A 144,179-nucleotide genomic window follows, 5' to 3' on the forward strand; every position below is an offset into this window, starting at 1 on the left:
CCTCCCAACGGTTTACGATTGGTCCCAGAACCTGTGGCGGCCATTTTGTGGTGGCGCCCATGCCCTGTTCTCAGAATTCCAAAAGTGCCCACAGAATTAACAAGGTGTGGAGCCCTGGCTTTAACCCCCCACCTCATGTAACTGAATGCAGGAACCCCATGTTTCTGGATGCATCGAGTATTGCGCTATCCTAGCAGTTGTTTTCAACTGGATTTTCGTGGCGTGAACAAGACAATCCAATTGTGAACAATTGGTCTAGCACAATATCCAGCAATATCGAGATGTGGCCCAGGTTTGGATATGGTTGCCTGCTGCACCTTTTGTCTTCCCCCCTTCTTTTTCTTGATTGAATTTGTCCTGAGCTTTGGTCACTTTCTAGATTAGAGTTGGATGCTGGGGAAGGAATTGATATTTTAGGAACTGTTGGACCTATACCATCAAGGGCCTTACAGATCCAATCGAGTGTTTTGAATGTATTCTTCCAAATGTGATGGGGGTAAAAGGTAAAGGTGCTAGCACCGAGTCATTACTGACCCATGGGGGGGGACATCACACCATGACGTTTTCTTGGCAGACTTTTTGTTACGGGGTGGTTTGCCATTGCCTTCCCCAGACATCAACACTTTACCCCCAGGAAACTAGGTACTCATTTTACTGACCTTGGAAGGACGGAAGGCTGAGTCAAGCTTGAGCTGGCTACCTGAACCCGGTTTCCGCCAGGATCAAACTCAGGTTGTGAGCAGAGCTTGGACTGCAGTATTGCAGCTTACCACTTTGCACCACAGTGCGCATCAAATTTGCGCCCTGTGGCACACAACATCAAGTTGTGATGGGGGAGGCAGAGGTAATCGTTGTCTGTAGGCCTCTTGCTAGCCTTCTGAACAGTTGTTTGTATGATACAGGGCAAAGGACAGGGGGATACAAACAAATGATACACATTGTATCCTGGGCCGATTCCAGACGGCCCTCCCCATGCTGAAACGTCGCGCGTCGTCGCGCGGAAAACGCGAAATATCGCGTTTTCTCGTGCGAGTTTTGCGCGACATCACGTGACGTCGCGCAAAACTCGCACGAGAAAACGCGATATTTCACGTTTTCCGCGCGACAACGCGCGACGTTTCAGCATGGGGAGGGCCGTCTGGAATCGGCCCTGCATTAGGATGTTTCGGGATATCTATCAAAGGCAGCTCTGTATAGAGAATTTTGCAGTAAACTAGCGTGGAGATTGGGATTTAAATGTATCCCTCAGTCCTCCTGAACTGATTCAGGAGTAGAATGTGGTGGGAGCAGTCCTGATCTTTTCTCGTACCTCCTGCCGTTAGCTCTTTCGAAGTCCAATCCCTAGCCCTGCAGAATTCGGGCTTGGACAACCTGGAGCTTTCTGGAACGACAAGGCAAAGTAATAATTAGGCATCAGGCCAAATTAGCAATTTCATTTCAGCATTATGGAAATCTAAAGAAACTGATAGATACCTTGGCAGCGGGGGCGAGGTGGGGAAAACTGTTCAAGTTGTTAAAAGGAATTACAGATGTAATGTTCAGTTAAAAAGGGCGGTGGTAAGGAGGGGGCTGGGAGAAAATAGTAATTAAGGCAGCTTCAAAGTGCCTGCAAAGCTATTCAATCATCCCAAGTCCTTTCTTTTTCTTTCCCCTCTGAACAAAATAAAGGACTTGAGATTAACCTTGCATGTTAATTGTTTGCTCTGGGATCAATTTTTATTTAGTTAAATTAATGTTGGCAAGTCGTGCATCATATTGGGGAGAAATATGATGTGTTTCTTCAAGGGGACCCGGCAGAACTGGGAAAGCGTTCTCTTTCGGTGCACCCTCTTCCATTGTCTCATTGTCAGATTTCTCACCCACACTCTTTTCTTTGCTGTTCAAAGAAGGTAACGTGATTTTGTTTTTTTGTTTTTTAAATCCTGGCAAAATCCCAGCTGGAGTAGATACCAGCAGGTGCTGAATTGCCTAATGAAGAAAACCCAACATCACACTTAGTGGAAAGTAAGATTTTATTTTATTTTCATTTATATCCCACTTTATCCCAAATTGGGACTCAGAGTGGCTTGTGTAGCATTCTCCCCTTTTCCGTTTTTATCCTTGCAGCAACCAACTTTGGGAACCATAGACCTCGCCGCTATGTTGTTTTGGATTCCTACTAATGCTATGTCTTTGTGAACTTGTATCTGTTTACCCTACGGCATCGTTTATGGAAATGTTCTTGATATTGACTACTAATCTCACACTGTCATAGATCCAGAGGAGTTAGCCGTGTTAGTCTGTAGTAGCAAAATCAAAAAGAGTCCAGTAGCACCTTTACTACTTTACTTTACTTTACTACAATACTTTACTACAATAAAATAAAATTGGTTAGTCTTAAAGGTGCTACTGGACTCTTTTTGATTAATCTCACACTGTGTAATCCGCCCAGAGTCTCAGTGAGAAAGGCAGACTATACATGACATAAATGAATAAAATGAAATAAATAAATAAACCTGTGTGGTAGGTTAAGCTGAGAAGGGATGACTGGTCCAAGGTCACCCAGCGAGCTTCCGTGGCATAGACAGGATTCGAACCTGAATCTCCCAGATACTAGGCCAACTATCTGTCTACTATGCCATGCTAGCTCTCATCGTATCATCATCATCATCAATAGTGATGATGATGATGATGATGATGATCTGTGCATGTATGACTGGTCCAAGCTCACCCTGCGAGTTTCCATGGAAGAAAGAGGATTTGAACCTGGATCTTCCAGATACTACGCCAACTATCTATCCACTATGCCATGCTGGCTCTCATCATCATCATCATCAATAACAACAACAACAACAATAATCTGTGAATGTATGACTGGTTCAAGATCACCCAGCGAGCTTCCATGGCAGAAAGAAGATTCAAACTTGGATCTCCCAGATACTAGGCCATCTGTCTATCCACTACGCCATGCTGGCTCTCATCTTTATCAACAATAATAATAAACTGGGTGGGACTTACTTCGAAGTAAATATGCTTAGGCTCATGCTACAATAAATTGGGGCTTTTTTTTCTGTGTGAATACCATGCACGCTTGTACACAGCTCCCATCTGATATAAATCTATATTCTTTCTCTCCAAGCTTTGGTGTGATAGATTTGATACACGTTCAAGATGTATCAAATATCCCCCCCCTTTCCATTCCTTTCATCCTTTCACCCCCACTTTCCACTCCTTTCCACTCTTTTCATCCCTGTCTGGGACTTCATTTCACTCAAGGATGGAACTGCCTCCTTATCCTAAAATGCCTTCTCAGTAGTGCAACCAGCTCTTACTAGTCAAGCCGGGCCGACCTCTAAAGCAAACATTCCTTTGTCTTAGAAAGAGACTGCCGGACCCCTCTTGGGGAAGAGGAGGACAGGCACGTGTGTGGTGGGGGAAGGGGGAGAGGAGCTGGGAATTGCTGGCTGCCCTCGTTCCTTTCCCTGTGAATTCAAACCAGAGTTTCAAGGTCCAGACTGTGATAAGGAAAAACAAAAGTGTCAAGTCAGAATTTTTCAGGGCTTCCCCCTGGATTTGGTTCAGCGCGGGCAGGCTGCCCATGCAGTTCTTGCCTCTCCATGTTCAATACAGCCTGCTGGCTAGGGGTGGGGGTGACCTACTGTGAGCTTGCTAAGCCCCCTGCCCAGGACTGCAAAAATAGGGGGGTTGGCATGCAATTCATGCCTTCATTTGTGTCTTTTAGTCTTGTCAATTAGGCTGTTTATAATGTGTCTCCTCTTAGCTTGGTTGCTGTTAACAGCCTGGAATCTGAAGAAATAAGTTTATGTATTTGTTTACTTCTTTTATACCCTGCTTTTCTCTCCAAAGGGGGGGAACCCAAAGTCACTTTGGGCCATTCTTCTCGCCTCTATTTTATCAGCACAACAATCCTGTGAGGTAGGTCATGCTGAGAGTGTGTGGCTGGCCCACCCAGCCAGCCTCCACAGCAGAGTGGGGATTCGAACCTGAGTCTTCCTGGTCCTAGTATGACACTCTAGCTAATATACCATGCTGATTTTTTAGATAGGTTGCTTACAGCAGGCCTGCAGTAGGCCTTTGTTAATGTGAGCAATCCTTAATTATTTATTTTATTTATTTATGGCATTTATAGTCCACCTTTCTCACTGAGACTCCAGGTGGATTACACAGTATGAGGTTGGTACAATCCGTATCAAGGACATTTCCATACGGTATCAAGAACATTTCCATAAACAATGCCATAGGGTAAATAGATACAAGTTTTAAAAGGAATTGCATTAGCAAGAATCCAATATAAAGTAGAAGAGAATACTGAGACAGAACATAATCACTTCTAGGGTTGACATTAGACAACATAAAGCAAACATAATGCACAGGTAGTACATAGGAGTACATATTTAAAGCAACAGATAATATGCAAGGCAACATAGTGGTGAAGTCTATGGTCCCTAACTCATTAGTGAAACATCTGAGAGCCCTTCCCTACAATACAGCCCTCCTATTTGGGTAAAAAGCCTTTTTGAATAATTCAGTCTTGCATCCTTTGCGGAAAGCCAGGAGAGTGGGGTCTCTCCTGACCTCCTAGGCAGGCGGTTCCACAGGGTAGGGGCCACCACAGAGAAAGCCTGTGTACGGGCTGCTGTTGATTTTGCCCATGTGCAGCCTGGCACCTGCAGAAGACCCTGTTCAGATGAGCGAAGCTGCCGTGGAGGGACATAGGGAGGGAGGCGCTCCCGCAGGTATGCTGGGCCAAGGCCATGAAGAGCTTTGTATGTAATATCCAATACTTTGAACTGAGCACAGTAACTGATGGGTAGCCAATGGAGAGACTGTAGGATGGGAGTGATGTTCATGCTCCTGATAACAGTCAAGCTGCAGCATTTTGCACCACTTGGAGCCTCCTAGTTAGCTTAGATGGGAGACCAATGTATAGTGCATTACAATAGTCAAGCCTTGATGTTACCATAGCATGGATCCAGGTGGCCATGTTGAGATAAGAAGCCATCTTCCAGGCTAGAGTGAGGTTGTAGAAAGCATTTTTTTTGCCGCTGCCTTAACTTGTTTTTCTAATAGTAGCGCTGGATCCAGTATAACCCCTCGTCTCTTAACCGAGTCAGCGAGGGTCAGACAAACTCCATCGAAAGTGAGGAGTACAATATCCTTCAAGATCTCTGCCTTCCCAACAAGCATTACTTCAGTCTTGTCTGGGTAAAATCTCAGTGGTCTTGAATATCTCAATGTGTTCTGAGCTGGGTGGAATTCTGATGGTGGCGTGGTCTTCCAAGCAGTACGTCCAACAGGGCAAATGGGGCAGTGGCCCAAGAACTTGGGCTGCCCCTAACTTCATCCTTCCTGCCTTCTTCTCATCCTTAGCATACAGCACAAAGGTTGGCAGTGCCTAGACTTGCCAACTGCTTGGAGAAGACCAAAAAAAAAGCCCTGTCCCTTTAACGGAGGCTTAATAGGATGTTATTTACCAAGTCATGTTATTTACACCTGTGAAAATCTTCAACTGCCCTGTTTCCCCGCATTAAACCTCTATTAACAGAGCAAGACATTTTTCTCCAGGCCCTTTGGCATCTCTAGGTGGCAGTCTGCCAACTGAGAGCCAAGCTACAAGTGACTCCTGACACAGGTTGGACACTTGTCAGCTTCCCTCAAGTTTTGATGGGAAATGTAGGCATCCTGGTCTTGCAGCTGTAATGGAGAGCCAAGCTGTAAAACCAGGACGCCTACATTTCCCATCAACACTTGAGGGAAGCTGACAAGTTTCCAACCTGTGCAAGGCATCACTTGTAGCTTGGCTCTGAGTCAGCCTCTCTCTGGTCTTTGCTTAACTCAGGACTGTAAGCAAGTCCCTCCCCCCCTTTAAGCCAGGCCCCCATCTATGCCAAGATGCTGGTTCATTGGGCAGGGAGCCATCCTGAGGGCTCCTCCAAATCCCTGATTGGTCAAGGGATCCATAAGAATCCACTGACCAGGCCTGTCAGTCTTTCTTCTTTCCCAGGGATAAGGAAGGAGGAGAAGAGACTGACCAGTCATGGACTTTCTCGAATGGAAACGTTTCAATATCTCTTTAAAGCCCGCCCACCCATTCAGAATCAGGTTCGTGCAATAGGCTGAACGTGGGTTCTGTTAGCAAGAGGGGTAAGCCTGGAGTCTGGAGCATTCACACAACAAGTGTGTGGTTCTTAATGAAATCTTGCTGCTGCAGAATGAAGAGAAGTTTCTCCCTTCTCCACCCCAAATAAAAGCTTCCTTGCCCAGAGAGAACCGAACTTCTTCCAGCCTGTGGTCATATACATGCGTGCATGAGATTGGATCTTATTAAATATAGAAAGGCTTCCTTCTGATTCATCATACATAGGAATGCAATGTCAGTACAAAATTCAAGGTGCTCTGCACGTGCTGTTGATCAGGTTGTCACCAGAACGTCTGAAAAAAAATCACCTTCTTAAAGCAAAGATGAAAGTCTCTTTTTCGGGAGCCCTTAATCTGTTTTGGGTTGGTTGAGGGTTGGTATACCTGACTCAGCTGCATTGCAGAACATGAGATCCTCTTGTAGGTTTGCCAACCTCCAGCTGGGGCCCGGAGATCTGAAATTATCTAGAACAGATTTGCCATCTACAGAGATCAGTTACTCTGGAGGAGATGAGCAAGATTCAGGTCCCGTAGCAAATAAAAGCAACTAGATTTCCCGGGGATGAATGTTTGAGTCAGGCTTCCTTCATCAGATATGAGGAGTGGATGGCTGCTTTGGAGGTAGACTCTATGGCATTATACCTTGCTGAGGTCCTTCTCCTCTCCAAATCATGCCCTCCCCAGGTAAAAAGGTACAGGTAGTCCCCTGTGCAAGCACCGAGTCACCACTAACCCATGGGGGGACGTCGCATCACAACGTTTTCTTGGCAGGTTTTTTTTTCCGGGGTGGTTTGCCATTACCTTCCCCAGTCATCTACACTTTACCCCCAGGAAACTGGATACTCATTTACTAACCTCGGAAGGATAGAAGGCTGAGTCAACCTTGAGCCAGCTACCTGAACTCGGCTTCTGCTGGGATCGAACTCAGGTTGTGAGCAGAGCTTGGGCTGCACTACTGCTGCTTACCACTCTGCGCCATGGGGCCCTCCCCAGGCCCTGCACCCAAATCTCCAGGAATTTCTCAACTTGGAGCTGGCAACCATAGATCCCTACCACAGAACATCCATTGGTAATTGGTGGCTGAGGTAGCACGCCCCCCTTACACATGTACACGTGGGCTTGCATGGAATTCCTTCCCTCTCTCTTTAAAAGGGAAAGAAAAGAGGCGACAAAGTTATTTCTTCAGTCAAAGGATCTTTCCTGATGCCCTGGAAGAGACCAGTACTTTCAAATTCTCCCTGTCAGTTTAGATGGCGACTTAAATTGGATTATTGGGGTGGAAGGAGGGGGGAAGGGGAAGGGATCAATGCTGAGTGTAACCTGATAGGAGGCAGATGGACCACTTCAGACAAAGGTAGGCAGGGTTACTGTGCTGGATGTCAAAGGTGAGGCTGTCGAACTCCTCCAAGGCAAAGGCAGAGAATAGGCAGGGAATAAACAAGGCCTTTGTCCACTGCCTTTATATTAACCCATTAAGCATCTTAAAAGATCAGGTTTCATCCTGTCAGGCTAAGATCATTGCAAGATCTCTGCCCCTCCTTCCGTCCCCCTTTCCATTTAAAAGACTGCCCATATTTAAAGACAGGAAGGTTGTTGGAACTCTTAAACACCGGGGATGACGAATGCTTTGGGGCAGAGTTACAGTCAGCCCAGGCATCGTCATGATTTATTTTATTTTATTTGTCATTTATACCCTACCTTTTCACCCAGTGGTGATCCAAAGTGGCTGATGTTGTTCTCCTCTCCATTTTATCCTGTCCTTTGAGGGTTTTCTTTGTGATGGCCCCTACAGCCAGCCTGAGGCGGTCAGGAGAGCCCCCACTCTCCTGGCTTTCGGCAAACGATGCAAAACCGAATGGTTCGAAAAGCCTTTTTACTCAGATAGGAGGGCTGTATTGTAGGGAAGGGGTCTCAGATGCTTTGTTAATGAGTTAGTGTAGAGTTAAGATTTTTAATATTCCTTTTATTATAAGGGTTTATAATTTTTCATACTTTCATATACATAGTCATAAAATGAATTAATAGTGCTTGCAACTCTCCCCCCTTTCTCTCTCTCACTGTTCCAGCTTTGTTGAACGTTGCTTCAGAACATAACCAACGCCGAAAATGTTTCTCTTTTCTCAGTTGCTTAGGAAACTTAAAATAAAGCCACATTCTTTAGGCTATTGTCTCATGAGAAGGAAGAAAAAGATACAAGAAGAGCACATTCATAACTTTTGATTCTAAGGTTTGGAAGTCAGCAAGAAGTGAGAAATTCAGAGTCAACAAAGGATAGTGACCAAATAAGGGGATTAGAAAGTTACATTGATAGATGCAAAATCGCGAGATTAGCTCCAAGAACTGAGTAGTAGCAAATTGAAAGAACTGTCGAGATAAGATGTATGTAATGACCAATTGCAAATTGTTCAGCAGGTCGTTCCTTTTGTACTCGAAAAATGTCTTTAAAACTGCTTCTAAGCTTTATGTTCTTTGGTACTTCTGGCTCCTTTGAAACCTCAGTACCCATATTGCAATATTCAGTACAATCATTGAAAAGAAGCATTTGTCTGTCTCCTCCTTTTGCTCTGAAGAATCTGGGTAAGGGCAAAGGGGCACCATTTGTGTAACATTAGGGACCATTGTGTTGCCTTACATACTACCCATTTATAGGGTTGCCAGCTCCAGGTTGGGAAATTCCTGGAGATTTGGGGGGTGGAGCCTGGAAAGGACAGGGTTTGGGGAAGGGAGGAACCTCAGCAGGGTATAATACCATTGGATCCACCCTCTAAATCAGCCATTTTCTCCAGGGCAACTGATCTCTATGGCCTGGAGATCAGTTGGAATTCTGGAAGATCTCCAGGCACCACCTGGAGGCTGGCAGCCCTACCCATTTACTTTAAATATGTGCTCGTATGTCCTACGTGTGCTTCATGTTGACTAATGCCAGCCCTAGAAGGGCTTATGTCCTGTTTCAGCATTTCTTCAACTCTGTATTGGATCCTTGCTAATACTATGTCTTTGTGAACTTGTATCTATTTACCCTATGGCATTGTTTATGGAAATGTCCTTGATATTGACTGTACTAATCTCTCACTGTGTAACCCACCTTCAGTCTCAGTGAGAAAGGCAGACTATAAATTACACGAATGAATGAATGAATGAATGAATGAATGAATGAATGAATGAATGAATGAATGAATGAATGAATGAATGGGTTAGTCTGAGAGATTGTGAATGGGCTAAAGGCACTGAGCAAGCTTCCATGGCAGAGCGGGGATTCGAACTTGGGTCTAATACTCTATTACTACACCATTCAGGTTATCATTTAGAAACCTTTATTCCTGCCTTTGAGAAGGGAGGGCAGAATGTTGGGCTTGCAAGCTAAGATACAACTCTATCCCAATCTTTTCCAGCTCCAAGTGATTTTTGTAAAATTGCCCAAATGAATTTCAGGCGGTTCTCAGCAATGACGAGGACTAGAAATGTGTTCCTTACTCTGTAGCACAGTGGTTAAGTGGTTTGGCTGCGAATCAGCACTCTGCTGGTTCGAATCCCACTACTGCCACGAGCTCAGTAGGTGGCCTCTCAGCCCCCGCTCTTCAGCTGTATTGTCGGGATAATAATAACACTAACTTGTTCACCACTCTGGGTGAGGCACTAATCTGTCTAGAAGAGCGGTATATAAGTGCAGTTGTTGTTGTTGTAGTTATTGTTGTAGAATCAGGATGCTTTGATGCTGAGATTGACAAGGCATAATGATAAGCAGGACTTTTTTTCAGCTGGAACACGGTGGAACGGAGTTTCAGAAACTCTTGAAAATGGTCACATGTCTGGGGCCCCCGCCCCCTGATCTCCAGACAGAGGGGAGTTTAGATTGCCCTCTGCACCGCTCTGTCTGGAGATCAGGGGGTGGGGCCACCAGCCATGTGACCATTTTCTCCGAGGGCAGCCCACTGAGTTCCACCACCTCTTTTCCCAGAAAAAAAGCCCTGATGATAAGTATTTGACCAGCCCCCAGAGATTTGGTCAGCCGAATTTTAAACTATTATCAAATGCTGGTCAAGTATTTTTGAAGAACTATTAGAAGAACAAAAAAGTATACTTTCCATCCTCAGTCGGTTTGATGCTTATTTTAATTACAAGAAACAAATTAGTTAATTGTCCTTTTAAAACAATGAAATAAATCTGTTTTAAAGAACGATGACAAAAATTATTGTAACTTTTAACATCGCTAGTGTAGTGTAGTGATTAGACTAAGATCTAACCTACCTCATGTCGTTGTTACATATTTACTTATTTATTTCTTTTATACCCCACCTTTCTCCCTATTGGGGACACAGAGTAGTTTACATCATTCTCTTCTCTTCCATTTTATCCTCACAACAACCTTATGAGGTAGGCTAGGATGAAAGCATGTGACTGGTCCAAGGTCACCGAGGAAGCTTCCATGGCAGAGTGGGGGTTCAAAGTTCCAGATTCTAACTCAGTACTCTAACCACTACACAACACTGGCTCTTATGGGTAGAAAATGGAGGATAGGCAAACATTGTAAACTACTCTGGGCTCCCAGTGGGGAGAAAGTCAGAATATATATGAAATAAATAAATCCATATATGAATGAATCATTCAACAGCTCTTCTCTTTAGCTGTTATCCGAGGTCAGTCTACCTTTTTATGCAATAAGTAAATATAGTTTGATACAGTAGATGATAAACCTTGTATATATGTGCGAGGTGTCTCATATGGGAAGGTGAACAACTCTTGAAATGACTTTGGCTTTTTCTGTTTGTCCTAGATTTGAGCCGTTCTACAGAGCTAGCATTTACCATAGAGCCCAGCGACCACATTGCCGTTCAGGAACAGCCGCTGGTCCTGTCGTGCCAGGTGGAAGGGATTCAACCGATCAGCATCACGTGGCGGAAGAACGGGGCGATGATGGTGGACAGCGAGGTGGCCTTCACATTGGCCAATGGCTCACTCTACTTCTCCCACTTCCAGAAACTCAGGGCTGACGGGTCTTCCGATGAAGGGGAATACGACTGCACAGCGCGGAACCGCTTTGGATTGGTGGTGAGCCGGAAGGCTCGGATTCAGGCAGCTAGTAAGTTCTGTTTGTTTTCCTTGCAAATCCCTTCTCTGTAAAAAAGCTTATTGTTAGCATTAATGAATGCGCAATAGCTAGGTTTACTAGAGAGTAGAGATAGGCACGAACCAAAATATGAACCAAAATTAAGCACGAACCAGGCCGGTTCGTGGTTCGCGAACTGCGGTTCGTCAGATCCCATTTCTGACGAACTGCCACGAACTTTAGGCTGGTTCCTTTGGTTCATTTTTTGGTTCGTGACTGCAGACAGCCTGGTGCCAATCAATCAGTTTCCTAGGCAACAGAGGATGGACTTCCTGCAGACCTTCTGCTGACCCGGAAGTGACCTTCTGCTGACTCGGAAGTGATGATTTTCTGATCCGGATGTGACGTTTTCACGAACCAAACGAACCAGTTTGCGAACCAGGGGAGGTTTGTGAAAGTTTGTGGTTCATGGTTTGTGAAATTTGATGAACCACGAACTGCACGGTTCGGTTTTTTCCCGGTTCATGCCCATCTCTACTAGAGAGTGCTCAGGTACGGTAGTTAGTGAGCTAATGATCAGAAAGGACAAGAACTAGTGGCTAGCAGTTGCAGTTCACAAATGTCAAGCCGTGATAAGTTTCCCAATTATTGGAGGGTTTTTTTCTTCTTCTTCTGCCTTTGATGAGGTTATGTGAATGGGGGTGTGGTTTGGCAGAAGTGCAGAGTGCAGTGTTGGCTGCAGAATTCAGCCTCTTGCAAAGCTCAGCGTTCGTCTTAAAGCACCTAGTCCTTATGGCTGCAAGGATATGATGGAATGTGTATGGACGATGCCATCTAACAATCCTAAAATTCATAGGAGTGGTGGAATAATATTGCCAGATGTTGTGGAATGAATATTGGGTCAAAGCTCATTGTCCTTCCCCAAATCAAAACTGGAATAAGTTATATAAGATAAGGTGTGAGAGGAGGGAATGACCATGCCGATACACTCAGTTTACATAAATGTATGCTGGGCACAGGATTCTAATAGTTTGGAGAGAATTTTATTTATTTGTTTTTGTTTGGAAAACCTCCAGTCCTGTTAATGATTTTATTTATTCATTATATTTTTATTTTGCTGTTTCCTGGAAAGCTCTGAGTGGATGGTGGTAAAATTTTATTTTTTTATTTAATTTATACCCCGCCCTCCCCACGAATGGGCTCAGGGTGGTCTACAGCATGCATACAGTACAATGAGTTAATTATAAAAACTCTAAAATCAGAAGTAATTCAAAAACAATCATTAAAATAGTTCAGCCACTGTCTATGTATAGGCCACTTAAAAAAGCAATCAACAGCTGCATATGAGCCGTAGCATGTGGGCATACACATGGCCGAGGGCAATGGAAAAGGTGGTGGTCTTAGGTGGAAGGGTGAAAGGACACTCACTGGTCCTCAGCCAAAGCCCCGGCAGAACATCTCCATTTTACAGGCCCAGTGGAACTGTAACAGGTCCTGAGACACCAGCGGGAGAGCGTTCCACCAGGCCGGGGCCAGGGCAGAAAAGACCCTGGCTCAGGATGAGGCCAGATGGATGTCCTTCGGGCCAGGGACCACCAGGAGCTGTTTGTCTGCAGAGCGTAATGCCCTGCAGGGGACATAATGGGAGAGGCGGTCCCGCAGGTATGCTGGCCCCAGTCCAAGCGCTTGTTTGAAGAAATGTTGGCCCAGTTAACTCGTTGCATTTCCTGTGTGCTCTGAGCATGCAGGGTGTGTGGAAGGGCATTCAACAGCCAAAGGTTCTTACTGGGTTGAAATTTCTCCCTCCCACAAGAGTAATACGAGAAGCCCCCTGCCGGGGGGGGGTGGATGGGTGAATTGTGGGGGCATGGTAGACAAGGTGATTAAGTTGCCCAGTGAAAACCAGGAGGGGAGATATGGGATAGAGATACCTGCGAAAGTTATATCAGCTTTGCTTGTATTGAAACAGTTGAGCCGAAGCAAAAGAAGAGGCCTCCCAAATGCCGTTTCAGATAGGGAATGCCCCTGTGTGCAGCCACCATCAGAATTCAGCCTCTGTGTAGCTGGTAGTTGGATTTTTTTAAATTCTGCGAACTCTGAACATTGTCTAGTGTTACCCTGAGGCAGAAACCTCCAATCTTGCTGAACCTGTGGGTGCTTTTGGAATGTGATATACATATGAGACGTGTGTCACCACAAAATGGCTTCCAGGTCCAATCGTGCAGTGGAGATAACTCTTTCCAAACTGGTGCTCTTTCTAGACAATAAACGCCTCCTGGGCTATTATTATTTATTTACTTCATCTATACGCTACATTTCTCGCCAGTGAAAACCCAAAGCAGCTTCTGTCACTCTCCTCTCCTCTATTTTTATCCTCACAAGAACCCTATGAGGTAGGATAGACGGAGTGTCTATGACTGGGAGATGTTACCAAGATTTCATGAGGGAATCTTTCTAAGAAATATCACAACTACTCTTAAGCATGGCAAGAAAGTTCTTCCTTCATTTAAAAAAAAATCTTGCACTTGATTGGAGCTTTTGGGACCCCAATCCAGAATATCTCCTGGAATTTCTGCCAGCGTGCTGCGGTTTGATGGAAATATCCTTCCACCTTCCAGTCATAAATCACCACCTGATTAATATTATATTTTATTGCTCCATAAAAACTCCCGGACTAAAGCACAGCTCCCATCCAGCTGGGCATTTCTGCCAAGCCTGCTCCAAATTTGAAAATGTTAACTCTTCGAAGTTTGGCTGTGCTTGTTGTCAGACATTCGACCCTCACGCAAGCAAAAACCCGTCTTTGAAAACACCTCTGCTCCTTTGCCAGCTTGGACCCAATTTAGGGAATTTTCTTGTGGAATGCATTTGTTTACAGAATTAGGTGAAGATATCTGCTTGAGAGGCAGACTGTTTTTAATATTTGAGCTCATGTCTATACAGCAATCTGGGTTTCCATTTGGGTTAAGAGAAGTCATATGATTTTTGAGTGACTGAGCCAGAGATAACTGCTTTTAGAACACTCTTGAAAAAGCTAGGTTCGAAACAGGAGAAGTGCTAGCTTCCTGTTGGGTGGTTCTGGGTAGCTGTGCATTCTCCCTTTCACTGAGACTTGGGGTTCATAGTGGACTCTCCCGCCCAGGAGACGGCAACTGCACCGGCCACTTGCAGTTTTTGGAATTACGCCTGGAAAAGAACAAGCAAGAAGACATCAATATCACCATACTTACCTCAATTCCAAGTCTCAGTTAACATAAAGAAAAAAACATGTTTGTGGACTTTAATGTCTTTGCTATTGAGATTCTTGGATGTGAACATGGTACAACTGTTACTCTGATTGTAGTTGATTTTGACTGTGTTGTAACTTACTCTAGCTGTTTGGAGGCACCTTGCACTTTAAGTGTTAGTATTGGCATAGCAGCTTATTTAAGATTAAATTAATTGGAATTTATTCAATGCACGGTGCACTTTAAGAACGGATGGCTGGAGAAGGGAGTCTGGGCATGTTTAGAGTGCAGCTGGTGAAACCTTCCTCAATGACATTGGACCTCTTACATTTTACAGAGGAGTAGCAGCTTGTGCATGGAGACTTAAATGTTAGTGATCTCTTGTGGAATGGCATGAGGAAGAATTCACATTTGTGTTTCTCATTATTTTATTCCCGCAAAGCCCCATCTCTCCAGTTTCCTCGGCATTCTGGTTTTCCCAAGGGCCACCCTCCTGCTGTGAGAGCCAGCACGGTCTTGTGGTGAGACTAGGGTCTGGGATACCCAAGTTTGAATCCCACACTCTCCTATGGAACTGACCTTTGGCCGGTTACACAGTCTCAGCTTAAACTACCTCACAGGGTTGCTGTGTGGATAATTGGAGGAGAATGCTGGTGTAAACTGCTTTTGAGGTCTCCTTTTTGGGGGGGGAGAAAAGGGGGGCATTACTACCTAAATAAAATGGATAAGGCAAGCTGCCCATGGGCAGGTAGTGTGACTCCACTGAGGTTGTGTACTAGTGTCTTGTGGCATCCCTTCTGCTCTGGGTCTTCTGCAGCCATGAAGGCTTCCTTTCAAATTAATCCCTATTTTTTTTCCGTCGCTTCTGATGGACTTCGGTTACTGTTTCTTTATGCTGCACGCAGTAGGCATCCCCCAGTCATTTATAGGAAGCTCAAGGGAAATTTATCCATGGAACTGCGCTGATGGTGAACTCCGGGTCATTCATCTTCTTTAACTCTTGCAGTGAAATCAGGGAGGTTGTGACATCAATACAGCAGGCTTCAGGTGATTAATATTTTTTCTACACCAAAAAGGGGGAGGGAATAGAGAGAGCCTACGCAAGCTCATTGAGGGTCTCTCTGAACGTAAGGTTTGGAAACAGGTATCAGTCTCTGGACTGGATGTAGCCCATGTATAATTTCTATCTGGGCACGCCAGTGCTATAGACTTAAGCTGCTTTAACAGTCATTCGCTCTTCCCAGGGGAACCTGGGAATTCTGCAGGTTTGAGTGTGTTTATTGTGGGCGTAGCAAGCCCAAATGGGATGGGCAGGGCTTTTTTTCAGCAGGAATGTGGGGGAACGGAGTTCTGGAACCTCTTGAAAATGGTCACATGGCTGGTGGCCCCGCCCCCTGATCTCCAGACAGAGGGCAATCTAAACTGCCCTCTGTCTGGAGATCAGGGGGCGGGGCCACCAGCCATGTGACCATTTTCTCCGAGGGCAACCCACTGAGTTCCACCACCTCTTTTCCCAGAAAAAAAGCCCCGGGGATGGGTATTCTGATGTGGGAGTTCTGGTGCTTGTGGATCGCTTGCTGTAGTAGCAGTTCTTTCCCAGTTTGACGGAAGGAAGCAACTTGTAAACTCTTCATATGACATATGTCAGCTGCGTCCTAAAGCCACGTGTCTGCAATGTCGGTATAAATTAGTTTTAAGATCAGCTTAACTTCTGTGGCTTACTGGAAAACGCCGCTTTGCAAAGGGCCTTTGATGGTCTTTGTTAGAAAATCTGTCCATAAAACTTCAGTTCCCAGGATCTGGCTATCAAACTGGATTAAGAATGGTATACATTTTTGCAGCGTGAACATGCCTGAGGCGTACTTGTACTGAGCCCAGCCCTAGGATGATTTCCCCGCAATCAGGTGCTGTGCTCTAAACTGAAACGACACTTACGTACCTTAGATGTATTCTGCCCTGGCACCCTCCCTTCCTCCTTTCTGTCTTCCCCCCTTTTCAAAATGTAGATTGTAAGTTCATCAGGGCAGAGACCTCTCTTTTTGCTTGTATTGCCAGCGTGCCAAGTGACATCTAAATCGATATTTGTAGCAATACCTTCACTGCTGATCAAACTTGATTTGAGAGGTGTGTGGCTCCCCCCCCCCCAGATTGCACTATATGGTTTTAATGGCAGCGGCTGCTTTAAATGTGATTTGTAACAGTCGACTTGGCTGTAGCAAAGAGGGGGTCAGCTGGTTTTGCCCAAGGATCACTTGCTAAGTGGCTCCTATTAAGTCTGAACCTGGGATTCTCCTGGTTCCCAGCCCTGGCAGTGCCGGCTGGAGCAGATGGCCTCTTGAACACAGCTTAAAAACCGCCACCCTTTCTCTTTTCTCCCTTTGTCCCCCATTGTTTGGAGCTGAATGGAGCGTGGCTGAAAGCGAAAGTCTGCTTGCTTTGCGGAGCCTGGGAGATGTTACTCAAATGATGTAGATTCTCAAGAGAGGTTGAAAAGAGGCCTGGGTTGCTTGCTGGAGTTGCATCTTTAAGACAAGAAGAAAATATTCTCTTGTGCTGTCACACACAACGGGTGCCTTTCTCAGTTGGAGAGGAGAGCCTTATTTTTTCCTGTTCCCCTTCTTACCCTTAGAACGGTCTTGATAAAATAGGTGAGAGAAGGAGGGCAGTTGGTTCTTTTTACTCCTTCTTCGTAAGGCTCTGGTTCAGAAAAGTCTGCTGGGAAAACAAGACAAACGTAGCCCTGTCTCCTCCCACAGTGCGAGAAGAGAGGCACCCGGGTGGCACACACTTCTTGCTTAATAAGAGGGACCCAAGTTCTCAAAACAGAAGAGAGGAGTAGACTGAAAAATGCAAACCAAGTAGCAAGTTGGGCTCAGACAAGCAACCAAAAACAGTCAAGAGGATGGAGAACCTTCCCTAGCAGGGGAAACAAAAATCTAGGTAGCAAAGGAGTAGCTGTGCTAGTCTGTTGTAGCAAAATAAAATGAAAATCTGGCAGCACCTTAAAGACTAAGAGCATTGATTGCAAAATGGGCTTTTGTGAGTCACTGCTCACTCCTTCAGATATCTGAAGATGTGAGCTGAGCGTCAGGAAAGTTCATACTGAAATAAACACTCTGAGGGCCAAGCTACACATGACGAATGACACTTGAACAGCAAGTGGATTGAGTGGAGGGCAAGTGAACAGGGAGAAATACACTTGCTGTTCAAGTGTCATTCATCATGTGTAGCTTGGCCCTGAGTCTGTGGATTTGGTTAAATTTGGGGTGGCTGTTTAGTTTAGATCCAGAGGAGTTAGCCGTGTTAGTCTGTAGTTGCAAAATAGTAAAGAGTTCAGTAGCAGCTTTAAGACTAACCAACTTTATTGTAGCATAAGTTTTCGAGAACCACAGCTCTCTTCATCAGATGCATCTGACGAAGAGAGCTGTGGTTTTTGAAAGCTTATGCTATAATAAAGTTGGTTAGTCTTAAAGGTGCTACCGGACTCTGTACTGTTTAGTTTAGGGGGGAAGACAATTAAAGGGCGAGGAAGCATGGTATAGGCTTGCAAAATTATGAACTTTTCCTCCCTGGGCAGGATTTTCAAGACGGACGAAAGGAAGGACACAATTAATTTGTGAAATCTGTCCACAAGATTTTTTTTTAGTTGAGTCTAAGCGGGAAGGTGAACTATAAGTGAAGTAAATGCATAAATAAGAGACAGAAATTTCCAGGTGAGTAGCCATATTAGTCTGCAGTAGAAGAACAAGATTCGAGTCCAGTAGCACCTTAAAGACCAACATAATGTCCAGGGTATAGCTTTCAAGAGTCAAGCTCCCTTCATCAGAAAGCAATCTCATTTTAGATGGTTTCCCCTCGAGAATCGAGGGCTGACAACCGAATAGAGCCTCCACGCTCTGAGGCAGTGTACCTCTCAATACCAGTTGGTGGGGAGCTCTCAACAGGGGAAGAACATGTTTGTGGGCTTCCCAGAAACCTCTGGCTGGCCGCTTTTGGAGACTGAAATAAATGCTGTCTCGACAGCAGGGCTTTTCATATGACACGATGACTTTTCTCTGCCTTCAGCCTTTGGGGTTCTTTTTTCCCCTCCCCCCTTCCCTGGAAGAGGAGATGCAGCACATGGCGGAATGAATACGGCAGCCACCTTTCCATCCCGCGCTTGATTAATGGCAGCTCTTTGTCAAGGCCAAGAGCGATCCCCCCCACACACACTAATGTCCCTTTGATGCCTTCTTTCCCGCCCACCGCTGTCACTGAGCTCAATGCCTCCGTTTTCACAGATTGCAGGAGGGGAACAATGGCCACCGAAGCCACATTTTTTTTTGATGGTAGGGAGAAACGAACGGGGATTTTACCACAACAGAGTGCCATAATTAAGAGCAATAGATCGGTTATAGCTGCACAGAGATGGCAAAGGATAGCAGCGGAGAGGCTGACCAGTGGTACTCACCGGGGTGGCAGTGTTGGCAGTACCTATCCGCCCCCAGTACACACACACACACAAAGAACAGGGCTTGGCTTGCCCTCTTGGCTTAGCGGTAGGGTTGCCAGGCCCCCTCAATCTCCTGGCAGGCACTTACCTTTGGGGAGAGGGGGGTGCGTGCACACAGAGCGCACGCGCGCGCCTCCACAGGCATGATGACGTCACTTTGGGGGGTGACGGCATTATGTGGCGGGGCGCTGCAGAACACACCCAAAACAGGCCATTCTGCCGCGGATCGGCCGGGTTTTGAGGCACTGTGGAGTGCAGGAGCGCTCCTGTGCTCCGCAGCACCTCAAAACGGGCCCAATCCATGGCAGAACAGGCCCATTTTGGGTGCTGCAGAGTGCAGGAGTGTTCCTGCGCTCTGCAGTGGCCCCGATCCAGGCCAAAACGGGCCTGATCCCGGCGGCTGTGGTGCATGGGAGAGTGCCACGCTGCGGGGGAGCGCGCAAGGAAGGTGCGTGCCTCCCCGCTGCTCAGGTCAGTGGGGGCGGGGTGTGGGGAGTGGGGGCGGAAGATCCCCTGCCCCCACTGGGGGTCTGGGATCCCTACTTAGCAGGCCCGGCCTAAGCGCTGTTCTGCTGGGAAATTTTCCACCCCCCCAGGTTCCCATTTTCTCCCATTTAGAGACACTTCTAGAAGTGGTCGTGATTCACTTTGCTTTGGACTCTTCAGTTAAGGAGTTTTAGAACAGATTGGGTTAAATGAGCTTTGGGTGGGGAGAAGTATTTTCTTTTGTCCACATGATTATCTTTACCCCTAGTTTTTATAATCTAGAGCCTGAATTGCTTGCTTGGGCAGAGAGAGACACAACTTGTTCCGGAAACCTGTTTTCCGTGTTAGGACTTCTATCACAATCAAACAACACGTTATGGTTTTTAAGAAGTTGGGTCCAGGTTCCCCACACAGCGACTGTGGATAATGGCTTTTTTTAAAAAAGGAGAGTCCAAATGGACTTGGAATTATACCATGGGAGACCTTCCGCCCTCCCAAGCGCTTCTCCCAAGCTGAAGAAGCAGCATTCTGAGCCTGTTTGGGCTCTCCTTTATTTTTTAAAAGCAATTCCTTGCAACCTGGACCCAAATCATTAAAAACCCAAAGGGTTTGTTGTGTTGTGTTCACTAACATCTTCCCGGTGGGTATCAATATTGCCAACCAAGCCCCTCTATAGTGACACGTGCGCAGAACCAAAGAGTTTCGGTATAGACAAACTCTTTGCACTCTTTGCGCGAAACGTACACAAATACACAAATTGGTCGCCGCCATCGGGGGGTAGCAACAAGACTGACCAATCACCGTGCTGGATTCCAACTACCAGAGCTCCAAGTGGCTTAGAGAAGACTTGTTTGTATTTGTCTGCACCCTAACGATCACCGATTATGCCAGCGATCTCGGCGGCGTGTTCGATGCTCAAAGACGTTCCATTTTTTGTAAGACAAACAGCGCTCCTAGTGAGTTTAAATATAACTAAACATCTTTGTTGCCAACATACACTACATAAAACTTAACAAATCTCATAAGTATCCGTAATACGTTTGGAGTTGGTTTAGTGGGAATTCCAACATTTATTTTTTTTTACTTTCTCCCGTTAGATTCACAAAATGTTTAGGGGTATGCGTCCCCCTGCGTCCCCCCAGAAAAAAAGCACTGGTGTTCACCCTCCAAAGCAGCCAGTTTCTCCAGGGTAACTGATCTCTGTGGCCTGGAGACCAGTTGTAATTCCAGGATATCTCCTGCCACCAACTGGAGGCTGGCAATCCTAGTCCCATGGCTCATTGAGAGCTCATGTGCTGAGCCTACACAAGGGTGTGGTTCAGCCTCTGGCATCTCCATTGACTTCCATGCAGCTTGTGGGTGACTTGGAAGAACAAACCGAGCCAACCCTTTTCTAATTTAACAAATTGCTTCCTTGCCTGGTTGCTGGGAGTAAAAATCATACCCTACCCCAGGAGAGAGTTTGTCTACCCAATATGATTGTTGCATGCCACCAGCAGAATGTTTGTTGACATTGCTCTTTCTCTCTTAATTATTTCCACATTTTAAAAATTAAAACTCCGGTGTATTTTTTAAAACGTTGAAATATACTTCATAGCCCTTTCCTCTTGAGCCAGCATCTTATTTAACTGAGGCCTTCAAATGCAAACCCTTGGAGAAAGATCTCTTGTGGACTTTCGGTAACGTTCAGGCATTGTGGAACCAAAAAAGGGCCCTTCCATATTCATGTGGAGTCCAGATGATGCTGGGAAACAGGCCCATCCAAAGCAGTTAGCCACAATAGCTAAATGGAACCTCCATATTCAGAAGCAGCATATCTGTTTATTAGCAGCCCAAATAGCCCAGTTTGGCCCAAGCCTGTTAGGGCTGGGGAGCTAAGCAGGATTGACTATGGTAAGTATTTGGATGGGAGACCACCAAGGAAGACTAGAGTTAGAGGAAGGAAATGGCAAACCACCTCTGCTTGTCTCTTGCCAGGGGTAACAACCAGGGGTCATTTTGTAGAAAAAGAGCTGGAGGAACTCATTAGCATAACTCATTAGCATATGCCATGCCCCTTGACATCACCAGCAGTGTGTCATTAGCATAACTGATTTGCATATGCCACACCCCCTAGCATCACCTGTCCTGGCTGTTTTGGACCCAATCCTGGCCATTCAGGGCCGAAATTGGCCTCAAAACGGCAAAAAGGGGTCCTAAATGACCGAAAGTGGCCATTCTGGGCCCTTTGGGGTCAGTGCTGGGCAGGGGAGGGTTCCCCCGCCCAGCACCAATCTGATCCAGGCTGTTTTAGCCCCAATCCAGGCTGAAATGGGCCCCAAACAGGCAAAAGTCAGGTGCACGGGGCCACTTGACATGTGACCTCTTTGGAGAACTGCGGGAACTGCATTCCTGTGCGTTCCCTCTCGAAATGAGCCCTGGTAACAACTACAACAATATTCAATTTATATACCGCCCTTTAGGACAACTTAACACCCACTCAGAGTGGTTTACAAAGTTTGTTATTATTATCCTCATGACAATCGCCCTGTGAGGTGGGTGGGGCTGAGAGAACTTTGAGAAGCTGTGACTGACTCAAGATCACCCAGCTGGCTTCAAGGGGAGGAGTGGGGAATCAAACCTGGTTCTCCAGATTAGCAGCCCCACATACAGTGCATTGCAGTAATCTAATCTAGATTTAATCAGGTGTGCACCATAGTGGCCACATCTTTTCTGCCTAGGAAAGACTGCAGCTGGTTAGCCAATCTAAACTGGTAAAAGGCGCTCTTGGCTACAGTTGCTACCTGCTAATCTAGCAGTAGGCCTGGATTCAACAGCACCTCCAAGCTATGGACCTGTTCCTTCAAGGGGAGCACAACCTCATCCAGGACAGGAGAGCTCTTAAAACCCCTCTCAGCCATTCTGCCAGGCATCATTCAGTATCCCCCTAAATACCTGTTGCTTTGGGTGAGGGTGAGGAGACACAGCACAATTGCCCCGATTTCATACCCCAATTATGAGGTTTCCAGAGCATCTGGAAGTCACTGCTGGACATTAGAAATGGGCACAAACTGGAAAAAAAACGAACCATGTGGTTCATGGTTCGTCAAATTTCACAAAACACAAACTGTCACAAACCTGCCCCCAGTTCATGAACCAGTTTGTTTGGTTTGTGAAAACGTCACATCCAGGTCAGAAAAACCATCACTTCCGGGTCAGCAGAAGGTCTGCAGGAAGTCCATCCCCTGTTGCCTAGGAAACTGATTGATCGGCACCAGGCTGTCTGCAGTGATGAACCAAAAAACGAACCAAATGAACTAGCCTAAAGTTCGTAGCGGTTCGTCAGAAATGGGAACTGATGAACCGCTGGTTCGCAAACCACGAACCGGCCTGGTTCATCATGAATTTCGGTTCGTATTTTGGTTCGTGCCCATCTCTACTGGACATAGGTTGTTGGAATAAATGGAACTGCTTTGGTCTGATCTGGCTGGACTCTTAGGTTCTTGGACTGCTGATCCACTGGTGTTGTCCACATGGAACATATGAAGCTGGTGGAGGAGTTGTATCCTGAAATCTGCATTGGCAATACTCTAGAAGGAAGACTTCCCAACAGAAATCCTTATCTGCCCTTCATGCTTGTTTACTTGGTGGAAATCACAGTGTAATCTAGTTGCCACATAGTGTGAAAAATACCTAAGGGGAAGGAAGGCGTTCCTAGTGTTTTGAACCCTACTCTATGTGCTCTTGGACTTTGAGACATTGGTAGGTCCTAGAAATTCTTTTCTGGTGCAAGGGTTCCAGCCACCAGTAAAAGAGAATATGGGATTATATTTGCTAGGAAACACAGCCATTTAGCAAAAAACCCTGCATGTATTTTCATAGCACTTTGCATGGAAAGAACCCCAGATGAATTTTATGTCAGTGAATCAACTGACACACTGACATGAAATTACTGCCAGGTCTGGCCTGCTGCCAGCCACCGTAATGGCCTGCGTACTGGAATGAATAGACAAATGAGTTTTTTTTTTAAACTGCTACACGTAATTATGAGATGCTCTTTCCTCACCGTTTTTTCCTGTTGTTGCTCATTCTCTTCTCTCCCCCCCTGAAAAAACCTAACAAAAAAGATACTGTGTGAGTGTTTGTGCATGTGTATTTGGGGTGGTGGCGGTTTGTCATGTTACGAGTGACATTTTGACAGTGTGACTCCACATACCACAAATGTAAAATACCATCATTTTAAATCCAATGCAGACAAATGGGACAGCTTACAATCGGGAGTAAATGGAGGGGAACGTAAGGGTTCTGTCTGTGTGTGCATGTGTGTGTGTGTGTATTTAATGGAGGGGGGTGTCTGGAACTTGGGGGACTTGTAGAGGGCAAAATAAGTCCCAGTCTTGTAAAAGCCCATTGTCTTGTCCCCCCACAACATTTCTTCCATGAAGCTTGACTGCTCCATAACAAAGGCCTCAGTTGTTCACAGCAGTGTCTTACAGGCTACTGAGGAAACCCTTCTGCTCATCCTTAAAACCTGGCAATTTATTTTAAAAAGTAAGTTGAATTTGCCCCTCAGTGTTTGGGGGGAGAACTTATTCCCCCCCACAAGTTACTTTGATTTCGACCATCATTGAAGCAAAAAGTATGCATGTGATATGGAGTAATCATTTTGGCATTTGTGGTCTTTTCTGACACGTCTCGTTATTTTGGAATGCATTTTGATTTCTGCTGAAAGATTGCCCTCCCTGATGTAGTTCAGCAAATATGTTCCCCTGAAAACATTTATTGTATTTTTTAACTGAAACTCTCCTTGGGTTGAACTACACACTACAGTAAACACAGGGCTGTCACCAAAAATGGCGGCCCTATGTTGAACGATCCCCTCCTCCTTAGCTTATACCGGTGTCCAGGGGTCATTTCATAGAAAAAGAGCTGGAGGAATTCATTAGCATAACTCATTAGCATATGCCACAACCCTTGACATCACTGGAAGTATGTCATTAACATAACTGATTTGCATATGCCACACCCCCTGACATCACCTATCCTGACTGTTTTGGACCCAATCCTGGCCATTCAGGGCCGAAATTGGGCCCAAAATGGCAAAAAGGGGCTGAAAATGGCCCAAACGGGGTCCCAAATGGTCAGGATTGGGCCACTGTTGAGTGGGAAAGTGATCCACCAATCCAGGCTGAAACGGGCCCAAAATGGCCAAGAGCCAGGTGGTCGGGGCCACCTGTCATGTGACCTCTTTGGGGAACTATCGGAACTGCGTTCCTGCATGTTCCTCCTCGAAATGAACCCTGCCGGTGTCCTTAGTTCCAGTAGCTGAGCACTGACAGAAAGTAAAATGACAGAGTCTGTTCTGGACTGTGCCACTTCAGTCTGATGCTGTTTGAACACAGAAGTTGCTAGCAGCCTTGCCAGTCCAAAGTAAAATCTCAAAATGCCAAAACACAATCCATATAATACCTTTTAATAGGACCAATCAAGTAACACATAACACCCGAACATTTGTTTTTTAAAAATCCAGCAGTCTAGTTCCTTGCATGTGGGAAGGTAGCACTTTAGGGGGCGGCCTGGGCTGTCATATGCTACCTTTCTGTGAGCAAGAAAAGAGCAGGAGTCCAATAGCACCTATAAGACTAACAACATCTGTAGTAGAGTACGAGCTTTTGTAAGTCACCGCACACTTCTTCAGATATCTGTGAGCAAGAAGTTTTTAACATAGGGACTGGAAAGTGCAGTAGGAATAACGATTGTGCAGATCCCCCATATATATCAAACACATAGCCCCACATCCTGACCTGAAAACTTTCCACTTTTTACCACCCACAGCTTCCACTTCTCCTAGGATTAAAGGTTTTCGGCCCTCACATTTGTCGGCCACCCGCCCTTTTCCCATCTCCTTTCACTTCTCTGCTTTTGCTGCTGAGACATCAGGAAGCAGATGTCCGAAAAGAACGTTTTTCTTTTCTCTCTTCCCCAAGTTCTCACACCACTAGAAAACTTCTCAAGAGGGCCACGCTCAGTTTTATAATGTAGATGAGCCTTTTTTCCTCAGTCTGATGCAACCTTAAATCCAAGGCTGGGAACACCAAGCCAACAAATTCACAAAGCTTATTAAAGTCCCAAGTCCCCTTTGGATAAGAGGGGGATTTGCAATTTTAAGCGGAAGGAGGATAATGATAATAATTTTAGAAAGGATGAGGGGGGGAAAAACAGAGTGCTTTCCTCACAAATGCATTCTGGACTTTTCTTTTTTGGTCCGGATGTATCCAGACCACCCTGCCCTGAGCAAACAAATGAGCTTGAAGGTCTGTAATTGCAAGTCTGCTTTTTAAGGATTCGCCTGGGGGATTCTTGAGTAATGGAGGTCACACAAGGTCACCGGGGAGCACCAGGGAATAAGTCTGAAAGCACTAAGTCTCGCCTTTTTAAAGCCATGCATAAAAGGTTTATTTTGTGTAGGGGACAGAGTTGGAACAATACTTTGCTGCATCTCTCACTCTTTCTGTCTCTGTCTCGCTCTCGCTCTCACACACACACAAACACAAACATACACAGAGCTACAGAATAGCTGGTCCATGTAAAAGCGTCCAAGTCATTATCCAAGGACAGGAAGACAGAAATGGCCTTTGGAAGAAAGGTTCACCTGACTGTGAACAGCGTGTGAAGCCAGAAGGGTTATCCAGTCAATCGAAAAAGCAATCCAAACAGGACCGTTTCCACATTACTCACCTTCTTCTGGAATGGGGCGCAACGTCACCAAAAAAACGCAGAAGATGCTATCTTCTCGCATGAGTTTTGCGCGACGTCGCGCAAATCTCGCGCGAGAAGATGCTATCTTCCATGTTTTTTTCATGACGTTGCGCCCCGTTCCGGAAGAAGGTGAGTAGTGTGGAAACGGCCCAGGTCTACTCTGAAGTAAATTCCATTTTAATCCTGTTTTTATTTATTTAATTTTAAGCCCGAGAATGGCCGTTTCCACACGTCCTGGCATAGCGCTAAACTCATGGAACGAGAGTGTCTTCCTGGCGTGATTTCTGACATCATCACACCACAAGAGTGGAATCATGGCGCGATGACGTCAGATATCGCGCTAGGAAGACATTCTGGTTCCGTGAGTTTAGCAGTATGCCAGAATGTGTGGAAATGACCAATATTTTCTCAGCTGAGGTCCAGATATGATTTGCCTACTTTTGCTGAATGGCAATATGTACAACTGCAACAATTGTTGGTGTTCAAATGTGGCCCTACAGCTTTGAGTGCTTTAGAACCTCCCATACTTTAGGAAACTCTTATTGAATCAACGTGGAAAATGAAACCTACAATATTTGTTTATAAATATTTGATGTCGGTTAATAAATGTGGTGTGCACTTTCTTAGAGATGAATGGAATTGTGAGTTAGATCTTTTTAGTTTTGCCAAAGCCATAGGACATGGCTTTAAGCCTTATACCTGTTACTTCTGTAAATATTAAGCTGTGACTTATTCAGCAAAAAATTATGTTTGTATTATATTTGACATCACAGCACCTTTTTAGTAAAAGATTAAGTATAGTGACCAGTTGTTGTCGTTGTAATTTACAAGATGTCGCTCTTAAGCACATGCTTGGACATGTCCAGTTATTTTGTCCTTTTAGGAGGAAGTCATTACTCGTATTCATTTTGTATTAGAATACTCAAATATTTTTAAGGATGTTTATGTGTTTTTAAAATATTTGCCTGTCTCATGGAACCTAACGAATGGAAATGGCCCTCCGTGCCCTTACGGTCGCTAAAAGACTTATACTACGTCATTGGAAAGACAAAAGCCCACTTCCTGTAATTTTTTGGACTTTATATAAACTTATCAGTGTTTGAATGGATAGCACATAGATGACAACTGTGTATGGTCTTATTTTTAGATATTGGGAGTCTTTATATATATATAAAGGGACGGGGACGGGGGCTGCCAGATGTTGGGATCCAGCTCCCTGCCCTCGATGGGACACCACTGGCAACTTTGCCAGTGGTAGAGTCTGGGTGTGCTCCTGGATGCCTCCCTATCGATGGAGGCCCAGGTCACGGCGGTTGCCAAGTCTGTATTTTTCCATCTTCGTCAGATCAGGCAACTTGCCCCCTACCTGACGCCCCAGGACCTGGCTACAGTGATCCATGCAACGGTCACCTCCAGGCTAGATTACTGTAACTCACTCTACGCTGGGCTACCCCTGGGCCTGATCCGGAAACTACAACTGGTCCAGAATGCGGCGGCACGGGTCCTGACTGGTATACCTTACCAGTCACACATCACACCTGTCCTGCGCCAGCTGCACTGGCTTCCGGTTGAATTCCGAATCAGGGTCAAAGTGTTGGTTCTTACCTTTAAAGCCCTGAGTGGGTTGGGACCGGCATATCTTTGGGACCGCCTCTCCCTGTACGTTCCCCGGAGATCGCTCCGATCAGCGAATAAATATTTACTTGTGGTCCCCGGCCCTAAGGAAGCCCGCCTCGCTTCAACCAGGGCCAGGGCTTTTTCAGTCCTGGCCCCAGCCTGGTGGAACGCTCTGTCAATGGAAACCCGGGCCCAGCGGGACATATTATCGTTCCGCCGGGCCTGTAAGACAGAGCTGTTCCGCCAGGCGTTTGGTGATTGAAGGGGGCGGTGCCATGTCGGCCTCCCACCTTTGGGGTGGGGAAGGTTCTCCCCACCACTGCACCTTGTTAATTTGTTTTATTATTTGTATATTGATTTTAGTTTTGTTTTTATCAATTTTAACTGTTCACCGCCCAGAGCCCCTGGGATGAGCGGTATATAAATTGAATAAATAAATAAATAAATAAATAAATAAATATATAGAGAGAGAGAGAGAGAGAGAGAGAGAGAGAGAGAGAGAGCAAATAAAATGCAACTCAAACTCCCTCCCAGTGCAGGCAGATAATATTTACTGAGTGAAATCCAGCCAGCTGGTGGATATTAAACTCGACAGTGTAAGAAGTCCGATATGTATTTCAATTCACTTTGTGGCACGTACATTTAATTTACTCACTGCAGGGTTCAGAATGTAATCTTCCTTATTCTTGCTATTTGTCGGATGCATTATACATAAAGTTGCCAAGGACGGAGCTGAGTTACCTTGTAATTTGTTGCTCAGGTGATATGATGAATGCGAACAAATTAGCGATGAAATCGTACCAGCACAGAGTTTAATTATATTTGCAGATGGATTAAACCTGCTCCCTCCCTTTCTGGTCTTCCTGGGAAGCTTGATTAAAGCGGATTTATATATATATTTCACATTTCTGGCTTGGAGGAAATTTGGAGTTTTACTTCTTGAATTGGAAAATATCTTGTTTCGAGGGGTTCTAGAGACGATTGTGTCTTCAGACTTCCTGATAACGAAGGCATGCGGTTTAACCAAATTAATATTGGAAACACCCTGCTCTTGTACAACCCAAACAGTTTGCTTTTTGAGTGTGCAAGAGTATTTATTTATCTTTTATTTATTTCAAATTTCTATTCTGCCCTCCCTCGAGCAGGCTCAGGGCGGATAACAACATATTAAAATACAAAATACAATAAAAACAACATATTAAAATCCAATTAAAATCCATACACATTTAAAACAGGATGGTGGACAGCCTTCACAGGGAGGGTTAAGATTTTATACACCCCTTTTTTTTTTGCATGACATCTGCTTGGAAAAGTATACCCCATTTATCTGCATGAATTTGGAGCATGACTTCTAGCTGGAAGGAACTCAGTCTAGAGCAGAGTTGCAGCAGGCAGCCTCCTCTGTTGAAACTCTGCATTTGCGGATGCAGAGATGGGCAGAATTACATATTCCTAGCAGAGGGTGATTGGAAGGAGGTAGAGCTGGAGCAGCGAAACAGACAAATAAGTGGTTCGCAACCTCTTCTGTGAGTGAGTCACAGCAACCCTTCATTAGATCATGAGTTTGGTTTTTTTAGCCAGGTTGATCCTTTCCGATGCAGAGGTCTGTTTCCTGAATTATGGCCTCTTCTCTTTCTATGTGCCGTTATGTATATGTTTGTTTACCACTAAGTAGTTTTCTCCACTTCCACAACCACCATTCGTCTCAGAATTTATCAGAATCTCAAAAGCCTGAAAGGTTTCTAGCCTTAAGGGCGAGGAGTATATCAGCAGCTCTTTGTGAAGTTTCAGAAGCCAGCGGAAGGCCTGGTCAATAGATAGTGACATTTCAGAGCCAGTGTAATGATTTCATGTGTAACAAGATGGACTCTGTGTGTGTGTGTGCGTGTGTGCAAAGTGCCATCAAGTCACAGCCAGCTTGTGGCGACATCTGTGGGGGTTTTCGAGGCAAGAGACCAACAGAGGTGATTTGACATTGCTTGCCTCTGTGTAGTGGCCTTGGACTTCCTTGGTGGTCTGTCCTCCAAGTACTAACCGAGATCTACTTAGCTTCCGAGATCTGACAAGACCGAGCAAGCCCGGGCAATTCAGGTCAAGATACCCAGATTCAAATCTCTATTCAGCCGGGAAGCTCACAGGGCCAGTCGCATTCTTCAGCCTAACCCACCTCACAGGGTGGTTGTGGAGATAAAAGGGGTGAACTGCGTAGGCCACCATGATCAGCATGAGTTGGAGAGAGAGTGGGGTCAGAATAAAAGAAACAAAACTTGCATATCTCTCCAGGATTAATGGAAGCAGAGGAAATGATGTAAAGGAGGCAAATAATAATGTATGGCATCAAGTTGCAACTGACTTACAGTGACACCCTCGTGGGGTTTTCGCGGCAAAAGATGAGCAGAGGTGGTTTGCCGTTGTCTGCCTCTGCATAGAGATCTTGTACTTCCTTGGTGGTCGTCCATTCAAGTACTGACCATGGCTGATTCTGCTTAGCTTCCAAATTCTGGCAAGCTTGGGCCGGTCTGGGCTATTCAGGCATCAGTTTAGGGTTGCCAGCCTCCAGGTGGTAGCTGGAGATCTCCCAGAATTATAACTGATCTCCAGGTCAAAGAGACCAGTTCCCCTGGAGAAAATGGCTGCTTTGAAGGGTGAACTCTATGGCATTATACCCCTCTGAGGCCCCTCCCCTCTCCAAACTCTGCCCTTTCCAGGCTCCACCCCCCCAAATCTCCAGGAATTTCTCAACCTGTACCTGGCAACCCTGCATCAGTTGCAGGATCCAGCTTTCTTTGGTGCAGAAACTCAAGTTGCAGGTGGCTTTTAAAAACTGCAGCCATGCAGTAAACTTGTCTAGGTCAGATACAAATATCTACAAATTTTTATTTGCATAGCCTGCATTGTTCCAGCTGTTGATCGTATTGACTTATACTGTGTGATCCACCTTGAGTATCAGTGAGAAAGGCGAGACGATAAATAACATAAATAATGTAAATATATAAATGAATAATATTTTTGTTTGTTTCTTTACACTGGCTGGCCAATGAAAGGCATGCAATATTTCCCCTTCGTGAGCTTTCTGTCTCGTTTTCCTTTGACTTCGGATGACAGAACGTGTACATCGGCTATTGTGTTTTAAACAATCCCATTAGGCAAAAGGGAGATGCCAAATGTGGAATCTGAATCAATCTGAGCTCTGGTGCTAGAACTGAGGCATGTGAGCATTGCTGAGCTGGGAGAGGACAAACTGGCAGGGAATTAATGAGTCAGAAAGCAAACAGCTGCCACCTCTCCAAAGCTCCCCCCCACACCCATTTTGGATGCTGAATGAAAAAGGTGCCAGATATTCGACACAGCTCTGAAATTGAAGTAGCAAGGTGGGATAAAGGTTGAAACTATCAACAGCAAAGAAGCCTTTATACTTAAATTCTAAGAAAAAAGATTGCCGAATAAAAGATTCACTTATGCAAAACGTCCTCGTTTCTAGTGGAAGAATGGATTCTCTGGAGTTCTGATCTTTTCTGTGGAGACACGACCACGGTGCTTCTTTAGAGTTTCACAGAAGAGGTGATGTCCTCCCAGCACCAGCTGCTCAACCTGAAATTTATTTATCGATTTCTTTATTTCATTTATGCCCGCCCTTTCTCCCTAGCAGGGACCCAGATTGGCCTCCAATGTTCTCCCCTTCTCTATTTTATCCTCACAACAGCCCTGTGAGGCACGTTGGGTTAAGAGTGTGTGGCTGGCCCAAGGTCATCCAGTGAGTTTCCATGGCAGAGTGAGAATTTGAACCTGGTTCTCCCAGATCCTAGTCCCTGATACTCTAACCACTACACCATGCTGGCTGTGGATTCCAGGTTTAGGTGAGACTTCACATGTCCTCCATTCAAGGTACTGATTGTGTCCGTAGTTTCACAGTCAGGAGCAATCCCCACACCTGTTACTGGACTCAGAGGGCTTGCAGAGTTCATTAGCACAAGAGGTGGGCGAGTTGAAAACAAAATATTGCGGCGTATAAGCCAATCGGCGGCTCTGAGTCATGGTAGTGAAATGGATCCTCCATGTGCAAAGGCAGTATATCCTTGAGCACCAGAGAGTGGAGACAAAGTGGAGGGGAGGGCCCGTCTCTTCAGTGCATTACTGGTTAGCGTCCAGAGGCATCAACCTTGCTGGCTGCATTTTGGAAGCAGAGTCCGAGCTGTCTGGAGGGAAAATGTTGTGACATTCTTAGAAAGGGAAGGAGGACTTTGTCTAGGGGAAGAGCTTGGGTGGAAGTTTGTAAGAAGGCAGCACTGCCCCTTTAAGCGTGGGGCGCCCAGGGCTGTTTCCACTTAGCTTACTCGCTGAGTTGTCTCCCTGCATCAGGTCTCAGCTTTCATCATACCAGCCTCTCCCCCTCTCCATCCCTCTTTAGAGGTCCTGGGAGTCAAAGGTGGGGGGGGGGGCGGGTGCGAGAGAGCAGCCATCCCGAAGTAAGTATTCGAGCAGATGGCCACTCCCCTTCCTCTCCTGGGGGGGGGGCATGGCCCATGACCTGTGCTTTAGCAGAATACCAGAGCACCCTAAACGTGACTTTGGTATGCTTGGTAATAGGCATACATTATCCCTCCATTTCGGAGAGAGGAGTGAGCATTCTCTCCAAGTCCATGGAGCAGATTTGGTCACGGTGATCTCTTAGGTGCTGAAATGATCAAAAATATTCTCATGATAGGGGTGGGAGGTGACGTTTATTTAAACATATAAGATTGTAATGCGATCACTAAGAGTTAAACCTCCTTGAACTCAATTACTTCTGAGTAAACACGCATAGGGTTTGACTGGACGCCTGACGTTTTTTGCAAAACTTTGGAACATGCAAGGAGCAACGCAAGTTTCCAGTCCAATCTTTTGGACAGATCGGGTGTTGTGTTGCCCGGAGCCCCGGAAACAGTCGCTAGACAGGGCTGAGGTCTGGTGGGGCCAGCCCTGGGGAAGCAGATATTGGAATGTCTGGCATTGGGATTCTCTGCAAGAGATGGGGAGGCTTTTCCATAGAGCCTCTTTCGTCTTCCAGTGAAAGCTATCGGGTGTTTCCAGAGTGAGGATGCATTGTACTTCTGAATTCTTTACTAAGAAAAAACGTCTAATGTGCAAGAGTGCAGATTTCACTCAGTATTGTGAAACGGGAGTACGTGAATTTTATGAGGCAAGCCTTCTGTTACTACGTTTTCAATAGACATTCATGAGTTTGGATGAACTGCACTAATTTCTCTGTGTCTGGCCCCTGCCATCTTACTTCTCCTCCATGAGAACATAAGAAGAGTCCTGTTGGATCAGAACATTGGACTCTCTGGTCTAGCATCCTCTTTCTCACAGTGGTCAACAATGGGCATAGAGGGCAAGGCCTTCCCCTAACGTTGCTTCCTGTCACTGATATTTAGAGGTTGACTACCCCTGAATATGGAGGCTCCTTTTAGTCACCGTAGTTAGTAGCCATTGACAGTTCTGTCCTCCTTGAATCTAAGCCTCTTTTAAAGCCAATGCATTTGATAGGAAGTTCCTCGGAGGTGGTGGAATGGGGGTGGGGGAACCCTCTCACAATGTCATATTTCGCACACTGACCTCTAGGGATCACAAATATACTTTAAATTACTTCCAGACGTTCATCTTTATGGAAAGCAATGAAGTGGGATCACTGCCTCCAGAAGAGAGTTTCTCCGTTGCTAGCATTAATAACTTGGACAGTGTATCTGAAAGTACCAGCAGCATCCTTAGCAAGCTTTACTGGAATGCAATGGAGGCCATGGAAGAAAAAGGAAGCCACTTTAAGGACATTAGGATGCGTACCAGGGCTTGTTTTCTGGGTGGTGGAGCTCAGTGGTGGAACTCAGGACCGCACAATGACATCACTTTGGGTCAGCTGGAACAAGGGGGGAGTTTTTTAAAGTTTAAATTGCCCTCAGTGAAAATGGTCACATGGCCGGTGGCCCCACCCCTGATCTCCAGACAGAGGGGAGTTTAGATTGCCCTCCGCGCCAGTGAAGATCTGGAGATCAGGGGGTGGGGCCACCGACCATGTGACCATTCTCAGGAGGTGCCGGAACTCCGTTCCACCGTGTTCCCGCTGAAAAAAAAAGCCCTGACACGTACTATTTGGGAAGATATCTTGTTCAATGTTAGAGGAAATGTACGACTGCATTCATATTGAGGATCCTACAGAACAAATCAAACTATTACAGCAAAGCCCTAAGGAACAGACATCTAACCCTTCCAATCCAAAGTGTGGGACCGTATATGAAATTGGGTAGTGGCATAAAGGTTCTTTATGTGAACCTTTGCTTGTTTGCTGTAATAAAATAAAAATTTAAAAAAGAAAAGAAATTGGGTAGTTGAATTATGCAGGATGACGCAATACCAAGTAGGTCTCTTGGAACATACAGATGTGAAATAAATCCAGCCGACAGGACTCTGCGTATTACTGTCATTTCTGAAAGTAATGGAGCAGTTTAGTTAAAACAATTATGTATGAATTTCAGGATTACAAGTGTTGCTTATGATTCTGAATTTTATGTTTTATAATTTCTAAGTAGTAAATTCTTTTAATAAAGTGTTTTTGGCTGATAAAAAAAGTGGGATCGCATAGATGCTGATAAGTATTTTTTTTAAAAGGGTCTCTGGTTGGAGTGGACCTTGGTTCTGTGCGGTCACCACTGCCTCTACTGGTAGTAAATTAATCATTGGCCGTTTCCATCTGGAACGCTGTGGAACGTCGTAAAAAAACCCGCAGAAGATAATAATAATAATAATAATAATAACATTCGATTTATAATACCGCCCTTCAGGACAACTTAATGCCCACTCAGAGCGGTTTACAAAGTGTTATTATTACCCCACAACAATCACCCTGTGAGGTGGGTGGGGCTAAGAGAGCTCAAGAGAACTGTGACTCGCCCAAGGTCACCCAGCTGGCTTTGTGGAGGAGTGGGGAATCAAACCCGGCTCTCCAGATTAGAGTCCCGTGCTCTTAACCACTACACCAAACTGGCTCTCAGCATCTTCTCGTGCAAGTTTTGTGCAATGTTGTGCAAAACTCGTGCAAGAAGACGCTATCTTCTGCGACGTTCTGCAGCATTCTGGATGAAGGTGAGTAGCGTGGAAACAGCCATTGAGTGAAGAAGTATTTACTTTTGTCTGTCCTTACTCTGTTGCCCATCAATTTCATTGAGATCTTCAAGTTCTAGTGCTATTGTAGAAGGAGAAAAATTTCTTTCATTCCCTTTCTCCGTACATGATTTTATACACCTCGGGCAAGTCCCCCACTTCTTGTCATCTTTTTGCTAAAATGAAAAGCTGCAGCATCATCTGCTCTTTCCTCAGAGGAAAGGGGCTCCTAACCTTTCATCATCTTGTTTATCCTCTTCTGTGCCTTTTCCAGTTCTGCGGTCTCTTTTTTGACCACAACTGTACTTTGTATTAAAATGTGGCCAAATCATGGGTGTATACAAGGGCATTCAAATATTGGCCGCTTTATTTTCAGTCCGGTTCCTAATAATTCTACCATGAAACTTGCCTTTTTTCCCCTGCCACATACCAAGTTGACATTTTCAGTGTGCCATCTGTTACAACCCCAAGATCTCTTTCTCTCTAGTCTTCAAGCACTAATTCTTGCCACACCTTTCCTGTTCCGTCCTGTCTCAGTTGATGTGATGACTGCTGTGGGTCTCGTCCATCTGCTTCACAAGCCCCTTCCTGACTTCTTCGGTTGCTGTTCTCTACTGCATAATCTGACCTTCGCTCTCTACAGGCTTTTCTCTGCACTGCATTCAAACATGACAGTGAGACTGTCTACATGAGACACCTCGGCATGTATTCGTCAAGTGCAGGGAGATACAATGTTATCTGGGAAGTGTAGTTTAAAAACACAGAGCCAGTGGAGATCGCTCCTCAGAGGGTTTGTTAATTTCATCTTCGCCTCCCCCAAGGCTCTGTCAATTTCACTTCACCAGTAAAACTGTGGGATCGCAGCCAGAGGGCTTATTATTATCCTCTTCTTACTTTTCACACGGACTTGAAAGAAGTAGGACCCCACAAGCCCCCACATATTTCATACGTAAATATGGACACAGGTTAGCCCTGGCTGATTTTTTAGTAGGTCTTCCTTTAGTAGGACTTAGTAGCACCTCCCAGAAGGGTGAAATTGACAGAGCCTTCCAGAAGGTGAAGATGAAATCAACAAACCCTCTCAGGAGTCCTCTCTGCTGGCTCCGTGTTGAGAGGTGAAACTTTGACTCTGTCTTTTTGAACTACGCTTCCCGGCTAACATTGCCGCTCACTACACTTGAGCGTCCTCACATAAGATGTCTCGTGTACAGAGACTCTAGTCGTGGAGTATTTTAGATGGATTTTGCCCTTGAGATACCTTCATTTTACTTATTCCCAGGGGTCATTTGGTAGAAAAAGAGCTGGAGGAACTCATTAGCATAACTCATCAGCATATGCCACGCCCCTTGACATCACCAAAAGTGTGTCGTTAGCATAACTGATTTGCATATGCCACACCCCCTGACATTACCTATCCTGGCTGTTTTGGACCCAATGCTGGCCATTCAGGGCTGAAATTGGGCCCAAAATGGCAAAAAGGGACTGGAAATGGCCAAAAAGGGGTCCCAAATGGCCAGGATCCACCACCCATCAGAGGCCCGATCTGGGCCATTTCGGGACCAATTCTGGTTATTTTGGGCCCAAAATGGCTGAAAGTGGCCTTTTTGGGCCTGTTTGGGCCCGGATCAGGACTGAAGTGGCTGGGACCAGGTCAGAGCCTGGCACCGATCCAATCCAGATCATTTCGGCCCCAATCCAGGCCGCAAGGGGCCCAAAATGGCCAAAAATAAGGTGGGTGGGGCCACCTGACATGTGACCCTTTTGGAGAACTACCAGAACTGTGTTCCTGCGTGTTCCCCCTCAAAATGGGCTCTGCTTATTCCATGTATATGCATCTGTTTAACTAGCCTCAGAGAGGTGTACCAGGACTTTTCCCAGAGAGAGGGAGATAGAAAGAGATTCTTCTCAGTCAATTCCTCTGCCGAGAATCCCGCTGGGCTTTGGTGGCCCAATCACTCATGAGATTGAAGTTGGACCCCAGTTCCTTATTCACACTTCCTAGTTCCTTATTTGCAAATCCAACCACAAATATTAACAATGGCTAAAAAGCTCCTTACCAGAAAATAAGCTTTGAAGCACTACAAATCATATATTCAGGAGACTGCCCTATGGGATGACTTATGCTTTTTTCTTGGTCCAGAGCACTGACTGGTTCAAAGTGGGTTGCCTTCAGGGGAAACAAACATAACTGGAGAGCAAGATCTGGCTCCAATAGCACATGAAAGACCAACTAGATTTCCAAGGTTTGAGATTTCGAGAGTCAAAGTTCCCTTTGTCAGATAGGAAAAGTGGAAAAAGGAAAGGAGCCATTATAATCCAGGAAGAGGGTGGGAATGGCATTGTAAACAAGAGTGTCAGGAAGCTAGCTATAATACCAGTTGTAATTAGCTTGATAGAGCAGGGGTGCAAAGTGCAGAAAATTAGCATCCGTAATGCGAGAAAAATCCTATGTCCCAATTTGACTATGGGGATTCGTTGTTCCAAATTTGCGAATAAACTCAATTTCAGCCATCTTGCATTGTAATTTTCCTTCGAAGTTTCTTTGCTTGAGAACTGCTGTTCTTAAGTCAGCAGCAGAACATCCTGGGAGATTAAAACATTCTCCCGCTGGCTTTTGAATGTGATTTTTTATATCAGATTTACGACCATTCATTCTTTTGTGAAGGGACTGACCTGTTTGTCCAATACAGAGAGCTGAAGGGCATTGCTTGATGGCGTATATAAACGCTGGAAAATGAACAAGTGAATGAGCCTGAGATGGTATCACTGGCAGTGTTGTTGGAGTGATGAGCATCTAGGCCTATTTACATGGGCCAAAACTCAGTTTCTAATCAGGCTTTTCTCCTCTGGATGCAAAAAAGAAAAAGAAAAAAAGGTTCAGAAGCTTGTTGGGAGCTGGAAACTCGGAGCCGAGAAACAGCAACACCTTCGGGTCAGGGCAAGGGGCCCCTCTTTGTAGGCAAAGGCAGAGAAGGGGCTGGAGGGGGGGGAAGAGGCGGGAGCACAGGATGTCACTCTCTCATTAGCCGAGCTTCAAAGGAAAGGGGCACAAAGGGGAGGGAGAGGGGAGGGTGGATGGGAAGCTGGGAACCTATTAGAACCAATCCCTGGTAGTTTAGAGACACACTGATTCTTTTTACCTGGAATGCAGCTGCCTCTTGAGGGAGGGGGCTGTGAAAGGAAGGGGGGGTGCACATTCTCTTGTAGCCCTTGACCACGAGGGAGTGCAGACTTGGCAAAAGCGATGGCCTCCTTTCTGTTGATTTTTTTCAAGCATCTGATCACGGTCCATGGTTCGTTCTTTGCAAATGTGAAGGGTAGATTTTTGCAGAAAGAAAGAAAGAAAGAAAGAAAGAAAGAAAGAAAGAAAGAAAGAAAGAAAGAAAGAAAGAAAGAAAGAAAGAAAGAAAGAAAGAAAGAAAGAAAGAAAGAAAGAAAGAAAAAGAATGTTATGTAGTTGCATGGATTCCAGAGTGGGATGTATCATGCTAAGTGCACGGTTTTCCTTTTTCCTGTGCATCAGAGATATGTTCTAATGCTGCATCCATCCACACATCATTTAGCATTTGCAATGAATTTGTACAGCAGTGGTTTACAACTGGATTTCCATGTGGTCTGTCATGCCATACTGATCTATCATGCAACGATAGTTCGGTATGCAATGGCGCGTGGAGGCAGCCATAGTGCCGGAGGCAGAGGATCGAAACGCTCCTTCCCTGGTGATTAAAAAATACCTGAAATGGAATAACTGATAATTGGCTAACCTTTAATGAGATCCCAGGCTCCAGGACCTCTGTCAAGCCTCTTGACCCTGCTGAATGGACAGGATAATATGTACACGGTGTGTCATCTTGCACCTAATGAAGTCAAACGAAAAGCTGCGCATCAGCATCTTTGGGGCATACCTTCCCAGGAACAGTTTGGGCTTACACACACAACAGTTCGTCATAAGGATCAGCTATAGAGTTGCCAACTCTGGGTTGGAAAATTCCTGGAGATTTGGGGGTGGAGCCTGGGGAAATAGGGTTTGGAGAGGGGAAGGAACTCCTCAGGGTTTCATGCCATAGAGTCCACTCTCCAGAGCAGCCATAGTGGTTCGCTGTAGTCTAGAGATCCGTGATTCTTGGGAGATCTCCAGACCCCGCCTGGAGGTTGGCAAACCTAATCAACCACCAGACAGGGCTGTTGAGGCTGAGCTGTGCCTTGTTAGGAGAAGCAGTCCCTTCCTCACAACGGGAGTGAATGCCAATAGAGAGTTTGTCCGGCTGATAAAGCTTTGCGTGTGTGTGCTTTGCAAAATGTTTCCCTGCCGTATCAGATTATTATCCTTCCAAAAAATGAGGAATATAAGAAGAATACAGCAGCTTCCACATGGTGATTTTTTCCTTAAAGCAAGAAGTCCTTAAATTAAAGGAGAATATCCAGATGTTCATTCCATGCACCACTGGTGATCGTTCTTGGGATTTCTTCTTTAAGCTGGAGGAAAAACAAACTTGTTTTTCGTCTTTTCAAATGGGAAGCATCAGAGTGGCTATAGGGCAGAGTTTGGCCATTTCCACATGGCTTACCTTTCCTCGGAACAACCCGGAACTTTGCGCAAAAAACACGGAAGATCGCATTTTTTCATGCGAGATTTGTGCGACATCGTGCAAATCTCGCGCGAGAAAACGCGATCTTCCACGGGTTTTGCGCAATGTTCTGGGTTGTTCCAAGGGAAGGTAAGCCATGTGGAAACTGCTTTTATATTCATTTATTTAGGTTTCCGTACCCAATGGGGAGCTTACAAAGAAGTGACCAACATTGTCCTTCCTCTATTTTATCTTCACAACAACCACCCTGTGAGGCAGAGAGAGAGTGAGTGGCCCGTAGTCATCCAGCCAGCTTCAACGGCAGAGCGGGGATTCGAACCTGGGTCTGCTGGATCCTAGTCTGACACTTTACCATACTGGCTCAAGTTGGGTTCGTATAGACAGGGGGGGAAACTGAGAAAAGGTGGGGCAAGACCCTGCAGTGGGTTAAAATTAAAGATGGGGAGGTTGGTGCTAGATGCAGATAGGGACAAGAAACCATGTAGGGGTGGAGGGTTGGGTTGTTACATAGGCTGATTCCGCACACGTTGGATAATGCACTTTCAATGCACTTTATCAATCGTTTGAGGTGGATTTTTTGTTCCGCACACAAAAAAATCCGTTCCAAATGATCTATAAAGAGGATTGGAAGTGCATTATCCAACGTGTGCGGAATCACTCATTGTCTAATAGTGGTTCTGTTACCTGTCTGGCATCTGGCCATGTATTTAGGGGCCTTGGCTTTTTTAACCTCTACCACCTTTACTGTAAGTATAGAATAATAGAATCATAGGGTTGGAAGGCACCTCCAAGGTCATCTTGTCCAACCCCATGCACAATGCAGGAAATTCACAAGTACCCCCCCCCACACACACACACTCTCTCTCTCTCTCAGTGACCCCTGCTCCATGCCCAGAATGGCAAAATGCCGTCAGGATCTCTAGCCAAACTGACCTGGGGAAAATTGCTATCGGATCCCAAGGTGGCGATTGGCCTTACCCTGGGCATGTAAGAAGGGGCCACGAGAACTAAGAAGAAGAACTAAGCACTGATCTAAGCCTTCCTGCCTTGCCTCTCTTGATCTGCCTAGGTGCACAGAATCAGCATGTACTCGCTGGAACGAGCAAGAAGGATCCTAGCAAAGAAAGGCACAGGGGTTATGGGCTTGCAAATCTGGGTCTGCGTCTGTCTTCTCTTTTGATGGAAAGCAGAGGGTTTCTGGGCCAGGGCTCCCATAGGACTGTTGCGGCTGAAGCTTCTGTTATTACCAAAAGGAAAATACATTAAAAAAGAGAAACCTGCTGCTCTCTCTAGCAGTAGCTTAACAATACCTCTGAGTATTTCTTCAAATACATATAATAAGTCTGGGCTAATAATGCAAGGAGTTTATGAGCTTTTTAAAGATTTTACAGGTTACAGAGAGCTCCTTAGCAGCACCGTTCAATTTCTTGATCCAAGCAGTGTGTTTATCTGAGACTCTTTAAAGAAATGTATGTTTGTGGGTGTGCACGTGCGCGCATTTGGACATGGCGCACACATTTTCTGACACTAAAACGCACTTTCAGTGCAATCCTAAGCAGAGTTATTCCAATTTACTCTCATTGATTTCAGGGGATTTAGACTGGAGTAACGCTGTTTAGGATTGCACTGAAAATTAAAGAGTGCCATTTATATTCCCGATGGTTGGTTGGGTTTGGGGAGTTTGTTCGCAGTACGCACTGCCAATCCAATTATAGCACAGCATTAAGATAAGGCATGTGATGTTTTGCACCTGATTAGTCTAAGTTGTGCAAAAGTTCTTGCTGCCTGCTAAACAGGACTGGAACATTTGTGTGTGTTTGAGAAGTAACTCAGAAAGAAAAAGAACAAAACCAAAGGGCTACTCCTGTTTAAAGGCCCCCCTTATCTGTAGTTTGTAATTGTCTCGAGATGGTATGGAGGAAAGGTGTGTGAGTGTTATGTGCTGTCAAGTCGCCAATGGTGACCCTATGAATGAAAGACCTCCAGAACATCCTATCACTAACAGACTTGCTCAGATCTTGCAAACTGGAGGACGGTGCTTCTTTTATTAAGTCAAGCCATCTTGTTTTTAGGTTTTCCTCTTCTTCTATTGCCTTGACTTTTCCAGAGAATCTAGTCTTCTCAAGGGTAATGCGGGCTTAATTGGGTGAGACTGAGCTTGGAATAAACAAATGAACAAGCAAGCAAGCAAACAAACAAAAATTGGTTTGCACCAAAGGTACCTACAAGAAAGTAGCAAGGGCAGTTTGTCCTTTGAAAAGATTAAAAACCAACCATAATTTGGATTCGGCTCTCACACTGATTTATTTCCTTCATTTATGCCCCTTTTTTCTCTCCTATGGGGACCCAAAGCAGTTTACAACATTTTCCCCATCTCCGTTGAACCTGATATTTTCTGCATGCAAAGCAGGTACTCTACCACTTAGCCACACCCCCTCCCCATTCTCTTCCTCTTGAGGTAGGAAGATCAAAATGACCCAAGGTGCGACATACTCGAGATTATAAATTCCTAGGACACATAGGATTTTCTCTTCCAACTTTTCTGGAGCAGCTTCTCAGATGAGTGCAAGCCATGAACGACTCAACTTTTACCCAGGGACTCCATCTTGTCCAAGCAGCAGAGGACAATAGGGAGAATGCCCAACCATGAGATCTAAGGTAACGAAGAATTTTAATCAACTGCAACTTCAAGTAATATTTGCCTGTCCTATTTAAACATCATTAGAATAAGTACTGAGTGTAGGGAAAGGGGGAATGCATTTTTCACCTTTTCTTTGTTGCCTTACTCAGCTTAAATGCTTGAACAGATTGTGTGTATTCTTTTTATTCATTTATTAAATTTCTTGTATTTTGAAGGCTCTAAGTCTGATCTCTAGAATCACACCATGCCTATTTGGTATTGTTATCTGAAGTGTGGTTCTGGAGAGGGACAGCGGGTAAGTTTGCCATCCCTGGAGCGTGATAGCTTGAAATTGCAAAGTTGTCAAGGGTCGTCCCAATGCTAGGTTGTAGGAGTGAAGTGGGGAGGTGTGGCAGCTGGGCAGAGCTTCTAAACACCAACTCAAGTCCAAGTGCTCCTGTTTAGCAGGAGATACTCTCAGAGTTGCTGTTGGCAGCAGGAGTTACCCAGTTCATTTTTAGCAATCCAGAAATCAAAGAGAAAGTCGCTGTGTTGAGAGACTTGGAAAAGCTGCAGAGATTTCCTCTCCCCCAGGGACCAACCTGAAGGAACAGGGAAGGACTTGCAGGTTTGTACCTTCACATGACACATAAATTATTGGCAATCAGCCAAGAAGGTAATTGGGCCTACCACTCCTTAAAGTGGTCAGAAGTCCTTTTGGGGCAGCCCTGCGTATCTGCAAACCCAGGGATTGGCAGGTCAGAGGGCAGATGCATAATGTGTGAAATGCCCCTTTGGCACTCTCTATGGAACAACTGGTGGTCTGTTGCGGAGTTCAGTCTTTGCTCCTTCTGGCGAAGTTACCCCGGCCCTCTCCAGCAGTGCACTTGGGCTGAGAATGGATCCCGCTCAACCTCATTTTATCCATCACCAGCAAAGCATGAAATTGCAGTGGAAATGCTAATAGTTTCCCAAACAGCTTAATGCTTTACTTTGGTGAAACAGTAATTTGTCGACTAATTAGGAAGTTAATTGTTTTAGATTTTATTGGGATCAAAGGTTTCTCAGAAAGTGTGTATGTGTGTGTTTCAGGTGTGTGAATTTCCATGTATTTCTTTCCCCTGCCGTTCTGAGTATAGGCATGGTTCCACTTCCTACAGTCAAGCTTGAGCTGAAGCAAGGTAGTTAACATCCTATTGCTAGTTATTTTGGCTTGTGGGCCTTTGTCAGTCCATGGCTGGGCATTTTTCCAGGTGCTAGTTTGGTTTGTTGAGCTTACGCTGTTGCACAAATTGCTTTTAGGCCTTGGATTCTCCCGTGCTATCCTGGGCCATGCTCGCCTTCTCCCCACGCTGTCTCCCCGTTACTATGCTAGCACATGTACACAGTGGCCCTTGCAGCTGCCAGAGTTGTTCTGTACATACAACGCTCTGGCTGTTTCTCTGCCCAGCTGCCACCCCACAGTGCTTGACTTTGCCAAGGATAGCCAGCCTGGGATAGCCATTCTTTCATTGCCGCAGGCTTTGTGATGTAATTTTCTGTTTCTTGGGGGCCAGCTCTTCTTTGGATTGACTGGACCCAAATGTTTTGGTGGGGAAAGTAGACCATTCCACCAAGCTGGTTGGGCCAGAAGAGGCAGTGCCAGGGGCCGCCTGCAGGCAGCGGTGAACCGGGGTTTGTGGCTGCTTTTCTGGGATTGCTCAGGCATGAGGAAAAGCTTCCAAAGACACAAGAGTCCCCTTCGTAGAAGTATGTGATGTCACATTCAGGAAAGAACTAAGAATGTACTTGTCGATACCACCCCATTTCAGGGCATGATTCTGAGACAGGGGGAGGAGGACCTGAGGACAGTCTTCTTATTTGACAATGGGCTCAAAAGACCTCTCCAAAGTCTGCCAGGGCTCCCCCACTCCTTGAGCCCCTAGATCAGGGGTCCTGAACCTTTTTCAGCCTGTGGGCATCTATGGAATTCTGACACACTGAGGGGAGCACACACAAAATGGCTGCTATCAGAGAAAGAGCCAGCTACAAAATGGCTGCCACAGCAGACCTGCTGTCACACATTGAAGATCCTTGTGCTGTGGTGGCAACTGCTACCAAAGTTCTGTTTTTAAAAATCTGTTCAGCCAATCAAATCTCCAATGGCCAATCAGAAGCCTTGCTGGGCAAAAGCCCCCACTGGCCCTACCCCCTTTCGAAAAACACTTGGCAGGCACCAGGAAAGATGTTAGTGGGTACTATGGTGCCCGTGGGCACCATGTTGGGGACCCCTGCCCTAGATTCAGGGGCTTCATCAGAAGAACTGGCTTGAAAAGCAATCCCATCAGAGTGTTAATCTAACCTTCCAGCCCCTGGGTCAGCTGTCCATAGGGATTGCCTGCCAGTCATGGGCAATCTCCCAGCAGGTGGTTTTGGGTCACCCAGAGATTGCCCACCACAGGTAGGTATTGGGTTGCCAGATCCAGGCTGAGAAATTCCTGGAGATTTGGGGGGTGGAGCCTGGAGAGGGTGGGGTTTGGTAAGGAGAGGGGCCACAGAATGATATAATGCCATAGAGTCCACCCTCCAAAGCAGCCATTTTCTCCAGGGGAACCGATCTCTGTCACCTGGAGATCAGTCGTAATTCTGGGAGATCTCCAGCCACCACCTGGAGGCTGGCAACCCTAGGCAGGTTCCCTGGGAACATACACGGCACACATTCCTGGGGCCTGCGTTATTGCACCACCAGCACCCTGAACTGTAAAAGGAGCATCCTTTACAGTATAACACAATTTCCTTCCCTGCACTGAGAAGTCTGCCAATGAAATTTGCCTGAAGGGCCCAAGATGGGAAATCTGCGAGGATAGCAGGAGATTGCTTCTGTAAGGGAGGGTATGGTAGTAGTTTGCAATTTTTATTGTTTCCTTATAGCTACATCCACGACCTTTATCTGCCCCTTTTTGCATGATGTTATGGCACCTTTCAGACAGATTTTGTTGCCTTAGACTGTTTTCTGTTTGCATTGTTTTCTGCTTTCTGTAATCCTTGTCCCACAGCACTGTTCATTGGAAGTCTTTGATGTCTGATTGAATTTCTCTCATATTTTAAATAAAGATAAAATGAAGAGAAGGGTGAAACGGAGAAGGGGAGGGTGTTGTAATCTTCTTTGGGTCCCCATAGGGGAGAAAAGGGTATAAATGAAGAAAATAAAACATTTTGTAATCTAAAGTTAATAATAATAATAGGTTACCCAGTATCAGCCAACTGGAACCCTTTCCAGAGCTGCTTCATTTCCAACATCTTCTGACATCGACGGTTATTTGTTGAACTCTAACCAGGGAACGCACGGGAACACAGTTCCGGCAGTTCCCCAAAGAGGTCACATGTCAGGTGTCCCCGCCCAACTGACTCTTGGCCATTTGGGGCCCGTTTCAGCCTGGATTGGGGCCGAAACGGCCTGGATCGGGCCTCTGACGGGTGGTGGATCACTCTCCCACTCAGCAGTGGCCCAATCCTGACCATTTGGGGCCTCTTTTCGGCCATTTTCAGCCCCTTTTTGCCATTTTGGGCCCAATCTTGGCCCCGAATGGCCAGGACTGGGTCCAAAACAGCCAGGATAGGTGGTCAGGGGTGTGGCATATGCAAATCAGTTATGCTAATGACGCACATCCGGTGCGGGCAACGGGTGTGGCATATGCTAATGAGTTAGGCTAATGAGTTCCTCCAGCTCTTTTTCTATGAAATGACCCCTGAATCTAACTATTTGTGAATGGCTAGATTTGGGAGTTTGTATTTTCCATCCAGGGCCCGGGAAGATGGGTGCTTTGTTTCAACTCCCCTCCAGCTTTCGAAGCCAGCTGCAATTCTCATCCCAGCCCTGCTCATTAAAGCCATACCTGACATTTAAAAGCCTCCTGCTGAAAGAAAAGCTAGGCTTTCTCCTTCCTTCCTGGGATTCCTGACTGCATGTACTCTTAGCCCATTGGAGGAAATTGAAAAGCTCCAAAATTAGACAGTCTAGTGAGTGCAGGGCTGTGTTTGTTTGGGGGGGGGGTACAGAGGGCGTGTCTCTCTTTCAGTTCCTTATTCGCAGCTGTTCCCAACACCAGCTTCTGGGAGGCAGCCCAAACAGGAGGTCCTAGCTCCAGAACCAGAGTTTGGATTGGCACCAGCACATGTCTTGTTGTAGGGGACAATCTAGAGAGTGCAGGGCTGTGTGATCTGGGGTCATCCAAAGATGGGTCACAGAGGGCTTGTATCTCTTACCCTACTTTGAAGCTGTTAACTCAAGAACTGGGCTTTGTAGGAGGACCCAATATATGTCCACTTAGAGGGGAGAGTCTGCTGAACACAGAGCTGTATGGCGTGTGCTCCTACAGTCTTTATTTTGAGTTACAGAGCTTTTCAATTTCCCCCATATTTGTGTTTTGCTCTGTGAATAGGCAACTGGGAACTAACTTCAGCTTCGTGACATAAAGCTCCCTTTCCCCCTTTCCTTGAGTTTGACTCATGGGTTTTGGTGGGGTGACCCATTTCTGATACTCTTGCTTGATTTCTTCCTTTACATGCAAGCTGATAGCAGCATCTGGGAGGGCTGAGCGTCCATCCCACTAGCACCATTAAGAACAGAATGGCTGGTGGTGGCCACGTAACATGTTTGTGCACAGTTGGGGAAAAGGGACAATGGTGATGGGTTCAGTTTCGTTAAGGCTTAAAAGAAGCTGGCTTGTGGTGCCAGAACCTCAGATCTTCGACGTGCGACAAAAACGCTGAGCGAGTTGATAATAAACTCCCCAAACTTCCCGATAATGCAAACGAAATTACTCAGCGGACACACACTTGAACAGCAGTGGGTAATTTGGTGTTATATAAAAGTTCAAGGACCAAAGCACAAAAAAAAGTTTTTAAATTGAATCATTTACATGCTCAGCGTGAGGTTTCAGTAGGTTTGAGCGAGAAAAGTTGAAAACTGCAGATTATAGATTATCTGACCTGGTAAGAGATCCCACGGGGTTATGGATCCTCTGGTATAGCGCACAACTTTTGCATGCTTTGTTTGCATCCCCATTTCAAAAACACAAAATAGGTTTTCTAAGGCCACTATAAATCTTAGAGATAATACAAGCCACCTTTTCTGGTTTTAGTATTCTAGCCAATACAACAACAAAGAGACGGAGAGCCTCCCCTCCCTCCCGTGGCATTCCTAATCAAACTTTCTTGTAGTTGCTTTATACAATCCCTATTACCAATGAGAGACAGGAGAACCTGATAATGCAACAGAGCAGCACAATAGGCTTGCCCAAGTGTAAGCACAGTGGGCAAGTGGGAATAAGGGTGCAAAATCAAGCGCTGCCCGCTGCAAGGAGTCCCAGCCAATGTACACATGGGCCGTTTCCACACGGCTTACCTTTTCCTGCAAGATAGCGAAATCTCGAACGAAATCTTGCGAGGAGACGCTGTTATCGCACAAGAAAACGCGATAACAGCGTCTTGCGAGATTTCGCACGAGATTTCGCTATTTTGCAGAATAAGGTAAGCCTTGTGGAAACGGCCCTGGTCTAGATGGCAGCAATGTCACATTAAGCGTGACCCACTCACTGGCAGCCAGGATGGGGTGGGGTGGGGTGGGGTGGAGTGCACAGTCTGTGCAATTGATCCCAAGCACCAAATTGCATATTTATGTCACAGCCTCGCCATTTGGAAGAGATACTTTCCCCTTTTCCCAAAGATGAAAAGCAGAAATGCTGTAAGTAGGGAGCTGTGAGCATCCTCCACCCCTTCTTTCCCCTCTTGCTGAGACCCCTCTAGTCAAGCAGGTCACCAAAGACAGCCCCCTCCTAGCCGCGATCCATCTGCATTAATTTATATATGACTTAAAGCACGGAGAACTTCTCCGGGCTTGATTTCCCCGGTGGCTTCTTTAGGCCGCTGAGTAGCAGCGGACGTCCATTAGCTGTCTGGCCCCTCTGCCAGATGGCAAGCCGCACATTTTTCGGAGGCTTTCCTTTTTTGGACATCGGCATTGTGTCTTAGCACAAAGGAGGAGAGCTGCCTGTCGTTTCTTTTCATTTTAAAGTTTCCCTCCCTCCCCCAGCCTTCCGTTTGTAATTTGAGCAGAGGAGTTGTGATGGAAATTCTTAGTTCCTTCGGAATCTGGCCTGTAAATTTTTCTGTTTGTCTTTTGATTCACTGGGAAGGTTGTTTTCCTCTTGGTAGGCACTCTGTGGACTCATTTTAAATGTGGAAACTCCTATCTGTGGTCAATTTCACGGTGTAAACAAGTTATTAAGGTGGCATATTGGGTCTCCTAGGGAGTCGTTATATGCATTGTGATATTGTTATGCTGGAGTGCATAATATTACTGAATATTTTGGGCTGTGTGGCTTTCCCAGACACTCAAGAGTAATTGCTTGCCGACCGTGCAATGTGCTCGTGAACTGTAGAATTACTAGTAGCTTGCTTTTGAATTTCTCTTCTTATTTGAGTTGTTCCCTTCTCCGCTGGGTCGATGTAATCCTCCAGTGACATAGCTCATGTGCGCAAGCATGGCGTTGCAAGCAGGCAAGGAGTTGGTGCCTGAGATTCTCCGGAGAATAAAAAGGCAAAGGGGATTTTGACAACCCAGATTTCCTCCCAAAAACTGCCGCGAAAACACCCTGTCAAAACTGTCTTCTTACTTGGTTTGAAATCCAACCGTTTAGAGGAGATGATCATGTCAGTTGAGGGTATTACTATACTATGTTCCTTTCTAAAGGAAGCAAATTGGATTTTTTTTAAACTTCTTTTGTTTTTCAGCAGGGTAGTGTGATGGGTTGTGGATGTTTGACACCCGGCTTTAAATGCTCACCGCCTGCCTTTTTTTTTTGCCTCTGGGCAAAACGTTTGATCCCTGAATGTGTGTATATATATATGTGTGTACAGCAGGTGACAGGAGTATCAAAAGATGCTTTTTCTAGACTGTGAGTCATCAGGAATGTCACTGACCATGCCTGCGATTCATAGGTGGTGAAATTGCAAAATTGACGTGCTGTGCACTGGAGCCGTGGACTTTCTCTATCAGGCAGCGAGAGGTTGGCTGGCAGCCAACGGAAGCATAAGGCTGCGGTGGAATAGGCGGAAGAGGGAACTTCCAGCGATAAGCTATTTTCAGCCAACGGGGCTTTTCCCAGCGAATAAATAGAACAGGGTGGCCCTGTGTATGAAGTCACATGACCTGTTTCCCGGGATTTGCCCTATATTCGGCGGAACAGCTGATTCAGCGGTGCCTATTTTTTTGAAGCGTTGCCAACAAAATCCAGAAACCATTACAGGTGCCAAAGGAGCAGATGTGCTCAGCAAAGAGAGAGGAATTCCCGTTTCATTAACGGAAAACATATACAAAATAAGATAAGCAATGGCAGGGAATGTTATAGCTTGGATTCTGTCTTGTGTGCATCGTCGTCCCACCATGCAGCAAAGGGGGCTACAGGTACAGAGCAGCTGTGTCTACCCAGTTTTAGAATATGGGGGATGGAATCAGGTTCATTTATTAGGGGACTGCTGAACAACCTCCACCTTCCCCTCCCATAACTTTTTCATGTACTGTTTGCTGCTTGATCACATCCGCTTCTTCCCCCAGTCTGCAGATTTATTTATTTAAATGCGTTATTTAAATTGCCTCTACCCTATTTTTCTCCAGATGGACCTGAGGTGGCTTCAGCACCATTTAAAAAAACCCCAAAAGGAAATGCCAGGAACAATCACCACTCAGTGTGAAATTATGTACATAGTGTAACGGCATCACACAGTTGTGCAACCAGTCAAATTTAGCTATGTGATTATTGTCCCAAAGCCAAATTAGAGCTAAGCGACGAGAGATGAATTACACGAGGAGGAGCATGTGAAGGGAGTTGTAATGTTAGCCGGGAAGCTGAGTTTTAGAAGAGATCGGAAGGCTTTGCCAATTTCCCCTGTCTACAGAGCCAGGGAGATCCCTGCTCAGAGGTTTTGTTAATTTCCTCTTTGCCTCCTAGAAGGGGAGGTGAAACTGACAGAGCCTTCAGGAGGCAAAGAGGAAATTAACAAACCCTCTGAGGAGAGATCTCCCTGGCTCTTTAGAGAAGGGAAATTGACAAAGACTTCTGATCTCCTTTAAAACTCAGCTTTCCGGCTAACATTGCAACTCCCTTCATGTGCTCCTCCTCGTGTAATTTGTCTCTTGTAGCTTGGCTCTTAAAGTGAGGCCAGTGGTGCTTGCCATACCTCAGAATGCTCAAACTTTATTTATGGATTCCTGTTATGATATTTTGTCCTGTTTCGTAGCCCACATCCCTGAAAAATCACCCTCACTCAGTGTGCATTTGGAGTTCTGATTTTATTTTACGGGACACAAAGATTTTTGCAAAATGTACCTCTTTCCACTTTAATCCTGTCACTTAGGCAGTCCTGCACACACATACTAACCTCGTTTGGAGGTTTGTAGCTACTGGGAGAAGGGAAGGACACATTACATTGAATATAGAAATTCAGAAAAGGGATACTGGATTAGCAATATCAGCATCAAGGTATCAGCATTTCTGATACCTTGAGTTTATTTTAAAAACAACGTGCACGCATGCATGCTTAAAGGACTGACAAAATGTATTTATTCATTTCATTCTTCATGCAGTTTCAACACTAGGATCCTTTAGGGGGTTAGATCTAGAGGAGTTAGCTGTGTTACAAAATAGTAAAGTGTCCAGTAGCACCTTTAAGACTAACCAACTTTATTGTAGCATAAGCTTTCGAGAACCACAGCTCTCTTTGTCAGATGCATCTGACTATTACTTTGCTATTTGGGAGCTGAGTCCTTCTGCTGAGGAGGGACTGCTTCTTAGGGCATGTTTATGTCTGCTGCTGAAGGTGAAGTTTCCAGGAGAGTGAAATGTTTTGGTTTGGCTGTGTCTGAAGTTGCTTTCATTTGGTTCCGGGGTAGGTTCAGTGGGTGTTCTTAAATGCAGGACATTAACTATGGACCTTTTCTGAGCTCAGCTGGAGCCCAGTTTCTTAAGCTACTGTACCATGTGGAAGCCCAAAGCTGCCTTGGAACAAGTCACGTTTTAAAAATTTTACCTCGTCTCCTCCCCTCTGTGATTGGACATGGTAATTTCCTTCCTTGCTCTGGTTCCTCCTAAACAAGTTCCCAGCCCGGCAAGTCTTTCCTTGGTCCCTTAGTTGTAACATGGCTGGGCAGGGCAACTAGTTTAAGTTTGCAAAGCTGGTCCTCTGGGGTTTCTCCCCTTGCATCTTGGCCAGAGGCAGATGCCCTAGTTTGAACAGGGCTGTATCTCCATGATGATCGATCCAGAGGAGTTAGCCATGTTAGTCTGTAATTACAAAATAGTAAAGAGTCCAGTAGCACCTTTAAGACTAACCAACTTTAGTATTGCATAAGCTTTAGAGAATCACAGTGCTCTTCATCAGATGCCTCAGATGCATTTGTATCTTATGCTACAAATAAGTTGGTTACTCTTAAAGGTGCTACTGGACTCTTTACGATCTCCATGGTAATAATTCTTTGTGTTGTATTTGCAGAGGCAATGGAAAATTCAGCATACTGATTGAGCCATAAATTCCTACCCTATAGTAGGAGTAGGCCCTTACTCAAACCATCTTGCAGCTCCCCTTCCCATTCCTTTCCAGCCCATCTGGGGGGGAACCTGTTCACACTTTCCCCCTTATATCTCCACAATGAAAAGGGCCAGAGACTGCCCTTTTAAAATAAAATGAAAGCTGAGAATTTTGGAGGCACTATTGACCATAAATGATTATAGTATTATTGTACTGTAATGTAATAGCTATTACCAATCTTTTAAAAAAACATCTAGTGGCGTGGGAGGGAAAGTGGCGTATCTAAAAATTTATACCAATCTATCCATATGATAGGCAAACACACTTGGACTGCATTGGAGCAAGCAGGGGAAACCCTCGAAAGAGGCCTGTTAGAGGGGGATGTCGTGTCAGTGTTAGAGAGAGGCACAAACCGAAATACGAACCAAAGTTCATCATGAACCGGGCCAGTTCGTGGTTCATGAACCGGCAGTTCGTTAGAACCTGTTTCTGATGAACTGCCACAAACGTTAGGCCAATTCATTGGTTCATTTTTCAGTTTGTCACTGCAGAGAGCCTGGTGCCGATCAATCAGTTTCCTAGGCAGCGGGGGAAGGGCTTTCTGCAGGGCCGTTTCCACACGGCTTACCTTTTGCCGGAACACAGCGCCTTCATGCGCGAAATCGCACCAGGAAGACACTGTTATCATGTGATTTCGCACGAGAACACGCTGTTATCGCATGATTTCATGTGAGAACACACTGTGTTCTGGCAAAAGGTAAGCCGTGTGGAAACGGCCCTGACCTTCTGCTGCCCCATAAGTGACATTTTCATGAACCAAACAAACCAGTTCGTGAACCGAGGCAAATCTGTGAAAGTTCGTGCTTTGTGAAATGCGATGAATCACGAACCGCACGGTTCGTCCCCCTTCTGTAGTCATGCCCATCTGTAGTCAATGCTTTTAAAAAGGCAAAGTACAAGTGTATGAAAGCAGCCCAGTTCTCTGTAAAAACCCCAACCTTGCAGTGTCCTGCATCTTTTTTTCCTCATCTCTTGAGAGACGTTAACCCTGGTGTGTGTGTGTGTGTGTGTGTGTGTGTGTGTGAGGATCTTTTCAGTGGGTGACATCATGCAGCTCCAAAGATGTATGATTGAACCAAGCCCTTAGTCCTTACAAAGGCAAAACACAGCAAAGATGACGTCTGGGATTGCCGGGGAAGGAGGAGGCAATTAACTCTAGCGAGGCTGTTGGCTGCTCCTCCGATGAAAATGGCACCTTGCCCAAGCTTTCTATAAATCACAGGTTCCATTTGGAAAGGAGCTTTCTGGGGTAATTAATGAGCCAGTATGAAGACATTAAATGCAGAGAGGGCCCAATGATAGACCCGTTTGTCATTCATCTGTGCAATCTTCCTCTTCTATGGGTAACCAGTAAGAGAACAAAAGGTGAACTCCTTATAGACCGGCACACTCCACTATCTCTGATAGCAGGGAATGAAGTAATTCTCCAAAAATAACAAAGGCAGGATAAAACGACATTAAGTAAGCTAATTGCACGAATGTCATTCTGGAAGCTTAACAGGCTATTATTAGAAATGATTGCTTTCCGGAACGCGCAGATAGTTTCAGGTGGGTAGCCATGTTGGTTTGCTGTCGATGAGCAAGGTTAGAGTACAGTGACAAGTGTAAAAATTTAAAAATAGCATTTCATTCAAAATTCGTTAGTTGGATGCAGTAATTTTACTGGTGAACGTGGGCTAATGAAATGAGTCTTTTTCTGGAGGTAGGATTAGAACCTCTTAGCCTTTATGGTGCTTAACGGCATGTAGAATTACATGAACTATTTGTTTCAGGAAAGGAACAGAGCCAAAATATCCCACAAAAGGGGGGAGAAAAACACAAACCATTCCGCAAAGGATGAGAAACTTGAATCTGATGGTCAGTAGAAGGCAGCTGGACTAGCTTCGGATTAAATAACTACGGCCAAGCAAAGAGGGGGATTAATTCCACCTATCATTTGAGAGGAGGGGGATGTATCACAGGGTCATGAAAAGGACTAAAGATAGGTCTTGAACTGGAAATCTTCGGAGTTGAGGCCTAGTAAGTATTATGGGCCATGAACACTCAGTTCTAAATCTCAGGCGTACATAGGATTGCTAGGTCATGTCTGGCAACCAGTGGGAGCATTAGGAGGTGGGGACATGGAGGGGCATCAGGTGATCATGATGTCACATCCAGGAAAAACTAGGAGTTGCCAGAAACTAACCTGGAAGTAGGGTTGCCATGTCCCTAAACCCTCCCAGCGGGAGGAGGGGGGAACTGGCACTTACTGAATGCCTTCTCTGTGTCTTTTTTCACATGCACGCAAAGCTCGTACACATTCCTGGCACTTGTGTGATGACATCATTTCCAGAAGTGACATCACGCCAGCTGCAGGGGGGCTCCTGCGCTCTACGCAGAGCCAATTCTTTGAGAATCGATGCATTTGGGGCTGATTTGGGGTTAGGGATTAGGGAACACTTCAGCAGCTGGCACAACGACATCACTTCCGGAAGTGATGTTATCACATCTGCTGGAAGCATGTGCATCGTGCATGTTCCCAGAGTTCCTGCCAGTGGCAGGTGATCTCTGGGCAGTTGAAAACCTCCCACTGGTTGCTGGTGACTGGTGGGCAAGCAGGTAAACTGCCGGGAGACGGATCCCTACCTGGAAGTGACATCATACGTCATGTGACGCCAGCTTTTTTTTTCTTGTGTCACGGCTTGCAGCAGCAGCAAGCAACGAACATGGCCCACGGAAGGTCTCCCACCACTCCCAGGGGACTTGTCATCCCACGGCACATAAGCAAATAGGAGTATCTAGCACGAGTCCATAAGATTTTTAGGCAGAGTAGACCCTTTGGATTGGCCAGGTCTGACTTGTGTTGGCTAGCACAGGGGGAACTTCTGTACTTTACATCTCCAGTTCCTTGTTTGGTCACTGCTGACCTATAAACCCAGCCTGGGCCACTCCTGCCACGGCGATGGTGGCCACCACCCCCAACATGTGACTCCGCAGATGAAAACTTTAACCTGCCAGCCCCTGATAACTGCCGCACTTGGTTATTCAGATCTGTTCAGTGTTACAGCGAGTGTCACATCCTCTGCTTTGGAGGGATGGGGGTGAAGCTGGTATTCATCACCACCAACCCGAGCTTCATTTGAACCAAGGTGCAGCTGTGGAAATGATATCACGGCCACTGCTCATTACTAGAATATGCAAGGCTATCGCATGGTGTAGTGGTTAGAGCGTCAAACAAGGATTTGAGAGACCTACGTTCGAATCAGCACTCTGGCATGGAAGCTTGCCAGCTGACCTTGAGCTTTTTGGGTTGGGAGTCTCTCTGAACTGGATTTGCTGACCTGCCTAAGACCACGCTTGCTATTCTAATCAATGCACGAGAGAGATTTTCCATGTGCAGAAGGACAAAGAAACAAAAGACAGGAAGGCTTTTTATATTTCCCGCCATTTTTTTTAAAGCCACCTTTTCTCTTCCTTCAGATAAAAGCATCACCTCTCACCCCGGATTCCTAGCGTTCCTGGAGCAGAAATGGGCGGAGCTGCCGTTCATGCTTCGCTGCGCATAAAGGAGGGCACATTCAGAATCCGGCTGCGGGGCTGGGCTGTGGCAACTTTGGACAATGGCCTCATTAGTCACGGGGAACGGGTCTCCAGTCTGCTGTGAGGCCGTGGAGGCGGTTTGAATAGCCAGCAGGCCCTTGCTCCAGGAGGGGTGGGGGAAGCCTTATTGTGTTCCCAGGAGAGGGGAAAGTAATGTGTCTTGTTAAAAGAAAAGATGCAGAAGGAAGATACAATGCACACACATATACCCCCCACCCTAATATCCTTAAAACCCAGGAAAAACCGTTAGGAATGTAAAAGCCGGGGTCATGGAAAGGAAAGGACCAAATTTGTTCTCCTCTCCAAGGCTCCCAGCTTCTTCTTCTTCTCTCTCTCTCTCTCTCTCTCTCTCTCTCTCTCTCTCTCTCTCTCTCTCTCTCCCTTTTATCTGCAAGCTCATTTTCGTACCCTTGGGATTCAGGGTGGGAAGGAAAACCCAAATCAAGCTGTTTCCCTCCCCTTCTCATACATAAGCCCCTCTTTTGTAGATCAGGTTGCTGACCAGCCTGCTCTCTTAAGGCCAGCCCCCTTGAAAAAGTTCCCCACAGGCCAGCTGGGTCATCGGTGACCCAATATATGTGGGGGGTGGGGATGGCGATTCTGTTGTTTGCCTATGGAAAGCCGAGCAGATCTTGGGGTGAGGGTGCCTGCTATGTCAGGCTCCTGCCCGACAGAGGCTGAGGTTAGTTTTTGGCACTTTTCCCTTGCGTGCACAAGATCGAAAGAGCCTTGATGTTCCTTTAATTTGCGTGCTGTATATCGACCTTTTGCCAAAAGGAACTCATTCCCCCGCCCCCCAGCTGAATTCTGCCATCTGGATGGATTCCAGAGTGACTAGTGCTCTGCCTCTGATCTTATAATGCTGCTAATTTCGCCTGATTGCAGCCACCATTTCCTTCAATCTTCCCCTTCCCACCAACAAAAAAATACAACCACCCCAAAGAAGGCTGCTCTCTTTGTGAGCAAATGGCCAAAGGGTTAGGATGTCCTGCAGGGGAATATTCGCTCGTCTGTCCTGCTCTCCGGCTTCTCTCCTGCTCATGCTCACTTTCAAAAAGTTAAATATCCTTTTTTGCCCCAGAGTCTGCTACCTAACTTGAATCTCAACAGCAAAACCACAATAAGTGAAATCTATTTGAGGAGATGGTTTTCGACTATCCCTTTGAAGACATTCTGGGGATTTTGCTTGCTGTGTCAGAGCTAAGCTACAAGTGACGCCTGACACAGGTTGGACACTTGAAAGCTTACCTCAAGTTTTGATAGGAAATGGTTTTACAGCTTGGCTCTCCATTACAGCTGCAAGACCAGGATGCCTACATTTCCCATCAAAACTTGAGGGAAGCTGACAGGTGTCCAACCTGTGTCAGGCATCACTTGTGGCTTAGCTCTCAGACTCCCTTTCATGCTGATCTCTGCCGTGGTGTCCGGAAGGGTCTAGTGTGCTTTAAGTGCATGCTGGGAAAGGATTCTTTCAAAAGCTGAAAGGTAGATCCCCAGGAGCCATCTGACTGTAGAAATCCAAATAATTCCTTTTCCTTTTTAAGCATTTGTTTTTATTTTCTTCATTTATAGTCCACCGTTCTTGTTCAGGGTCAAGGCAACTTACAGAGTTAGAAAACAATGCCACCCCAAAGTGTGGTGTACTACAATTAACAAAGAAGGCAATAGAACTGGATCACAATATTAGAGAACTACTGAATAGAAGCAGTATAATACCTCCAATAAACAATGCAATAAATCTTACCCATTTGATCCTTTTATTTTAGAGATCCAGAGGAGTTAGCCATGTTAGTCTGTAGTTGCAAAATAGTAAAGAGTCCAGTAGCACCTTTAAGACTAACCAACTTTAATATTGCATAAGTTTTAGAGAACCACAGCTCTCTTTGTCAGATACATGAACCACAAACCGCACAGTTCATCCCCCCCCCCCCGCCCCGTTCGTGTCCATCTGTAGTCAATGCTTTAAAAAAGGCAAAGTACAAGTGTATGAAAGCAGCCCAGTTCTCAAAAGTTTATGTCATAATAAAGTTGGTTAGTCTTAAAGGTGATACTGGACTCTTTACTATTTTATTTTATAAACATCCTACAATAATAGGCAATTAGAGTTATGTCAGATGTAGGATATATTTTGTTACATACATTGCATAATACTTAGTTCTGCTCAGCCAGGTCGTTCAACAACATTGTTCCATTGTATATAATCCACTCTAGTTCTTGTATATAGTTACTTTTCTTTATTTGTTACAAGTTTGTAAAAGTTGTGAACAAATTTAAAAAGTTAAACAACAGTGCAATAAAATAAACGTGCCTGATGTTTTCCCACACAGGCATTAAAACGACCACTCATTTCCCTTTATAAAAATGCTGTCCTAAACAATTATGTTTCTACTAATGATGATAGAAATGTGGGTGTCTCCCTGACTTTCTCAGGCAGGCCATTCTACCAGGTGGGAGCCAGAGCAGAGGAGATATCTGTCGATTTTACCCCTTTGCAAGGGGGCACCTTCATGTTCTTTTGTTTTATTAACCTTTTTTTAAGGTAAACAACAGGCAGAACAACAGAACATATAAATGAACTATAGAATATAGAGAAGCCGTTGTTCTTTAAATACAATTATTTCACTTTCCCTCCAGAACAGCTATGTATACATATGCCATTCACATGCTGTTTATTCACCTATAACACTTCCTTCATCAGTGTAAAAGAGCAAGAGGCTAGTGGCACCGATAAGACTAACAAATCTGTGATAGGTATGAGCTTCCGTGAGCCACAGCTCACTTCTTCAGATACAGCTAGAATGTGAGTCCGTCTGTCCTTATATCTTGAAGAATGGAGTGATTACAGAAGCAGAATGGTAATAGCTGGTGAATGACAAAGGCAGGCGTGATTGAATATGGTGGGGTATGCAGAGGGGTAGTGGGTGTGGAGAAATGAGCATTGGTAATGAGACAGGAAGCCTCTGTCTTGATTCAGTCCAGGTGGATGCATAGTTTTGAGCTTCAGTATCAGTTGCAATTCAGCAGTCTCTCTTCATTGTCAGAGTGATCACATACCTTTGGCGGGTGAGGTAGGGGCTGTGGCTCAGTGGAAGAAACTTCTGCCTTGCATGTAGAAGGTCCCAATTTCAATCCTGGCCTTTCCAGTTAAAAGGGCCAGGCAGTAGGTGATGTGAAAGACCTCCACCTGAGACCCTGGAGAGCCACTGCCAATCTGAATAGATAGTACTGACCCTGATGGACCAAGGGTCTCATTCATTATAAGGCAGATGCATGTGTGTTAATGGCTATCTTCTGATGCAGGAATATCCCAGAATTCTCCTTTCTTCTGTCTTCTGGATAGGAAGTCATCTTTCAGTCTTTGCCACTGGGAATCCAGCAGTGCCATTACACTTCTCCAAGCCCATTGACTTCACTGGATTTAGGATGGGTCTAATTCTGCTGAAGATGGCAACAAACTTAAGAGTGTCTCAGCACGAGACGTCTTATATGGGGACACTCAAGTATAGGGAGACGCAATGTTAGCCGGGAAGTGTAGTTTAAAATGATAGAGCTGAAGACTCCGTCAATTTCACCTCTCTACAAGAGGGTTGTTTAAAAAGACAGAACCAGTGGCAATTGCCTCCCCCAAGAGGAGGTGAAATTGACAGAGCCTTCGGGGAGGCAAAGATGAAATTTAAAAAGTCTCTGAGGAGTGATCTCTGCTGGCTCTGTCTTTTTAAACTACGCTTCCCGGCTAACATTGCTTCTCCCTACACTTGAGCGTCTCCATGTAAGATGTCTCGTATAGAGAGATTCTGAATCACAAGTGGTTACTTGCATGACGGGTGTTGGCTTGGTTCACATCAGTTCATGCCAGAGAATTAACTTCCAGAGGTTTCCATGTCACCGTTAAAATGGGTCCAAACCATGTGCTTCTAGCGGTCCGTTAAGAAAGATGCCCACATGATGTTGTTGCAAGTGCTGTTGCTCTGTGTGCCACAGGGAATGCCTCTGCCTTGGCAATGGGAGTGTCTGCAGGTTGGTTTCCCCCACACTTTTGTTGGTACCCTCGATGGCTAACTCTCTCCCTACCTACTGGAGGGCTTAAAACATTGATGTACGCTATAGCAATGTCACAAATAACAATTTTCTATTTTTTAAGCCCTTCAGTGGCATGGGAGGGGGCGGGGAATGGCAGCTGGAGGGGCGGGTGAGTCAAGGGAAATGATGCTGATAAGGACAAGACCTACAAAAACATACAACTTCCCGTCCAGACGATATACATTCTTTGACTGCAGTCTTTACCAAATGATCTTATCAAATCAGGTTTGGGAAAGATCGTAGCACAATAGGGGGAAACCTGGATAGTGGATGATTAGGGGGTTACATTGTATGGATTTCCCCTCTCAAAATAGATATTAAACTGGTACCAAACCTCGCGGTGGCAGCAAGCATAGATTCATGCGGAAAGGGTGTTTTACATCTGCTGGGGAATATATCGCCTTCCCGTCTCCGTCTCCTGCCGTTGATCCTGACGTTTGCGCTTTAATGATCCTAACAGGCCTTCGCTTTGCTGTGATATATTGAGTTAATGTTTCTCTTTTCCCACACCAAATCTAGGTCAGGCTCCTCCTTATCGCTAATGCTCCGCTGAATGAAAACGGATTGCCCGCTAATGGCTCCCATTTACTTTCTTGCGGAGTAAAGAAAATTCTATTCAATACCTGTTTTCATCTTTATTACATCAGATTTTCTGCCTCTGCTGTCAGGCTAGTGAGTGGCTTTCTGTCTGATGAAGGGAGATCTGGCCAAGCTCTTATGAATATGGAGAAGGCTGTGATCTGCCCTTTACATGGGAGGAAAGCAGGGCTTATGGGATTGCTCGTAAGCCTTCCCCTCCCGCCAGCATGTGGAAAAATTCTTGGGTTCCAGACTGCACTGGGATGTCCTTATGTCTGTCACCGTTGGCTCTTCCATGTTTGTGAGCTTAGACTGGCATTATTTGTATAAATGCAATGTCACTCCAAGAGTGATTCCGCACACGTTGGATAATGCACTTTCAGTCCTCTTTATAGATCATTTGGAATGGATTTTTTTCATGTGCGGAACAAAAAATCCACCTCAAATTATTGATAAAGTGCATTGAAAGTGCATTATCCAATGTGTGCGGAATCAGACCAAGAAAGACTTTCTGGGACTGCAACCTTGACTCTGTTTAAGCTCCCTTTGGGATGCAAATGTAACTGGTGAGGGTAAATTATAATCTGGGGTCAAGGGCGGGGGGCAGCTGTGAGAAAGGGTTAGTTGGTAGTGTAATGTCCTCCTTTTGTTGTGGGTTCCCTGGCTAGAGTACTCACTCAGGCATCTGTTCTCAGGTGCATTCAGCAGAGACAAGCTGTTTCAAAACACCAACCATTTATTTGCAAGGAGACAAGTCCAGTAACCAACAACTTCAGCTAATATAGGGTCTCTCTACATGAGATGCCTTGCCGCGTGTTTGTCAAGTGTAGGGAGATGCAATGTTAGCCAGGACGCGTAGTTTAAAAAGACAGAGCCGGCAGAGATTGCTCCTCAGAGAGTTTGTTAATTTTGTCTTTGCCTGCAGAAGGTTCTGTTAGTTTCATCTTTCCAGTCTAAAACTGTTGGGATTGCAATCAGAGGACAGTGAGGAATGGAAATGGGCTGGAGCTGCCTTCCAGAGCCAGGCTTGGACCCGGAGAGGTTACAATGGGCTGATGTTTCCCTTCTGACATTTCACAGCCCCTTCACACAGCGCCAGTGTACAGCAAAGCCTTTGCTCTGCCACAGGCTCTGTCTTTTAAAACTACCATTCCTGGCTAACATTGCGTCTCCTGACACGGGTTCTTTATGTGTCAGATGTCTTGTTTAGAGTGACTCTAAGGTGACTTTAAGAAAAAGTTAATTTCAACGTTTTTTACTTAGAGCTTTACCAAAAAAAGGAAAGCAAATTTCACTGGATTTCAAATCTGAGCGATTCAGAGGTTACAGGGTGTATGACCAGTTTATATAGGATCTATTACATAGGGTAACATTATTTTACTATACCACCTGATTGCTGCTGTCAGAAGCCATGCTGTAAGACATCTTTGAGCATCCCAAAGAATAATTGTTACAAACTTTATTCCATTTGTCCTGGGATTAATTCTTGGCATAATTTATTCCTAAATTATCCTTTGAGGGTGAAAATGTAAGTTAGCTAGATCAGTGAAAAAAATGAATGCATGCAGATTTACACAAGAATGTAAATGCAGACTCCTGGGCTGTACCAACAAATTCAAGAAGCAATTTACAGTCAAAATCTGCAACATACTGCTAGTTGGGATCCCCAACCTTTTTGAGCCTGTGAAGACCTTTGAAATTCTGACACACTGTGGTAGGCGCAGCCACACAAAATGGCTGCTACAGAAGTCTGAGGCAGCGACAGAATGGCTGCTGTGGTTTACTTTTTGTGCTGTAGGGGCAATGCAACATTTTTGAAAATCGATCCAGCCGATAAAATCTCCAGTGGCCAGTCACAAGTCTTGCAGGGCAAAGGGGCCACCTGAAGGTGTCAGCAAGCGCCATGATGCCCACGGGCAACAGGTTGGAGACCCCTGGAGTAGACAATACTTACCTTGACAGACCAAGGGATTTATTCAGCAGGAGCAGTTGTGTATGAACAGGGCCGGCGCACTCATTGAGACCAGGTAGGCGGTGGCTTCAGGATGCGGGGTGCCGGAGGGAGTGCTGGAGGAGGCATGGGGGGGGCGGGAGCATGCACCACAGAGCTGCAGCCTCCTATCCCTCCTGTGCCACGCCGCCGCCGCCACCAGCACATGCCCCCGGCTGGGCGCAGCAGCCCCGGGCAGGCGTCTGCGGCGGTGCAGGGCAACTGAGCAGGAGAGCTCAGAGGCCACCCGTGAGCCGTCCCAGCCACCCGCCGCAGCGATCGGGCTGGCGGCGCGTGCGCACCCACGATGACATCACACATGACGTCATCACGCAGACTGGTGCATGTGCGCGCATGCGCGTGGGGGCAGCCGGCCGGCCAGCTGGCTGCAAGCGCCGAAAACCCTGGCGCCACTGCTGTGTATGAATTTAGCTGTGTTCTAACTATTAAAAAGGGTGGTGGTGAATTCGCGTGTGCCACAAATTAATGATCCGCTCCCTGCATTTCAACAGGCATTTCTATTGGCCCATCGTCAGACAAACAATCTATGCTTTTAACTGTCGTCCCCCCCCCCCCATGTTGCTTCTTCCCTCCCTCAGTCACAACATTCTTTCTCGCTGCAGACGTGCACGCACACCTCTGCATGCCTAATACCCACCTCCGTTCTTCAACACAGACCAGCAATAACACATGTGCATCTCTTTAAGGGGGAGGATTGGCAGACCTGTCAGGAAGGATCCATCAATCGTCCACAGGTTCCCATTGGGCTGTGACAGATGGAAGACTTCTGGTTCCTTTTCATACATTAAACATGGGTCGCATTAAACATGCGCCTCTCACGCCCCTCTGTCGTAAGCCTAAGCCTGCTAAACAAAAAGGGTTCGCAAAACCCAAGAAGCCAGTTATGCTTTTAAGAGACCCTTCCCCCCTCTCCCTTTCGTAAACAAAATCCAGTTCAAACTGGATTCTCCTATAATTTGAGAGCAATTTATTAAATTACACAAGTTCCTCCAGCACTAATGACATTATATTGCATTAAGAAAAGCACCCCGGGACACCAACTAACCAGGACAGAAGTCCAAGAGAAATGTAGTTATTTTATTACTGCTTCTTGTGATGACTCATTGTTATTGTCAAGCTATTATCATCGAAGAGGGAGCGAGACGTTATCTCCCCAAATTTAGCTGTACTGTGAAGTTAAGTTTAATACCATAAGGCTACTTTTGAGTAAGTGTTCTTTCTGAGGGGGTCAGGCCCCTAATTTTGGTTTTCAAGCTCCATTCTAGGGATAGAGGGAGTTTTTTCTTGCTCCATAATTATAGAACTCAAGATGCACCCAATGAAGTTGTCAACAGGGCTGGCGCCACCGTTGAGGCCGTGAGGTGGGGGCCGCGGGCGCCGTGGGGCTGGAGGGGGTGCCGGAGGGGGCCCCGGGGGCAGAGGCGCACGTCCTGCGCCACCACCGGCCAGCCCTGCACCGCCACCGCCACCACCCGCCCCCAGGTGGGTGCAGCAGACACGGACCAGGAACGACAGGCGGCCAGGGTGGCGTGCAGTGCGCGGGTCGCCTCCTCGCTCTGCCCCAGCCACCCGGTGGCAGCACTGTGTGATGACATCATCACGTGATGGACTTTTACTCTTTCCTACTGCTACAGACAGACTAACACGGCTACCCATCTTGATCTGACTACCAGAAGATATAGCAATGGCCAGGAATGCAGATAGCTTTAAAAAGAGATCAGACAGATTCATGATGCCCATCAATGGCTACTAGCAGGGCTTTTTTTCAGCTGGAAAGTGGTGGGACAGAGTTCCAGCACCTCTTGAAAATGGTCACATGGCTGGTGGCCCGGCCCCCTGAACTCCAGACAGAGGGGAGTTTAGATTGTCCTCTGCGCCGCTCAGCATGGAGGGCAATCTAAACTCCCCTCTGTCTGGAGATCAGGGGGCGGGGCCACCAGCCATGTGACCTCCCAGGAAGAAATGATAGATTTTATCTAGAAAAACATTTAGCCGACAAGGATCAAGAAATTACTCTAAAGGTGGCAAAATTCGCTGTGCAGGCCATACAGATCAGGAAGTATTTTATAGGGGGAAATATTTAAATATTTTATAACTTCAGAGATTTAAGTATTTCACAATTTGGTTTTAGGGAACTCAGGTCTTAAGGCTTTAAATATTTAAGAATCCGAACTCTGGAATTTTATTGGACAGTTCTGTAGATAATATGACTTACCTTGATTGTAGGTTGTATGTTATTACTTTTGGTCTCTGATGGTAATAAATATACTGATTACAGCCGTGTGACCACTTTCACCGAGGGCAATTTAAACTTTTAAAAACTCCTCCCTTGTTCCAGCTGACCCAAAGTGACATCATTGTGCAGTCCTGGGAGCGTGCACACACTTTGCACACACGCATGTGGTACCGGGGCACCACCTCCCGCCAGGAGTTGCCCCCTGTGCTGGCAACCCACTGAGTTCCACCACCTCTTTTCCCAGAAAAAAAGCCCTGGCTTCTAGTCATAGTGACGGAAGAGAGCCTTCATATACCAAGGCAGCAAACCTCTGGGCAAGTGGTAGGCTGCTGTGCTAAAGAGGATGCTGGACTAGATAGACCACTGGTTTGAGGCAGCAGGGCTCTAGTTATGTTGTTATGAACCCCAGGGCTGCCTGGAACTTTACCAAGGGATCTTGTCAGTCCTTGGCAGGTAGAATCCCCAAGTTCTCCACTGCAAACACACTGCTGGATCGGTTGAAGTAACTTTATTAGAGATCCATCAAGTTCAGGGTGCTCAGACAGTTGAATTGGCAGAAGTGATGTGAATGGGGGTGGTGATGTTAGTTATAGGGAAAGTTCCTGCCATCGGGATAAGGACCGTTAAAGTTTTGGGCGCGAAAGGGCCGGGTGTGTGTGTGTGTGTGAAAGGGAGAAGCTAGGTTTAGGCTAGACAGAACAAAGAATGAAATCATCTCAGTTCCCAAGAAAGATCCATTTTGAGCTGGCCGCAGCCAGCCTTCAAGGACACTTCTGGAGGCAGCGGGGAAAGAGAAAGTACGTAAATACCTACTGCCTTAACATCAGGAAGAAACTTCTCATGCCCTCAGAGGACCAGCACGTAACACAGAATACATTCATGGCAGATATGCAGGCAGGCATATATATGACAGATCCTGGATGAAAAATTCAGTAATGTCTGATTTAATTTGCACTGTAGGGCATGCGCCAAAATGCTCTGCGAAGCGCACGTGTCCTAAGGCATTGCCCAGTCACATAGCCTTGTCATATCCATGCGGCAAACTGGAACAGCCTCAAGTGAAATACCAAAAACAAATATTCTAGCAATGCGAATTCACTGATTAAAAGTTTATTAGGGCAAAGGGGAAAGGGGAGCTCAAGAAGATGGTTATTCTCTAGGAATCCCTGGTATGGAGTTCTTGAACTTAATGAAAGGGTTAACCGGAAGGCAAGCTGGCCAACAGAAATGGCCCCAAGTAGAGAATCCAGATCCCTGTTGTTCTGCTTCACTATCATCTCTACCTGGTAAAATTTCTGCAATACCCTCCCCTCTTAAAGTCACACTAGTGTTAATATTTACCATGAATAAAACATGGAAGCGGGCATCAATAATTCAACGACGAGTTGTTAAGTCAGATATGGCTCTATGGTGACCCTGTAATGTGGCTTGAAAGCACAGTTCTAGGTCAGATGCCATGGAAATGCCACAACCTTTGCCAAAGCAAATGGTTCTTAGAAATAGCATGAAAAATTCATGCCCTGCTTTTACAAAAAATAAACCGGCTTTACGCAGAGGCTCTGCAAACTTTGTTTACAGCTGGAAAGACAGTGGTTCCAAGCAGCATTTCAACACACAGCCGCATCGTCCAGGGGTAAAACACATCTGTTGAATAAGAGACAGTGTGGTGCAGTGGCTAGAGTGTCAGACTAGGCTCTGGGAGATCCAGGTTCAAATCCCCAGTCTGCCGTACAACCTTGGGCCAGTCACACACTCTCAGCCTAACCTACATCACAGAATTGTTGTGAGGATAAAATCAAGAAGAGGAGAATGGTATAAACTGATCTTTTTAACTGGAGATGCCGGGGATTGAACTTGGGGCCTTCAGCATGTAAAGCAGATACTCTACCATTGAGCCATAGCCCATCCCAAACACACATCCATATCCAAAGCCAGATCGGCAACCATATCCAAAGACAGATTGGAAGAATGTGTTTTCTGCATCCAGGTTCACTAAGGCCAGGGCTCATTTTGAGGGGGAACATGCAGGAACGCAGTTCTGGTAGTTCCCCAAAGAGGTCACATGTCATGTGGCCCCGCCCACCTGACTCTCAGCCATTTTGGGCCTGTTTTGGCTTGGATTGGGGCTGAAACTGCCTGGATTGGGCCTCTGATGGGTGGTGGATCACTCTCCCATTCAGCAGCGGCCTGATCCTGAGCATTTTGGGCCCCTTTGGGGCCATTTTCAGCCCCTTTTTGCCATTTTGGGCCCAATTTTGGCTCTAAATGGCCAGGATTGGGTCCAAAACAGCCAGGATAGGTGATGTCAGGGGGTGTGGCATATGCAAATCAGTCATGCCAAAGACACATTTCCAGTAATGGCAAGGGGCGTGGGATATGCTGATGAGTTATGCTAATGAGTTCCTCCAGGTCTTTTTTTACGAAATGATCCCTGACTAAGGCTATGGAGTGCAGCAAGCCAAAGGTAGATGAATGCAGACTGGGCAATAAGACACGGGTAGGCTATGGAGTGCAGCAAGCCAAAGGTAGATGAATGCAGACTGGGCAATAAGATACGGGTAGGCTATGGAGTGCAGCAAGCCAAAGGTAGATGAATGCAGACTGGGCAACAAGACACGGGTAGGCTATGGAGTGCAGCAAGCCAAAGGTAGATGAATGCAGACTGGGCAACAAGACACGGGTAGGTGCTCAGCCTTTTTGTAAAAAAAGCATGATGTAGTGGTTAGTGTTTTTTGCTAGGACTGGAGAGACCTAGATTCAAATCCTCAGCCTATATCAGGTTGTTGGTCTATGTTGGTCTGCAGTAGAGCAAAGTTTGAATCCAGTAGCATCTTAAAGGCCAACAAGATTTTCAAGGTATAAGCTGTCGATAAAAACATCTGGTGAAGGAAGCTTTGACTCTTGAATGCTAATACCCTGGAAATGTTGTTGGTCTTTAAGGGGCTAGTGGACTTGGATCTTTGCCTGGAGTCTCACTGGGGCTACGCCTAACCTACCTCACCTGAGTTTTTATGAGGATAAAACAAAGGAGAGGAAAACCATGCATGCTGTGCTCCCTGGGAGAAAGGTGGGGGTAATCGATGCGAAGCCTGGCCAATCTGAAGGCTTGTTATTGCCTGCCAATCACAGGTGCTCATACTGAAGAGTGCTTGAGAGTACTCGCATAAGACACTGCAAAGGAGATGTAGGATGTCAGTGTAACAGACAAATTTGACACTACGAAATTGTTTATATGTTTGATGGGGTGTTTCATTTGAATGGTCTGCAATGAATATTTTTGGCCGGATGAACAACTCTGTCTCAGTTAAGCAAAGCGCTCTACTTCCAAACACAAAACAAACCCACTGTTAAAGTTCCGTTTCTCTTTTTTCCTTCCCCTTCTTCCATCCTTCTTTCAGCTATGGCCGACTTCCACGTCCATCCCCAGAGCATAGTGGTGGAAGAAGGAGGTGTCGCCAGGTTCCAGTGTCAGATCCGTGGCTTGCCAGAGCCCGTGATCTTGTGGAAGATGAATCACCTCCCGATCGATACAGATAATGACAGGTAAGAAGTGTGAGGCCAGTTCACTGCATCAGGAGTGTTGGGTGCTCTGGAGCAGTTTTCAAACCTTCTATCTTTAGAAAACACCGTTCTGTGTCAATTTGTCTTATGTGCTCCATGTGTGTTGCAAAGGATTCTGGGAAGTGTTCTAGGCTGCGTGTATAGCATTGATTGGGCTTCTTGGACCTCACTGTTGCTTCTCATGAACTGATAACATGTCCCAGAGCACGTGCTGTGTGTTCCCTTGTGGCTGTGCATTTCAGGGGAAGATGGTGGTAGGCAAGCTGTCATTCCCTGGGGCAAAAGTCTGAAAACCACTTCTGTGGAATAACAGGTGCACTAAGATTGCTCTTAGCAAGCAAGTAAGCAGGAACATGTCCTAGTTTAGAATTGCATGCAAATAAGCAGGAACATGTCCTAGTTTAGAATTGCATACAGGAACATGTCCTAATTTAGAATTGCATGTACAACACAGACGGTAGCCTCAAGCAATAAAAAGGCAAATGAAGTGATAAGCCAGGGCATTTTCTGGGACCAGGTACGCGCACTCTGTACCCCGCAGACCACAAACAAAACCTGTGTCACAGTTGCAGGTTGTGTCAGTCACCTCTGTTGAGCTGACTTGTGTTACTGAGTTGTGCTGAAGGAGAGACGCAGAGTTTTGTCTTCCGCTTTTCTCGAACTGTAGGGAATGATGGCCCACTTGGTTATATAGTCTTTTGTTTAGCAGGTGCTTTTTAGAAAATAACGTGTATCTTGCCAGCCCTGAAAATAATACAGAAATGCAGGGGACTTCATCAAAGCAGTTTCAGCTTATCAACCAAATGCTGAAACAGCAACAACAAAAAAAGGCAGTGCAACATAAAATGATCTGTAAACCAGTTCCAATTATTTCCTGATTGGAGAGGAAATCCTCTTAAAGAGCGCCAGTTCCACTATTAGACTTTTATCTCAGGTTTTTTCCCCAAGGACCTCGGGGTGGTGCATGTGCTTGTTCCCTCCCCCATCTTATCTTCACAACAATCCTGTGAGGTTGGTGAGGCTGAGAGAGAGATTGGTACAAGCTCACCCAGGAAGCTTCCACGGCAGAGTTGGGATTCGAACCTGGGTCTTCCAGATCCTAACCCATCATTCTAACCCATATATCGCATGGCTCTGAGGATAGGAGATTCCACCACACTGAGGGCCCCATCCAACATCCATCCCCCTATTTTTAGTTTTGCAAAAATTGGTGGTGGACAGTGCCGTCAAGTCACAGCTGACTTATGGTGACCCCTGGCGGGGTTTTCATGGCAAGAGACTAACAGAGGTGGTTTTGCCATTGCCTGCCTCTGCAACCCCGGTCTTTTTTGGAGGTCTCCCATCCAATTACTAACCAGGGCCGACCCTGCTTAGCTTCTGAGATCTGACAAGACCGGGCTTGCCTCGACTATCCTGATCAGGACTTGCAAAAATTAGGAAATAGAATTGGAGCCATGGAACGATAGAGGCAGACCTCCAGTTGAAGGTGCTCCCATAGAATGAGTAGCAGTGAGCACAGACTCTCTAAGAGAGAAGTGTAAAACAGCCTTATCACTTAGCACACGCCTCACAAATGCTTGAACCACGTTCTGGGATAGGAAATCAAGGCCCTTCAGTGGGCCCCAAGCTTGATCCTCCACTCGGTGCTATTCTATGACACATCAGCAGCCACTAGCAAGATTTGAACTGTGGCTTGTGGGAGGAGGGTATGCCACCAAGCACTTGGGTGCCTAATGCTTTTTGATTATCACAGTCAGTCTGCAGGCTGCAGTCACGAGTCACGACTTCTGATTTTCACCAACTTTAATCGAGGCAGAACAAATTTTTTGAAGTCGAATTCAAATGGAATCAGTGTGTGTTTGTTTTTCCAGCGAGCACTTTTGGGAATGGCCCTTGAGATACTGCTAGGAGGCCAGTTCAGCCACTTGGCCTCCCTGCTTCCGGGTGGGGGATGCCTTTCTGCCTACAGAACTCATCTTGAAGTTGTCGTTTTATCTTCTGTCTCCTGTAGATACACTCTGCTCCCCAAAGGGGTCTTGCAGATTACCGGACTGCGAGCCGAAGATGCTGGGATTTTTCACTGTGTTGCTACCAACATTGCCAGCGTGAAGCTTAGCAGGGAAGCCAGGCTTACAGTGTCAGGTTGGTGAAAGCGGTTCTTATTCTTCCCATGAAACCCATCAGAGGACTCTTTGATTGATTGATTGAAATGTTTATACCCCACCTTTCCACGTGGTTCAAGGCAGCTTACAATAATAGTTAAAAAACGTTTCCAATTAAAAATAAAATAAGCCCCAAAATTCTTCCTCCCTTCCACTCTTAAAAGATACCTGCCCTTCACACCATCTCAAAAGCCCTGGCAAACCAGCCTTGCTGCACCTCCTGATGAGCTCCAAGGTAGGGGGGCTACCATCACCGCTTCAGGGAGCCTATTCCACAGAGCAGGGGCTGTGATGGAAAAGGACTTTGGTCGATAACAGACCAGCCACTCTAAGTGGTGGGACAGACAGCCAACAAACGGCTGCCTGAGGATCATAGATCCAGACAGGGCTTTTTTTCAGCGGGAATGCGGTGGAAAGGAGTTCCGGCATCTCTTGAAAATGGTCACATGGCCATTGGCCCTGATCTCCAGACAGGTGCAGAGGGCAATCTAAACTCCCCTCTGTCTGGAGATCAGGGGGTGGGGCCACCAGCCATGTGACCATTTTCACCAAGGGCGATTTAAACTTTAAAAAACTCCCCCCTTGTTCCAGATGACCCAAAGTGACGTCATTGCGCAATCCTGAGTTCCACCGCTGAGTTCCACCACCTCTTTTCCCAGAAAAAAAGCCCTGGATCCAGAGGAGTTAGCTGTGCTAGTCTGTAGCAGCAAAATAGTAAAGAGTCCAGTAGCGCCTTTAAGACTAACCAACTTTCAACTTTATTGTAGCATAAGCTTTTGAGAATCACAGCTCTCAAAGAGCTTTCGAGAGCTGCTGTGGTTCTCGAAAGCTTATGCTACAATAAAGTTGGTTAGTCTACTCTTTACTGCTACTGGACTCTTTACTATTTTGCCTGAGGATTGTAGTTGGCACACTGGAGCATATGGAAGGAGTTGGTTCATCAAGGCTTTCTTCTAGACTTCTCAATCAGTGTGTGTTGGGGGGGCTTTCTTCCCTGTCCTGATCGTTCTTTCTTCGCATGATGAGCTGCCGGCCCTTTTTCTAAGTCCTAGACAGAGAATTTTTCTTCCTGCATTAGGTCTTTGTAGTTTTCCCCTACCCCTACTTTCTGCATCTCATCATAGGTAGAATTGTGTGCATACTCTGTGCTAAAATAAGAAAGAAAAAAAATCAATACTGTATACCAAGAAAAGTTGAATTCTGCACCCTGAATCAATAAAGAACAATTTACATATATTTCATTAGTACGCTTCTCGTATTCTGCTTATATTTTGCATAATTTTATTCTATCATAGGAGAGGGGCATTGAGCCATCAAGGATCCCGCATCCTCACTCCCTGCTTAACTTATGAGCAAGATTCGAGTCCAGTAGCACTTTAAAGACAACAAGATTTCCAGAGTATTTTGCATTGTACCATTGCCTCCTAACTTCCTTCTTTGCAACACCCTTCCTACTTTCTGTCTGGGATATAAAGGCTCTGGGATCTCCATTCCTACTTGTATGTGATAAAGAGAGTTTAACTCTCAAAAGCTTATACCCTGGAAATCTTATTTGTCTTTATGGCCTACTGGATTCAAATCTAGCACTTCTGCTGTGAACCAACAGGGCTACCCACCTGAAACTGAAACTTCAGAGACTTGTCAGAGCAATAAGGGCTAGAAACCTGAATTTTGTGGCCTGTATGTTATTTACATTTAAGAAACTGCAGAATTCATTCTGTTTCTTCAAGTCCTGAGCAACGATGGGTTTCATGGCATGGCTCGGTTGTCCTCTAACTGATTGTGCCATCTGGCTTTAGAGATTTTGCTTGTTTGCTTAGAAACTTCCTTGTGAAATAAAAGCTTTGGACATCGAATTTAGTGTCAAACATTGTGTCTTTTCTGTGCTTATGCAGAGCTGCGGAGTAAATATAATTCTGATCTGAGATTGTAGGAGACAGGACTTAGAGGGGTCTACACAGTAAATTGAGGGACTACACAGTAAATTCTTTCCAGACAGGCTGGGAAATGGGATAGTGCAAACATGGGAAGGAATGCAATTCCTTTCTCAAGCCTCAGGACTGCCAGTTCAAAACCAGTTCAATACATGCACAAGATTAAATAAACATCCAGTTATGTCTTTCCAAGACCGTTTTCAACTCTTTCCTCCTCTGCTGTACTGCCCTGTTCTACCTTTCAGAGACTTTGAAAAAAACCCTGTAAGGAGTGCTTATTGCAGGTGTATGGATCTGTTTTGCCCGGGGCAAGCAGTAGATGGTTGAAATTCCTCAAACACTTGGCTGGGTACTGCTTGCTGCTCCTCAGCAGGGTTCCTGGAATTCTGCAGCCTGAAACTCACCTCCAGATATTTTGATGAGAATAATTCTTCTGGGAAGGCAAATGAACAGTCGTAGCTGGGCTGAAAAGTCAGTTTTCTGTCCTGCACTGTGTTGCTAGAGCTGAAGTTGGCATATTTACTTAGAAGGTACCCCCTCTTCTCATACTCGGAGATAACTTGGAACAGGTGGGTGTCACCCTCATCTTCCTTTTCCAGTTGCATTTCTTTATTATCTTCATTCACTTCTCTCCCCAGTGGAGACTCAAAGCAGCTTACGTCATCTTCCTCTCCTCCATTTTAGCCACGCGATGACCCTGTGAGGTAGGTTAGGCTGAGAGCGTGACTGGCCCGAGGTCGCCCAACAAGCTTCCATGACAGAATGGGGATTCGAACCTGGGTCGCCCACATGCCACGGTCACCACTACACCACCCTGGATCTGTTTTCTGGTGGATCACTTCCAGCAATTTAGGGCTTCGACTGTATCGAGACTACAGTAGCCGAGCCAGTGATGGGGAAGAGGTGCTCAAGTAAATCTCTTTCAGTGCCCAGGGCCTTCTGTGTCAGAATTGGGTGGGTGCTGACCCCTTGCTTTGATTGCTCTTTAAAAAAAGTAAATTAGACCAATTCTTGGTAGACAGGTCTGGTAACAGCTGGCAGCCCTGAAAGCTAAATGGAACCCCGACATTCAGAGGCAGTGTGTCTTTCTAAGCATCAGATGCTAGGGACAAGCAATAGGAAAGGCTGTCATGTTTCCTTAACACTGCGTCCTTGTGAACCAGGGCTCGTTTTGAGGTGGAACGCGCAGGAACGCAGTTCCGGCAGTTCCCCAAAGAGGTCACATGTCAGGTGGCCCTGCCAACCTGACTCTCGGCCATTTGGGCCTGTTTCAGCCTGGATTGGGGTCAAAACGGCCCGGATCAGGCCTCTGATGGGTGGTGAATCACTCTCTCACTCAGCAGCGGCCCGATCCTGACCATTTTGGGCCCCTTTTCGGCTATTTTCAGCCCCTTTTTGCCATTTTGGGCTCAATTTCAGCCCTGAATGGCCAGGAATGGGTCCAAAACAGCCAGGATAGGTGATGTCAGGGGGTGTGGCACATGCAAATCAGTTATGCTAATGACACACTTCTGGTGATGTCAAGGGGTGTGGCATATGCTTATGAATTATGCTAATGAGTTCCTCCAGCTCTTTTTCTACAAAATGACCCCTGTTGTGAACCATTTCATAAGCTCCGTGTACAGTCGGATCATGCCAGATAAGGGCTTTGCCTTCACACTCATTGGCAGTTGTCTGGCCACTTATATAAAGAGGAAGCTGCTCTCTGCAGACCGTTGTTTGGAAAAGGGCTTTGGTCGATAACAGACCAGCCACTCTAAGTGGTGGGACAGACAGCCAACAAACGGCTGCCTGAGGATCATAGATCTAGACAGGGCTTTTTTTCAGCGGGAATGCGGTGGAAAGGAGTTCCGGCACCTCTTGAAAATGGTCACATGTCCATTGGCCATGATCTCCAGACAGGTGCAGAGGGCAATCTAAACTCCCCTCTGTCTGGAGATCAGGGGGCGGGGCCACCGGCCATGTGACCATTTTCACCAAGGGCGATTTAAACTTTAAAAAACTCCCCCCTTGTTCCAGATGACCCAAAGTGACGTCATTGTGCAATCCTGAGTTCCACTGCTGAGTTCCACCACTTTTCCCAGAAAAAAAGCCCTGGATCCAGAGGAGTTAGCTGTGCTAGTCTGTAGCAGCAAAATAGTAAAGAGTCCAGTAGCGCCTTTAAGACTAACCAACTTTCAACTTTATTGTAGCATAAGCTTTTGAGAACCACAGCTCTCAAAGAGCTTTCGAGAGCTGCTGTGGTTCTCGAAAGCTTATGCTACAATAAAGTTGGTTAGTCTACTCTTTCCTGCTACTGGACTCTTTACTATTTTGCCTGAGGATCGTAGTTGGCACACTGGAGCATATGGAAGGAGTTGGTCCATCAAGGCTTTCTTCTAGACTTCTCGATCAGTGTGCGTTGGGGGGGGGGCTTTCTTCCCTGTCAGGTGCAGTGTATTGAGCCATTTTGGGCTCAATTTTGGCCCTGAATGGCCAGGATTGGGTCCAAAACAGCCAGGATAGGTGATGTCAGGGGGTGTGGCACATGCAAATCAGTTATGCTAATGACACACTTCTGGTGATGTCAAGGGGTGTGGAATATGCTTATGAGTTATGCTAATGAGTTCCTCCAGTTCTTTTTCTACAAAATGACCCCTGTTGTGAACCATTTCATAAGCTCCGTGTACAGTCGGATCATGCCAGTTAAGGGCTTTGCCTTCACACCCATTGGCAGTTGTCTGGCCACTTATATAAAGAGGAAGCTGCTCTCTGCAGACGGTTGTTTTCACCCAACAAACCAGGCATCACCATTTTCTCCCTTACCTGCCGCCTTCCTTCAGCCTCGACACCCTCTTAGCAAATGACACCTCACACCTGCTTACCTGAGTGTAACTGAAACTGGCCTCTTAGGCACCTATAAATCAGACTTCATTTCTTGTTCTTGACAATGCTGGCCTGGAGTCGAAGCCTGAAGCAGCAAGCAGGCGTAGTGCGAACAGTTAAAAGTTCCTATTGCTCAGATCAGAAGAGCAAAGATATATCTCCAAGAAGTTATATAAATGTTAGAAACTCTGCGGCTTTAGGCATCGTAGGCTGCATTCAAACATCACAGATTCTGCTTAGACTTTCAGATGTAAGCGATAAACCCCAGCTTGTATATAAATCTAGTTTTATCTGCTTCTTGCCTCTTCTCGGCAATTCAGCAGGGAATACTTCTGCCATGGGGGGTGGGGGTGGGCAGTGCTGGTCAAGAATCAGATGTCACAATGACTATTTTTCACGTTCCTTCTGTAGCCACTGCCAATGGAGAGGCATTCGCAGTGGCAGCAGAGCGTCCACATGATAGTTGTCCTTGATCCAATCTCCCATGACTGACAACCTCCTGCCCCTGCCTGCATGGGAGGGCTTTAAAAATCAGTAATTAAGATGCTGCGATAGCATGCAATTGCATCATGTCAATTGACAATTTTTTTTAAAGCTGGAAAAAAATGCTCCAGTTGCGTTGGTCAGGAGTGGTGCTAGGGTTGCCAGCCTCCAGGTAATAGCTGGAGAGCCCTCGGAGTTACAACTGGTCTCCAGGCCACAGAGATCAGTTCACCTGGGAGAAAATGGCTACTTTGGGGGGTGGACTCTATGGAATTATTTCATGCCAAGGTCCTTTCCCTTCCCAAACCCCTCTTTCTCCAGGTTTCACCCCCTAGATCTCCAGGGATTTCCCAACTTGGAGCTGGCAACCCTAAGTGGCGCAATTGTTCCCAAAAGATTGTTTACTGCGATTGTTCCCAAAAGATCACACCAAACTGGGTTTGGGAGAAATCACTGCAACGCTGGGGAAAACTTGGGGGCAGGATAAAAAGAGGTGTCAGGTCTTGCCAGGTATTTTCCCCAAGCACTTCACTGCATCACTCCGGTGTATGAGTTAAAGTTACTTTATTAAAGAAGAATACCAGCATCAGGATGGTCAGACAGCATCCAGAGACTTTTCTGTTGGGAATAATGGACAGCCAGTTGGAAAAAAGTTTTAGAACACTGTTTTTATACTTTATTACAAGCAGCAAGAGTACTTTATGCACAAAAGTGGAAAACTACAATATTGCCTACAGTGGAGGAATGGTTGACAAAAGTTTTGGAGTTTGCGTTAATGGCAAAACGTACTGCATTAATTAGAGAAAGGACATTAGTTAACTTCTTGACTGAATGGAAACCATTAATAGACTTTTTGCATGAAATGGATAACAAGGATTTGATAACATCTGGATTTATGGATTAAGAAACAGGAACAATAGAAAAAAGAGGGGTTTTGTGACTAACTTAGAATAAGTGGGACTCTAGAAATGATATGTTGCGGAGAAAATCGGAACTCAACTTGTAGTGTAATTTAGGGGTTTTTTTGTTTTCTTTTTTCCTTTCCTCTTAATTTTATAGATATATATATATTGTTAGTGTTATGTTTAGAATTGTGTTTTTTTTCTTGTTCTCTGTGTTTGTTGTTTATTGTGTTGTGATGTGAAGTTTATAATTTAAATAAAAAATTTTAATAACAAAAAAAAGATGGTCAGACAGGATCATTGGCTGAAGTGACTCAAGGTAGTAAAGCAAGGTTATTTATAGGACACAGTCCACCCCCCCCAGTGGGAAAGAAAGTTGGTGAGGATTTTGGTGCACTGAGCCAGGGAGCCAGGAGAGAGGAGAAGAGGGAAAGGATGAGCTCTGCTCAGTCTCTTAGGAACTTCAAGGCCGCATTCTCGGCTGGCCAGGAAATGGTAACCAAAATACCTGCAAGATAAGCAGCTAGCAACCAGTCAGCAAAACAGGTTCCCTCTGCATGTTCTCAGAGGTACACTACACACTGCAGCAAGAAATCCGTAACACATGACAGATATGCTGGAGGCGTATCTGACACGGGGATAACGTCACCCCATTGTGTGGCTAATGGAGCAAGGCCGTCTGCAGTTCTGCCCCATAACTGGCCTCTGCGACCCTGGGTTGTGAAGATGCCCTCTCTGTCTGGATTCAAGCACACAGCGCTGGTGAGGCTGTAGCTGTTCTGAAACTGTGTCCCAAAAGGATCCACTTGAGAACTAAGGAGGTGTGAGGATCCATTTAAATTCCAACACTTAACCATTGGCCTGTTTGCACAGGGTCCCATTCTGCGGTGTACAAGGATCCCATGATCCTCGTCGGACCAGAGAACCTGACCCTAACAGTGCACCAAACTGCTGTCCTGGAATGCATGGCTACAGGAAACCCCAGGCCGATCGTCTCCTGGAGCCGGCTCGGTAAGTAGCAAACGTTTTTGGGGCAGTCTGAAGCTTCCGCCGGGGTGGAAAAAGCAAACTTGCCCAGTGAGAATGAAGAGTTCTGATAGCAGCTTCGGTTTTATTTATAGTATTGCAAAATAGTAGAGAGTCCAGTAGTACTTTTAAGACTAACCAACTTTATTGCAGCATAAGCTTTCGAGAACCACAGCTCTCTTAGTCAGATAACGAAGAGAGCTGTGGTTCGCAAAAGCTTATGCTACAATAAAGTTGGTTAATCTTAAAGGTGCTACTGGACTGTCTATTGTAGTGGGGCAGGGGAATCTTACATTCAGGATTGCCTTCCTTTTGCGTAAATACGATATTTCTTTCTAAGATTTCAAGGTAGTTTATGAGAGCCATCAAAAATGCAACAAAATTAGCAAAAGACAAACAGAGGCAGACAAATGGTGTTTTAGAGTCCTTCTCCAAGTCTCCAAAGTTATCTTGCTACTGTGGCTAAGCAAATTAAATGTAATCTTCATAAAGAGTGAAAGGTTGATGAAACGGATGGTTTTGCATGGAAACCCCTTCACTGGATTGCAGGGAGATTTCCCCTCTTGTAGCTCTTGTTTATTAGAGGCAGGGTAGTAGGTGTGGCTAAGAGACACTGTGACACTGAGAGATCTCTGTCTTTTGGTGCTACACCTCTGAAGATGCCAGCCACAGCTGCTGGCGAAATGTCAGGAACTACAATGCCAAGACCACGGCAATACAGCCCGGAAAACCCACAGCAACCATTGTAGCTAAGAGACTTCAGCTGTGGATCTGGAAGCCCTTGGGCAAGCTGTTTAGGCCCTTTGGAATGTTGGGCAAGCCACTTAGGCAGGCCAACGTTCTCTCCATCTCTCATCTCTCATATGAGAACAATAATATTGGCCTACCTTTTGGGGCTGTTGTATGGCTTGCTCAGAAAGGGCTATGGAAACACTACATGTCATTTTGTCTACTACATGTGTTTTGTTCTTGTTTACATCTGTAAACAAATTATCAAGAATATTTGTGCCTGTTACACTATAGTCTATTTATTTATATCATTTATAGTCCACTTTTTTCACCTGGCTCAAGGCAGATTACACAGTGTGTGTCAGTACTGTCAGTTTCAAAGACATTTCAATAAACAATGTAATGGGATATGCAAATGCAAATTCGCAAAAAATTAAAACACAGCAGAAATCCAATACACAGTTGAAGAAAAGCTGAAACAGGGCATAAGCAATTCTAAGACTGGCATATTAAACAACATAGAAACTACCCAGTAGGATCCTATGTACAGCAACAGACAGTACATAGTACTAAAGTCTACAGTCCCTATCTCTTTACTGATGCATCTCTTTGAGATAAATTCCTTACAGTATAGTCGTCCTATCTAAATAAAAAGCCCTCTTTAATCATTCAGTTTTACTTAGCTTGTGGAAAGCCAGGAGAGAGAAGGCTTTCTTGACCTCTTCTGTTTTCTTTTGGAAGGCAGTGGAAATTGCATTACTGTTTTCTTTCTTTAATTTCATTTATACCATACTTTTCTCCTGAGTTGGGAGTCAAAGTGGCTTACAACATTCTCCCCTTCTCCGTTTTTTAATTGGTATTAAAGTGAAAGGAAATCCATTTTATACTCTGAAATCAAGTTTTTATTAGAGGAAAACAGATCTAAGAGTTTGCAGTGATATAGGGCATCCATTTTTTGTGTTCTGTGGCTCTGAAGTTTGCGGAGATGTTTCCCATCCTTCCTTGAATACTTCAACCCTTCAGGGAGGAATTCCAGGGTTCAATTAACCTCCACCCCCTGCAATTCATTGCAGAGTTAATTTATAAGAGATTATCTCCGAGAGCATTTTTAAACAATTAAGCCTTTGCTTTACTGAGGATAATCAGAAATTCTCATTTGAGAATTCTCCGCTCAAACTCTTTACTCTAATGAGCTCTCCGGCCCCTTCCAAAAACTTTTCAAATACATGGTGATTTTTTTTTGGCTCTTGTGTATATCTTTTTAACTCTGCAGTTTGCTGTCCGGACTCTAGAAAAGGTCCACAAACTGAACAGAGAGCTGGAAAAACATGAATGGAAAACTCAAGATTGTCAGATAGATATCAGAATAGGGGATGTATTCAGAAGAAAATAACTAAGGAAGGAGCAATTCAGAACAAAATCTATGTCAAAATGGGAGGAGGATCCAGTTTTGGGTAATGTTGGGCACAAGAACACATGACATTCACTTCTGGCTAATGGGCACACCATTTCCTTGATTATTGTAGAAATAACAGAGCAATTTTCAGCATAACCAGGGCTCATTTCGAGGGGGAACGCACGGGAACGCAGTTCCGGCAGTTCCCCAAAGAGGTCACGTGTCAGGTGGCCCTGCCCACCTGTCTCTCGGCCATTTGGGGCCCGTTTCAGCCTTGATTGGGGCTGAAACGGCCCGGATCGGGCCTCTGACGGGTGGTGGATCACTCTCCCTCTCAGCAGCAGCCCGATCTTGACCATTTTGGGCCCCTTTTTGGCCATTTTCAGCCCCTTTTTGCCATTTTGGGCCCAATTTCGGCCCTGAATGGCCAGGATAGGTGATGTCAGGGGGTGTGGCATATGCAAATCAGTTATGCTAATGACACACTTCCAGTGATGGCAGGGGGTGTGGCATATGCTAATGAGTTATGCTAATGAGTTCCTCCAGCTCTTTTTCTATGAAATGACCCCTGAGCATAACCCACCTTTTCAGCATAATCCACCTGTCTCCATATACTTGAAATCTGTAATACTAAAGACCGACTGGTGCATGATGGACGAAAGTGTCTGTTTGTTTGAAAAGCACATGGCTTGCAGACACCGGCCAAAGACTGAACAGGCTGTTGCTTCCTTCCTCCTCACTGCTCCGGAAGGGGAGAGAGGGAGATACCCACATGTGCGCATTGGAAAGCACAACCTGTAGTGAATGTCTGTGATTGGTGCTCATGCACTAGACATTTATGTAGCCATCAGAAGAATAGAAAGGGGAAAATGGTCCTGTAGGTGAGCTGTCAGAAAGGCTTTATGGGTTTTGTTGCATGATATACTTGGGTTTTTTGTTTACATTCTTGTGCGATGTGCCTGTTTGAACATTTGTGATTAGTTGATTAGTGTTGCTATATGATATACTTATTTAGAGGACTTATTCTAAATGACAATTTTTGAATTGTTTTATAGTGAGATTCATTAAACTTTGGGTTTTTTAGATTTTATTTTACATTTTTATTAGAGCAATCGATCTCCCTCTGGGTATTGCAGCACAATGGCTAAGTGGTTCACCTGCGAATCAGCACTCTACTGGTTCAAATCCCACTACTGCCATGAGCTCAGTAGGTGACCTTGGGTAAACTACTCTCAGCCCCAGCTCCCAGCTCCCCAGCTGTATTGTGGGGATAATAATAACAGTAACTTGTTATTAATGGTACTAATTTGTCTGGAAGAGTGGTATATAAGCACAGTTATTATTGTTGTTGTTGTTGTTGTTGTGTGTTTTGTTTACTCAACCTTTCAATTCACTGGTATCACATTAGTAGGGCTTTTTTTCTGGGAAAAGAGGTGGTGGAACTCAGTGGTGGAACTCAGGACTGCACAATGACATCACTTTGGGTCAGCTGGAAGAAGGGGGGAGTTTTTTAAAAGTTTAAATCTCCCTTGGTGAAAATGGTCATGTGGCTGGTGGCCCCACCCCCTTATCGCCAGACAGCGGGGAGTTTAGATTGCTCTCCGTGCCAGTGGCGTGAAGGGCAATCTAAACTCCTCTCTGTCTGGAGATCAGGGGGTGGGGCCACCAGCCATGTAACCATTTTCAAGAGGTGCTGGAACTCCGAACCGCCACATTCCCACTGAAAAAAAGCCCTGCACATTAGGAAGCAGTTTGTATTGACCCCCCCCAAACACCCCCCCCATGTTGTGCGTTTCAGTTGTTCCTTTCATTCCTTCCCTCCCAGAGAGAAATTATTATTTTATACATATGTTTAAGGTTATTTTTAGCCTGCTTTTCTCCTTGAAAGGACTTGAGGAGGATTAAAAAATACATCTCAGACTAAGTCAGCTAACATTTAAAATCTGCAAGTGCAACAATTTAAACAGATTCAAACGTGCAAATATCAACCAGTAGGCAATTTACCATGCACAATGACTGTTCACCTGATAAGGGGGAGAGGCAGGATGCCGCTGAATGATCAGTGCCAGGGGTAAACAGGGGAGATATGTTGATCTGCTTGGAGATTCTCTGAAATCATCTTTGTGGCTATTATTGAGAACAGACTGTCATGCTGTCCGATCCTTTGTTCTGCTCCATTGAATTTGTCTTTATTATAGTCTTAACCTTTCTTTGAGAGGACCAACGATTCTGTTGGACCATTCTGGTTACTCCATCTCAGAAAAGATTTTTGACTACACCAGGACTGCTTCCACACACGTTGGATAATCCACTTTCAGTACTCTTTAGTGAAGATTTGAAACTGATTTTCCATGTGTGGAACAAAAAATCCACTTCTAAAGGATTATGAAAGTGCATTGAAAGTGCATTATTCAACGTGTGTGGAAATGGCCCATGTGTGGAACAAAAGATCCACTTCCAAAGAATTGCTAAAGTGCATTGAAAGTGCATTATTCAACATGTGTGGAAATGGCCCTGTAGTATAATTTTTTTAATGAAAAGCTCTGGTTTAAAGATGAAATTGGACTGAATCTAAATTTTAGTCCAGATTGTCACACAAGACTCTGTGGCAAACAAAATGGTTCTTCTTCTTGGCCGTAAAAAGCAGAACCACTTGTGCTTTATGGCCCTGTTTGAACATCCATGGTGCAAACTAACCAGCTGTTTTTCTCCTTCTAAATATCTTAAGCCTCTTCATTTACTTGTTCATTTACTTCACGTATACCTCAACTTCCTCTCCAGAGGGAACCCAAAGTGGTTGACATCGTTCTCCTGTCCTCTATTTTATCATCACAACAAACTTTTGTGTGAAGATAAATCAACTATCCTTTTCTCCCTCAACCACACCATAATTGTGTTTCCCCACCTTTATTATGAAATTTAAGTCTACAGACGAAGGGTACAGAGGTTGTAAGCCCTGTAGCATTTCCAAACCACACGGTGAATTGTTTTGCTTTGCTCTTACGCAGATGGCCGGCCGATTGGAGTGGAGGGAATTCAGGTCCTTGGGACGGGCAACCTGATGATTTCTGACCTCACGGTACAGCATTCTGGGATCTACGTGTGCGCAGCCAACAAGCCCGGCACAAGAGTGAGGAGGACAGCCCAGGGAAGGCTAGTGGTCCAAGGTAAGGCAATCCATGTCAGGACATCTATGTAGCCCAACAGAATGGAGTGTATTTCAGCATCTGCAGATGGAAGAGAAAAGGACCACTGACTGGAAGGGACACTTGGTTTAAAAACCACTCTGTTTCTACTCCTGTAAGCGGCATTTGGAGTGATGTGTTCTGACCAGCATTCCTTCCAGGTGTCACATTGGATGCCCACGCGCATCGTTTGATATTGCCCTGTGGCGACACTGCAGCCGTCCTTCGCAGCTGGATTATCTGGGATAAACGAGCAGATTGCACACGATTGCTACAGCACAACAGTAGCGCAATATCCAATGATGCATGGAGGCTTCCTTCATGAAAATCTCCAATAAGAGTGGCAACTAGTGATTATTTTTAAAGATGTCTTTAGTAAATGCATGAAGCTGCCTAATATTGAATCAGACCAGTCATTGGCTGATTCCACACCCGTTGGATAATGCACTTTCAATGCACTTTCAATGCACTTTATCAGTCGTTTGAGGTGGATTTTTTGTTCCACACACAAAAAAATTCGTTCCAAATGATCTATAAAGAGGATTGGAAGTGCATTATCCAACGTGTGCGGAATCACTCATTGGTCCGTTTAGTTCAGCGTTGTTTAGCCTGACTGGCAGTGGATCTCCAGTGTCTCGGGGCAGAGAAAGGCGCCTGGTACCTGAGATGCTTTAACTGGAGATGCTGGAGATTGAACTCGGATTCCTCTGCATGTGCTCTGTGACTGAGCATTATCTCGTCCACCTTTCGAGGATCAGCTAAGCCAGCCTCTTGCCAGGTACTTTGTAGCATCCATGGATGGGCTGTCATCAATCTCTGTCTGTGGAGCTGCCTTTTGTTGCGTTGAACTATTGGTCTGTCTAGCCTAGGAGCTCTTCCAGAGCTCTCTCAGCCCCACCCACATTGCATGGGTGGCCTTACCCACCTTACCCACCCACCTTCCCATGCATCTGACGAAGAGCACTGTGGCTCTCGAAAGCTTATGCTACAGTAAAGTTGGTTAGTCTTAAAGGTGCTACTGGGCTCTTTTCGATTTTGCTACTACAGACTAACATGGCTAACTCCTCTGGGTCTATCACCTTACAGAGTATTTGTTGTGGGGATAATAATGAGATACTTTGTAAACCACTCTGAGCGGGCGATAAGTTGTCCTGAAGGGCGATATATAAATCAAATGTTGTTCTTGTTCAGATAGGATGCACAGAAAATTCTTTCCCAGTCCTAGCAGTGCCAGAAGTTGACCTTGGAGGTTGTCCTCTAAACGCAAAGCTTTGTGTTTCTGCAGTCCTTTGGGACAGCCAGCTCATCGCTTATTTATTAAATAACTTAATGTAATTGTATGAGCTTAAGCTTTGGCAGAATAGGAACCATCACTGGAACCAGGAGCTCCAGTTGGGGCAGCACAGTGGGATGATTATACTGCATGGCAGAATATGGATTAAATTTATAACTTTGGAAATGAGAAGAACAACGCTGAAATAAAAAGGAGCATGTGGATTCTCTAAGTGTACATTGTTTTGAACTTCCGTGCCTGCTTTTCAAGAGGATTTGGTCTGCTTGGACGTTGCGTCCTCTGCTTTGTTACTAGAATAAGAACCATGCCAAGGTTCTTTTCAGCCATGTCCGGAGGGCTTTGGCGGCTAATCACAGGTTGATTTCGTACCAAGCAGTCGGGTGGAATCCTGACTTCACATCGGGAACAAATTGAAAGCTGAGCTTTCAAGGAGGTGGGCTGGATTACCTCTGAAAGCTCCTGTAGCTTCCATCTTGGGACAGATCTCCGAGTTGGGTACGCAGGGCGTCTCTTTGAAACTCAGTGTGCACTCATCAGGGAAATATTCTTCCTCCCCAGTTCCCCTAACAACATTCCAAAAAGCCACTTTTAATGATGATGGCCAGAAATTAGTTTCTTGAATGTTTGTAGGCCATCCCGTTTCCATGGTGAGAGTTTCCGCAAAGTGACTGCCTTTTGCAAAAAAAAAAGAAAAAGGGGGCGGGGGGTTATATACCTAGCTGGCAGCGTGGCGCTGAATGGCGTTAATCCGTTCCTGATTATGAGTCCTCGTTTTCATCTTTGAAATCACCCATTTCAAGCAGCCCTTCATTCTCATCAGCTTTGCTCATTAACGGCTGGCTTGATGAGCTCCGGAATCTGAAATTACATTTCTCCCTCCTGCTTAGCCTAATTGGACATTTTCACAGGGCTTTGCCATGCAGAGTTTCTCACCTGCTATTTACGTGGGTGCCTGCAGACTGCAGCCTTTGTTGCTCCTTTTCGTGGCTCAGGATAATGTTCATTTGATGCTCAGGTCCTGGTCGTTCGGTTTGCTGCAGTCTTGCAAAGATTTCCAGTTAAAACTTTTCCAAGCTTGTCCTTGCACGTACCTGTGGTAGTCATCAGTGGCCTAAAGGAATTGCCATGAAGCTTTCGTGGTTCGTTGCTGGAAGGCGGTTCTGGGCTGCCACAGGTGATTCTATAAGGAGAGAGGCATAAATACCCGTCAGATCGGCTCAAACAAGGAGCCTTTGAGCCAAAACACACGTTAAGAAATACCTAGGTTCAGCACGTGTTCTCTTACCTCAAGGTTTGCCGGGATCTGTAGGAGTCCTGGAAGCTTAAAGATCTGTAGGGGTCCTGGAAGCTTAAAGTCCTGGAAGCTTAAAGGATCTGTAAGCGTCCTGGAAGCTTAAAGGCGTCCTGGAAGCTTAAAGCTTAAAATACAGGCGCCTGTATTTCCCTTGCTGCTCTGTAAATGCTAAACTTTAAGCTTCCAGGACTCCTACAGATCCCGGCAAACCTTGAGGTAAGAGAACACGTGCTGAACCTAGGTATTTCTTAACGTGTGTTTTGGCTCTTTTTTTGCTGGATTGTTCATTGATCTGTGTGTGGCAGTTCGGCAGGTAGCTTCACTGTATTCCTGCAGGGTGGTGCAATTATCCTTTCACACATGCGCATTCTCAGCACAGCCCATTTGAGCTGTGCTCTTCCTTCTTCCGCTCAACAGGCAAGTGTTTCAATCGGTCACAAATTGTGTCAATCAGCCATCAATAAACATTGTGTTTTTAAAAAACTGCCACCGTTTGGTGCTTGTCTAAGTAATCCTTGGCAAGGTTAATGGCCGCCGATCTGTTTGGATCAGCCACGTTTTTGCGCATGCGCAGTTTTGAAAAATAAAATGCTACGCAGCCCTGTTTGGCAGGCATTTGAATCATTTGGTACCAATCGGAACAGACCTACTGAGTGACTGGCTCGTGTCTGAACTTCACAGGCGAACGTGTTCAATGTGAAATTTACAGCACCCTGTTGGCCAGTGGCTGTGGACAAGTCTGGCTTGTGGCTGCCCTTGGGAGCTCCTCGCTGCCTGGTGTTTTCGTAGTATCAGGGCTTTTTTTCAGCTGGAACACGGTGGAATGGAGTTCCAGCACCTCTTGAAAATGGTCACATGGCTCATGGCCCTGCCCCCTGATCTCCAGATAGAAGGGAGTTGAGATTGCCCTCTGCCCTGCTGGAGCGGCATGGAGGGCAATCTAAACTCCCCTCTGTCTGGAGATCAGGGGGCGGGGCCACCAGCCATGTGACCATTTTCACCGAAGGTGATTTAAACTTTTAAAAACTCCCCTCTTGTTCCAGCTGACCCAAAGTGATGTCATTGGCCCTGGGAGCATGCGTGCACTTTGCGCGCACACATGTGGTACCAGGGGCACCACCTCCCGCCAAGAGTTGCCCCTTGTGCTGGCAACCCACTGAGTTCCACCACCTCTTTTCCCAGAAAAATGCCCTGCATAGTATTAATGGCTCATCCAGCCCAGCAACTCAGCTTCTGTGCTGTCTACATACTGGGTGAACCAACCAACAGATCTGATATTATTCCAGCCAATTATTCAAATACTCTGAATAATGTTTTTTTTGAGGCTGAGCTAGCATTGTTTTCCTCTAGGTAACCCTCTTGTGAATATTCTCCAAACTAGGCTCAGAATCAGTGCTTTTATTCTGGGAAAAGAGGTGGTGTAACTCAGTGGGTTGCCCTTGGAGAAAATGGTCACATGGCTGGTGGCCCCACCCCCTGATCTCCAGACAGAGGGGAGTTTAGATTGCCTTCTGTGCCTCTGAGCAGTGTGGAGGGCAATCAAAACTCCCCTCTGTCTGGAGATCAGGGAGCGGGACCACTGGCCATGTGACCATTTTCAAGAGGTTCCGGAACTCCGTTCCACCATGTTCCCGCTGAAAAAAAGCCCTACTCCAAATGAAACCAAGAACCCTGCTGTGCTGGACCCGCGGTCCGTTTCGTCCAGCATTCTGCAGCCAACAGTTGCCTTGAAGGGCATAGAGGCCTTCCCAAAACGTCGCCTGCTAGCACTGGCATTCAGAGGTTTACAGCCTCTGAATATAGTGATTCCCCTTTAGGCATCCTGGCTAGTGGTGACTGATGGACTTCTCCTCCCCACATCTGCCTAACCCCCTTTCAAAGCCATCAGTGCTTGTGGTGGGGTTGCCAGCCTCCAGGTGCTTCTTGGAGATCTTCCAGAATTACAGATGATCTCTAGGCTACAGAGGTCAGTTCCCCTGGAGGAATTGGTAGTTTTGGAGGGCAGGCTGTCCGGACTGTCATCGCTGCTAAACTCCCTCCTCTCCCCAGACTCCTCCCTCTGCAAGCTCCGCCCCCCAAATATCTAGAATTTGGCAACCTCTTAGAGTCTCTCTACACAAGATGCCTTGGCGTGTGTTCGTCAAGTGTAGGGAGATGCGATGTTAGCTGGGATACGTAGTTTAAAAAGACAGAGCCAGCAGAGATCTCTCCTCAGAGGGTTTGTAAATTTCATCTTCGCCTCCCTTCAGCCACAATTTCACCTCTCCAGTCTAAAACTGTACGGGATTGCAACCAGAGGGCAGCGAGGAATGGCAATGGGCTGCAGCTGCCTTCTCAGAGCTGGGCACAGACCTGGAGTGGTTATAACGGGCTGAAGTTTCCCTTCTGGCGTTTCACAGCCCCTTCACACAGCTCCAGCGTATAGCAAAATTTTTGCCTTGCCACCAGCTCTGTCTTTTTAAACTACCCTTTAGTCCGGCAGAGTCTACCCTTTAGTCTACCCTTTTTAAACTACTCTTAGTCTGGAGGCATAACAAGGTCTGCAGAATTTGTATGCTGGCTTTCTTCTGCTTGCACACTACCAGATAGACGCAAATTATGTCTTGAAAGGCATAGGTGTTGAATAAAATGCCTGTTAATAAGTCATACGGTGATTAGGCAGGTTGAAGCAGTAAATCAAGGAAGGGGCTGGAACAGGTGTGGGTGTCCCTCCCCCTTACAGCACAGACAGCTAGGCAAGTCTTGCGCTTCCCGTTTTTGATTGTTTAAAAGATCACTGAGATGAGCGTAAAGTGATCGTAATAAGTCTTTTCCAGCACTTTAAAGGGTTCAAAGCACTTCACATCCATTACTTTGTTTTAATTATCCTTATTTTTTATTTGTATCCATCTTTTTTTCCTCATCAGAACCCAAAGCAGCTTATCACATCATTCTCCCCTCTTCTGTGTTGTCCCCAAAACAGCGACCTTGTGAGGTAGGTTAGGCTGAGAGAAGATGATGGGCCAGGCTCACTCCGTGAGCTTCCACAGCAGGGCAGGGATTCGAACCGGGTTGGGCCACGGATCTCTGCCAAGCCATTCCACCAGCGTCAAACGTGACCCGTCCCACTGCTGGACCCGAATGCTAAATTGCCCCTTCCCTTCCTGGAAGCCCTGCCTGCATCCTTCACTCTCTCAACTGATGCATTTCAGCTTTTTAAGATGACCGTCACGCCTCTAAATGTCCATTAGACATCTATTATCCCTTCCCGCTTCCTATTATATCCTTGCAAAGAATAGGTTTTGTTTTGCTGCCCAAAGAAGAAGGGGGTTGTGTTCGTTCCCTGCCCTTCATCATGGCTTTGAAGCCCACCCACCCCCCACCTCCCGGGATGCCGCTTTGCTTATTAGACAAGGTGTGTCACATCATTTGTTTGTTTCTCTTACGTTATGGCAGAGGGAGACATCTGGAAAAGCGTCGATGTACAAATGACCTCTGTCTTGGTTAGATCTGGCCGTAAGGGGTGATTAGCGTGGCCGATGTGTGTGGGGGAATAAGGGGTCCCACCAATGTTTTCAAACACTAGAAAGCCTGGCCATTGAGAGACAATTTCCCCACTTTAAAGAACAGTGTTTTGGTTCTGCAAGTTCTCGTTGCATCACATGGTATAAAAGGGGCAAGCAGCATGGAAGGAAACACCCTTTCCTAAAACATAACTCCTCACGGGCCTCAACAGGGGTCATTTCATAGAAAAAGAGCTGGAGGAACTCATTAGCATAACTCATTAGCATATGCCATGCCTCTTGCCATCACTGGAATAACTGATTTGCATATGCCACACCCCCTGGCATCACCTATTCTGGCTGTTTTGGACCCAATCCTGGCCATTCAGGGCCAAAATTGGGCCCAAAATGGCAAAAAGGGGCTGAAAATGGCTGAAAAGGGGCCCAAAATGGTCAGGACCGGGCCACTGCTGAGTGGGAGAGTGATCCACCACCCGTCAGAGGCCCAGTCCAGGCTGTTTTGGCCCCAATCCTGGCCGAAACGGGCCCCAAATGGCCGAGAGTCAGGTCGGTGGGGCCACCTGACATGTGACCTCTTTGGGGAACTGCCAGAGCTGCATTGCTGTGTGTTCCCCCTCGAAATGAGTCCTGAGCCTCAGGAACCCTTCTGTAGATTATTTGCATTTAATTAGCATCAGCAATTCTCTTGGTGGCCTCTAGCCATAAATTCAGCAGAGCTTCTTCCTCTTGTCTTCCTCCACCTCCAGATAGGTGGAGGAGGGGATCCAAGCCTCTTATTCACTCATAGTATAAATTCTATAGCTTTGTCCTTATATTCAAAGTCCGGCCACTCGAGAATGACTTTTAGGCCTCATCCATGGCCACAGCTGTATTTGTATGATATACAATGTGACTTATCATACTGAAAAACAAGAAGGGGAGCATTTGTGGGGCAGGGGGCTGGTTAATGTGTCCTCGTGGTTATTCCAACCTTAACAGCTGCTAAATGATACAACCAGTATGGTATAGTGGTTAGATTGTCAGACTAGGGGCCAAGCTACAAGTGACGAATGACACTTGAACGGCAAGTGAACAGATTCACATGTATTCCTCCATGTTCACTTGTGCACCACTTGCGCTCCACTCGATCAAGTGGAGTGCAAGTGGAGCGCAAGTGAACAGGGAGGAATACATGTGAGTCTGTTCACTTGCCATTCAAGTGTCATTCGTCACTTGTAGCTTGGCCCTAGGAGACCCAGGTTCAAATCCTTGCTCTTTCAAAGAAGCTTGCCAGGTAATTTTAGGCCAGACCCATATTCTCAACTGAACCTACCCTACAGGGTTGTTGTGAGGATAAAATGGAAAATCTTGGAAGATAACGGTGGATAAAACGGTAGAATCTTGCTTTGGATTCCCAGTTGGGGAGAAAAGTGAATAAATGAAATCATCTCATTCTTAAAATTACGGCTACAGACACGGCACTTTAACTGAACTTAAGTAAATGGGCCCAAAGCCAGCTAATTGATGGGTTTGCCTATGTTTCTCACAAAGAATTGCCGTTGAAAACCAACTTGGGTTATCCATGACATACGAATGCAACTTAATATGAGCTAATTTTCTTCCCATTAACTGGGCACATAAACTTGAATGTATGTTTTAGAATTGTGGCTAGTGATATGGGGGAGGGCGGGGACAAACTATTGTCAACCTGAATTCCTGCATTCATGTGGGTAAGTGGCGATAGTTCCCCCCCCCCCTTTGGTTCTCTGTGCAAGAAGGGGGACGGAAGGAAGAAGGTGCTGCATGAACGGAGCTTGGCAGTAAGCCATATTCCTGTGCAGATTTACTGAATGGTGATTAAGGGCCAAGCTACACATGACGAATGACACTTGAACAGCAAGTGGATTGAGTGGAGGGCAAGTGAACAGGGAGAAATACACTTGCCGTTCAAGTGTCATTCGTCATGTGTAGCTTGGCCCTCAGTGTAAGATCTGAATGAACCCATAGCCTTCTCCGGTTCCAGGGATCCTGGACCTTTGCCTGTTCATGTTAGGCTGGATTTCAGTCTGATAAATTAGACATACTTCCTTTTTGATGGCTGCAAGCATGTAGTGGAGGCCACAAACACAGATGGCTTTAAAAGGGGGTTAGGCAGATTCATGACGGAGAGGTCTGCCAGCGGCAACTATCCAAGGTGAGTTAAGAGATCCTCCACATACAGAGGCAGCAAATCTCTGTGCTCCAGTTCTAGAAAGCAACATCAAGGGAAGGTCATTGCCTCTGTGCCATGTTTATCTGGCCCTTCAAGGCAACACTGTGAAACAGGACGCTGGACTAGAGGCTTCCCTGGCCTAACCCAGCAGGACTTTTACATTATTATGTTTTGATTGAATCCACAAAGGACCATTTTGCCTTAGCTTGTTAGCTTGTATTTTATATGGGCTTCTACATACACATAAAGCTTTTTGTTTGTTTGCAGATCTAGGCAAAGAACTCCATTAGGTAGACACCTCCCGTCAGAGAAGGGCCCACTGAACCGTTCCCCCTCCCCAATTAATATGTGATGATTAAGCACAGTATGCCATAAATTGAGGAGGGGCAGCCCACAGGACTGATCCAGCAGCTTTAGGCTCCACCAGTGGCCCTGCCAAATTGTAATCAAAGCCAGTGATTTTTGGATTTTGAAAGGTTTGCCTGAACTAGACCGGCTGGTTGAAGCTTCCTGCTACATCGCAGAGACTTCATTGCAGAGTCTGGCCACCTCCACCAGCAGGGGAGGGCAGGGCTTTTTTTCAGCGGGGACGCGGTGGAACAGAGTTCTGGAACCTCTTGAAAATGGTCACATGGCTGGTGGCCCCGCCCCCTGATCTCCAGACAGAGGGGAGTTGAGATTGCCCTCCGCACCGCTCGGCGGCACGGAAGGCAATCTCCACTCCCCTCTGTCTGGAGATCAGGGGGCGGGGCCACCAGCCATGTGACCATTTTCTCTGAGGGCAACCCACTGAGTTCCACCACCTCTTTTCCCAGAAAAAAGCACCTGATTTGGGTGTTTCCTCCCACATTATCGACAGGTTTTTGTTAATTCTGGTGAAAGGCTCCCCTCCCACTTTGCAACAACCGGCAGGTTCTGAAGTCCTTTTTTTTTGCTTTTACATCCACTACAGAGCGGATTTTTTCTCGTGTCCTGCTTCCCCCACTAAGTTTGATCTGATGGGAATGGAGCCAGGCGTCTTTAGCGCCTGAAGGTTGCCCTGCTGAATGGGCAGCTGCCCCCACAAATCCCTTGACCACCTCTGTGGACTTTGTTTGGCAAAGTATACATCTGGTCTGGAGAACGGAACAGCTCTTGAGAATTAAGAAATTGCCACCACCACCACCTCCTTCTGGCCATCAATGATCAGTCTAACAGGAGAAAACAGATTTTGGAAAACCAAGAACTGCTAGTTTGCTGATGGATGTAGCAATCCTTCAGAGTCCAAAGAGTTCATTGTCTATAGCCATAGGCCATCACAATTTACCAAGCATCAACTAATAAACAGTTAAATCCAGTAAAAGTTAATTAACATTAATTAAAATGATACAGTATGCCAAACTATCCCAGGGGTCATGAAACAGCCTCATTCAGTACCACCTTAGATCTTATCTTTTTGGCTGCGAGTGCGAACTGAGAGACTCTATAGGACACATGATTGTCAGTGTCAGATAACGAAAACACAATCTTCTCGATTTCAGAGTATGTGTTTGTCACTGATAGGATTCTGGCCAAGAATTTAGCTCTGAGTACACTATATAATGGAAAATAAAGTAGGTAGTGGGAAAGTTTCTCCACTGTAGGTAATCCACAAATGCAGGTGCGATGTTCCATAGGGGTGTGAGAATAACGCCCTGCCAAAAGAGCTGTCTGCATCATCTGGAAGCGCAGAGCAGTGAAAGACACTCTGAGGTTGTAATGAGAAAGACTGGCTAAGCAGGGAGATCTTGGATGGTCAAATGTGATTAGTTTATACCAAGGAGCTGCCTTAGATTTTAATATTGATAGCCGATCCATCACTGCATCTGACTTATAGATCCACTCCTTAAGTGGGAGGTTGTTGTCTGAGATCCCTAACAGGTCATCCGGGATGGTATACCTTTGGCAAATGGTGGATAGAAAGCCAGGGCGTGTGGGGTCTTTGGATAGTAAATAATATACTGATTGGCAACTTAAGGAGTCAGAACTGGAAAATTTGATCCTTTTCCAGTATTTTAAAACTGCAAGGTGTACCCGCGCCCTAAGGGAGGGGAATAATCCTTTGGAAAGTTCTCCTTCTGTACCCTTTGCCGAGCTCTCATGCTCTTTGGCACAGAAAAACCTTCCATTTAAGTTCCGTTGTTTGCAAAGGATGGATTCACAGAGCCCGGCTTACATTCCTTTGTCTTCTCTTTGCAGCCCCCGCAGAATTCGTACAGCACCCACAGTCTATTTCCAGGCCCGTGGGGACCACCGCCATCTTTACCTGCTTGGCCCAAGGGGAGCCTCCGCCGCAGATAACGTGGCTGAAGAATGGGCAGATTTTGGAGCCGACGGATCACATTAAGTTGAAGAACAACAACAGGTAAATGAATTTCGTGAGGATTTGGGGAGGTCCTTCTTTGCCTGGGAAGGCTCTGTCAGTTTCACTTCCCCTTCTAGGAGGAGAAGAGGAAATTAACAAACCCTCTGAGGAGTGATCTTTGCTGGCTCTGCAGAGAGGGGAAATTAACAAAGCCTTCCAATCGCTATTAAAACTCAGCTTCCCGGCTAACACTGCGACTTCTTTCACATGCTCCTCCTCGTGTGATTCGTCTCTTGTAGCTTAGCTCTGAGACCCTCGAGAGCTGCTGCCAGTCTGAGTAGACAATACTAGTCTTGTTGCCCTAATGGTCTGACTCAGTAGAAGTCAGATTCATGTGTCCAGGTGTGTGTTTGGCATGTTTTAGCTGTCTGTGAGGCCCAACAAACTGGAGTTGACATGGCCACGAGAAAACTAATCATGATATGACAAGTTGCAGATGCTTCCTTGGCACCCAGACTGATGTCTGAAGCCTTTTGATAGCCTCTGCCCCAAAGCATCCAGACATTTATTTACTTACTTATTTCTGTATTGCTACACCACTTTTCTCCCTATGATATTTTCTCTTTATGATATTTTCTCCCTTACGATATTCTCCTCCCCCTCCTCTTTATCCTCACAACAACCCTAAGTGGTAGGTTAGGCTGAGAGGGTATGACTTGCACTCAGCTCAAGGTTCTGGCCCAAGATGAGCCAGCAGGCTTCCATATTTAAATCTGGGTCTCTCAGATCCTAGTCCGATGCCCTGACCACTGCCACATGCTGGCTGAGATATGTGGTAAACTGGTTCCAAGGTTGGATTGGGTCGATTTGATTCCAAAATGTATATTTACATCCAGCCGTGCTGGAGGCAGAACTGTAGAGAGCATGGCAACATCAGTCCCCCCGTGTAGTCATTTTCCAGGGCGGATTCGTGTTTTAGCTTGTGTATTGTTTTGGTTGCCTGTGGAGCACAAATGGACTCTGCTCTCACTACCTTAGGTGATAATGGTGACCTTGCCGCTGATTTTCCCGTGGAGCTGTTTTTTCCAATAGGAGCCGGATAACCATGTTTTCACAGTGGAACGTGCCGATATTTGCGTTGCACAAATAGCAGGATGGGAAGGACTTAGGGTGAAAATTACTGGTTGGTGAGCTTAGCTCCTGTGCAAATAGCCCAGAACAGCATGGGTAGAAATAACAGTTATCGAACTATACATCAGCAGGTTTGCATAACTAATGCAATATCTAAGTATTAAATATATTAACTGCTCTGTTTGTATCTGTGTGTGTGTTGTGTGTGTGTACCTGGGGGATCAACAAATAAAACACCATTTATTTTAATTTTTTTTTCATTTCCTTTCCCCCCAATTGGGACCCAAAGTGGCTTAACATCATTTCCCCCCCCTAATTTCTTCTCACAACAACCTTGTGAGGTAGGTTAGCCTTAGAGTATGATTGCCTTAAGGGCATCTAGGCAGCCTCCATGGCAGAGTGGGGATTTGAACTTGGATTTACCAGATCACAGAATCAGAATCAATAGAATCACAGGGTTGGAAAGGTCCTCTAGGGTCATTTAGTCCAACCCTCTGAAAAATGCAGGAAATTCCCAAATACCTCCCCCCCCCACACACACATAGTGACCCTTACTCCATGCCCAGAAGATGGCAAAACTCCATCAGGATCCCTAGCCAAGCTATCCTGGAGAAAATTGCTTCCTGACCCCAAAGTAGCAATTGGCCTTACCCTGGGCATGTAAGCAGGGGCCGCGAGAACTAAACACTGATGTAACCCTTCCTGCCCTCCCTCTCATGATCTGCCCAGGTTCACAGAACCAGCATTGCTGTCAGAGGGCCATCTGGTTATCTCAAGATCTACTTATATCAAGCACCTCAATTTTGCTGTTGCACCCACTGACATCACGACATCTGGCAGTTCGTGTAAGGACATGTACTGAAATGCTGGTAAATGAGAGAGTGCCTCTGAGCATATATAAATGCTTTTCCGTCGCCCACCACAGCCAGCATCCCATACCTGGGATTTTGGGAGGGCCCTGAGGTAGACTGGAGTGGCAGAATTCCTTTTTAAAAAACTAATCAGCCTACAGTATAATGAACATTTTTTTCTTGAATTGATTCTTCCTTTCTTGTCTTTCTTGGGAAATTTTAGGAAATGTTAGGGAGGAGCCAGTAACTTCAAACCCCCATGACATCATGAAAGTAGAGCAAAGGGGCATCCCCGTAGACATGTCCCTGCAACCTTCCAAAAGATTCCTACTTAAACCAAAGAAAAACATGCTTTTTGCTCCAAGTGAAAGAGGGAAGCCCCAGGAATGCCATAAGCCATGCTTAGAATGAGCATTATGTCACATAGACATAAGGCCTTGAATCCAGGGCTTCCTGCTTTCCTTGTGGGGGGAAATCCCTGTGAGGAAGTGGCTTGTGTTGTGCTAGCTCAAACTTTCCGCCTCTGGGGTCCAAGTTGACTTATATGCTGTCACAAAATTCCTGTTACCTACTGAGTGTTTTCTAAGAGCCTCTTTACACGAGATGCCTCAGTGTGTTTTCGTCAAGTGTAGGGAGAGGCAATGTTAGCCGGGAAGTGTAGTTTAAAAAGACAGAGCTGGCGGAGATTGCTCCCCAGAAGGTTTGTTAATTTCATCTTCGCCTCCTGCAAGGCTCTGTCAATTTCATCCCTCCAGTCTAAAACGGTGTGGGATGGCAACCAGAGGGCAGCCAGGAATGAAAATGGGCTGGAGCTGCCTTCCAGAGCCAGGTTTGGAACTGGAGAGGTTAGAATGGGCTGAAGTTTCCCTTCACAGAACCTTCACACAGCTCCAGTGTATAGCAAAGCCTTTTCCCTGCTGCCAGTTTTGTCTTTGTAAACTACCCTTTCCGGCTAACAACACATGTTCTTCATGTGTCAGATGTCTCGTGCAGACAGACTCTTAGATGCAAAGGCAGTTCCCCTGGAGCCTGCCAATTTCATTCCTTCCCCATGTGGTCAACTGAGAGCACACCCTTTCTTGCAAAGAGCCCGGCTATATTCCCTCCACCCTCAAAGCCAACCCTGGGATTCTTGGAACACAATTTTGAAGGTCATGGGGTGTGGTGCCTTCTTGGTTTAATTCAGTGGAAGTCAGCTTCTTATGAATTATGTCTCCCTGTCGATAATTTCCAAACCCATGAATCTGAGCAATCCAATTTTGTGTTTGTGTGAATACCCTGAATACTCTTGGAAATAAAGATGGCCTTGCTATCCTCTGCCTTCCTTCCTTTCATTCTTGCGTGCATGACTAAAGGCAATGACGCACTTAGTTCCAGGCAGAATCAGTTTGCAAAGTGGCCTTTGGACACATATCAGCCAATTGCATTTAGAAAAAATATTTGTCTGTGTAATGAGGGGATCTCTTATCTTCCAGTAATGAGCCAAATGAAACTGTAGCGGGAGCCTGTTAATTAGATTACACGCTCTCCCCCCTACTCACTGAAAATTTCATGTGGATTAAAACCCATCATACAGTAATAAAAAGACAGAATGCCCCTAAAGGATTTCCTTTTTATTAATAAAGAAAAAGACTGAGCAAGCCATCTCACGTTGGATTGTTTGCTAATTGATTGCAATAATATCCAAGCAATCGTTTATTTTTCTTTACTGGGGATGGTGAAGGGAGAAGCATTGGCTCAGCAGCTGGGGAGGTTTGCCAAACTCCCAGCCCGAGCATTTTCTACGAGTCTTCATCATCCAGATTGGCTGTTAGAGGCCAAGATGAAGCTTGCAACAGCAGGCCTACGCAGTTTGTAACCCGAAAAGCCAAAATGCAGAACACGCCCCCCCCCCGGGGGCTCAACAGGGCCTTAACTAGTCCTTCCTAGCCAGCCGGGTATAGAATCAGAGAGGCTTGAGGGTATCCATCCATCCATCCATCCATCCATCCATCCATCCATCCATCCATCCATCCATCCATCCATCCATCCATCCATCCATCCAGGGCTTTGTTTCTGGGAAAAGAGGTGGTGGAACTCAGTGGGTTGCCCTTGGAGAAAATGGTCACATGGCTGGTGGCCCCGCCCCCTGATCTCCAGACAGAGGGGAGTTGAGATTGCCCTCTGCGCCGCTCAGCGGCGCGGAGGGCAATCTCAACTCTCCTCTGTCTGGAGATCAGGGGGGCGGGGCCACCAGCCATGTGACCATTTTCAAGAGGTGCCAGAACTCTGTTCCACCGCGTTCCTGCTGAAAAAAAGCCCCCCCCTCTCTCTCCCTTGCCTTTCTCCTCAGTGGGTACCCAAAGCAGCTTACATCATTGTCCTAGCCTCCTTTTTACCCTTACAACAGCCTTTTCAGGTAGTTTAGGCTGGAAAAGAGACTGGACCAAGGTCACCCAGTAAGCTTCCACGGCCAAGTGGAGATTTCAGCCTGGCTCTCCCAGATCCTTATCCAGCACTCTAACCACTACACCACACTGGCGAGAATGCCTGACCGCACAGTGCCAAAGGAATGGGAGGGCAGGGATTGGGGCTTCATATCAGGACCGAGCGGGTTGCCATGTCTAAGTATGCAGCCCTGCTTTCCTGAGAGTAAGCTCAATGGAATAAAATAGGACTGACTTCTCAGTACGCCAGCTGAGGATTGCTCCTTAAGAATGGAGAAGTCTCTGGTTCAGTTTTTGCCAGCCTTTTCTTGGCCTTTGCCGAACTGTGGTTCTCTCAGGTTTATTCTCCGCCCCCCTCCCCAGCCCTAAATGTAATTGTGGCATACTGTATATAATTGCTAGGTGTTGTTATTATCAGGGCTCATTTTGAGGGGGAACGTGCCGGAACGCAGTTCCGGCAGTTCCCCAAAGAGGTCACATGTCAGGTGGCCCCGCCCATCTGACTCTCGGCCATTTTGGGCCTGTTTCGTCCTGGCTTGGGGCCAAAACGGCCTGGATCGGGCCTGTGACAGGTGGTGGATCACTCTCCTGTTCAGCAGCGGCCTGATCCTGACCATTTTGAGCCCCTTTTTGGCCATTTTCAGCCCCTTTTTGCCATTTTGGGTCCAATTTCAGCCCTGAATGGCCAGGATTGGGTCCAAAACAGCCAGGATGGGTGATGTCAGGGGGTGTGGCATATGCAAATCAGTTATGCTAATGACACATTTCCAGTGATGTCAAGGGGTGTGACATATGCTAATGAGTTATGCTAATGAGTTTCTCCAGCTCTTTTTCTACGAAATGACCCCTGGTTATTATTATCACACTCCTGAATTCATTTTTAAAAATCCAGTTCCTGGCTGAGAGATCGCTCGTCTTAACTGCATGTCGACTTGAGCAATCCTCTTTGAGTGTCGCTTCCCCCACTTGCCCTTCAATCCGCTGGTGTCTGGTGTGATTCACCAATGAACCCCCTCTCTTAGAATTTATTGTGCAAAGCTTCGATCAAACCGACATGCCTCTCTGCTACATGGACGTGGCACGGGTTAAGCAAAGACATTGCTAGCCCTATCCAGAGGAACAGAAAGCGCCCAGATTTTGGCGATCTGAGCCAAATCTCGCTGTTTCTGTGCTTCTTCAATGTCTGCTCCTTTGTAATGTGTGAGGTACGGCTACATTCCTTTTTAGGGGGATGCAGCTGGCAAAGCACTCCACCCCTTGTTACAGTGATGGAGAAGTTTGGTCCCTTCCCATGACAGCTTAAGGGGGGAGGGAGGGAGGATCGACTCGTTGCTCTGTCGTGTCTATCACTCATAGCCCCTTGATGGCTGGCGGTCTTTAAACGGAGACTGTTTCACACACTTGCCAGATGGTGCCTCAGCATAAATTAGAACCTCGCTGGTTGCAAAAGGCCTGGGATAATATCTTCCCCCATCTTCCCCCATGGGCATCCTAACCCTCTACAGTCCTCGAGAGAGAATTAATGTTTTCTGCCGGGAGGGGCATCTGACCCCTTGCGAGTAGGGGCACCAGACACATTTCTTGCATAGTTTCCTGTGCACGGGAGGCCCTCTGGGGCAGCTCTGGAAGGAGCCTGGGACTTCTTCTCTTCAAGGATAACTAGAGGCTGGGTCCCCATGCTTGCCTTAGTCCAAGGAGGCACGTTGGATGCCCAATTTGGAAATACAAAAGCAGGATTTTGTTCTTCCAAACCACCAAATGGGGATAAGGTTGCTGCCCATCCTGAAACTTGCAGATGAAGTAGGATGTAAATTGGTGTTGCAATTACTTAGATGTTTTGAGGCAGATGCAAGAGGACCAGACAGCCACAGCAACCCTTTGCTCCATGGCAGGCAAGACACTCAGAGCCTCTCTACACGAGACATCTTACACTAGGATGCTCAAGTGAAGGGAGACGCAACGTTAGCCAGGAAGCGTAGTTTAAAAAGACATCGCAGGCAGAGATCACTATCCGAGGGTTTGTTAATTTCATCTTCATCTCCTCAAAGGGAAGGTGAAATTGACAGAGCGTTCTGGGAGGCGAAGATGAAATTAACAAACCCTCTGAGGAGTGATCTCTGCCAGCTCTGTCTTTTTAAACTACCTTCCTGTAGAGAAGTGAAATTGACAGAGCCTTTGGCTCTGTCTTTTTGAACTGCATTTCCCAGCTAACATTGTGTCTCCCTTCAGTTGAGCGTCCTTGTGTAAGATGCCTTGTGTAAAGAGACTCTAACTCATGCTCCTTTGTGTACGTGTGCCTGGATTTAATACCATTTTACCTCAGACAGCATCCTTGGCAGCTTGTGCAACTCTTCTTCGTGATTTTGGTGCATCCCCACACATGGGATGTTTCATGCCTGTGCCGAAACAGCTTTGGAACATTCTAGAGCTTTAGCCAAAGAGTTGGTACAGAAGCGACCTTCTACTCTGAGGCTTGCAGCTGTCTGCGCAGCTCGGTTTCCTTTCAGACCACCTCCGCAGCATTGAAACTGTATATTAATACAAAACATAGGAAAAGAACGTATGTAATCAAAGCTACCATAACCCCCTCCTCTGCTCCATCCCCAGCCATCAGTGTCCATAGGCCCTCCAGAAATGGAAAGTCTTCAAACCAGTCTGGAATGGGCCGCTCTCAACAACTGAGGGATGAAATACTGCAGTCAGGGGGTGGTGGCAGCTCAACCCTCCCCTTGGTCCCTGGATCGCTAATCTTCACTTAGAGCTGGCTTCTGAAAGAAGGCCTCAAGTCTTAGGGTTGGCCCACACAGGCAAAGGTAGTTCTTCAACTGTAGCAACTGCAGCTTTAAATCTGATAGAAAAGAGCCCAGTAGCACCTTTAAGACTAACCAACTTTACTGTAGTGTAAGCTTTTGAGAACCACAGGTCTCTTCGTCAGATGCATCTGACGAAGAGAACTTTGATTCTTGAAAGCTTATGCTACAATAAAGTTGGTTGGACTTAAAGGTGCTACTGGATTCTTTTCTATTTTGCTACTACAGACTAACACGGCTAACTCCTCTGGAGCTTTAAATCTGCCGCTTTGGAGGAGTTGCTGCGTTAATCTTTGAGCGAATCAAGCTTCTTCAACTTCATTCTTGCAGCAGAAGCTGCCTGCTCCTCGCAGTAAAGAACGGGGAATCGTGTCGTACTAGTAAAGTGGCCTCCAAAGTCTTTCAGGAACGGTGTATCAGAGACCCACTTGTGAGTTCTCGCTAAGTGCTTGATCGCAGCCATTTGAACCTCTTTTCTTCCGAGCCTGATTTTTTTCAAGGAAAACCTGTACGAGCTCAAAAGACTGGAGTGATTATTGACTCCCTCGCTCTTCCTACGTTTGACAGCCAGCAGTTGCTGGAAGAGATGTTTTTAAACTGTTCAAGGGAAAGGTTGCAGTTGACGATTGCAATGCACCTTCTCCATTACGTCTCCATCCTGCGTTGACTTTTTTTTTTCCCCGAAGACAAGATAGCTATTACTGCTTGCTTGGTACAAAAGGGTTGCCAGGAAGTAGGGCTTCTGTGGGAATACCGTTGCCACCCTAAAGGAGCATCTACCTCGGATAGTGTAGAACTTTAGAAAGGATGCATAATGAGCTGAAAATTGCCGTTTCAGCCATGACCTCGCTCACTAGCCAGCTTCTCTTTCCTCTGCTTCAGTGGGGTCTTACTGACTAGGAATCCTACATATTTCACCACAAACCTGTTTGATTGCCGAAATTCATGAGTTTGAAGTCGACAACCTGAAACGAGCCAATCACATGGTCTGTTCGATTCATGCCAAGCAGCTGCAAACACCTGCCTAATTGATTTGCATCCGGGTTTCCCAAAACTGCTCATGCACAAAGACGCTGCCAGTTCAAACTGGTTGGTGGCTGTTAGCACTGTAACTGGACTACCTAGATAAACACCAAAGGGGTTTGTGGAGCGTTTATTGATGAGTGATTGAAATGATTTGGGAGTTGCCCAGTTGTCTATTTAATCAATTGCAGCTGATTGGAGCAGCTACACAGCAAGGATGGGGAGGCGAGTGATAGAACTCAGTTGGGCTGTGTTAGAATACACATGGGCAAAAAGCCTATTGTTCTGTACTGCATGGTTAGTAAGGAATACGATGAAACAACCGTCTGGTTAGCCACAAACAGATCGATGAACTATCAAACCGATCATTGAAAAACCAGGTCTCTGTAACCAGCAAACAGGACATGAGATGAACCTGTGGGTGTTGAAGCATCTTGTGTACTTAACCCACTTTGCAGAGAGAATGAATATGGACAGTGGGAACAGCGCTGTGCAATTATTATAGTATGACTACAGTCACACTGAGAAGTTCTTTGTGAGTTCCTATCCTCTTATAAGGGATTGTTTGGCCCTGTTTTGTACTCCTCTCCCAAGTCCGTGTTTCTGTAATTATCAGTCCCTAAGGCCCGAAAGGTAGACGATCTGCACGTGTGCTGGGAGTGCGAATCCGCCAGCAATAAGCATGTGATGTAGAATGGAATTCTGCTGGAGGGAACTTTCTGTGCACATCATAGTGTAGAAATTGCAATCGCCTATGAGCATTTTAGGGAGTTTTCGGCGCTCCCCGCATCCTTTACACTGCATTGTTTATTGAATGTATTATACTGACTTGGTCTCATATTTCTCTGATGATGAAATCCTATTTTATTGGATCCCGTGATTTGGAAAATCCAGCCTCCTGGATGCATGATACTGTTATCATTTCATTGTTCAGTGATTGTGCAATCCTGGTGTAATATATTGTCCATTGTCTGGTCTTTATGGCATTGTTCTTATAACTCTGTAGTCCACCTTGAGTCGCGACGAGAAAGGCAGATGATCATAAGAACATAAGAGAAGTCATGTTGGATCAGGCCAATGGCCCATCCAGTCCAACACTCTGTGTCACACAGTGGCCAAAAAACCAGGTGTCCTCAGGAGGTCTGCCAGTGGGGAAGGGACACTAGAAGCCCTCCCACTGATTGCCCCCCCCCAAACACCGAGAATACAAAGCATCACTGCCCTAGGCAGAGAGTTCCATCTATACCTTGTGGCTAAGAGCCACTGATGGACCTCTGCTCCATATGTTTATCCAATCCCCTCTTGAAACTGTCTATGCTTGAAGCTGCCACCACCTCCTGAGGCAGTGAATTCCATGTGTTAATCACTCTTTGGGTGAAGAAGTACTTCCTTTTATCCGTTCTAACCCGACTGCTCAGCGTTTTCATTGAGTGCCCACATGAGTTCTTGTATTGTGAGAAAGGGAGAAAAATACTTCTTTCTCTGCCTTCTCTATCCCATGCATAATCTTGTAAACCTCTTATGTCACCCCTCGGCCATCATTTCTCCAAGCTAAGGAACCCCAAGCACCCCAACTATTCTTCATAGGGGAAGTGTTCCATCCCTTTCATCATTCTAGTTGCCCTTTTCTGCACTTGTTCCATGGCTATAATATATTTTTTGAGGTGTGGGTGACCAGAATTGTACACAGTATTCCAAATGAGGCCATACCATTGTTTTATACAGGGGCATTATGATTTGATCAGTGAAGTAAACAAAAAAATGTAATATGCATGTGCCAGTTTATTGCTCTTGCACATGTACTGATATATGTGCATAATTCTGCATGCCCTCCTCACGTGTATGTTTCTACATTTCCATCCAAAGGAACAGGCACACTTGGTATCTGTCTCTTCTCAAGGCCCTTTCTGGATATACCCTTTCCCTTGATGGCTTTAATTACTGGAGTCTACAGTCCCTTTAATTCAAGGCAGAGATAAGGCACCTCCTTATAGGAGCTCGATAATACCTCTCCCTCCATTTCCCCCTTTTACAATAAGCATCACATTCATTCCAAACTGGGCTCTGGGTTTCAAGTCAAGGCTGTGATCTTTTCTCTCTGCCAAAGCCAGGCAGGGTGTGGGATGGGGTGGGAGTGGATGTAGTGAGATTCTTATTAAGCATACTTAGCATTTCCTTATCAGGCACAGACGGATTAACCTAGATCTTCGGGATCACCTCTTCCTGTATGTTCCCCGGAGACCGCTTCAATCAGCGGATAAATGTTTACTGGTGGTCCCCAGCCCTAAGGAAGCCCGCCTCGCTTCAACCAGGGCCAGGGCCTTTTCAGTCCTGGCCCCAGCCTGGTGGAACGCTCTGTCAGTGGAGACCCAGGCCCAGCGGGACATGTTATCGTTCCACCGGGCCTGTAAGACAGAGCTGTTCCGCCAGGCGTTCGCTGGTTGAAGGGGGTGGTGCCCTGTTGGCCTCCCACCTTTGGGGTGGGGGGCTCTCCCCACCGTTGCACCTTAATGTATTTGGTTAATTTATTTTATTATTGTTAATTGTATGTTGATTTTAGAATTATTGTTTTCTTGTTTTTATTGATTTTAATTGATGTTCACCTCCCAGAGCCCCTGAGGATGGGTGGTTTTATAAATTGAAATAACAACAACAACAACAACAACAACAACAACAACAACAACAACAACAATATATTGAGATTAACAGCTCTTTATTATAATAAACATCCTTATTGGAGACTGGAAGCAGACAGACTGAAGACTCAGGCTCAACAGTAACCAATTTATACTTGTAGAAACCATATAAATCGAAGTAATAATAATAATAGATGTGGCCTGGCTGGTGGAGTGGAGGAGGAGGAGGAGGTTTTTGAAACCGCGGGCAATTTCTAGGATCATTGCTAGAACATACTCAGTGGGGCTCATCTGTTTTGTTTCTCCCCACAGCACGCTCACCATCTACGGCATCAGCCAGGGGGACGAGGCCATCTACCAGTGCATCGCTGAGAACAGCGCTGGCTCCACACAAGCCAGCGCCAGGCTCACAGTGCTTTGGGCCGACGGGCTGCCCGGCCCGCCTCAGAAGGTGAAAGCCACGACCATCTCGGCAACCACCATCCAAGTATCGTGGAGCGAGCCGCTGCTGAACACCAAGGAGATCATCGGCTACGTCCTTCATATCAGGAGAGCATCAGGTAGGGCAGGAGAAGGGGGTTAGAAACAGGAATGGCAGCAACAGCTACCGAGCGTTGGCGCTCGCTTTGATCCAAGAAGGAGCAGGAGCCACACCAACCAGATAATCTTTGAACGGGGCCTTCGTGTGCCAAGAATCCTGACAGCTTCTCATGTTTTCGTCCTACCGTTCTTCTGGGCGTAGGGCAGCATACCTGGTTCTTCCCTCTTCCATTTCATCCTCACAATAACTTGGTGAGTTAGGTGAGGCTGAGAGAGGGTGATGGGTGAGCTTCATGCATGAGCAGGGATTTGAACCCAGATCTCTTTGTACACAAGACATCCTACACGGGGATGCTCAAGTGTAGAGAGATGCAACGTTCACTGGGAAGTGTAGTTTAAAAAGACAGCTGGCAAAGATCACTCCTCAGAGGGTTTGTTAATTTCATCTTTGCCTCCCCCGCCCGAAGGGGAGGTGAAATTGACAGAGACTTTGGTGAGGTGAAGAGGAAATTAACAAACCCTCTGAGGAAAGATCTCTGCCAGCTCTGCCCTTACGTAGAGAGGTGAAATTGACAGAACCTCTGACTGTCTTTTTAAACTACGCTTCCTGACTAACATTGCATCTCCCTGCACTTGAGTGTCCCTCATGTAGAAACTGTAAATTTGACATTCTAAACGCCACACCCCATCTTTGTTTACAGATTCCTACTCTCTTTACAGAACTACCATTGTCAGGATTCCCTCTGAGGGAGGCTTTACGTCTACTCGTCTGCCTCCCCCTCAGATCCGTAGATCTCCTGAGTCCCTGTTGAGGAGTCCGTAGAAAACTGAAGGAGCTTGAAGGGACAGCTCTGTGCAGCACTTGGTTAGGATCCAGGGCTGCTTTTTGCATCATCTTGTTTGTAGTAGGTCCTCTTGTTCTCAGGAGCTTATCTCTTAGCACTCCTAATCGGGTGGTGGTCACCAGTTGTTCGGTGGGCAGGAGAGCCAAAAAGGAATTTAGTTCTTCCTCGAGTTCTCAAGAAAGGAATGCTCCGGGGCCATATTCACTTGTGAGAGGAAGTCAGGACCCTGAGGCCCTACCTCCCTGGTTCCCTTGTGCCACGAATGCCAAAGTGGAACGCTCAGCCGCGGTCAGAGAGGCATCTTTTTGCCGACGCGGTAGCAAAGGGTTTAAAAACAAATTGTTAAAAACCCTCGTGGGGAAGATCCCTCTAGAATATAGAAATTCTTTCCTGCATAGCAACAACCTGGGACTTCTAGGGCTACCGAAAGTAAGAACCCTTTGTGCCTGGCGTAAATTATTAGTATGTTGTTTGTAAGGTCTTTAAGGCACCACTGGATTCAACTCCTTTGTTTTTAAGAGTGACCTTTGGAATTACATATAACATGAGAGCCAGTGAAACATCGTGGTTCAAGTGTTGGACGAAGATCTGGGAGATCCAGTTTCAAATCCCCACTCTACAGTCGAACCTTGGGCCAGTCACACACTCTCGCCTTAACCTACCTCACAGGGTTGTTGTGGGAGGGGGAACGGAGGAGAGGAGATGGATGTCAGCTGCTTTTGCCCCCCTTGGGGGAAACTTTATTTCATTCTATTCCTCTGTCGCTTCTGTTCATCCACCGAGCTGAGGATGGCAAACGTGGTTCTTTCTCCCCCTTTTTTAATCCTCACAACTCTTTAGAGGACAAGTTAGGCTGACAGAGAGCAGCCGTTCCTAGTTGACGGGAGATTTGAACCCAGGTAGCCCTTAACTAAACCTAGCATGCTGTCTACTATACCCCACGAGCCTTCGGCTTGTGGTACGTTTTCAGTTATGTATAAACCACACTGAGAGCTTTAGCTGGAAGCAGGAGAGTTGTTTTATGAATAAAATGAATAACCAGAACCAGATAGGTTGAAATTAAATCAAAAAGAGTTTTCGGCTAAACATTAGGAAGAACTTCCTGACAGTTAGAGCGGTCCCTCGGTGGAACAGGCTTCCACTGGAGGTGGTGGGCTCTCCTTCTTTGGAGGTTTCTAAGCAGAGGCTAGATGGCCCTCTGACAGCAATGGTGATTCTGTGAACTTTGGCAGATCATGAGAGGGAGGGCAGGAAGGGTTACATCAGTGCTTAGTCCTCGTGGCCCCTTCTTACATGCCCAGGGTAATGCCGATCGCCACCTTGGGGTCAGGAAGCAATTTTCCCCAGGCCAGTTTGGCTAGGGATCCTGGAGGTGTTTTGCCATCTTCGGGGCATGGAGCAGGGGGTCACTTGGGATGTGAGGGGGGGAGTAGTTGAGAATTTCCTGTATTGTGCAGGGAGTTGGACTAGATGATCCCAGAGGTCCCCTTCCAACCCTATGATTCTAACTGGTTTGAACTTGTGGTGCAGGCATGCCCAGATGTCCATTGGCATCTTTCCAGGCACGGCGGCCCAAGCACTGGTAAAGTCTTGTATGGTTCAGAGACCCTCCAAGCAGAGCAGGAAAGTTACAGAAGATGAACTTTCAAGCCTTCCATCTGAGAGCAATAATGCTCATAGCATTTTAGGAGGTCATTGTGTGGGATTGGCTGTTCAGGATCACCTGACCTCCCCCCCCCCCAGGGGAATTCTGGTCAATGGTAGTTTATATTGCAGCTTAACCTGCCTGCAGGCTGTTCCTGGTGGTGCAGGGAGTAGGTGATCAGAGGCAGGCCCATAAGCCCTACATTAAAGACCCACATTATATGACAGACGTCCTTTAGATTTCAGCAGATCAGAACTGCCAAGGTGTGTCTGGAACGTTGATTCATTCTCTTGGGTCCATAGCAGGATTCTTGCAATGGGTAAGTACAATGCCCTTTCCCTTGGATTTCAGACCCCGTGGAGATGGAGTACCAAGAGGCCGTCAGCAAAAATACTTTCCAACAGCTTGTGACGGACCTTGAGCCCTCAACAAGCTACAGCTTCTATATCAAGGCGTATACCTCTCGGGGAGCGAGCAAGGCCTCCGAAGTCATGGTGGTGAGCACGCTGGGGGAAGGTAAGCAGGAATGACTGCTTAGGAGTGTCAGAGAGGAGTCATAGTTCCATGGGAGAACATGTGCATGCAGAGGTTTGTGAGTTTGATTCTCGTCTTCTCTTGTTAAAAGGATCTTGAGGGGGGAAAGGCCCCCGGCTGAGACCTTGGAGAGTAACTGCCAGTCAGAGAAGACAAAAGGTTGCTAACTGTACAAGGCAACTGCTTAACTCCCCTATCCCAAATTCTATGCCAAGAAACATGTAATTCTGCACCTTATATGTATCATGCAAACCTACCCATGTTTTACCAAGCATCTTCTGCACGCAAAGGGACTATGAGCTATCCAAGGTACTGAAAGGTCTCCCTGTGACTTTTCTGAAAACTCAACACATTCCTCTCTGTCTTCTGAGAGCTCGCCAGCCCTTGCCTACTTTGCAGCCTTAAGGACTAGAAACATGAGGGTTTTTTGTTCTGAATGAAAGCCAAAGCTCTCAGAATGGTGACTGCTGTTGCAGATACCAAACCCTGCATTTGCACATTGTGAAGTTATGGATGCAGCTCTTATTGCGGATGAACTCAGGCTATGAGATGCATGAAGCAGAGATCTGGAGTAATCAAGGACTAGATGGCTCAGGGAAGTCAGTCAAGCTGCAAAAGCCATCAAAGGGGGAGATGTGTGCAAAAAAACCACTAGGACCTTCAGTGCGTGTGCTTGGAGAGGAAGTCCTGCCCCGCAGCAAGTGTATTAATCAGATAAGCTGCTTTATACAAATGGTTGCAAGTGTGGGGCTGCTGGAAATTTATTGCAGGCAGCAGTTTGTGACTCTTCATGGACTTATTTATTTCGGCATTTCTGCCCCATAACACAGACCTAGAGGAGCCCCAGAGGAGCCCTCGAGGCGGCATCTTCAAAATGCACACACTCTACCATAAAGCTGTGGTGGAGAATGTCCTCAAGTCATAGCTGTCTTATAGCAACCCCGATGGGGTTTACATGGCACGAGGCTAACAGAGGTGGTTTGCCATTGCCTCTCTCTGCAACCCTGGTCATCGTTGGAGGTCTCCCATACAATTACTGACCAAGGCCAACCCTGCTTAACTTCTGAGATCTGATGAGATCAGGCTCACCTGGGCTATCCAAGGTAATCCTCCCCAAACTGGAATCCTTAAGAACAATATAGGAGCAGTGAGCAGTGAAATGGTCAATCCATATCCCACTTTTTAGCATCATAATTTACAGATAGGATTACATGGTTCCAATAGCCTCATAGGCTTGCTGGAATAAGAGATACGTTATGAGTTTGCAAAAGACACGGCTGCAATTGGCCCAAGGAGACTGGAGGGAGGGGGTCCGTAATGCAGCCTCTGCTCTGTGGAGGCCCCATTCTTCATTCATGCCGGTAAAGCTTCAGGGAAATACAGGATTTGGGAGCGAATTGCTCCTCTGCTTATTTTAGCACATGGGGAGGAGGCAGAGCCGAACAAATAGTAGCGAAGAAGCGCTGGGATCTTGGGCAGCAGTGTGCATGCAAAGTGCATATTTGTGCCCAGATCACAGCTCGAGCCGTTGAAGCATTACACGGTTTGGAGAATTTGAGCTTCCCTGGGCGTAGAGTTGATGGATGGATGACATTTCCATTTATTTATTTCAGTCATCTCTTCCTCTCCTGTTAATGCCTCCTCGCAATCCCAAGGAACATCTGTTCCCATCTTTCTTCCAGAGAGCTCGGGACAGGGCTGATCGGTCTCCCTTCCCGAATTTAATACATTTGGGTTAAGAGTCTGGCCTGAGGTCACCCGAGCAGCTTCCGTGTGGCTCAGCAAGTTTTCCCCTTGGTCACTCCGCCACACAAACTGGCAGAATGTGGATTTATTTCATGCAGAATAACTCTGCCTAATGAAGCTTGAGATGGGAGGGAATCCGGGGAACACGTTCTGGGTGGAAATCAACCACCCTCCTCCCCTTCCTGTCTTTCTGTGGTAGAGGCATAAGAATTTACAAGGCTTAAAAAGCTTTGATGAAAGGCTCCAGAGGTCCCAGCAGTAGCTAGCAGCCTTCATAAATCCATGGGATTGAGGCTGAGTTACTTTTGTTCGGACAAGGTTGGAGAAGTCTGGCTGGGCATCATGTAACCTGCTAATAAATAATTTGAGTTGGGTGTAACCTTCCCTGCCTCCCCCAGTCCTAATCTTTTTCAAAACACCATCTGGAGCATCAGGGTCCACTGTCTTTAATGGATTTATTGGTGTTGTTAAACGGACAGACAGATGGATGGATGGATAACAAAAATATTATTATTGTTAAATATTGATTTTTATACCGCCCTTCAGGACAACTTAGTGCCCACTCAGAGTGGTTTACAAAGTATGTTGTTATTATCTCCACAACAACAATCACCCTGTGAGGTGGGTGGGGCTGAGAGAGCTCCGAGAAGCTGTGACAGACCCGAGGTCACCCAGCTGGCTTCAAGTGGAGGAGTGAGGAATCAAACCTGGCTCTCCAGATTAGAGTCCTGCTGCTCTTAACCACTACACCAAACTGGCTCAATAGATAGATGGGTGGGTCGATGCATGCACTGGTCCACAATAACAGGTTGATCAGCTGCTCCGGTCCATGTTAGAATTATGATCTGTCTGAATCGCTGCCTCTGCTGCTGTATTAAAGAAGAGTGTTTTCCATCTGTCTTGTGTGTCCAAAACGTGTTTTGGCTGCTCCGCATGTTTGAAGCTTACCCAGTTCGCAATAAGCAGCCACTGGCTGATGCACAGTTTTCATCGAAGGGTCCTTGCGAACTTCCTGTCTTGGCTAGAAGGAATTGAGGAAAGGCTGAGCTTTGCCAAGACGTCTCTTCCTTCCCCGTTTCGTTTTCAGTGCCAGCCGTCCCATCTCTCTTCATCAAAGTTCTCAACAGCACCACAGTCCAGGCCATGTGGGAGCCTTCTATCAAACTGGGCCAGCATGAAGGATTCAAGCTCTACTACCGCAGGGTTCATCTGTCCCATTTTACTGGCCCCATCCAGCTGCCCAGTAACATCACCTCTTACAATATCACTCATCTGGGTGAGTATGGTGGGTGAACGTGTAGACGGTCTGGTGCCCAGTCCTGGGCGCCATTGAGAAGAGCCAAGAACAGGCTGCACCAGGGCCATTTGAGTCCCCTCTTTGCTCTTCCATCCCCCCATGTCTTCTGTCCCTTCCAATGGCCCCCAGTGCCCCAGCGCTTCCCATCATGTTTCCTGAATTGCCCCCAAGCAGAGAAACACACCAGCCAGAGACAGGGCAAGCCAATCATCCCGCTCTGAAAATGGACTTGCTGGCTTCCAATCTTGATCACCCTCTCTTCTGCCCTTTTCATTCCAGACCCATCAGTGGTGTATGAAGTAAAGCTCCTTGCCTACAACCAGCACGGTGATGGGAATTCTACCATCCGCTTTGTGTCAATGCGAGAGTCGGTCGAAAGAACAGGTGAGAGGCCAGGTGGTCTTGGGAAACAAGTGGTTTGGGGTGGAACATTCGGGGTGAGATAAAGGGTTGGATCCAGACGAACGTTTTTTCACAAGGGCAAGGAGGACTTTCACCCGTGGAGTGTGATTTTCCTGCCGCCCCCTTCCCATGGGAGTCCAAAATGTTTTTCCCAAATCCCGTTTCAGGGGTCATTAGGGGATGCTGCAGGACAGCAAGGTGGGGAAATCAAACTGCATAGATGAAAGTCCTTGTGCCTGCAGAAATGTTAATCTGGGAGGGCTGTTTTAGAGGTGCCAATAAGAGATAGTGGTCAGTTCAGATGCAGTATCCCCTGTGAAAAGTTACTGCTCTTAGCAAAACTCTCTTAGCTTCCCCTGAAATTGTCGGGTGTTTTGCGTAAGCACCACTATGGGCCAAGCTACAAGTGACAAATGACACTTGAACGGCAAGTGGATCAAGTGGAGAGCAAGTGGAAGGCAAGTGAACAGGGAGGAATACACTTGCCATTCAAGTGTCATTCGTCACTTGTAGTTTGGCCCTATTACATATTATATGTAATTCCCCTTCTTTTTGTTCATAGCTCTTTATGGGGTTGAACAGCGGAAGGTTTGCCAACTTGTTTCAGATTGGTTCACTGACACTATTAGCTGTCTTATTATAGCCATATATGGTGGGGAGGGGGCAATCAGTCCACTGCAAACAAGAGACCCCAACCTTTTGCATCAGTTCACCGACTGCAATGGGAAAATGCAAAGTTTGCAAATCTCGAGTTGGGGGGAGAGGCAACATAATTGTGTGTTATCTTTCCTCCATCCCCCACCCTACCCTGCTTGCTTTTCATGGATCTGTGTGAAGGATCCTCCAGGTAGGCTTCTTATCGTGGAAGAAAATTCTTTCTCTCCTGAGAATATGCTGAAAGCTTTTTGTGACAATGGGCCAATTGCAAAATCTTAAATAAAATGTGCTGGCATGAAGGAGAAAGCCTTTCAAACAGAGGAATGGCAGCCGTCTAGAGCACAAAGACCCAAGCAATCAAACTTCGATCTTCTCACATCTTGCCTGGCAATGTTGATGAAGAATTGATTGTAATACCTAACACGTCAACTTAGCCATACTTTGCCTGGGTTTGTGCAAACCCTTATTTACACTTGTAGTAAGTCCTGGTTTAAATTGTTAGAGGTTAGTTGGCATATATTGGCCTTTTAGTTAGTACTGCACTAGTATGTTTTTAGTTTTTGATTGGTCCTGATGGACTTCTTTTAATTTTGCAAGTTAGTGTTTGTTATGAAGTTATGTATCCACATCTAGATTTGTTACACTCTTGCTGTATTTTATATATGCTAAATTCTGGTCGCTTTTTATCTCATTCCTCTCTGGTCGCTGACTGTAATAAAGAATGATTGATAGAGCACAAAGATGCAAGAAGCCTGGGTTTCTTTCTTGCCAAGAAGTGCAGAGATAGAACATTTAGATTCTTGATTTCTCTTGTCCCTAGGACAGCCTGAGTGAGTTTAACTAGAGATCCCTCCCTCAGGGGCAAAGCATCTCCTTGGCACGCCAAAGGAGCTTGGTTCAATCCTTGTGAACTGCCGTTAAAAATGATCATATAGTAGATGATTGCTGATTCTGCACACATTGGATAATGCACTTTCAATGCACTTTATCAATCGTTTGAGGTGGATTTTTTGTTCCGCACACACACAAAAATCCGTTCCAAATGATCTATAAAGAGGATTGGAAGTGCATTATCCAACGTGTGTGGAATTAGCCGGAATGAAAGGCCTCTTTCTGAGAGCTAAACTACAAGAGACGACTTACACGAGATCAGTTATAGGTCAGTGTCCCCTCCCTCCCCCCATTAGGAAGGAGAAGCAGTTAGGAGTTTTGGCGTGCATCGCCTGGGACTAAGGGGTGGGGGAGAGGAGCTCAGTTCAGTCTCTGTAGTAAATCCAAGGTCACATTCTCAGGCTTTGGCAGGAACTCATGACCAAAAGACCTTGCCTGGAAGATAAGCAGTTAGCAACAAGACTACACAACTCTGGTTCCACTCTACACCTACTCAGAGGCACTGAAGCAAAATACAGATGATGCATGATGCACGGCAGATACGCTAAAAGCCTATCTGATACTCACATTGCCTTGTCTGATCTACGACATTATTTTATTCACCTAATTTAGGTATTTGCTGCAGGCCGACTTACACTGGGTTTTTTGGATATTCAGCCACAGGGATCAGATCCACTTTGGGCCTCTGTAATACTACCTTTGAGGGAGTGGTGTCTGTTTATTTTTTCTACTTTAGAAAAATGCCCCATATCTGCTGGGGACTTTTTGTTTCATCAGTCAATCAGCTGAGGACATGTCAGTTTCCTCAGTTGACTGGCTGAGGAAACTTGCAAGGTTTTTTTTTTTTAAATGCACCAACCTTGCAACGTTGTTGTTTAAAAAAATTAAAAAGAGATTTACTTCTTGCTGCTGAGGTTAGTGTGCACAGATGACATACTTTTTAGTCCATTTTTAAATGTCTTTAGGCATATTGCAATTGACAGGCTTAGTAAACTAGCCAGGTTCTTTTTAATGCACCTGGTGGCAACATTGCAATGTTGTAACAGCGTTTTGTTTTTTTAAATAATTTTTTTTAAAGCTAGGTTAGTTACTGATCAACCAATCAGGATGGAGAGGGGGGAAAGGGGAGGACAAAAGGCAGGGCCAGGGCCAGGTCTCACACCGAAGAAAGCATTCTGCACTTCAAAAAAAGCCCCAGGTTGACTTCGCTGGGAAAAGATCATTGGGGTATGTGCACAGGGGAAAAAACTGCAGAAACTCCAGGGAAAAATAGATTCTGCAAAAAAGTCTGGGAAGCAGTTTGGAGTTTGAATCAGGATATTCTGTCAAGTAGTATTCTATACTGATTTTGCTGTACTGCTACCCTGTTCCTATCTGTAATTTTAATCTCATTCTGTATGGACTCATTTCTGTATTTAAAATCTTATATTTTTGTATGTGCCAATAAAGGCTTGCTTGAGGATATTTTGACCATGCATGCAGAACTCTGGAGATAAATCAATGCAATATGAGGCCAGAACTGAAAAAAAGGCCCAATGTAGAAAAGACCTTATACAGCCTTTTTCTCCCTGATGGGAACCCAAAAATGCCTTCCCCATCTTCATTTTTTTCTCCATCACAGCCCTGTAGTACAGAATGGGGATTCGAACCTGGGTCTCGCAGATCCTAGTCTGGCATTTGAACCAGCCATTTTCCTCATCTTTTGCATCTGCAAAAGGCCAATGCAGAGGTCATGATCCTGCTTCTCCCTTCTCATGCTGGATACAATATGGGATTTCTCTAATACTCGGCAGCGTCTGCGCTGAGATAGTAAAGGAGGTCGCCCCTGACTCTTGCTTATCCTTTTATTTCTTTAACAGGTCTGAGCCCGCCGTGCGACTGCATGAAAGACGAGCAAACCAATAAAACCTCGGCAACGGGCATCATCATTGGAATCCACATTGGAGTCACTTGCATCATCTTCTGCGTGCTCTTCCTTATGTTTGGGTACAGGGGACGGTACGGTCTCTTCCGTTAGTCAAGGGTCATTTTGTAGAAAAAGAGCTGCAGGAACTCATTAGCATAACTCATTAGCATAACTCATTGCCATCGCCGGAAGTGTGTCATTAGCATAATTGATTTGATCAGGCCCGAAATGGCCAGGATTCGGTTGCTGCTAGACGGGGGAGTGTTCCCCCACCTGGCAGTGGCCCGATCAGGCCCAAATGGCCCCCAATCCCAGCTGTTTCAGCCCCGATCCTGTCAGAAATGGGTCCAAAATGGCCGAAAATGGCCATTTTGGGCCCAGATCGGAGCCAAAACAGCCAGGATTGGGTCAGTGCCGGGCAGGAGAGGGTTCCTTCACCCCAAATGGCCAAAAGTCAGGTGGGCGGGGCCACCTGACAGTGACCTTTTGGGAGAACTGCCGGAACTGTGTTCCGGCGCATTCCCATTCCAAATGAGCCCTGCCGTTAGTGCTTTGGAAGGGGGAGGGTTAACAAGGCCAGTCCTTGCATCTGGAGGCCCTGGAACAAGCTGGGAAATCTCCTTCCTGCCAGGTTTCCCGGGAGAAGTTTGATGGGGCACCCTGCGAGGCATGCTTCAGGCACAGAGTCACCCGTTTTTAGAATCTGCTGCAAAGTCTCTTTTCATCCTCATAATTCGTCATCCACTTGGGATGCTTTTCTTGCCCGGTCTGCCCTATGGGGGTGGAGGATGGGGGTGAGATTTGACAGTGAGGGGCTTTGCTTGGAAAGAGTCCTAAGGGAGGAAGGGAGTGTTCCTCCTTCGTGGTTTCCTCTTCATTGCACTCGATATGCAGCAAGAGCAGCTTCAGCCATCCCTACCTGTTTGCATCAATCTGTTCTCCTCCTCTGTAGCTCTGTGTTCCACTGCCATATTGCCCAGGGCTACATCTGCGGTCTAGACGTTTCCTGTCCCAGCTCTTTGCCCGATTTCCCCACAGGATTGTGTGAGCAAAAGACCATTAAGTCAGGACCATCTGCTAGCCCTCCCCCCACACCTCTATGAGAGGTGGGGATTATGAAAATCACATGCATATGGTGACAAAAACTTTCTAAAGCTCAGTAAGTCAGACGCTGAGTAAAACCCACTTTCCTGAGATGTTCCCCTGGAAATGTATTTGAGTGCTTCTCTCTTTCTCGTACGGGTGGGTCTGTCGGAGTTCTGATTTTTCGGTTATGTAGCTTCTGCAGCATCCCTAGAATGAAAAGTTGCTTCCTTCAGCTTCCCTTCTCTCTTGTTTTCTGTAGGCTGCTGATGTGTAAAAATGTCCAGGAGCAGCTGTCGACCCCCCAGATCCCACGGAGCCAGAGAAATGCTACTGGGATAGCCTTGAACGGATCTGCCCGGAGGGATAGAGAGGATCCGGACACCAACGGGAAGCAGCTGGATATGAATGAACTGGAAAGGTTGTTTCCAGCACTGCCTTCCCCGCAGGACCGTCACGGCAAGGGGATTGTGGTAAGAAACAGGAATTGGGACCGGGTGGTTGGGTTTCCCCTCCTTGTTTTAAAACGTCCTAAGCAAAACGGAGTCTTAGGAGTAGAGATGGGCACGAAACTAAATACGAACCAAAAAACCCACGAAACAACCCAGTTCATGGTTCGCGAATCAGGGTTCGTGGAAATTCGTTTCCATGAACTGGACTACTGGTTCATTTGGTTCGTATTAAAGGGCCAGTTTAAGTATTAAACTGGTTTGTATTAAGTATTTGGTTCATATTAAAGGGCCATTTAAACTTTTCCTGCCACTTGCAAGCGGCAGGTCCCTTTAAACTATCAGCTGGCATGTGGCAGGGGGCTGTTTTCCACCAAAGCTGCCATTTGAGGGGACGGAGGGCCCTTTTTGGCCTCCTCTGCTGTCCTGCAGGAGGTTTGGGCCATTCAAAGGGCCCTGCCTTGCAAGCGGCAGGTCCCTTAAACTACCAGCTGGCAGGCGGCAGGGGGGATTCCCCCGCCTGCCAGCTGATAGTTTAAAGGGTCCTGCCCCTTGCAAGTAGAAGAAAAGGGCCCTTTAAATGATTAAATGGCCCTTTCCCTGCTGGAAAGGGGCATTTAAACCCAACAAACCACAAACTACGAACTGGTTCGTAACTGGGCCCAGTTCCGTGCCAGTTCGTCATTCCTGGTTTGTGGAAACCGCACGAACCCCAAACCCCATGGTTCGTTTTTTTTCTGGTTCGTGCCCACGTCTACTTAGGAGCAGAAGGAATGCTCTCCCTTGCCTTTGTTAACTTTTTTCTCTGCCTTTCTTGTTATTGAAATCTAGATTGTAAACTTCTTGGTGCAAAGACTCAGCTTTTGAGTTTAAGTCACACACTGCTCTGTTTTGCTACGGAAGATAAGCAGGATTTGCCCTTAAGCTATGTGAACGAGAGATGCCCGGGAACTGGGTGTAACAGGCTCCTCAAAGGGAGATCAGTCCTATCTAGTGCAACACATGATAATGGTAGACCAAACCTTAGATCCCCAAAGTGTATACATGCCACAGGTGGCAAAAGTCACAGATCCACCGCACCGCTAACATTGGGGAGGGTCAAATTCAGGTTGGCAGTGGTGATGTGGTTTTTCAGCACAATCAGATGTATGCAGACGTAAGTCCAGAAAGAAAGTTCCCTGCCAGTCTTCCCCCAATCAGAATCTAATACTCTCATCTATAATGGAGAGAGATTGTGAGAAGGGAAGAGAGTTAATTGGATAGCAGAGGCAGGATATGTGTGAATGCAGTTCCACGTGGTTGTCTGCTTAGTATGGGTTGAGTGTGAGGGGCAGGGTTTTGCTCAAAATCTTATCCGAGGAAGTGGGAAACAAGATGGGAGGAGAGAGCTGTCCAGGCAGAGAGAGAAAGAGATAGACTGTCAAAGAGATGTGGCTGCCTTATACTGGCTGATTCCACACACGTTGAATAATGCACTTTCAATGCACTTTATCAATCATTTGAGGTGGATTTTTTGTTCCGCACACAACAAAAATCCGTTCCAAATGATCTATAAAGAGAATTGGAAGTGCATTATCCAACGTGTGCAGAATGAGTAAGGTTATCTGGGCGTACATTGACAGTTCAGGCTTGCAAGAGCTGGCAGGTAGGAAAAGGCCTTTTCCTGAGATTCTTGAACTGGAGATATCAGGGATTGAACCAAGTGGGTAGCCATGTTGGTCGATTTGAGTCCAGTAGTGTGTGCATATTCCTGGGACCGTGCAATGACGTCACTTTGGATCAGCTGGAACAAGGGGGAGTTTTTTAAAGTTTAAATCACCCTTGGCGAAAATGGTCTCGTGGCCGGTGGCCCCGCCCCCTGATCTCCAGACAGAGGGGAGTTTAGATCGCCCTCTGCTCACAGTGGCCATGTGACCATTTCAAGAGGTGCCGGAACTCCGTCCCACTGTGTTCCAGCTGAAAAAAAAGCCCTGGGTTTGTTCCTTTTCCCTTAACCCATAGACCACAGCCAACAAGATCTGTGGTTGTTTTTAAAGACTGGTGGTTGTACCTCTTGCACTCCCAGTAATTTTGTTCCTTCCCATTTTCAGCTGGATTGTCTTCCTCCTACCTCACATGATGAAACGCAGATTTCCACGCTCCCACCAGATGAATTCAGCATCATAGAAGAGCAGAGCGACCCCGTGTCCCAGAACCTACCCGCTGGCTTCCACAGCCGACCTCTGATCAACGTCAGTCAGGAAGATCCAGCGTTGAAGCCTGCGCCGACCAATGAAGGATAATTTTGCCAAGTCCTAACACACGTCTCGTTTTCCATGTTTGGCTTTGACTTTACAATTACTCTGCAATCTCAGGTCGATTTAAAGATTTCTACGGTCCATTTCTTAGATTTTTGTAGGCAGCCTTGTGGTTGCTCTCTGAAGGTTATTTTCCTGACTTGTCTCAGGCCTCTTAGTACATTTCTTCCTTTCTGGATCTCAGCTGTTCATTCCACGGCAGCCGATTCGGCAGTTCCTCAAGGCTTTTTTTTTGCATTAATGCCAAACGCAACGGGGATCCTCTGTCGTTTTGGTCAACCCGCACGTTCCCCTGTTGGCAGCTTTAGAAGGATTATTCTGTGAATCCGCTTTTGTAATGTGTCGAGGTAACTGATTATGAGAGAACCTTTTAACTTGACTAAAAAAAAAAATCCAGGCTCTCGGTCAATCAGACCTCTCCGGGATTTGATGACACTTGCATTGTGTGCGTTCAACTCTCTCTAATTCTCAGGATGCTTTGTTTCTGACAAACTATTTTAACGGCAAAGCTATTGTGTCAAAAGTGGGCCTTCGAGAAGGCTACTGAAAAAAAGAAAAGACTTGGACTAATACCCCGAGTAAACTCAGAACCTACCTCAACCGGAAATGAATGTCTCCTGGGAAGAAGCAAATATCTTGTGTCTTCCTTTTGTTTTCAAAGCGAGTAGTGTAGCATTTGGTCAGTACGTGTTTTGGTACTACCTCAGAGAAGTCATACTCCATGTCTACCATATTGGTTGTTCGTTCCTTTTTTAACGTATTCCTTTGTCGTCATCGTCGTTCCAATGTAAAGCACTTCCAAAACCTTGAAAGCAATGTTCTACCTCAAGACGTTTTTTATAGAAGAACCGTGATGTTTGTGTCGTCCAGACCACCTTTCCCTTCATCTCTTGGTTTCTGCTCTCTCCTGGCGTTCCAAAAGGCTAACGACATAAGAGCAGGCGTGGAATCTTGGAGATGTTTTCCCCATAGTGTTAAAAGCTTTACTTTTAGTCAAATTGCTAGCTAACTGGTATAGAGTTTTACTGCGTCGAGAGTCATTTTATATCATTCATGGTGTTTATTTTATTTTTTTAAACTTTGAAGATTCTTAGAGTTGTAGCAAAAGGTATGCCACCTATCACCTAAAGAAAACTTTGACCTGTAATTCGGGGGGGGGGGGTCAAGTTGCAGGTTTGTAATTGAGACCTCCTACTCTCAGCTGGTTCACACACGTATGCTGATCGCTTGGTGATTGCAATTTTAAGTAATTATTGCATATGTAAATTGGCCGTCAATGAAATTCATACTTCTGGCTGCCAGCCAACTGTCGTCTTACACCTCAGCCTCCAGACAGAGGTCCATTTGGGGCAGCGTAGCTTGCTCTGTGCTAATAGCGGATCTCCAAGACCACCGGCAAGAGGTGTGCATGTGTCTTTCTTTCCTGGTCCTGCTACCTTGAAGCTCTTTTGGTGTAGTGGTTAAGAGCGGCAGGACTCTAATCCGGAGAGCCAGATTTGATTCCCCACTCCTCCGCTTGAAGCCAGCTGGGTGACCTTGGGTCAGTCACAGCTCTTCCAAAGCTCTCTTAGCCCCACCCACCTCACAGGGTAATTGTTGCGGGGATGATAATTACATACGTTGTAAACCGCTCTGAGTGGGTGTTAAGTTGTCCTGAAGGGCGGTTTATAAATCAAATGTTATTATTCATATTATTTTATCTGGAGATGCAAAGGGATTGAACTTGGGACCTTCTTACATACAGAGTAGGTACTCCGCAGCCATCTCCCACCAAAGTATGGAACATTGCACAAATTTGCATGTCGTTGTTCGGCGGGGTTGAGTCATGTATCATTCCAGTTTTCGTATGTTGCCATCCAAGTGATGTACATGTCTGTGTGAACCAAACTGTAGTTAGGGCCTATATTTGTGAAGGATGAGTGCCCCCTACTGAGCCACCAAGCACTTGGTGTGGCAGGCACCACAGTTGACCTCATGGGACGTTCCCACTGGCAGTTCAGGTCACCAGTGGGTGGCGCTGTTGGTTGTAGACCTCATATTTGAAGCCTTAGAATGTAGCGTGTTTTCTATAGGCTGAAGACCTACCTCAATCCACATAGTCAAGCAGCCACAAAGTATAGAGTCACTTCTGTGATATAAGATCCTCCCCAATTCACTGGTGCGATGTTAGGGAAAGGATTCCACAAAGCATGCATGGAGCTCCCTTTGGATGGAGCTCTCTTTTAGATGGAGCTCCCCCATGCTCTTTCTTGAAAGAAGAAAATTGACCCTAAACTTCTCCTGTGTGGACAGGAGCTCAGTGGACTGGGCTCACTGTTTCCATAGCAGTCATCTCATTATCGGGGGTTTTTTTCTGGAATGTTTAATTCCAGTTGCTATTTTTATATGTGGTGATTATTTTTTCCTCCTTTTTAAAACAAATGTGAATTTGGGGTTGTGTCGTATTACGCTGCTCAGTTAATGGGGACAGATTTCTCCAACACAAGACTATCTGCAGTGTAAGAAGTTCTTGGAGGAGAAATGGGGTCACACCGTTAGTTGAGTGGAGTGGTGGGATACACCGCTTGTTAAAGGATAAACGGAAGGAATCAAAGTGTGTGTGTTTGGGGGTGGGATTAGTTAACATTAATGAAAAGTATTATGGCCTTTTAAAAAACGAATTTGAAATGTCCTAAAATGTCCCAGCGTGAGCACCAGCAGCGTCCTTCCCTCCCCCTTCCCTGTTCATCAGCAATTCTACTTGTCCTGTGAAGTGTAGGCATTAAATGTGTAAATATCACTGAAGGAACGTAGGTAACTCTCCATCTTGGGGTACTCATAAAAACGGTGGTAACAGAAATAGGTTAGTGGAGCTCATTTGGGGGCAATTGAGCCAGCCAGCAGTGGGTTAAGGAGCAGAGCGTGTTCCCCTTCCAAACTCTGTCTGACCCATCTAGGCTCAGCTGTAAAAAAAAAAAAAAAAGTCCAAAACAAATCAAAAAGAAAGTGAATGAAACTTTTTCTTTTATTCTCAGTATGTTTCGAGAGTCTCTCTCTGGACTTATCCATTTTTTGCTTGTATGCCCCTTTAATTGTCATATTTCCCCCTCTAGCGTCCATTCCAGCTAAGAATCCTGGGAACTGCAGTTCCCATAGCTAGAGGAATACCCATTTATTCAGGTTAAGGCTGTAGTGTATGGTCATACTTTCTCATCGCAGATTTTTTAAAAAACTGGGTTGCCCTTATCCTAAACCAGCTTCAAGGAACAGCAGTACAAAACAGAAGGCTAAAACAAAGAAGATAACACAAATAAAGTCATATTCCCACACATGCACCATGTCAGAAGGGCTGATGAGCTCAGATATTAGAATGGAGCAAAATTGCAGCACAGAATCTAGCTTTCTCTCCAACGTTTAAATCTGGTGAGAGTCCACCTTTGATGATCACCCAGTTTGCCACCTACACATTGTTCGATGCGTATAGCTAAGGAAAAACAGAAAGAAAAAAATGTATGTTATTTTTTGTTTCCTTTTGGGCCATGCATTGAGTTATGACCTCTCAACAATGCCTTTTCTTCAGGGCGAAACTCGTTCCTTGATTGTTTGTTTTCTAACACAACCACTCTTCGTAGCAATGTGAAGTCTCAGATTTGAATAAAGAACCGTTGCCAAAGCAAAACACATAATTTTAGACTAGCTTTTGGCCCCAAGTACCCAGAACTGCGTGAACTTGCTATTAATTTAATATCATGTTATTGTGATATTGTAAACAAGTATTTGTCACTGTTTCCTATGATTAAAAGGGAAAATGTTGTGCCATTTGATTAGCAAGATAACAGTAGCCTATCAGGTACAGAGTCATTCTTTTAAAAATTTCTTTTCAAATATGCGGAAATGTGATGGCTTAACCCGATGTGGATTTCCCATCGGTTTGAGACAACTGACGATGGATGTGAACTGCTAAAAATTATTATTGTTATTATTTTTAGATTATTAGATTATTTCCTCTCTTTTGGGGTTTCTTTAAGCTTTTGAAAATTCCATATCAAAATAGGCACAGCAGTTTCTTAATGGGCAGAGATTTGTAAGGGCTTATTCTTGTTTCTGAAAATGAGGGATTCCTACCCAAATGTGGTCTTCCCTGGGGACTTTTCAGGTATGAAACATTCCACTAAAAAGCAACCTGCTTAGCCCTTTGTTCTGAGTCCCTCACCCACCTTATCTTGTCTCCAGATGTGCATAAAACTCCAGAGCTTATAGGCTTGCCCGTTCACTTCACTGGACGGCATAGCATACCGACGCAAACAGATCCACTCCTTCCCTTCGGACAAGCAAGGCCTCTCTTGCAAGTGAGACATTTTGAGCCCCTAAATAATTTTTCAAGAATGTTTGGCCGTGAAAACTAGAGATCAAAACGGTGCCCGGACTGTGTCGTAACAGGATTCCTGGCCTGCAACCAGGAAAATGAATTCAGCTCTCATTGACTGGTAAAAATGACCGATCATGTTGACGTGTGAACTCCACTTGGCGTTATAAAGTGAGCCAGAGGTGGAATGTTGTTCTGAACCAAGGCTATACATTTCCCCACCTTCTCCTGCTTGCCACCAGTGGAAGCTGTCAGAGAATCAAAAAGGTCCCAAGGAGCACCGTGGCATTTATTGGGAAGGCCCCACTTCACTTCTGCCCTGGAATCCTGCATGGCCTCAGGCGAACCCCTGTTCTCTCAGCCACAAGACGTGCTTGATAATACTGCCCTACCTTATAGGGCTGTCATAAGGAGAATAATGTATGTGAAGTGCATTGGAAATGTGCCTGCTGTCATTTTTCACCGTTCGCTAGAAGATTTTGTCCACTTCCTCTACTTAGTATGGACGGTCCTGGCAGCTGGCAATCAGATCCACCAGAGATGGTTGCTACCTCAGGGAGAAAAAAAATAATATTAACCAGCTTTGACCACGATCCTTCCCCTTTGTCTTGCGCACAGGCCTTGCCTGAGCTCCCTTGGTCCTCCCCTTTGTTACAGGGGGCAGATAGTGGCCATTGGACCCAATCCAGCTAAAGTTAATCACTGCTAACTTCTACCGGATCAAGATCTGGAGTCTGTAGTTCAACAGGGAATCCTTGTCAGTTTGCCAAATGTAATCTCCTCCCCTCGCCCTTTTTCATTCTTTGAACGTACTGGGATTTCTTCATCCTTCCCGGAGGATTTAAGATAAGCCGCAATGATTTGTATTTTAAATCGGCAATAATATGAATGAGACAGCAAGGAAAGACAGCAGTAGGTCGCTGTCACTTTGCTTCCGATCCAGGGCTGGGGCAAGGTGGCGCTTTAAGTCAACTGATTTCTGCTCGGTCCAGTGCTTGGACAGCCCTTCGGGGCACATCTTGCATCTCTGGGGCATGTATGTATGTGTTTCCCTCTCCCTATTCAAAGGCGAGGGAGGAAAGACTGCAGAGTATAGCCTCATCTCATCAGAGCTCAGAAGCTAAGCAGGGTCGGAGCTGGTCAGTACTTGGATGGGAGACTATCCAGGAAGACTGGGGCTGCTCTGCAGAGGAAGGTGAGTGCAAACCACCTCTGTTCCTCTCTTGCCTTGAAAGCCCTTTGCTGGCATCTACCTAAGATGGTTGCAACTTGATGGCACATATTCAACGGCAAGGACAGGCCACGTGGAAGAAAGATGGAGCGGTATGCCGTCTACAGCCACGCCATTGAGGCCACTATAAATGAGTGTACGTGGCATGTGGTTTCTTGTCCCTGGAAAAACTGTCTGTCTTCAACTATTTCTGCTTCGGTTTTCTCGGAACTGCGAAAAACTTGGATCACGTTAAGGAAAAGAAGAGCACACCTGCCATTTCCCCCATATTACATGGAACTAGTTATGATTCTTTTCAAAAGAAAATGGGTCTGCATTTGCCCTTGGTCCTGTGTATATATGTAGAGAGAAAGATTTGGGATGGAAATGTGCGGAGGGAACGTTGAGTGCTTTGCACACTGGGTTGCATGTGAAGAGCAGACCCGGCAACCCTTTTCTGTTCTTGCCTGGTGGATGTGTGGGTTTTTTTTCTCTTTTTTTAAAGCAGTGTTAAATTTTTCATCAAAGGAATTGGGGCGGGGAGAGATGAAATGAAATATCAGGGAATAAAGCTGTGGTTTATTTTTTACAAAAAAGTTCTCTATAACCAGAGTATTTAAGCTTCAGAGAAACCCAAAGTTTGAAGGACTTGGGGGGAGATTTTTTTAAAATTCCACAGACGACAACAGCAGCTGGGACTGTGATTCTGGTAGACTTGGTTTGGGTTACCCTTCCGTCACTTGGCTTTGAAATTCCTCGGCCACATTGGTTTGAGTCTGGCCCAAGCCTACGTATGCTTGCTTCCATTTCCTGTATATTTCACATCGGTCTTTGGTAAGAACCTAAAGGGAGTCCTGCGAGACTCCCGTCCAATCCAGCATTATGCAGAAGTCAACCAAATACTTCCAGGAAACTCACAAAGCAGGACATGAATGCTGTAAATCCTTTAACTTGAGTATATAACGTGTGAAGAGGTACTTCCCACTACTGTTTCGGTTTCTTGGGTGACACCCACTCCAACTTCTGGTGATTGTTCTTCTGCAAAAAAAAGCCTACACTGAGTGAGGGACGGGGGACACATTTCTCTTACCGCAGTCTCAAGGGGTTTGATTTCTTTGATGCATTCAGATTAGATTCCTAGTAGAAGAGCTGGGGATGGGTATCTTAGTTGTGTGGCACGCGGGCTGCGGCTGGATTTCTCGTCTGGCTTTGGCTGCTGTATTCGTGGGAAGCTGTGTTTGCTTCCTGACGGATGCTGCGATGAAATGCAAGCTCCCAAACGTCTTCCCTCACACAAGGACCCACTCATTGGTCTTGCCGCCCACCGCAATATTGCAAAGGGCTCTTGGTTTGTGCCGCAAGGAAAGATTTTGCCACAGCTGATAAGAGGACAGTGATAAGGGAGTGCAGGGCTTTGGCCAAAGATGCTGTAAAGATGGTTCCTTGGGCCCGATTCATGAATTACTGTCGCAGTGTTGATGCCAAATTACCTCCTGTGGTCAAGACTCCATGTGGCAACTTAGACAAGCAAACTGCAACCAGATGTGCTACCCAGATTGTGTGGTTATGGGCCATATCTGTGCCTTTTCATCAGTTGCAGAAGTTCACACAAACACAAAGTGCTTCAGCTGTCCCTAAACTTCTGACTGCCTGCTGGGGTAAAAAATCCTTGCCCATAGAAAACTATGACAGTAGCGAGGGTAAGCTAGAACTCTTCCCACAATGTCTTGTTCTCTATTTTCGGGGTTGCTTTTAACAATAAATAAAAGGGAGAGTCTAGTCCTGGTCTGATATGGAAGCAGGCAGTCCTCATGCACGCTGCTTGCCGGCATGACAGCTGTATGGAAACGCAAGTGCGCAGAAATGTTTCAATAGCAGCTACATCACATTTATTGGGCTCAAGAATTCTCTCTCACAAACCACGAAGGAGCCTCCCAGACAGCCCTTTCATCTCAAAGCCTTTCCCGTTGTTTCCTGTACAATAAGATTCCAAACAAGTCAAGTGACGCCACCCTTCCCTCTCTCATTCCTCTTCGGGAATAACCAACTGCAAAGCACTTTTCTCCCTTTTTATGTTCTAACTTCCTTTTCTTGCTCTTTGAAATCCCACTGAGAACATGATTGTTAGTTCTGTATTTAAAAAGAGATTGGGGGTGGGTGGGGATTCTAGATATTTTGTAGGATGCTCTGTTTAGCTTTTTAGCCTGTGGCTACTTATATGAGATAAAAATTATAGCTAGAATAAACTACATCTGGTTCTTCACTTGGTGTGCTGTGTCCTTATTGCTGTATTCTATCCCAAACTGTAGATTCTTGTTTGGCAAAGAGGCCCAGAACTTCCCGTTTTCTCATGTTCTGCCCCGGATTCCCTCTTCTCCAATCCCTCCTTCAAACCCCACTGGATCTGGACTGGACTTCACTCCTCATTAAAGTCCTTCTAACTGCAGCCCCCCGATAGTTTTCTTGCTGCAGTTTTCCCTTACCCAAGGCCCACACCTGATGGCTGCTTATGACATTCTCAGAGCCAAGCTACAAGTGACGCCTTACACAGGTTGGACACTTGTCAGCTTAGCTCAACTTTTGATGGGAAATGTAGGCATCCTGGTTTTACAGCTTGGCTTTCCATTACAGCTGCAAGAACAGGATGCCTACATTTCCCATCAAAACTTGAGGGAAGCTGACAAGTGTCCAACCTGTGTCAGGCATCACTTGTAGCTTGGCTCTCAGAGCTAAACCACACAAGATGAATTACATAAGGACATTCAAGTGAAGGGAGAGGCAATGTTAGCTGGGAAGCCGAGTTCCAAAAGACAAGAGTGGAAGGCTTTGTCAATTTCACCTTTCTACAGAGCTGCCAAAGAAGATCACTCCTCAGAGGGTTGGTTTATTTCATCTTCGCCTCTGTCAGTTTCATCTCCCCTTCTGGGAGGCAAAGATCAAATAACCCTCTGAGTGGATCTGTAGAGAGGGGAAATTGACAAAGCCTTCTGATCTGTCTTTTAGAACTCGGCTTCCTGGCTAACATTGCGTCTCCCTTCACTTGAACATCCTCGTGTAATTCGTCTCGTGTGTTTTAGCTCTTAATTGTTCTGCAGTGATATAACCAGAAACTCTAGTTGCCCCCAAGGTTCTAACATCCCGCCCAGGTCAGTCCAGAGGCCACAAAGGGAAACAGCTATGGGGAACAGCCAAGAGAGGCAAGTGTTTCTGTACATGTTACGTGAGTCTCTGGCAGCCCCCTCAGCCAGGACTGGCCCGACCATTAGGCAAACGTAGGCAATTGTTGACTCCAGTCTTCCAGAGCTGCTGTGATGGAACATAGAGGGCTTTGAAGAGCTTCGCTATTTTTATCATTATGTTGAGTTTTAGTTTACTGCATGTTAAAAATTAACATTCTAGACTTCTCACTTTTCTCTCTATTGAATGAGAGTCTCTCTACATGAGACATCTTACACGGGAATGCTCGAGTGTAGGGAGATGCAATATTAGCTGGGAAGCGTAGTTTAAAAAAACAGATCCAGCGGAGATCATTCCTCAGAGGGTTTGTTAATTTCATCTTCACCTCTTCAGTCAATTTCATCTCCCCTACCTTTTAAAACTCCCCTGGTGTAGAGAGGTGAAATTGACTACACTTCCTGGCTAACAGTGTGTCTCCCTACTCTTGAGCTTCCCTGAGTAAGATGTCTTGTGAAGAGAGAGTCTGTGAGGGGCACCAAAGTGAGAGTTTGCCTCAGGCGCCAAAAAAACCTTGGGCCGACCCTGCCTGGATCGCTCACAGTGATGACTTGAGTCCTGGTATTTTATTATTTATTTAGGTCAGTTATGGTCCACTTTTTCCACCGAGACTCAAGGAGGAAACACAGTGCTTCTGTGATGCCGCCTCCACCATAATTCTTTTATTAATTTACAGCCTGCTTTTATTGCTGAGACTCAAGGCAGCAGCCATGGAAGCTTGCTGTCTTTTTGACAGTGTGGGCAAAGGTCTCTTGGCCCTCTCTGGGATTGAGGCAGCATTTAGTGAGCTCAGGGGTCATTACACAGAAAAAGAGCTGGAGGAACTCATTAGCATAACTCATTAGCATATGCCGCAAGTGTGTCATTAGCATAACTGATTTGCCCATGCCACACCCCTTGATATCACCTATCCTGGCTGTTTTGGACCCAATCCTGGCCATTTAGGGCTGCAATTGAGCCCAAAATGGCAAAATGGCAAAAAGGGGCTGAAAATGGCCGAAAAGTGGTCCAAAATGGTCAGGATCAGGCCACTGCTGAGCGGGAGAGTGATCCACTACCTGCCAGAGGCCCAATCCAGGCCATTTCGGCCCCAATCCAGGCTGAAACAGGCCCCAAATGGCCAAGAGTCAGGTGGGCGGGGGCACCTGACGTGACCTCTTTGGGGAACTGCCGGAACTGTGTTCCTGCACGTTGCCCCTCAAAATGAGCCCTGAGCTCAAGGAGAAGGTAGGGCTGGGTCTCTAGCCAAGTCCTCTCAAACAACCTCTCTGGAGATAAATCAAGATGGGTAGCCATGTTAATCTGTCGCAGTAAAAAAGAGCAAGAGTCTTTTTAGCACCTATAAGACTAACAAGATTTGTGGCATAGTATGAGCTTTTGTGAATCACGCCTCACTTCTTCAGCACAGCACAGTGAAGTGGGTGCCAATATACTGTAGGGGCTTGGCTTCTTCTAGGGGTATCCCTGCGTTTATCCCACCTCTGCCATGGAAGCTTGCTGGGTGATCTGGGGTCCATCACACACTCTAGTCTAACCTCTCTGCCTCATGGGGTTGGTGTGAGGATAGAAGAGAACAGAACAATATAAGCTGTGTTGGGTCCCCATTGGGGAAGAAAATTACGTTTATAACCAGATGCCATGGAGAAAGATTCTAGCCTATTCTCCCTGGCATGCCAGTTTTCTATAGGGGGGATTTTTTGTTTTACTGAGTACTCAGTCATACGAACATCCACCGAAGTGCTTCCTCCCTCCCCTCTTCCACTGGGAGGGGGCTGAGCCCACAAAATCCTGAAGGTTGTATTTGTGATGGTTATTTCACACATGAGAATTGCCACTTGCTGAATCAGGCAAGGTCAACTGCATGAAAGAGAAAGAGCTCTACAAGACCAGCCCTAAGGTGCTCTACTCAAAAATTTTATTCAGTGAGGCTTACTCCTAGGAAAGGAATTTCTGTCTCCTTCTGTTCTGTTCTGTTACTCTACATCCAGCTTAGGCCTTCACTGTTACAGAGGAAATTCTAATTCGGCAGGGACTTCAAACTGGTTCATTCATGCCTTTAGAATGGTTTGACATCAAGAGCGCACGTGTGAATCTATCATGAGTCTTCTAAAGCCAGATGGAGTATCAGCTTAAAAAACATGTTTGTGAAAGGTTTCTTGTCAATCATCAAATGAGATGTGTGTGTGTCTGTATCAGGGCTTTTTTTCAGCGGGAACGCGGTGGAACGGAGTTCCAGCACCTCTTGAAAATGGTCATGTGGCCGATGGCCCCGCCCCCTGATTTCCAGACAGAGGGGAGTTTAGATTGCCCTCCGCGCCACTCTTTCTGGAGATCAGGGGGCGGGGCCATCAGCCATGTGACCATTTTCGCCGAGGGCGATTTAAACTTTTAAAAACTCCCCCCTTGTTCCAGCTGACCCAAAGTGATGTCATTGTGCGGTCCTGAGTTCCACCACTGAGTTCCACCACCTCTTTTCCCGGAAAAAAAGCCCTGGTTTGCATACAACCAGCTCTGACAAGCCAGACTGTCACAGATTGTAGTTTTTGTTGCGTTCATTCTTGGTTTTAAAACGTCAGATAAGACCCATAGCATCCTACTGGCAAAGCTGTAGGAACTGGTCCTCTTGAGCGACTACTTCCATTTATCCGATGCCTCAGGAAAGACTGCTGTTTCCCTCCTCCTTTTCAATGCTAGAAAATTGCAGAATAGATCTGGGACTGGCAGAGAAGGGTTGTGAAATTAATGCTGGAAAGATGTTGAAAATTGCCAGCATTTAAAAGGGGGAGGGACACCCCTAAGCTGTGTGAAAATAAAATTCATCTGGTAGTCAAAAATAACGGCTATAATTTTCTTGAGCGTATATTTTTATGGCCATCTTGTAGGGCATGTCGTAAAGAAGAAAGATTTATAGGAGGGTTGAGAGTGGGAGAAGGAACAAAAGGCCCTAAGGCGGAGCGGTTCCGATGAATGGCGATTACTGTGCCTTAAATGGCTTTAAAATGTTCTTCAGGAGGTGTCGTAAGACAAAGGGGACCTGGTGGATCCAAACAGACTCACGAAGGGCTGTTTACCTCAGGAGTTGCCATGATCCTACGTGACCTTTAAAAGCCCTTCTTGTACCAATCTAACATCAACAAATGGGATGTGGAAACTGGGCCATTTTCACACTGCTTACCAACCACGGAACATCGCGCCGAGCTCCCCGAACGACAGTGCCTTCCTGGAGCGATTTCGAATGAGAACGGGAGTTCTCACGCGAAATCGCACCAGGAAGACACTGTCATTCGGGGAGCTCGGCGTGATGTTCCGTGACCGGTAAGCAGTGTGAAAATGGCCCTGTTCTGCTTCAGGCAGGTGCCAGTGTACACAGAGTTAACTCAGGCAGATAACAGAAGCTGGTTATCAGAGGCAGGATGCCAAAGTTTAATAAGAGTAAATCATACAAGAGTTGTCTAAGCAGGCCAAAGTCAGTCTTCGGGAAAAAAAGTCCGGCAGGTTAGCGTCTCAGGGAACATGTTGAAGTCACGCTGAAGGGCTCCTCTCCCATTCTTTTATATGCTGCAGATCCTAAGTCCCGCCTGCGACAGCTGCTTCACATCTCCTCTGGTGATGTTCCTTCTTCCTCTGCAACTGATTGCCAGTGCTGAGCTCTGAGGCATGCTGACTTGCGTCGAGCCTGTGCTTCCCCTCGACACCTGTGTCGGCGTTGCTGTTGCGGACCTGGGGATCCTGGAGGAGATAGAGCAGCTGATTGATCTTGAACTGTCGGCTTCGGGCATGGGTGGGGGGGGACACAAAACATGCACCACATCGCCTCCTAGCTCTGATTCCTTGCCTGACTGCCCAGCTGCAGCTGGCTGGTGGCTGAAAGGCACGGAATCCAGCTGTTCTGCAGCAGAGCTGTCTCCAAAGCCAAAACAGAGACAGGGATTCTACAAAAGTAGAGCAGCACTAGGATGAGAGAAACCCTCTGACCAAACCCCCCCTAATTGTGTGGGGGGGTGTCCATCTAGTCCAGCATCCCAGTGGCTAACCAGTCGCCTTTGAGGGCCAAATAAACTGGACACAGAGACCGGGGCCTTTCCCTGAGGTTGCCTCTTAGCACTGGCATTTGGAGGTTGACCTCCGCAACATGGAGGATCCCTTTAGGTGTCATGGGTAGTGGCCACTGATGGTCCTTTTCTCCGTAAATCTTGCTAATCCCCATTCAGAACCATCTGTGCTTGCGGAAGGATTGCCAGCCTCCAGGGGGCGCCTGGAATTCTCCCAGAATTTTAACAGATCCCCAGGCTACAGAAATCAAGCCCTCTGCAGGAAATGGAGCTTCAGAGAGTGGATTCTATGACATCACATCCTTGTTGAGCTCCCGCCCCTCTACAAATTCTCCTCTCCCCAGGCTCCACCCCTCCAAATCTCCAGGAATTTCCCAACTCAAAGACGGCAACCCTACCTCATGGACATCACTGCATTCACTGGAAGTGAATTTTACAATTATTAAGTAAAAAAGTATTTCATTTTGTGTGTTCTGGACCAATTGTCCATCAACTTCACTGGGTGCCATCAAGTTCTCCTATTACGGGATAGGGAGAACAGGTTCTCTCTATACACTCTCTCCAGCATATACACTTCTCTCCAGCATATACACTTCTCTCATGTCCCTCTTTGTTTGTCTTTGTTCTAAACTGAAAGGTCCTCAACTATTTATTCTTTCCTCAGAAGTTTCTGAGTCCTTCAAAACATTAACAAGAATATGTCAACAAACTTGGGAAACAAAACAATGGTCCACAGACTGGAAATGCTTGATCGACAGTCCAATTCCGAAGAAAAAGGGGATGATAAAGAGTGCAGCAAGGAGTGGGCCATTCCATTAATTTCCCACACAAAAAAAATTACGCTCAAAATTCTACAAGACTCTTACAATATATGGAACGAGAAATGCTAGGCTTCTCCCTGGATGGGAGGGCTGCTGGAAAGCTGAAATAAAGACGTTATCCAGAGATCTTACCTCCTTGCGATTGGGGTTCAGATCACTTCAACCGTGTTGATAGGATTGAGGCCGTCTCCCAGGCATGGGCCCAATCCTGAAAGGGTTAAATGTGTATAAGAGCTCCAGAGAAATGACGGCTCCCAGACTCATCTGGGAGCTCGAGTTGCGGGCGATGCGGGGGAGGCGAGCGGGGACATGGCACGGTGGCCGCCATGTTGGGGAGTGACCAGGGGCCAGGTGAGCATGCCCAGGCACATCCTATGCGGGCCCCTGGTCTGAGAAGCTGGCCCACGCCCCTCGGCACCTGGCTCGTGGCGGCATCCCACCCAGCCCTCCCTTTTGTCACAACTTTGGAGTAAGTAACGGATTGGGGCTTTGGGCACCGATCCGTTTGGGGGAAACAGGGTCCTCAGGCTCAGTTTCCCTATTCTGGGGATCCCCATAAGGGGTCTGGGGAGTGAGGAATGGCCAGTGCATGCCCAGTCGGGGGCTGTCAGTCCGCCTCACTCCCAGGGGGCAGGGGATGATTCACACAGGGGTGTACACCCACGTGGTATCCCACTGACTGTCATCCCATGGTTCCCCCTCTCAGCAGGGGTCTGAGGGGGCATGTGGGTCATCAGCTTGGCAGGCGGGTCAGCTGATGTTCGGATCCATGCCCTATGCACGCCTTTGCTCCCTGAGCTGTAATCTCAATAAAGTTGTGGCCTCTTTACCTCCAGCGTTGTGTCCGTGTGGTTTTTGTCGCCGTGCCCCCTCCTCACTCTCCTCCCCCACTCAGCACTCGCCTGCAACTTAATTCCTTGTCCATGGTCTTCACATACCATGTAACAATTCTGAAAGAACTGACAGTTTATCACCAGCATGGAACTGCTGGTGAAAGTATGAAATTAAAAGAAGATATCCAGAGATCTTACCTCCTTTTCTATAGTGTTCAGGTCCCTTCCCACCATACTGACAGGACTGAGAGCTTCTCCAAAGGATGGGACTGCTGCTGAAAGCTTTTAAATGATACCTAGAGATCTTAGGTCCCCTTTCTTGTTGTTCAGAGGCCTTGCAAACATACTTAAAAGACGGAGGGCTTCTCCACAGGATGAGACCGCTTCTGAACGCTGAAAAGCAAAGACAGTATCCAAAGATCTTTTCTGCTTCGTATCCCTCACTATCATGTACGCAGGACTGAAGGCGCCTCTTTGAATGGGACTGCAGCTGAAAGCCTTAAAGATTAAAAAAATGTTATCCAGAGATCTTACCACCTATTGCACGGTGTTCAGATCACATTCAAATATGTAGACAGGACTGACTGCTTCTCCCCTGGGTGGGTCCGCTGCTGAAACCTTAAAAAAATACGCGGACATCTTACCTCCTTGCCCAAGGTGTTTTTCCCTTGCAATTTTGAAAACAGGGCTGAAGGCTTCTTCCTGAATGGAATTGCACGTGAAAGTCATAAAGAAGATACCCCGAGATGTTCCCTCCTTGTCCGTTCTGTTCCGAACCCTTGCAAGGATGTAAACAGGACTGAAGGCTTCGCCCTAGATGAAACTGCTGCTGAAAGTCTTAGATGTAAAGAAGATACCTATAGCCCTTACCTCCTTGTCCAGATCCTGTATACTCATGTTGTGGACCTGTCCCCAGCATGGCGCCACTTCTGAAAGCCTTAAATATAAGGAAGATATCCGAAGATATTTCTTCTTTTCTCATGCCGTTCGGGTCCTTCCAACCCAAATGACAGGACTCAGAGTTTCTCCAAAGGATAGGACTGCTACTGAAAGTTTTGAAGTAAAGATGATATCTAGAAATCTTACCTCCCCTTTCTTGTTGTTCAGAGGTTTTGGAAACATAATTAAAGGACTGAGGGCTTCTCCACAGGATGGGACTTCATCTGAATGCTGAAATGTAAAGACGATATCCAAAGCTCTTTCGTCCTTGTCCGTGGAGTTCGTTTTCCTTGCAACCATGTAGACAAGACTGAAGGCATCTCCTTGGATGGGACTGGAACCTGAAAGCCTTAAAATAAAAAAAAAGATATCCAGAGTTCTTACCTCCTTCTCCGTGGTGTTCAGATCACATTCAAATGTGTAGACAGGACTGAAGGGTTCTCCGCTGGTTGAGTCCGCTGCTGAAAGCTAAAAAAAATAAATCCAAAGATCGTACCTCCTCGTCCTACGTGTTCTCACCCCTTGCAACCTCGTAGAAAGGACTGAAGGCTTCTTCTTGGGTGGAAGTTCCGGTGAAAGTCATAAAGAAGATATCTAGAAATGTTACTTCCTTGTCCGTTCGGTTCTGAACTCTTGCAAGGACGTAGACAGGACTGAAGGCTTCTCCCTAGATGGGGCTGCTGCTGAAAGTCTCAAATGTAAAGAAGGTATCTATAGATCTTACCTACTTGTCCATTCTATCCAGATTCCTTGCAACCATGGTGCGGGATTGATCCCAGTCTGGGACCGCTTCTGAAAGCTTTAAATATAAAGAAGATTTCCAAAGAGATTTCCTCCTTCTCCATAGTGCTTACGTCCTTCCAACCAAAGTGACAGGACTGAGAGCTTCTCCAAAGAATGAGACTGCTGCTGAAAGCTTTGAAATAAAGATGACATCTAGACAGCTTACCTCTCCTTTCTAGTTGTTCAGATGTTTTGGAAACAATTAAAGGACTGAGGGTTTCTCCACAGTAGGGTACAGCTTCGGAACGCTAAAAAGTAAAGATGATATCCAAAGATCTTTCCTCCTTGTCCGTAGACTTCATATCCCTTGCAACCATGTAGAAAGGACTGACAGCTTCTCCTTGGATGGAACCACAGGTGAAAGCCTTAACTTTTTTTTTAAAGTTATCCAGAGATCTTACCTCCTTCCCCACAGTGTTTAAATCACATTCAAATGTGTAGACAGGACTGAAGGGTTCTCCCCTGGATGGAACTTGTTCTCCATTGTCTACAAATCCCTTATCAACATGTTGTGGGCTTCTTCCCAGCATGGGACCCCATCTGTAAGCCTTAAATATAAAGAAGATATCCAAAGATCTTACTTCCTTTTCCATGGTGTTCAGGATCCTTCCAACCATATACACACAGGACTGAGAGCTTCTCCAAAGGAGGGGAATGCTGCTGAAAGGTTTGAAGTAAAGACATTTACAGATCTTACCTCCCCTTCCTTGTTGTTCAGATGTTTTGGAAACATAATTAAAGGACTGAGGGCTTCTCCACAGGATGGGACTGTATCTGAATGCTGAAAAGTACAGATGATATCTAAAGCTCTTTTGTCCTTGTCCGTGGAGTTCATATTCCTTGAAACCATGCAGACAAGACTGAAGGCATCGCCCTGGATGGGAATGGAGCTGAAAGCCTTAAAGATTAAAAAAAAGTTAACCAGAGTTCTTACCTTCTTCTCTGTGGTGTTCAGATCACTTTAAAATGTGCAGACAGGACTGAAGGGTTCTCCCTTGGGTGGGTACTCTAGTGAAACCTTAAAAATTATCCAAAAAACTTACCTCCTTCTCCTAGATGTTCCTATCCCTTGCAACCTTGTACAAAGGACTGAAGGCTTCTCCCTAGACAGGACTGCTTCTGAAATTCTTAAACGAAAAGAAGATATCTATAGATCTTACCTCTTGGTCCATTATCTTCATATCCCTTATAACTATGCTCGGGGCTTGTCCCCAACATGGGACAACTTCTGTAAGCCTTAAATTTAAATAAGATATCCGAAGATCTTTTTCCCTTTTCCATGGTGTTCAGGTCCCTTTCAACCATACACACAGGACTGATGGGAATGCTCCTGAAAACGTTTAAGTAAAGCCAGTATTAAGAGATCTTACCTCCCCTTTCTTGTCATTCATATGCCTGACAAAGGCAGAATGGGGCTGCTGCTGAACACTGAAAAATTAAGAAGATTTCCGAAGATCTTTCATCCTTGTCTGTGGAGTTCATTTTCCTTGCAACCATGTAGACAAGACAGAAGCCGTCTCCCTGGATGGGAATAGAGCGGAAAGACTTAAAGATTAAAAAAAGGTATCCAGAGTTCTTACCTACTTGTTCTTACCTACTTCTTACCTACTTCTACATGGTGTTCAGATCACTTTAAACTGTGTAGCCACTGAAGGGTTCTCCCCTGGATGGGCCCGCTGCTGAATCCTAAATAAACATATCCAAAGATCTTACCTCCTTCTCCTAGATGTTCTTATCCCTTGCAACCTCGTAGAAAGGGCTGAAGGCTTCTCCCTAGACAGGACTGCGGCAGAAATTCTTAAACGTAAAGAAGATATCTGTAGCTCTTACCTCTTGGTCCATTGTCTTCAGATCCCTTATAACCATGCTCAAGGCTTGTCTCCAACATGGGACCACTTCTGTAAGCCTTAAATTTAAATATGATATCCAAAGATCTTTCTTCCTTTTCCATGGTGTTCAGGTTCCTTTCAACCATACACACAGGACTGAGGGCTTGTCCAAAGGATGGGAATGCAGCTGAAAGGTTTGAAGTAAAGATGATATCTAAGAGGTCTTACCTCCCCTTTCTTCTTGTTCAGATTATTTGCAAACATAACTGAAGGACTAAGGGCATCTCCACAGTAGGAGACTGCTGCTGAACGCTGAAAATTCAGGACAATATCCAAATATTTTTCATCCTTTTCAGTGGCGTTCATATCCTTTGCAACCATGTAGACAAGACTGAAGTCATTGCCCTGGATGGGACCACTCCTGAAAGCCTTAAAGATAAAAAAGTCACCCAGAGTTCTTACCTCCTTCTCTGTGCTGTTCAGAACACATTCAGATGTGCAGACAGGACTGAAGGGTTCTCCCCTGGGTGGGTACTCTGCTGAAACCTACAAAAAATTATCCAAAAATCTTACCTCCTTGTCCAAGGTGTTCTTACCTCTTGCATCCTTCCAGAACGTGCTGAAGGCTTCTCCCTAGATGAGGCTGCTGCTGAAATCCTTAAATGTAAAGAAGATATCTATCGCTCTTACCTCTTGGTCCATTGTCGTCAGATCCCTTATAACCATGCTGAGGTCTTGTCCCAAACATGGGACCACTTCGGTAAGCCTTAAATATAAAGAAGGTGTCCAAAGATCTTTCCCCCTTTTCCATGGTGTTCAGGTCCCTTTCAACCATACACACAAGACTGAGGTCTTCTCAAACGATGGGAATGCTCCTGAAAACTTTTAAGTAAAGACAATACTTAGAGATCATACCTCCCCTTTCTTGTTGTTCAGATGATTTGCATACATACTTAAAAGGCAGTATGGGGCCACTGCTGAACACTGCAAAATTAAGAACATATCTAAAGATCTTTCATCCTCGTCTGTGGAGTTCATTTTCCTTGCAATCATGTGGACAAGACTGAAGGCGTCGCACTTGATGGGAGTGGGGCTGAAAGCTTTAAAGATAAAAAGTTATCCAGAGTTCTTACCTCCTTCTCTGTGCTGTTCAGAACACATTCAGATGTGCAGACAGGACTGAAGGGTTCTCCCCTGGGTGGGTACTCTGCTGAAACCTAAAAAATATTATCCAAAAATCTTACCTCCTTGTCCAAGGTGTTCTTACCTCTTGCATCCTTCTAGAAAGTGCTGAAGGCTTCTCCCTAGATGAGGCTGCTGCTGAAATCCTTAAATGTAAAGAAGATATCTATCGCTCTTACCTCTTGGTCCATTGTCGTCAGATCCCTTATAACCATGCTGAGGTCTTGTCCCAAACATGGGACCACTTCGGTAAGTCTTAAATATAAAGAAGGTGTCCAAAGATCTTTCCCCCTTTTCCATGGTGTTCAGGTCCCTTTCAACCATACACACAAGACTGAGGTCTTCTCAAACGATGGGAACGCTCCTGAAAACTTTTAAGTAAAGACAATACTTAGAGATCTTACCTCCCCTTTCTTGTTGTTCAGATGATTTGCATACATACTTAAAAGGCAGTATGGGGCCACTGCTGAACACTGCAAAATTAAGAACATATCTAAAGATCTTTCATCCTCGTCTGTGGAGTTCCTTTTCCTTGCAATCATGTGGACAAGACTGAAGGCGTCGCACTGGATGGGAGTGGGGCTGAAAGCTTTAAAGATAAAAAGTTATCCAGAGTTCTTACCTCCTTCTCTGTGGTGTTCAGATCACATTCAAACGTGTAGACAGGACTGAAGGCTTCTCCCCTGGGTGGGTACTCTGTTGAAACCTTAAAAATTATCCAAAAAACTTACCTCGTCATGAAAGGTGTTCTTATCCCTTGCAACCTTGTAGAAAGGACTGAAGGCTTCTCTTTTAATAGGTCTGCTGCTGAAATTCTTAAACATAAAGAAGATATCTATAGCACTTACCTCTTGGTCCATTGTCATCAGATCCCTTATAACCATGGCCAGGCTTATCCCCAACATGGGACCACTTCTGTAAGCCTTAAATTTAAATATGATATCCGACGATCCATCTTCCTTTTCCATGGTGTTCAGGTCCCTTCCAACCATATCCACACAGGGCTTCTCAAAGAATGGGAATGCTGCTGAGAACTTTTAAGTAAAGACAATATTTAGAGATCTTACCTCCCCTTTCTTGTTGTTCAGACGCCTTGCATACATAATTAAAAGACAGTATGGGGGCACTGCTGAAAGCTCAACTATTAAGACGGTATCCAAAGATCTTTCGTCCTTGTCTGTGGAGTTCATATCCCTTGCAACCATGTAGACAAGACTAAACGCGTCTTCCTGGATGGGACTGCCCCTGAAAGCCATAATGTTAAAACAAATAGTTATCCAGAGTTCTTACCTCCTCTCTGTGGTGTTCAGATCACATTCAAATGCGTAGACGGGACTGAGGGGTTCTCCGCTGGTTGGGTCCACTGCTGACCCCCCCCCCCAAATCCAAAGATCTTACCTCCTTCTCCTAGATGTTCCTATCCCTTGCAACCTTGTACAAAGGACTGAAGGCTTCTCCCTAGACAGGACTGCTTCTGAAATTCTTAAACGTAAAGAAGATATCTATAGATCTTACCTCTTTGTCCATTATCTTCCTATAGCTATGCTGAGGTATTGTCCCCAACATAGGACCACTTCTGTAAGCCTTAAATTTAAATAAGATATCCAAAGATCTTTTTTCCTTTTCCACGGTGTTCAAATCCCTTCCAACCATATACAAAAACGACGGAGGGCTTCTCAAAGGATGGGAACGCTCCTGAAAACTTTTAAGTAAAGACAATATTAAGAGATCTTACCTCCCCTTTCTTGTTGTTCATATGTCTTACAAAGGCAGTATGGGGCTGCTGCTGAATACTACAAAATTAAGACGATATCCAAAGTTCTTTCGTCCTTGTCTGTGGAGTTCATATCCCTTGAAACCAAGTAGACAAGACAGAAGCCATCTCCCTGGATGGCACCAGAGTGGAAAGCGTTAAAGATAAAAAAAAAGTTATCCCGAGTTCTTACCTCCTCCGACGTGGTGTTCAGATCACTTTAAAATGTACAGGCAGGACTGAAGGCTTCTCCCAGGATGGGTCTGCTGCTGAATCCTAAATAAAACATATCCAGGGATCTTACCTCCTTCTCCTAGATGTTCTTATCCCTTGCAACCTCGTAGAAAGGGCTGAAGGCTTCTCCCTAGATAGGACTGCTGCGGAAATTCCTAAACATAAAGAAGATATCTGTAGCTCTTACCTCTTGGTCCATTATCTTCAGATCCCTTATAACCATGCTCAAGGCTTGTCCCCAACATGGGACCACTTCTGTAAGCCTTCAATTTAAATATGATATCCGAAGATCCTTCTTCCTTTTCCACGGTGTTCAGGTTCCTTTCAACCATACACACAGGACTGAGGGCTTGTCCAAAGGATGGGAATGCTGCTGAAAGGTTTGAAGTAAAGATGATATCTAAGAGGTCTTACCTCCCCTGTCTTCTTTTTCAGATGGTTTGCAAACATAACTGAAGGACTAAGGGCTTCTCCACAGTAGGAGACTGCTGCTGAACGCTGAAAATTCAGGACAATATCCAAATATTTTTCGTCCTTGTCCGTGGAGTTCATATCCTTTGTAACCATGTAGACAAGACTGAAGTCATTGTCCTGGAAGGGACCACTCCTGAAAGCCTTAAAGATAACAAAATTATTCAGAGTTCTTACCTCCTTCTCTGTGCTGTTCAGAACACATTCAGATGTGCAGACAGGACTGAAGGGTTCTCCCCTGGGTGGGTACTCTGCTGAAACCTAAAAAATATTATCCAAAAACCTTACCTCCTTGTCCAAGGTGTTCTTACCTCTTGCATCCTTCTAGAAAGTGCTGAAGGCTTCTCCCTAGATGAGGCTGCTGCTGAAATCCTTAAATGTAAAGAAGATATCTATTGCTCTTACCTCTTGGTCCATTGTCGTCAGATCCCTTATAACCATGCTGAGGTCTTGTCCCAAACATGGGACCCCTTCGGTAAGCCTTAAATTTAAATATGATATCCGACAATCCATCTTCCTTTTCCATGGTGTTCAGGTCCCTTCCAACCATATACAAAAATGACTGAGGGCTTCTCAAAGGATGGGAACGCTTCTGAAAACGTTTAAGTAAAGACAATATTAAGAGATCTTACCACCGCTTTCTTGTTGTTCAGATGATTTGCATACAAACTTAAAAGGCAGTGTGGGGCTGCTGCTGAACTCTGAAAAATTAAGACCATATCTAAAGATCTTTCATCCTCGTCCGTGGTGTTTATATTCCTTGCAACTATGTAGATAAGACTGAAGAGGTCTCCCTGGATGGGACTAGAGCTGAAAGCCTTATAGATAAAAAAAAAAGTTATCCAGAGTTTCTGAAGTAAAGACGACATCTAGAGATCTTACTCCCGTTTCATTTTGTTTAGATGCCTTCCTAACATACTTAAAGGACTGTGGGCTTCTCTACAGGTTGAGACCGATTCTGAACGCTGAAAAACAAAGTCTGTATCCAAAGATGTTTCGTCCTTGTCTGTGGAGTTTATATCCCTTGCAATCATGTAGGCAGGACTGAAGGCATTTCCTTGGATGCCTTAAAGATAAAAAAATGTTATCCAGAGACCTTACCTTCTTTTCCATAGTGTTCAGATCACATCCAAACATGTAGACAGGACTGAGAGCTTCTTCCCTGGATGGGCCCGCTGCTGAAACCTAAAGCAAAATCCAGAGATCTTACCTCCTTCTCCTAGATGTTCCTGTCCCTCGCAATCTTGTAGAAAGGACTGAAGGCTTCTCCCTAGATGGGGCTGCTGCTGAAAGTCTTAAACGTAAAGAAGGTATCTATAGATCTTACCTCCTTCTCCGTTGTGTTCAGATTCCTTGCAACCATGCTTGTAGGACTGAAGGTTTCTCCCCCAACATCAGACCACTTCTGAAAGACTTAAATATACAGAAGATATCTAGATATCTCACTTCCTTTTCTGTGTTCAGGTCCCTTCCAACCGTACTGACAGGACTGAAGGCTTCTCCAAAGGATCAGACTACTGCTGAAAGAGTAGTTAAAGGACTGGGGGCTTCTCCCCAGGAGGCAACACTGCTGAAAGGCTGAAATAAGACATCTAGAGATTTTACCTCCTTGCCAGTAGCGTTCAGGTCCTTTGCAACCATGCTTGTAGGACTGAGGGCTTCTCTCCAGCATGAGACCAGTTCTGAAAGCCTTACATTTACACCAGAGTTCTTACCTCCTTGCTTACGGGGCTCAGATGCCTTGCAACAATTCTGACAGTACTGAGGGGTTCACCCCGGCACGGGACCACTGTTGAAAGACTGAAATGAAAAGAAGATATCTAGAGATCTTACCTCCTTGTCCGTGGTGATTATATCCCTTGCAATCCTGTAGACAGGAGTGAAGGTTTCTCCCTGGATCGACCGCAGATGAACAGCTTAAACATAAAGATCTCCAGAGATGCTAGCTCTTTTTCCGTTGTATTCAGATCCGATTCAAACGTTTAGACAGGAATGAGAGCTGCTGTCCCACATGGGTCCACTGCTGTAAGGCTGATACGTAAAGACGATATCCAGAGATCTTACCTACTTGTCTGTTGTATTCCGACCCCTTGCAACCATGCTGTCAGGACTGAGGGCTTCTCCCTCACATGGAACCACTTCTGATAGCTTTAAATATACAGAATCCATCAAGAACTCCTACTTCATTTTCCTTGAGGTTCAGGCCCTTTCTGATTCTACTGACAGACTGAGGTCTTTTCCAAAGGATGGGACAGATACTGAAAGCTTATAAGCAAAGAACATATCTAGAGATTTTACCTCCCTTTTCTTGTTGTTCAGATTTCTTGCATCCTTGCTTAAAGGACTGAGGGCTTCTTCTTGTTGCTGAAAAGCAGATATTGATCTTCATCTTTCTTAGCTCCTGACCTCTCCCTTCATGTTTCCTGGGTTTTCCCTTGGAGATAACAAAATATTGTTTTCAAGAAGTCATTGGATCTCAGACATGAAGCCGCCTGATACTCACTCAGACCATTGGTCCATCAAGGTCAATATTGTCACCTCAGTCTGGCAGGTCTTCTCCAAGGTATCAGGTAGACATCTTTCACATCACTTCCTGCCTGGTTCATTCAACTGGAGATGATGACAACAACAACAACATTCTGCATGGTGTTCAGAGCCCTTCCATCGATATTGACGGTACTGAGGGTTTCCACTCAGGATGGGTCCCTGTGGGAAATCTTGATTGGAAGAAGTTATCCAAAGATCTTACCTCCTTCTCTGTGGTGTTCTGAACCTTTGCAAGGGGCTTCCCCCCAATGCGGGACAGCTGATGTAAGTCTGAATTGTAGAAGTTTCCCAAAGGTCTTTGCTCCTTCTGCGTGGTGTTCAGACCCCTTGCTTCATGTTTACAGTAGTGACGGCTTCCTCCAACTCTACCTTCCATCCATATTGACGGTAATGAGGGCTTCCACTCAGGATGGGACTGTTTGGAAAATCTTAACCAGAAGAAGTTATCAAAGGGTGTTAACTTGTCTGTGTGGTTAACATCTCTTGCAGCCACGTTGAGAGGGCAGAGGGCTTCTCCCCAATACGGGAACGCTGTAGAAAGTCTTAGCTCTAAGGAAGTTATCCAAAGTTCTTACCTCCTTCTGCGTGTTGTTCAGATACCTTCCCATCCATATTGATGGTAGTGAGGGCTTCCTCTCAGGATGGGACCCTGTGGAAAATCTTGATTGGAAGAAGTTATCCAAAGATGTTAACTCACTGTCTGTGTCCTGGAGCCATGTGTAGAGCAGAGAGGGATTCTCCCCAATATGAGAAGGCCGTTCAAAATCTTAACTGTAAGGAAGTTATCCAAAGGTCTTACCTCCTTCTGCGTGGTGTTCTAATCCCTTGCATCCATATTGCAATACAGAGGGCTTCTCCCCAATATGGGACAGCTGATGTAAGTCTGAATGGTAGAAGTTTTCCAAACATCTTTGCTCCTTCTGCGTGATGTTCAGATCCTATGCATCATGTTTAGAGTAGTGACGGCTTCCTCCCAGGATGGGACCTGGTGGAAACTCTGCCTTCCATCCACATTGTCAGTACTAAGGGCTTCCACTCAGGATGAGAGCCTGTGGAAAATCTTAATTGCAACAAGTTATCCAAAGGCATTGAGTTGTCTGTATTGTTAATATCTGAGAGGACAGATGGCTTCCCTCAATATGGGACTGCTGCAGAAAGTATTAGCTCTAAATAAGTTATACAAAGTTCTTACCTCCTTCTGCGTGGTGTTCAGATTTCTTCCATCTATATTGGCAGTACTGAGGGCTTCCTCTCAGGTAAGGGCCCTGTGGAAAATCTTAATTGGAAGAAGTTATCCAAAGAATTATCATTGTATGTTTTGTTATCAGCTCTTGCAGCCATGTTGCCAGGCCCAGGACAAAGGGTTTCTCCACATATAGGGGAACGCTGGTCAAAGACTTAATTGAAAGGAAGTCTTACCTTCTTCTCCATGGTGTTCTGATCCCTTGCTTCCATATGGCAGTAGAGATGGCATCACCCCAATGTGGGGCCCTTTGTTGAAGGTATTAACTGAAAAGAAGTTATTCTGAGGTCTTACCTCCCTCTACATGGTGTTCTGAACCCTTTCATCCAAAGGTCTTCTCCACTAAATAGGACAGCTGTTGAAAGTCTGAATTGCAGAAGTTATGCAAAGGTACTACTTCCTCCTCTGTGGTGATCAGATCCGTTCCATCCATATTGTGGGTACTGAGGGCTTGATAGCTCCTGACCCTCCCTTCAAGTTTCTTGG

The 144,179-nt window shown here is 45.9% G+C and overlaps 1 protein-coding gene across 1 annotated transcript; it reads left to right on the plus strand.

Moving 5' to 3' along the window:
* Window positions 1-11,034: 11,034 nt before the first annotated feature.
* IGDCC3 (immunoglobulin superfamily DCC subclass member 3) lies at window positions 11,035-118,202 on the plus strand. The gene is made up of 13 exons (XM_055002287.1): window positions 11,035-11,218; window positions 67,599-67,743; window positions 69,773-69,903; window positions 76,981-77,118; window positions 82,267-82,425; window positions 92,943-93,108; window positions 104,238-104,485; window positions 107,307-107,471; window positions 110,323-110,511; window positions 110,812-110,916; window positions 114,342-114,480; window positions 115,734-115,944; window positions 118,011-118,202. The coding sequence occupies exons 1-13, from the start codon at window positions 11,050-11,052 to the stop codon at window positions 118,200-118,202; spliced, it is 2,157 nt and encodes a 718-aa protein (XP_054858262.1). The 5' UTR covers window positions 11,035-11,049.
* Window positions 118,203-144,179: the final 25,977 nt, after the last annotated feature.

The sequence above is a fragment of the Eublepharis macularius genome, chromosome 18, assembly GCF_028583425.1.
Source record: "Eublepharis macularius isolate TG4126 chromosome 18, MPM_Emac_v1.0, whole genome shotgun sequence".
In the NCBI taxonomy this organism is placed as follows: Eukaryota; Metazoa; Chordata; class Lepidosauria; order Squamata; family Eublepharidae; genus Eublepharis; species Eublepharis macularius.

Bases quoted from the DNA above. Each gene is read 5' to 3' on its own strand.
- IGDCC3 (XM_055002287.1), top strand. From the start codon at position 11,050: ATGATGGTGGACAGCGAGGTGGCCTTCACATTGGCCAATGGCTCACTC. The intron at 67,744-69,772 runs GTAAGAAGTGTG...TGTCTCCTGTAG, and splicing joins ATCGATACAGATAATGACAG to ATACACTCTGCTCCCCAAAG. The intron at 110,512-110,811 runs GTGAGTATGGTG...TTTTCATTCCAG, and splicing joins TTACAATATCACTCATCTGG to ACCCATCAGTGGTGTATGAA.